We start from the raw sequence: 104578 nt of genomic DNA on the forward strand, positions 1-104578 counted from the left end.
AGAAGTGGTACTAGGTTCGACGATTGGAGAAGAATTTTATATTAGTAGGGAACATCAGCAGTGATGAAACTTTGACTGTGGAGGAGTGTGAGATCTCTTTGATGTTTTGTGGATTTAATTATTTGTATTTGGTCCATATGCTACTGCAACTCTAGTGTGAACTTGGTAAGGTTTTGGAAGCATTCAAATGTTATTCTAATCCTCCCATTATGGTTTATTGGTTTAGTTTAATGAAGAAAACTGTAAGTGGAGCTCCAGGGTTTTGGGTTTCTGAACTAATGTTGGAAATGATGTCACCCATGACGTAAATGCACATCCCTCTACCTTTCAAGAGCTACTGGAACACAAATTTGAGCAGAAAAGTTCATGGTAAAAAATTAAGAAAGAAACATACGAGGTCTAAAAATAAGAAACCGGAAGGAATTTCATCATTGGAGTTGCCCATAGAGAAGTCAGAAAACAAAAACACCCATCAGCCCAAAAAAAAAAAAAACAAAAAAACCCCCCCCCCAAAAAAAAAAAAAAAAAAAAAAAACAAAAAAAAAAAAAAACACCCCGCGGGTTTTTTAAAAAAAAAAAAAAAAAAAAAAAAAAAAAAAAAAAAAAAAAAAAAAAAAAAAAAAAAAAAATAAATTTAATTTTTTCTAAAAAAAAAAAAACCAAAAAAAAAAAAGTACAAAAGAAACTTAAAGTGGCGGCCTTTTGGTATCAAGTCTCATTCTCTATTAGGCCTATTTAAAATAAATAAGTGCAAGAAGGTCATTATTGGCCCAGAACGTGAAGGAAATGGCTTGATGAACTCTATCGAAAATAAATTATAAAATGGAAAATAAGTTTGGTGCGGGTAAATTATTAAAAATGATAGACAAGTGAGAAAAGAAAAAAAGTATGGTTGTTATAAAAGCAATGTGTATTGACTATTTTACCGTCATATACTTATAAAACTTTAAGAAACTTAAACAAATGAAGATAATTATCTCACATAATCCATAATGGACAAAAAGTTCCTTAAGGATTTTGGAGGTTTAATATATTTCTAAATAAAAATAAAATTCAGAATAGATGCCAAACAATTTAAAATAATGAAAATTTCTCATAATTGACAATGATAATTGATACCAAAAAGAGCCTAAAGTGACTTGAACCAAACCTCATCCAGATGAAAATTATCCATTTTGAAATTCATGGATTCAGACTGACGATGGTCGAAGGTCCAATCAGAGGGCTTATGATACGGAAGATTTCTACCCGACCGGGTCTGACCCGGGAATGGGGCTCTACATGCTAGTTAATCGGGAAAGATGCCGATCATTCATGACCAAAAGCGTAACATACGCCACATATATAGCAATCATCCTTGATATAGAAGGTTAACTCAGCAGCTGATTGAATGGGACCAAGGACAATGAAGCATGATTCTAAGAGAAACAATAGCCCTTGTCGGGTTAACTTACCAAATACATAAAAGGTAACACTTAAAATATAAAAGCATAGACATACCCCCCATAAGCAACCAATACACATTGAGTATAATCTTGTGTAGCTTTTGCACGAGACCTCACTTTGTTCGTCATCTGATTTTGTCATCGGAGGCGGCTGCCCGGCACACAAACCGGCCCGCATCTAACCTTTCTTGCAGGACTCATCGTCCCGGATACGAGAGGAGGCTCAGTCGGATCCAGAAGTATAATTGATCCGCATTAGTTTGGCGCCGTCTGTGGGAATCTATAGATTTCAAATCTACAGATTTAGCATAACCAAATAGTTTTTCAGTATGAATCCATAGATTTCATTCCACAAATTCAAGTAATCAAACAGTTTTCAGGAGATTTCATTACCAGATTCAAGTAATCAAACGGTTAATTTTTTCATTCATGTCCATAGATTTGAAACCTCATTTCATTTCAAATGACTAGATTCACACAACCAATCAGGCTCTAATAAAAGAACCACCCAAAATCCCCAATATATATCGGTTTGAAGATTCAAAACACTCAAAAACTTAATTGAGTACCGGATCGAATCGATGCGGTCCAACCGGGTTGGTTGATCCCGGGAAGAATGCAACTATGCAAGGCCTTGCGAGAGATTGGGCTGTCCTACTCGGATCGGCCACTCTGCGCATATTCATGATCTTCATGGGCTGCATTTACACCGAACAACTCAATTTCACAGCAAAGTTGGAGAGGAGTTGGGAAAATTTTCGATCGTTGCAGAAGGATGAAACTTTTCGATTCTCACTGCCATCTTCAGGATCCAAGAATACATCAATTGGCTCCAAAAATCATTCGGACCGCTCTCGACTCTGGCGTACTTCACTTCGCTGTCAATGGCGTCTCCGAGGTACAAACTTACCTTTGTGTTCGTTTCATGCCCCCCCGGAGAGAAGGGGGGGGGGGGGGGGAAGGAAAGCAGAATTTTATTCTTGAGGAGGTTGGGTTTCTCGTCAGCTAATCCTTTTGCTTCTTTTTCGTTTTTCTCTGGTAGAAAGACTGGTCTGTGGTGAAGCAGATGGACGAGCAGTATAAATGCATAGTTCCGTGCTTTGGTCTTCATCCTTGGTGGGTGCGTTGATCACAGTTAACATTTATCTATTTATTTTTGTCAAAGAACTTTACCTATGACCATGACACAAAGAAATACTAACAGAAAAGGTAGCTTTGTTTTTGGTAATGAAAGGTATCTTACGTGAGTGTTATTCTGTCCATATGTTAAGGTATGTTGCTGATAGGAGTCCTAATTGGTTAAATTCATTGCGGAATTACTTTGAGACTACACCGTGGGCTGCCGTTGGTGAGGTTAGAGAATCTCTAACTTTTCCTTTTGACTTTACATATATTCTGGTATTTCAAATGCTTGTTCTGCATTCTAGGTTTAGGTTTTGTGATGAGCTTTATTTGATCATTTTGTTAGTATAGTTTTGCTCATACCTTTAAATTGGAGGTACATATCATCAGTTCTCATATTAGTGAGACTGTGTTAGATGGTTTTTTGAAAAATCTAAACCTTTCCCAATTTATAATGTAAAAGAAATTAGAAAGCAGAAACTTGTGTTTCATAAGTCAAGGTTGTGATTTAGTGAAACTTGAGGGTAATGCAATAAGATGAAAATGGAAGAATCTGGTCTACTCTCAGACCAAGGAGGGTGAGTAGGATGTGTACTGTTTAACTTGTGTTCAACTTGTTTGCTGTGCAGTTTCATATTTTCATTTTGGTTAAAATATACTCCTCTTATTGCCAAAACATCAGTTTTCCTGTGTTCATTCCAGATTATTCTGAGAGGACTATTTGCTTTTTTTGGGTCAAAGAGGACCATTTGCAGCTTAAAGTTTTCCAGCGTTGACATTTTTATTCTTTATATGGAGTATGTGCTTACATCTCTTTGCATGTGGGAAATTTCAGATTGGTTTGGACAAAGGTTCACATGGAAAGGAAATAGATTTCAATGACCAGGTCTTTTCTGCCAACTGAATTATTGATAATCTGTTTATTCATTTGTGATGTATTATTTATGATAGCTTTTGTTGGCATGGTTCTACATCTCAGTTTTGAGGCCAGTTTCTTCCAGCCCTGAGATCAAGACAAGCCTGGATTTGACCATATCTCAGATAAAAATTTGTTGATGAACTCGTCTATTTTACCATCAGCAGAGCTGGCGTAATTTACTGTTTGTTGTTATGAGCCAATTATGGAGTAACTTACCGAAACTCATCCTGATACCATATGTCATGTTTCAAGGAATCCTTAAAGTTCTCCAAGGGAGGATTGCATTTATAAACCGCATAAGCATGTAAATGTTCTCAGTTTTACTCTGATGTTGACTGTTCACATGCTGAAGGCAATGGAAGGTGAACCACTCATTACTGTACAGTTTATGGTGGTAACCTTGTTACTTAGCTGAGTGATAGGCAATATGTTGTGGCTAGATTTACAAGCAATGTGCTGCGCTATGGGTAATATCATATCTTAACTAATGTGGTGAAGCCACTTCATTAAGAGCCTGGGGGTTCCCAATTAATAAGACACTTGAAATGTACTGTAATAAATGGGAACCGTCTAAATTGCTTGTAATCTCGTCTTTCATGAAAGGAGTGAGTATGTTGAAGTTGGCTGTCATTTTGAGACAGGAATTGTAATGCAGAAGTTATTGACCTTCGCTTTGTTTGGTAGTTCTGCTTATCAACTTAGTGGTTTGCTTACCAATGATCTTCCTCACACTTTGTTTACTTAGGTTATTCCGAGCACGGGAATATGTTCTAGCTTGGGAGGGAGTAGTGATTAAGTTAGCTTTTAATTAGCATTTCTCTTTACACCTACTAATTCTTTTGTAATCATTCACCGGAAAAAAGTAAGAAAGCTTTTGCTGATGGATTAGAGTATTTGTAACCCTGATAAACCAGCCTGTTTTCACCATCTCTTTCATCTCTCTGTGTGTTGGCTCTGCATTCTTTCCTTTTCTTCTTCTTCTTCTTCTCAACCTGTTCTGCACGGGGGCTGATTGTTGCTGTTCTGATTTACTTACAGCTAAGTGGTAAGGTCAACTGCAATGGGTTCTGTATTTGAGAGGACAGTAGACCTACTTTCATGTACCTCTGTTTTAGGCAGCTTAACCTACCATGTACCAGATATGACATACTACCTGCTATGCCCTGTAGAGATACTAGTTCCTGTAATCTTGTTTGACAAAATCTATCTAAAACTTGAGTCATTAAAACTTCTTATGTTTAGGTCTTTGTGTTTTCAGGTTCAAGTTTTCAACCAACAACTGGAACTTGCCAAAGAGTTGCAGAGACCTGTTTCTGTACATTGTGTTCGTGCTTTTGGTGACCTCCTTGGAATACTGCAGTATGACTTTCCATAATATCTGTTTTTATTTTGATTCCTCTCATGTTAAAATTTTGTGCTTGAAGATTATCGGAAGGTATACAGATAATGATTAAAAGTGGTGCAGCTTATGTTAATGAACTTATATTGAGTTTCCTAAGGCATCTAGGAAGCTTCTGAACGCTCCAAAGATGTAGAGATGTGGGCCCACTCATAGCAAAAAAATGTGCAGTCTAATTGATCTTCTAGTTCCAGCTTCCAACTTTGAAGGCTATTATTTTAGTGTGTTTCATTTCCTTGTTGTTTGGTTGGAGTTTTAATGTGGTCTCTTGCTTATTTGAGGACAGGCAACTTGTAAGCTTAATTATGAATGTTCCTATTGGTGGCCAAAATGAAACACCTGATTCAGTGTAGTATTTTTCTAGTTCTGATCCTTTCAGTCTGATTAGGTGATTTTGAGGAAACTGATTCTTTCATTTAATTTGGAACATTTGTTAAAAATAGATCCCAGTCATGAAAAATGAGAGATCCAGTCATCCTGCTTGTTCGAGATTTTTTGTCCAATATAATGGATGATCTAGAATCTCTTCTTTTGCAGTTCTGTAACAACCTGCTCTATTGCTATGATCTGAACAACTTTTATGGGCTTCAAGCATGATCAGTTAAGAAGAAGATAGCGTTTTAACTCATGACTCAGCTCCTCCATTCCGGCCTTCAGAGTTAGTATTTACTTTTTACAGAGAATACTTTTCCTCTACCAGCATCCATACAACTAGGAGACAAGGAGAGGAGCTATGGAGGAAGAAAGATCACTGCCGAGGAGACTAGCAATCAGTAGTCTAAGAAGTCCCCCACAAATTGTATTTATAACAAAAAATTTAGTTTAGGAAAGTATCATAGATATGATGTATATACCAGAATACTATAGGATAGGAGAACTAGATATAACACCTAGGAAACAATAAAACACATCTAACCTCTAATACTTATCCATGATAGGGATGCTCCCCTTGTTACAACTTGGCTCGTTAACATGAATTTTTATGTTTGATCTCCCGACTGTTTCCTAGTTTAATTTCTACCTTTCAGGTCATGTTGGAATTGAAAGCAATGGCAATTGCCAGAACAATTAGTTCTTTAGCCAAAGATGATCACAAATTGGAACAAAGCTCATTGTAACAAAAGAATACCAATCAGAAGTTAGATTCCAGAGTTCAATTCAAACAGAGAGGATTAAGAGATCAGATTGAAATTAGTATAATAATCTGATTCTGAAAACATAAGTAAATTAAGATTTAAAAATGATAAAAAGATCTGGAAGCACACTTCAGATACCAGATTAAAGACTCAGGAAAAATTGAAAATTTGGAACTGAAGAAGGTTTCTTGAAGAGTAGTGGAAATAATGGGTTTTCATAACTGATTATGAAAAGTCTCTTTAAATAATAATGTTCTGCATAAACTGCATAAAATTTTACCATACGGTATAAGAAGCAAAGTCAGCAGATCCATAATTAATTAATAGATTAGGGAAGTTTGTGCATAATAGAGATAATACGACCTGAGCTGAAAACTGAAGAAAAAGAGAAAATATTGAAAAGGATATGATCACAGATCACCAGCTGGTCTGCAAGCCTGGCATCGGCACCATTACCCTAACATTTGGAATGGCCACCTAGGATTTCTGTGATCACCACTAGGGAGTTTATTGGATCACCTCAGAAGTCACAACCAAAGGCAAAAACCAACTTATGTTCATCAAATTCGTGTTCAGGGCTGAATCTTTTTAGGCATTGTAAAAGACTAGATTCAAACTAAGGCTAAAAGTCCTCCAGCCACGTTTACCTAGAGGTAGCTGAAATCTTCAAACTCTTGAATTTTGTACTGGAGCATAACTCTCATTATAAATCTGATTTAAGCATTGTTGGATTTTTTGGAAAGCTGGACAGAAAGTTTCATGTAAAAGTTAAATAATTTGATCAATCAAACTTTGTAGATAATATGAAATCTTTGAATTGAGAGCAGTTCAATTAATTGTTTTGTAAGATCATATTTTCTAAGAACAACAGGAACTAATCAACTAAATGTCAGAGTAGGTATACCTGGACAATGAAAGTTCCAAGTACAATATAGAACAAATGTATGTTTGGATGTTACAAAGTTCTAACTGTTTGCTTCCTCAGTTGTTCCAGGGAAACAAGTTCCTTTTTATCAAATTCTTTTTTATTCAGGTGCCTCATAGGAATACAACAAACCCATCGTTTGAATGATATTTCATGTCATAAAAACCCAAACTTATTAATATCAAACAGGATAAATAGATCTATTTATCCCTGATAAAATTATATTGCTGTCTTCTACTGCTTTGTTGATTTTTGATGACTTGATGTAACTTAATGTTAATCTTTGATGACTTGATGTGGCTTATTGTTGACTTTTGGTGATATAATGTAGATGTTGAAGTATACTGAATATTGCTGGAGAAGAGGGGAACTAAAAAATAACACTGGGGTGCATTGGTCGCCAAAGCCACGCCTCATTGCTATTATGAACTTAGACACCTCTCCACTGCCTTAAGAATTATGTGGGATTGTGGGCAGAAGCTAGAATAATCCTAGAAGAACTGGTGGGGATAGTCATGCATAGCTTAATCCTTATATCAAGTATGACATCAAATTTAGCTTATTGGATCGCATGAATCCATGTAGCTGTCCCCAGTTAGTTGGAATAAAACTTGTCCCACTACTGCCCATATAAAAAAGCTAAGCTATGGAAACTCTAGACAGAAGTGGTGGTTGGTAGAGGCCAATCAGGTATGCTTTTGACCTTCAGAAGGTCAACTTCCACTGCTTTGGATGACACTACAAACCCTAGAAATATCTGTATTTTGTTAGGTTGACGTACAGCTTCTTGGCTCTCATAGTCTCATACCCTGTTTAGGATGATCTTTGCACTCCTCAGTATTTTTGCTTTGTTATAAGAAAGTTGTGAAAAACCAGAAATTTACCAATCGAGGTCTTTGCTATCAATATATATGTCCAATAGTTGTTGCCAAGCTCTCTTTTCTTTCAAGTCGAAAAACCAATGAGGGAATCAACCCAGAATAATATGGGGGGTGATTAAACTTGTATAGAACTCCTTCAAGCCGTATCACAAGTATCAAATCCTGGACGCTAAATGCAAAAATTATTACTTATTTAGTTATTTGTAGTATATAATGCTTACAACCACTAGTATCACGCATATTTGACATCTCTGTGTCTTCCCCATGCATTTCCAAGGTGTCTCTTACAATCACCTTTCGGATGTGCATCCCAGTACGAGTACTTTAAAGCTTGCCACTGAGGCCTGTCCAGTACACTTAACATTGTCTGAATCAAATGCTAGCTGATTGAGAATGCCTAAGAACTCCTGGCTGACATCCTTTCATTTTGCGTCAAGATCTGTAGGACCTTTCCCTGATGGTGTGATTCTCCACTCCTATCTTGGATCAGCTGAGATGGTTCCTGAATTGGCAAAGCTTGGTGCTTATTTTTCCTTCTCTGGGTTTCTTATGTCAATGAAACCACAGAAGGCAAAGAGAATGCTAAAGTCGGTTAGTTGATCTATCCCTATCAATTTGAATAATGCAGCTTGTTGACAATGTTTTTTTTTATTTAATTGAAAGTCATTCTTGTGAGCTATTTGATTTTGCAGGTACCGACTGAAAGGATCTTATTGGAGACAGATGCTCCTGATGCACTGCCAAAATCAAATTTGGATTCTCTCTTCAGGGTTCCCAGGGATGATTCTGGTGCGGTTGAATTGTTGGATGGTGGAAATTCAGCTTCTGGTGTTGGTGACCCCTCTAATGAATTGGCTCATGCTTCACATGCACCAGAACTGCCAAAGGAAACACTTAATCACCCAGCTAACATTCATAGCGTAAGTATTCTATTTTTTTTGGTTAATTGCTACAATTTTTTTACCCATGAGCTTCACTTCATTCAAAAGTTGATAAATAAGTTGCAGCAGCAACGGAAATAGGCCTCCTTGCTGGTTCAAACTTGGGACAGTCGTTAATCCCACAAAACTGAGAACCATAATCTCGTCTTAACCTTTAAAAAAGGAGACACCTCCCAATTCTACACAAACAATAGCATCTGACAACTTGAGCAAAATAATCTTGGCAATTGAACAAACAATAGCTTGACAAGTCTATCAAAAACAACACCGGAAGAAGAGATCCAGCCTCACAACCAACAGACCTATACTAATGGCAAACTCATCCATATGGCTGAAAAACTGATCAAGTTGGCCAATACCTGATTTAAGACACCTAGAATCTTGGATATTCTATACTACCCAGTTATTCAAGAGGAAATGATAGCCTCATTCTAAGTAAATGTAATGTCCACATCTCTATAGTCATTGTATCCGAAGAATAATGCACACAAAACCCCTATTTTGGTTATTCTTACATTAACAGTAGATAGGAAGGTGCAACTGTTCTGTTGCTGAGTTCAACATACCCGATGGGGGTGAATATTGTAATAAATTTACTTGGACTCCCATCGTGCACAGAAATAAAACCTCACTTAATTGCCTTCCGATAATGGTGTACATGTAAAAATAATGGAGCAGAAGAAGTTGGCTGCCAGGTGGCTTTTTGCCGTACCATCAAGTAAATTGTTATGAGAGATAATAACATGGCAAATACTTTTTTCAGGTACTAAGTTATGTGGCATCCTTGCTTGAGATGCGAGAAGATGATCTTGCTGAAATAAGCTACAGGAATGCAGTAGGGTTGTTTTCCTATGCTGGCTCAAAATTGCTTGGAAAAGATTAGTTTGTTGTGTATCTTGTGCGTGCTTACAGAGAGATGGGAAAATCTGTACTTCTGTATCATGTTTGTGCATGAAACAACAGCTGATGCTTGTGACATCTGATTTCGGGACTTGAAACGCCATATTTCACCAAAAAAGATAATTCAAAGTTGAGGTATGTTCTCTGCATGTGAAGAATGTGTCCCTTTTACCATTTAGGTGTATAATCCTTAGGTTTCAAACCCATTTTAAGGGCATTGCCAATATGGCACCGAATTGAATAAGAAAGCAAAACATATCTCTATCCGAAGTACTTCAGCTTAAACCTCAAAATACCCTTTTATCTCTATGATGTGGTAAAGACACATTTACACCAAAAAACAGTAGTAAGGACACATTCACACCAAAAAACAGTAGTAAGGACACATTCTTCCTCATTCTTAACCCCATAGCGGTCGGTGAAGACATATTTCTTCTACTTGTCTTCTTCCTTTTTTTCAAAATCCAATACGAAACAAGAAAAACTTTCACCTTTTCCAACGTTCAGAATGGATAGGGATTAGTTTCACTGGAAAATCAGTGTAGGTTTCATCTATAATTCTTACGTCTTTCAAGGTGCACTCACTCAGCTTTTTTGGTGGGGTAAATGAACTAATAAATGTGTCATACCCACAACGTTACATACTAGTATGGCAGGGTCAGGGTGATCTGAGCATTAGCATTATCTGCTTCTTCCGTTTGGCCATGAATAATATCCTTACCAAAGCAACTCTTCCTGGTTTTTGGTGAAAAAACATCCAACACTCAAATGTTTACCGTGTTTACGTGAAAAAGAGGATTCACTTCTACAGTATTTGGAGATGGGAACCTCATTCCCCAACCTCTTTGGCTTATCCTGGATTTTGATGAATAAGAGGGCGGAAGTAATGAGCACAAGTATCTGAATAAAGATGAAAGTAAAGTTTCTTATTTGCCCAAAAAGGCAAGAAGTCACGGCTGTCAAGAAATTCAGATATCAATTACAAGAAATTGATTATCTCTTCATTCAAAAAGGAGTCCATTTGATTGACGACGGACAGGGTTCCTGTGATACAACACCAAAACTTAAAAAAGGATCCATCTTTCCGATGGAGACATGTTTTGTATTCAATATTAACATCCAATACCAAGCTTAAAAACTAATATACAGATGTAAAGCTACAAATCGATGTCGTGTGAAAAGAAATTATGCTCCAAGGAAATTTAGGAGACTAGCTTTGAGTCCTACACAGCAGAGGCATCTCTCCCAAGCCAGTGATCTTTGTATTCTATACATTCGTCACCATAATAGAGTTTTCTCAGTAGATATATAAATCAGTGGTGATAGAGCCCAAATAGGCAAGAAGTCACGGCTGTCAAGAAATTTTGCAGAGCTTTACAGCTGGAACCAATGGTTAATGAATCAATTATGAGCGATCCATCCTTTTTTGATCTTTCAGCTGTCCTCATCGTCATCTTCGTCTTCTTCTGGTGCCTCTTTCAGCCACTGCAACAAAGTCAAGCTCATTAATCCGGTAGGAAGTATCAAGAGAAACTAAAGAACAAGGCTTCTACATGATAGAATTAGTAAAAGCAAGAACAACTATCAAAGCTATGTCTGAGGAAAAAGGTTGAAAGAGGGAGCAGCTCTTATTTGATATGATAATCAACAGGAACACCATAGGTTGAGAGGCATAACCAACCAAAACTAAACATTTGTGTTCATCATGAAACAAGGGAAACAGTCCAGAAAATCTACTACTAGTCTTTGACAGTCTACAGCTGAAATGGAAGCCCGAACACGTGGTGGATCCACTTTTTGTAATATCAAGAATTGCATTAACTCCCTCCGACCTACATGTAAGTATATGCAGACTAGGTGTTACAGCTTGATTTACTTGGTAAGTTCCAGACCACGAGAACTATCATAGTACTCAAGTATTCCTGTTCAAATTAGGAAACCGCTGTTGGTATCTTATAGTTACCCATCATTTTTTACTTCTTCAGAATCTTAGAAACACATGGAAACAAAAATTCAACAAGTATTCAATTAGGGCCTGTTGGTAACAATTATGTTCCTTCTTTCTGGTGTTTTTCTATGCTAGTGGAACATAAAAGACAGGATTTTCCATCAAGGGTATTACTGATTTGATTTTATATGCCAATGAAACAGACCAAGCCTATTTTTTTTTTTTCTGGAAACAAGATTTTTGAAACACCCAAAACCTTGCTTTTACCAATTTCCACAAATTTTTTTTTTCTAAATGAAAATATTGAGTGCAAATAAAACATCTTTTCCCAAAGCTTTCTATCGAAGGCTTGAACAAAGTAGGAAGAGGCAAAGAGCTAACACCTACAAGTCTCCATCTTCTACCTCTCCCTTTGCTTTTCAAAAAGGGTTATGGGACAGGTTTATTAGATACCATTTTACGGTAAAAAACGTTTTCCTAGCACAAAATAAGAAAAATGTTTTGGACAATAAAATATCTGTTTCAAAATATAAGCGTTACCAAACGGGCCTTTAGACCAACAAATAAGTCTGTTTCAGCGGCAAGGGGGGAGGTCCCATTGCTTTAAGCTACAAAATAATATTAAGAAAAGAAGAAAAAAGAAGCTAGATGACTAGGAAGTAATCAATGTTACAAGGAACTATCACTACTTTTACCTGAATGAATGCTTCTGACTGCTTAACAAAGACTTTATCAGATTCTTCAGCCCCTTCTTTCTCAGATGCCCATGAAAGAATAGCTTCTTCTCGTAAAATGTCCTTCTCATAGAGGAGATGCAAAATCTATTTTTTGTTTAAAGAAAGGGCAATAAAAATAAGAGTTAGAAACATCAACAAAATTAAATAAGAGGAGGCACATTAAACAAAACTTTATCATCAATTGGAGAACCCATTGCTTGTATAAATCATAGGAAAATGTAGAAAAGCAATTGTCCAGTTTTTGCTTCATTATATCTGTTAGCAATTACAAATACAGTAGTTAATACTCTTTGGGTAGAGCAGAAGTAACAGCTTGCTTGCTCACATTTGATCTCTCACCCATGCACAGTCGCTGCTGGCAACTTGTTAGCATTTTCCAGCCACCTAGTACATAGTTTCAGGTCTTGCAAGATCTTGGGACAAGATCAAGATCTGATGCAAATAGAAAAAATGTTCTATATGTCGGTTCAATCCAGCCTTTATAAATACCTAATCTCGGTGAAGATGAATCCAGATATCTCGTTATCAACCTATCTTGACACTCCATCCCCCTTTGCTGGTTTTGGTATTTTGGTCAGATTTTTTGTCAAAAAGTTGGTCAATCTCTACCTAGGCTGCATCAATGAGCTGTTTAGCTTTGATTTCACTTTTGTACTCTCATGGTGTAACTATGGTGTAACTTATTAGTACACTGATATTTTAATGTTAAATAGTGACCAATTGAACATGCTTGATGTATTATTCGACTTTAAACCTTTATGTTTTCATTTTTATCAAGTATAATGGTTGTACATTTCATGTTTTATAGGTCTGCATGTTCGCAGCTTCAGCATATCGGTTTTAAAGTTATGGTTGCGTTGGAACTCACATATTCACTTATTTTCTCATAAATCTAAGGTCACCACTATGTTTATTAGAATGCCTAAGATAGGCTAAATACCAAATTTTAGCCCAAAATGAACCTTCATATCTACCAAGATGGGCATATTGGTTTTTCAACCGCCTTGTTTTGAACCGCTTAATTGACGCCCAAACTGCAAAGGAACTCCAAGGCCCAAAGTGACATAGAACCTATTTTTTGATCCGGGGGCGCTGCCCCCACACCCCCGCCAAGGTGGCCTCCCCAAACCTGACCCCGTGCTTGTCGGCAACAAAATGTGAAGCATGAGCCATACTCAACATCAAGAATCAACGAATAAGTAAATGCCTAGAGGGACACTTTGACAACCGTGGTTTGATGAGATGAACTTATGATTGTATTCTTTTTTTGAATAATTTTTCATAATTATGATTCTTGAATGCTTGTTTTTTTTGGGATGAATGTGACTATTAAATATTTGTTTAGCTTATTATAGAAAGTAGTTGTATTGAAAAAATTTGACCCAACCGCTTTAGTCCTCTTATTGCCGCTTAGGCGCCACTTTGTTGCCTAATCCGCCTATGCAGAGCCCCAATCACTTGGTTGCCTTGCCCCTTATCTTTACCCAGCTGAATCACTCTAGTTCTCAACATTACATGCACAACAATAGAACAGAGAAGGGACTGATCTATTCATCCATCTATTCATTCATCAATAAATCGATTCAAAGAGAACAATGCAGCAACATGACTCAGCTCAGTTCATTAGATCCATACCTCAGAACATTGATTCAACTATGAAATAACAAAAACCTACACCTTACCTGAGAGTAGAACTCTCCCCAGCAGCACCTCTGCTCTTCCTTACTGAATTCTTCCTTACCTGCTACCTTCCTCTCCTCCCTCCATATATCCCCCATAGTTCTCCTACCTAACTCCCTTTCCATGAAAGCCACAACCTCTGAGAAGTACCACTCTGCTGTACTTTTCAACATTCAGGTTGTTCACCAATGCTAAGCTGCCACCTGTCCTCTCACTTGCCCTTGTCCCCCAACCGACACAGATACAGCTGGACTTGATCCTCTACTGCCCTTCCACTTGTTATGGGTATATACATTACTTACTAAGGGCTTATCAGTTTTCAACCTAGAACAGCAGGCTATTGAACCCTAGATTGCCCACTGGTTCTTAGAAAAGATCCTATCACTGGCCCTGTATTCCAGGGTTATATCATCCTCAAGGGAGATTCTCAGAGTAAACTTCTTAAGTTAGGTTTTGAGAATTTAGGGAATTCAGTTCAAGCTGCAACTTGGATTGAAGGGCTTAGTGCCTAGGAGTTGCTCATAAAGTTTGATTGAATTCTTATGGTTAACTTTCAAGTTATTGAAGTTCGAGAAATTAGCTCTTGGATTAGAGCTTAACATTTCTAGAGTTTGGCTGGTCAGAATGGGCTGAAACTTGGAAAGAATGTAAGTAATGCTATAAAAACAGAGAAAGCCTTTTCATTAATTGATGTTTGTTCCAAGCAAGCCTGTATTGGAACAATGGAAACTTAATAAAAAAAAAACTCAAAAAGACACTCCTGTTCTAGGAGCAGGGAATGGAAAAGTAATAGTTAGGTATAGAAAGAGAAGTCACCATGAGACTTGTTCAGAACATTACAAAATAAAACTCAGACAGCATCGACTATAAAGTAATCATTCAGATTTCTGTCAAAGAACTTTTAGATTTAACCAATCAACCTTCTCATCAGGGTGGAATCACTTCAGACATCATTTTCAAAAACAAAATACATGCCTGAGCAAATAATGGTGAGAACTCTTTTGCATATTCCCCGCACATCTCTTCAAATTTCATTATGATTTCAATCTGCAGCATTAAAATGGAGGAGTAAGCAGAAAATCTCCCATATCAATTTTAAATACAACAAAAACCTGCCAATAGGAAATAGAGTAATGGTAGTAACTGGCAACCGAACAACCCCCCAAAAAAAAAAAAAAAATACTCATTGGTCTGGAGCCTGGCTATTCATAGGGCAATAGCAAGCCTTTATGGCAGCAGCTCAAAGACCAAAAGAATCACCTAGAGCTACGAATTTGTTTTATGTAAAACTACATCATCTTTATGGATTCCAAAGAATTTGAAAATGCCAGGTTTTGCTAGATAAACAGAGAGCAGATTAAATCCAACCACTTTAGGCCATGTCTTGCTGTTACTGAAGGATAATATAATTACAGCAGTAAAGTGATGTAATCTGAAAGAAAAGAAAAAAAATCATAATAAAAATTTTAGTGTGGTTGTGAGCAAAGTTGATGCAATGCGTTATGCAAACAGGGAGCATACCAACATGAAGAAGGTAGGAGGTGAATTTTTTTTCATATTGACTTAAAAAACAACTCCTCAGATTTATCCCAACTAATTGGGCTCTGCCATACGGATGCTTGCCCTCCACTCAGCTCTATTCAAGAACACACTAGATACAAGATCTAAGCCAATTGAACTTTTTAATAGATGACTGGCTTTCCTTCAAAAGTGGGCTCCAAACTGGAAAATGATTGGAACCCCAAAAAAAAAAAAAAAAGCCTGGCATAATTTCGGACCAAGCCAACAGGTTAAAATGCTGATGAAAAGACCCAAGCACTCAATCACTCAAGCCAAGTAGTAGAACAACAAGGACAGAGACAGCCAAATCATATTATTCCCAATGTTCTCGCTTAGTTTTTTCTGCATTGCCCAGCAAAACAAATAAAATAAAATAAAGAATACAATGGTCCAACAAGCAGAACAAAGTAGAGATTAGTGATCATTCAATTAGTTCTAAGGAATTTCTGTTACAATTTGGAGATACTAGTGATGATACAACAAAGTCACAAACCTCCTCATCTATGCCTTCCAGATAATGCTTCAAAAGACCATGCCATTTGGTAATAGCGCAGGCAGCACTTTTAAACAATTCACCTGAAAGGTAGATTAGAGCAAACTTAGAGCAGAGAACCTCTGGTTAAAGGTGCTCATATAGATTCATATATGCAGACTAAAGTGGTATAGGTCCCCCCCCCCCCCCCAAAAAAAAAAAAAAAAACACACACACAAACCACCTTAGCAGAGTCATGTAGAACAGATCACACATTGTACAATTAGTTTAGTATAAATGAAAAAAGCAAACCATTGCATCAGTGACATGTTAGTTGGCTAAGATTTGTTAGAACAATTCAAAAGTAAAACATTAAGTGAAGGGAAGAATTGAGGATGGAATCAACTCTTCTATACCATCTAACAATAACAATCTCAGTTCAACGATTAATTAGAGAGAGAGAGAGAGAGAGAAAGACTTCAAACAAAAAGGCTATCAAAATACATGAGAAACTTAACAAAAATACAAAACTTCCAAAAATTGTACAGAAATATATCCATTCAACATAGGTTGAAATTGGGCAAAGGAAACTATGAAATTAAGAACCATGATCACATCACTCGCCATTGTGGTTTTACCAATGTTGGCATAAATCATTCCCAGCTCAAATCGCTTTGGTTTGAGTCAACAATACAAAAATCATAGTTGTCACAGTATCTAAGTGACCTATGCATTGGTGGAATGTAAAAAATCAAGACTCCACCAACATGGCACCTAGGCAATGCCATGAAAACTACAACTATAATTAATGACAGTTAAAGATGTATTAACCTACTCTTATGATGTTGATGCAGAGCTCTATGTCCCATGTCTGCAACAAGAAATAATAGTCCAAGTGTCTTAGTAGTGAACTAGTAATAGTTCTGCACTTAATATACTTTTGGTGCAACTAATTGAAGCAGTGTGGCTAGTTTGAAGTTTGAACCACTAGTTCAATTTAAATTATTCTATATATTGTCTTTTTTGTCCTCAGGAATATTTCTATTAGGTTGTTTTCTTTACTTCACACCCTTACATGATTTGATGTGGCCTTGATAGAACAAGGGCCAGTTCTTCCAAGAACTCATCAGAACCAGCATGAAGTTCAAATCTCGGTTTATCTGAAAATGCTTCGGTTAGGGTTTATGGTTCTGTTTCAGTCAGGTTCCGGGCTAGGCTTTAAAGGGGCTGGGAATATGATGGTGAAAGTTTTGTTCAGTTTCAGTAAAAGGGAAAAAGTTCCCCTAGGGAAGATGTCAAAGTAAACCTGTTGAGTAAAGTTCTGGGCTTTGGTGTCTCAGTTTGAGCTGCAAGCCTGCAACTTGGATCAACCCTAGGTTCTAATGCCTAGAGATGCTTACCAAGTTTGGATGTGTTGTAAGGCAGCAATATATTAGGGGCAGCAGTAGTATTATTGATTTCAAGGGTAGATTTTTCTTGTGAGGATCTTTTATTATTCTCATTGTAATATTCCCATTCTGGGAGATTCTGTTATATTTTTGGAAGGTTGTTAGTATCACTAAAGGCCCTGCTGTGTCTCTCAGACACAAGTCAGGATTTCCACAAATCTTTCAACAGGTTGAATTCCCACGTTGAATCCTAACATATTGGAATTCGAAATTCTAAGGTTTTGATGTTTCAAGAATTTGGCTGGATAGGAATTAGGATGGGCTGACACCTGGAGGAAAATCAGGTGATAGTATAGGGATATGATCCTCCAAGTTTGGATAAGTTTGGATGGCTAAAGTGGGAGACATAGGGTGTCTAAGTTTTAGGGTTTCTGGAAGTCCGAATATTCAAGAAAAAATAAAAAAGAAAAGACAGAAGGGGAATGGGGTATGCTGGCTGCCAAATCTCTGTTTGTATTCACAAAAGACCCTAATCCCATGCACTTCAAGGTTCTTTAACCATGCTGGGGCAATGTTTTCAATGGTACGCCAAAATGAGCTGCAATAGCTTTAACTTGCTTTATCTGAAAACTGGCAAATAATGATATGTGATGGTTGGCTTTTGTAACTTTACTAATAAAGAAATGCAATAAAATTAGACATTCTAAGTGGACTCTACTGCTTGACTGAATCAGAGACTAACTCAACTGCCTTGAATTGAAATTAGAAATTCTAATTGAACTTGAGTTTAATAGTTCAACTCTCACAAGGACTCCCCATCAACTCTAAAACAAAAACTCAGCCTTATCCCATCCTTGCTGCCATCAACTCTCACAGGCCCAATCGTGCTCCTGGGCCGGATGGCTTCAATATGGGTTTCCTCAAAGCCTCTTGAAGCTTCCTTGAACATGACCCCATCAATACGGTCCACAGCTTCTTCCTGGACCCTTCCCAATTTGCGTAAGTCAATCAGACCTTCCTTTGTCTCATCCAAAAAAAAGCCTGGTGCTTCCTCCCTCTCTAACTTTTGTCCCATCTCTCTTTGCATCTCCTTTACAGGTTCCTAGCCAGAGTCCTCACCAATAAGATCCAACTAAAATCAATCTGCCTTCATTGCAAGGGTCACTGATAACATCCTTCTCTGCATTCAGGTATGTTTCATGCATCACACTCTGTTTAACGAGCTTCCCCTCGATGCACGGGCCTGTAGAGGCTTTATATCATGTTGGGCATTAAGATTTCCTTTGCAGTTTAGGCTTGGACTGATGAATAGCTATTGTGGCCTCAGTTGAAGAATTCCTTCAAATGGTCTTATTTGATCTTTCTTCCTTGATGTAGATGTGCTAAACCTTGCTGCAGGTGAAGATCCGGTGTCAATCTGCAAAAATCGGCAATAAAAGGGCTTTGGAGTTGTTTCGGAGAGTTTAGAGGCAAGAGACAGAGAGACAGGTTGAGATCTCGATATGTCTCTTTTAAGGGGCTGGATTTTAAGTGGCTGTGTGAACCGAGATCTCTGTCCAGTTGGGATAATTTGAGAGTCGCTAGAGATCTCATTCCATGCTTACGAATAATCTCAACCACAAATAAAAGAAACCATCTTGGAAAATAACACCTAATTAACCAAGAGGAATTTTAATATATTAAAAGATTCCAATTGGGACACTCCAATTTTTACCAAGTATTGTGACCCCCCAAAAAACTCAATAACTAACCCTAGAGGACTCCAATCCAAACTCTAATAGTAGATATGGAGTACTAAGTACTAACAACTAGGAGATCAAAGTGGACTAGAGTTGTGGGATCCCAACCTAACCGGGATTCTCACCCACACAAGGACTCAAATATTGTGCAAAATACTAACCGTAACAAAAAATTGAAGATAGATCCATTACATTGTATCGAGGGGGTTCCAACCAGATCCTCCCACTCCGCAAGAAAAGGAGTTGCTGTGCTTGATCGGACAGATCCATTTTCTCTGCTCTCCATCTTGGCTGAGAAAATCCAGCCTTTCGCTCCATTGCTCAAGACAACCGAGGATGAAGAGAAAGTATCGGATGAGAGCCATGCCCCTAGTCTTGCAACGAACCTTTCTTGAGCCCCAAAAGGGCTGAAAAAATGACCAAACTACCCCTGGGTATTCGCCAGCCTTGGATTGGGCTTTTTGCGTATGCGTTTTGGTCCCAATTATTATTATTATTATTATTATCTTTTCTTTTTTTTTTTTTTTGGGGGGGGGGGGGGGGGGTTTCAACCCTCTTCACATCACCACGCCACCTCAAAATGACTTTGTTGTAGCTTATTATGTACGCAATTCCCAAACCAGCTCTCATGTAATCACTCCTTATTTCATCCTTCCAAGTGTTGCCACTCATTCACTTTAACATCCCAGTTTCTACTACACTGAATTTTATCCATATGACGCTTCCTAACTGCCCAACACCATACACCATATGTCATAGCTGGCCATACAATGGTCCTATTAAATTTTCCTTCTATGAATTTACAAAGGAATACCTTGATCACACCCCCCTAGATGCACCCGTCCACTTCATCCATATTACTTTGATACTATGGGAAACATCGTCCTCTATATCGCCTTCTTTATTTATGATTGATCCAAGATACTTAAAATCATGAGTTAGTGGAATTCCATCTCATCAAGTTTCACCACCTCATTTTTTTGTCCTAGTATAAATGAAATTAAATACCTTTTATTTCGTCTTTGTTCATTCGGGGAACTTTATCTTGGATGTTTCTGGTTAAATCTTCCATAATAAGTGCAAATAAATAAAGGCTTAAAGCTGATCGCTGATGTAACCCATTGCAATCGAGAAGTTACTACCTTGGTCCCAGCCGATCTTAAATTGGTCACTGAACCACCATACATATCTTTAACTATGTCAACATATTTATTCTCTTCTCTAATACCTACCAAATCAACCCTCTAGAGACTATTATAGGCATTTTCTAGGTCAATAAGGACAAAAGCAGATTTTTCTTACACTCAATACTTTTCTATAAGTCTCCTAACTAGGTAAATAACTTCTATTGTAAATTCTTTTGGCATAAAACCAAACTGGTTTCCTTAATAAAAGTTTCTTGCCTTGAATGGGTTTCAATAACCCTCTCCACAATCTCATAGTGCAACTCATCTGTTCTATGCCTTGATGGTCATTGTAGCATTGAATGACGAGTTTTATTTTGTAGATTGGAACTACAATGTTTCTTCTTCAATCATCTTGCATGCCTAGCACTGATAATCTAATTAGATAGCTTGGTAAGCCCAAATAGCCTATAGATTCCTAAACTCTTCCCACTTTTATTTGGATTTCTTAATGGCCTTGTGCATTGCCTACTTTCATCCTCTGGAAAGCTTATTATTCTTCAAACACGCAATTTTCTATATCTATGTATGCAAATTGGTGTCATGGTGAATAGTGTAGTTTTCTAGGACACTAACACATTCAAAGTGTGTTCGTTTAATAGGCTAGAGAAATAAACTTCCCATCTTTGCTTAATGTCCCCATATTGTACTAGTACCTTACAATCTTCGCTTTTAATACATCTAACATGGTCGAGACTTGTATTCTTCTTGTCCCTCATTTTAGCCATCTTATAAATAGCATTTCCCTCTATCCCTTGTGCTTAACTTATTATAAAGGTCTACATATTTCTCCTCCCTAGATTTTCCTAATGGCAAACTTATCTATAGTTTCTTTATGTCTTATAACTAGCTTTCTTAGACTTAGTGGCTACTTGAACCTCATCATCCCACCACCAAGTCTCCTTTTAGGAATGGTGTTTTCGTTTTGGTTCACCTCATACATCTTCAGCAACTTTCCTTAGTAGAAGTCGCCATCTCATTCCACATCATACTTGTGACCCTTCCCTCTACCCCCCCCCCCCCCCCAAAAAAAAAAAAAAGGGTAACCCCAAAGAAGAAGATCCCACTTTCCTTTCGCTTGAACACTTTCTTAGTAAAAGATTTCGAGAAATCTCCACTTAACTACCACCACCTTACCCTAAAGCAATTCGCTCACCGTATAAGCTCCCCCATCAACTTTATAAGAAATAATTAAATAGCATGCATCAGTCTCAAACTCTCAATAAGGACTAACTAAATAATATGCATCAACTCTAATATGGACAAGACAAAATAAAATAAAGTTCAAGCACAGGAAATTTCGTACTCAACTCATGTACCCATGTTTCAGATCCATTAAGTACGCCAATTACCAAGGAAACTCATCCAATGGAGGATCGGTACCTATATGAACCAACCCCAGGCCAATTCGTAGGAAAAGAACCCAATTTGGTGCTGCATCTGCATCACAACTTTTTGTAAGGGGAGTGCCATGTAACTAGATTCCGTGCAGGCCTCCAACTAATAGGCTGATTAGGAGAAGGCACATCGGCTACTATAGTACTATGAATAAAGATATATTTATAGGATGCTCATTACCTCACTGATTTTTGGAAAAAAAGAAGCTGCCAGCGGGGATTGTCCTCCGTCTGATCAAGGCAGTTGGGATTGGTGATGGCGTTTAATCCATTTGATGCTTAAAAGCACAAGTAGTTCTTTTGAAGCTTCTCATCAAGCTCATAGTAGTTCACTTCAAGATCAAATTTTTATTCAAAATTTTCGAAGTATTCAAGCAGCTGTCAAGAATTTCCTGCAACAACTTCGAATAAATCAACCCCCACCCATTCTAATCCTCTAAACCCTCCACAACTCAGCTTCCCATCTATCTCGAGTCACTAACCCATACACCCACCCACGTAGGCCTACCCAGCCATTCAAAAGCTCTCATATTTAGATCAAATTTCACTCACCCTTGGGGCGACTAGATCGAAAGCCTTCACCATTTCCTGTCATAAACCCAAAGTTGCTACATTTTCACTTTCTAAGAACCTGAAACCCTGACCAAAAATTGATGCACCTTCATCCTTACCAACTACCCACCATTAAAACTTAACAAGAGCCCTATGTCAACTTGCCATAACCAACAAATTAGCTTGTTGACTCACAATAGAGTTGCCTGAAAACCTCCTAGTCAACCAAAGCCAGTCCCGGTAAAAAATTAACCCTCGCCTACAGCAGGGCCAGATCATAAAGAAGCTTTCTTCCGGATGGAGGAGGTGAAATGGCAGGAGAAAACAAGTCTGCTGGCCTCAAAACCATTCCAACAAAGATGCAAGAGGGAAGAATAGGCATATGGCAACAAAGCAGGAAAACTCTGGTGGGATATTAATTACCTGGTTGGCAGGTTGCTTTTTACTGATTTCACTGAATACCAGGCCTCTTAGCCTGGAGAATGACCTGTTATGAAGCGAAGAAATGGCAAGAAGCACACTGGTACCCCAGGTCCTGCCTGATTTCTTTCTGAGTAATATCACCGTTTGAGCTAGAGCGAGTGATAACCAGCCGTATCATTAATTATATGATACATCCCAAACTCTGTCACTATCACCTCATCTTCATTTCAAAATATGTAAAACAGAAGAGATGTGGAGCAACAAAAAACTGTTATATCAAATCATTCTCAAAATATTGTCTACTTTTAGCATAATTAAATCATACATCCCAACCTCAAAATGATAGTATCATGTATACCAACACGAACTCTTTGTTTGTCATTATCTATTCACCTTCATTTCAAATATATGCAAAACTGACAAGAGACATAACAAGCAACAAAATAACTCTATATCAAATCAAACTCAACTGATTTAAAATGAAGTAAATACTTAAAGAGGAGGCTTACTACTGTTAGCATGAGGTGTTTCCAAAGCCAACTTCATCACAGAGTAAAATAATGCCCCCACGCAATGAGTTGATGTCAGATTATATGACAACCTGAACTCATAAAGTATCAAATCAATAGAAGGCATACCAGCATTATAGCCCAGACAAAGTATGGTATCTTAAAAGAAACTAAATTAAAAAAATTAAAAAAATCCTAAATAACAGATGTATTAAGAGTTTTAAGACACTGAAAGCAAAAAGAGAAGAAACCTGAATTAATTCAATTCTCCCCAAATCAATCTTTTCTCCTTGACTAAAAACCTGAATTAATTCATCAGTCCATAACTGTGCTCTAAAAGATGGGATCTTACTCTTTTAATCTAATCCTACTATAGAAGTGTAATCACAAATTATACCGGAACCTCTTTCTCCAACACAAGCTTTAAAGGCTGAAATCCTACCACCAAATCTTTCAACATCCACAACATCGTTTTGGAAAACTTCATCCACTACTATGCCCACTACTTTTTATTACTTAATGTGTATACCAAAGTTTTAAAGTCATCAGACTCCTTAGCTTTACCACAAAGTCTCTTGAAAAACAAGCTATATTAATCCTTAAACTTGTAAATCCATTATCCACACATTCCTTTAAAATAGAATTTACATAAACAGGGTACATTGTGCACAGGCTCAGGCACGAAAACAAACATAAGCTCACGTGGTCAACAGGCATGAAATATCATAATAACTGAGAAACCATAATTACTAATTCAGAAATCTTGATCCAACGATACACAATAGGCAATAAATATTGTACTGAACAAACTAATGGAGGGGCTGAGAAAGCAAAAGTGCAGAACTTACCGAAGGGAATTCACTTCTAGGATAACGTGGTCCTGTTCCACTCCCTCATGAACAGCCCTAAGAAAAGTGGCTTCAACCTGCAAATCATGAAAGTGAAAACTGAAGTTAGGTAGACAATGTAAGAAACTCCTATCAGTGTTCATTCCCCACATAAATCACCTCTTTCTCAAAGTAGGCAGAATCGTCTTTAAAATCTTCATTATCTTCAGAAATGGAATCAGAATCGTGTAGTAGCTCCCCAGAAGGTGGAAGATTACTGCCATCTTGAATAGATAAATCTAGTTCATCATGAGTAGCATGTGCCAACTCTGAAAGCTTATCAGCAGAAATGGGCGCAACTGAATGCCTCCATTCGTCTTCATGGCCTCCCTCGCAAACTGTCCAAATATAACCAGCTCCTGAAATCCCAACCTAAGAAAGAATAATTTAAAAGTTAATGGAAAAACTGTGGCTCTCTTTGACATAATTTATATTTATGTTTATAACCTATTTATGAATATCAATTATGACAATAGGTTATGAGTACAACAACAAGCCTTGTCCCAACTAAATGGGATTGACTACATGGATTTTTGCCTTCCAATCAGCTCTGTTTGAGGCCATAATAGCTACAAGGTCTAAGCTATGCATATCCTTTCTCACCACTTCTCTTAAGGTTATCTTCTATTTCCTTCAATCTGGATTAAATCGCTTCTCTATAGATGGATATTTACAGGCCTCCGTTGAATGTGGTCGTTCATACATAATAAATGTTTGCTTACTACTAAACATAATATACTAATAACAAGAAATGGGTTTGGTATATCTGGGAGAATAACATATTATGTATCATTAGTTTGGTTTTGGGTTGGCTCTGGTTTTCCTTGCAAAGGTATGCCTTTGGTTTTGGTTTTGTTCACCTTTATTAATTTGGGCTAGATTAAATATCCCTAAAATATTATTGAGGTGGAGATGGGAGGAAAGTGGAGATTGGATAGAGAAAAACAAGGTTTTTTTTTCAAATTTTTGATAACTTTACCATTTTACCTCTACTTAAATAGTTTTTTCTGCACATGTTCATTATGGTAACCGCATAAACAAAGATCAACAGTTTATGGTGATATATCAACAACCAACCTTGATCTACTTGTGAATTTATTTTAATGACAAACAGAGGGTCATAAATCATACCATATACTTCTATTTACATTCATAGGTCATGAAAATCATAAATTTAAACTGTACCAAAGGGAGCCTAAGACTCCCAATCCGTTACAAGCCTTCGGAAATCAAAGATGGAAGTCCAATGGTTTGATGGCTCAAGCTAAAGGTAATAATCAAGTTTTGCCCATTGGATTGCACAACAAGCAGGAAATTAAATAAGTAAAGACAACATGTGCCTTAGGAGCCTCAAGTAGTTGGTCTTGAGATCCAAACCAATTACTACATCCAGTAAGCCTTCAAAAGGAACCCACCAAGATTCCATACATCTAACAGTACTTTGAAGGCATTAAAGCTTCTCGTGACCTGGTTCAAGATTTTGGTAGAAACCACTAGACTCTTGAGAAATATTTCATTTTCAAACATGGTAGTCAAGGTGAGGCGAGGCAACAGAGGACAATGAAAACCAAGGCGTCGCCTTGGTCCAAAGATGGGTAGGGACCTAGGCGGCCATCAAGGCGCTCCTAGGCAGAAGCTTTGACAACCATGTTTTCAAATATCAAAATGAAATGGGATGTGACTCAACAGGATTACAATTTTCTGTTGAAATACCGGTGGTTGTAGAAATTCTTCAGAACAGTATCTTCATGTATAATATCAAAATGGGTCAAAACTTCAACCCATTTCCAGAAGTTCCAAAATTCTGAAAATGACTTTGCAAGAGAAACAGCTTGGAAACTAAGAATTCCTCAGTTTTTTTGCCAAATTGCCTTCATTTCTCAGATGAAAAGATGTTGGGGTACATTAACACATCTATGATGACAGATTCAGTTCAACCATGCTGCACAGAATGCCAACAGTAGTGCATGTGTGCCCCTCCTGTTCAGCCTGCATGAGAGACTCACCTCTACTCAGCCTAGATGTGGAGAGTGCTAAATGGAGTTAAAATGTTACAAGCTTGCTTGGCATACTTGGAGGCAACATCATGGAAGAAAGTAGTGGATATGGCAGGCACTGATAGAAGATCAACATGCAACTCCCTTATTCCTTAAAAAGCTCTAGTGCTGAGCATGGTGTCTAGACAATTATATGCCTTCTTCATGCTTTTTTCTGCATTTCTTAGCTTCTTATTTCATTTTGTTTGGCAGGCAAGGCAGTAGGCAAAGAAATTTAGTACAACCATGGAAAAAAATTCGATCGAAATGGTCGAAATTTCGACTGAAATGCCTGCAAAATTTCAAATCGAAATGAAATATAGTTGTAGGCACAAAATGTATCATGTATCATTTATCGACCGATATTATCGGTCGATACGGGTCGATATTTCGGCCCGATATTATTGGTCGATACGGGTCGATATTTCGCCCGATACCATATTGGGCCGAAATGATACCTGCGTAGGCTTTAAAGTATCCAAATCGAGCTCATTTTCGACATTTCGACGCTATTTCGACCTACCGAGCCATATTCGCCAAAGCCATTTCAACCTCCTTTTGAAGTTTTTGCTGATTTCTCTTGTTTTCATCCCCTTCTACACCTAATTTCTAGTATTCCATTTCCATCAAACACTTGATTTGCTCCTCCATTTGTGCATTTTCTCAAATCTTGCAAGGTGAGTAACCAACTTCCTCATTTTTTTATTTTTGTTTCATTTGTGCCTTAAATCATGTTAGATTGCTTCCAAATTTATATATGTTTACTTTAGAGTGTTGATCTATGAATTTGTAGTGTCAAAATTATTTTTTTATTCTTCCTACTATTTTTTTATTTTTCTGTTATTAAAAATTATTTACTAAATTATGTATATTGCTAAAAATGTATATGTAGAGTACATGTATAAGCTTCAAATGAATGAATGTGAGAGTTGAGACACCATATTACTGTGATGGTGTTGAATTAATTTTTTTTCTGTTAATTATGTAATTTTATCGTATTTAATATATGTTTAAATAATTTTAAAAAATTAAATATTAAAAAAAACTAATTAATTTCTGTTTTAAATTATAAAATAGCGGAGTATTAGTGGAAGCATGTATGCAATTTTTGGAGCATGTTGTGGATATTTTAAAGATAGTTTGTGTGTATTTTATATATTTTAAAATTATTTATATATTAAAAAATACATATATAGTTATACATATATTTTTTTTATATTTAAAAATAAGAGGTTATTATTAAAAGCATGTATGTCATTTTTTGAGCATATTGTGGAGCTTTTCAAGATACTTAGTGTGTGTTTCTTGTATCAGGCACTCTATTTTAAAGATGTCAAACATAGCTTGGGAACATGGGAAGCCACTGACAGTTGATAGGAGGAAGAGCGAATGTAATTATTGTAAGAAACAAATAGGAGGAGGTGGGGCCACTAGATTGAAGGTGCATCTAGCTGGTGGCAACAGGGATGTAACAGGGTGCCCAAAGGTGCCCGTAGAGGTCACGAGGGCAATGGCCTCATATATTACTGGTACAAAGCAAAAGAGGAAAGATAAGAGAACACAGAGGGATGAGTTTGAGGATGCCTACTTAGATGACCTTCTAGATCCTGAGGGTTATGGTAGGGACTAGGGATGAACCAGGAGACAATGACCTTGATCCAGAGGCCGATTAGCTGAGGAGGGCGATGATGATGAGTAGGGAGCAACAGAGGTTGATGACATGAGGAGGCAACAAAGGGGTCTGGGTTGTGGGTCCTCTAGAGAGCCAGTAGGTATGGGAGGCACAGGTGGCTCCCAAGTCCCTATAGGAGGTCTCAGAGTGTGAGGCAGGAGGCTCCTATCCCACGGGGCCCTACAAGGGGTCGAGCTTCCTCAGCACATCCTACAGATCCGGATCTTGAGATTCTTCGCAATGATCCGGCCCTATTTGCGAGGCCTGAGCATAAAAAGAGAAAGTTGAAGCACTTATGGGGGAGTGTGAAGGAGAAAGTGGGGATGGCTTTCTCCAAATGGGCGCATTACCATAGTGTTCCAGCACATACAGCCCAGGGGCCCTACTACAGAGATATGATTGAGCAGACAGGCAGGGCTGGGAGTGGTGTATAGGGCCCCATTCCATATGAGATATATAATGTGTATTTGCCTAAGCATAAAGAGGACATAAATGAGTACATTAAGGGATTAAAGCCCATGTGGAATCATTATGGAGTGACTCTGATGGCCGATGGTTGGACTGATCCCACTAGACAGTCCATCATCAATTTCATGTTGAATTGTGATGGGAGGACAGTGTTACTCAAGTCAGTAGATGCATCCGGTGAGAAGAAGGATGCAAAATACATTTACAAATTATTCAAGCAAGTGGTGAAGGAGGTTGGAGTGGAAAATGTGGTTCAAATTGTGAGTGATAATGGCTCCAACTACAAGAAAGCTGGGTTGAAGATGCAGGAGAACTCCAAGTATTTAAACATCTAGTATTAATTTTTATTTGTAAATACATATATTTACATTACACATATACATGTACACTTTATAACTTTGTATTGATGGCTTGATGCCTTGATGGATGGACAGATATAGGCTCTTTTGGACTCCTTTTGCTGCTCACTACATTGACTTAATGTTGAAGGAGATTGGAAAGGTCAAGCTTGTGAAGAATACCGTGGAGCAAGCTCGACATGTTAGCACTTTCATATAACCACACCTATGCATTAAGGATGATGAGGGACAAGTGTCAGGGTGAGTTAGTGTGGCCAGGCATAACCATATTTGCTATTAATTGGATAGCACTGCAGAGTTTTAAGAGTAGGAAGACTGGCCTTAGGAGTATGTTTGCATCAAAGGAGTGGTTTAACTGGAAGGGTTCTTCATCAGTGGGAGGAAGGAGAGCCCAATTGACCATCCTCGATGAGACTTTCTGGCACAATGTGAGGATAGTGGTGAAGATGCTTGAGCCTTTGGTGAATGTGTTGAGGATGGTAGATCAGCAGAGAAAACCTACTCTACCACACATATTTGTTGCAGTAGATAGGATGAAGCGACAAGTTGCTCGGAGTCCACCCACGCGGCAATAAGAAAGTCCTTCAAATCATCAACAGTAGATGGGAGTCTATGTTGCAGCATCCCCTGCATAAGGCTGGTGAGTTGTTACGTCTAGTATTTAATTTAATTTTCATTATGTTATCACACTATTAAGCATTAACTATTCCCTTTTATGACGTACTTTTTATTACACAGCATACTATTTAAATCCCAAGTACCATTACAAGGACAATCTTGGGATGAAGCAAGATTTGATGGATCTTTGTCCAACTTTGTAGTGGAGAAGTTCGAACCGGATACAGCTAAACAAGCAATCATCCTTATGTAGGTGAGATAGTGATTTGAATCATTTGATATTCACAATTCGTAGTTTTATACTAAGTCATTAACCTAGTAACTAGTTATTGTTTTTTCTCTTTATATATTAGATAAAGGCTTTTAATGATGCCACTGGGAGCTTCGGTCGTGCTGTGGCCGTATCGGGATGGGAAACCTCCCCTGCGGGTAAGTTCATTCATTTATTTCATTATACATTTAATTATTATATTCTATCTTTTATTTAGTTATTTAAGTATTAAAATGACTTGGAGTCTATGTTTGTTGCAGCTGAGTGGTGGTTGCAATTTGGACGTGACTCACTTGAGTGTGATTGCAAGCAAAGTGCTCTCCCAGACATGTTCTGCCACTGATTGTGAGCGAAATTGGAGCACCTTCAGCCTCATTCACTCGAAGAGGCACAACCGATTGGGTGTGAAGCGTCTAGAGGACCTTGTCTACCTACACTATAATATGAGACCGAGAGAGGATCATATTAGTCGAGGATGGATAGAGAAAGCACCAATATCGAGTTGGCCGACATATTTGAGATGGATGATGATGATAACAAGTAGTGAGTTGCTGGATCGGGGACGGTGGAGACGGATTCTTTGGATGAGGAGGGAGGTCTTCCCAATAGGCAGATTGCAGAGGAGATGGGGGCTGATGTGGGGGACTTCATGGCCCAGGAGGGGAGGCCACATGCAGAACCCGCCTGTCCCTTCGTGCCACACCCTAGTGCATCCACCTAGAGTGAGGATTTGATTCTCTGGTCCGACACTAAGGATGAGGTGACTCAGGCCTCCAGCGATGACGACGATGGTGGTGATGATGACGATGACGATGGCGACGGCGGTGATGATGAAGGGGATGAGGAGGGTGTGGGACCTCGTGATCAGGATTCAGCTGATCCTAGGGAGAGACCACCACCACCACGTGAGAGTCAAGGGTGGGGAGGACGACCACCAAGATTCACAGGAGAGAGTCAGTTCACCCACGTGACACAGGATTCAAACCATACTGGAGCTGCATCTCGAGGAAAAAATGTTTCCTCTACATATTCGAGGAAGGGGAAGGGGAGACGGCACGGATGGAGCACAGAGGACACGCCATCATATGGGTCCTACCGTCCATCCGATGCCGAGAGCTTGGTGGGATCAATGAGATCGATGAGCATTGATGATGCTAGAGACTCCTCCACCTCTAGAGGATCCGGATGGCATAGGCCTGCAGAGTCCTCATATGATACTGCTATGGAGAGTATTGGTTCTACCGAGTCGACTTATGGTTATGGACCATATGGTGTCCCTCCTGGCTATCAGATTCAGGGTCAGGGCAGTCAGCCACGAGTGGAGCCTTATGGCTATGGAGCGCATGGTGGGAGATCTCGCGAGATATCTCGCCTTTTTAGAAAGGCGAGACGAGACTCGGCGAGACGCGAGATGCGAGATCTCGCCCATCTCGCGAGATCTCGCCAATATCTCGGCGAGATCTCGCCAACGGGAATTTGTTGGGGATTCAACATAGCAACATCATCAACTCATCTACAACAACAAATTGAAGCATATTTCAAGGGATCTTCAAGAAATGTAAGATTTTCCCCCAAATTTGATTTTTTTCAAATACAAGGTTCTACAATGATTGTATGAGTGTGATATAAATATATGTTGATGTTCAAGCTTAGATCTACACTTTCATGGAAAAAAATTTAATTTTCTGTTATTAATTTTTTTTTTTGAATTTTCGTATTTAAAAAATATATTATCTAAAAAATTAAAATTAAAGATTATAAATAAATACTTATGATATGAATGTGATTATTATTTATGTTAAACTACATTTAGAGGGCTACAATCTCATGTATTAATATTTTGATTATCATGCTTGCTGTATTTTTTTTATTTAAATAATTAAATAAAATAATTATGAAAAATAATATTTTATTAAAAAATTATCTTTTTTTTTTAAAATGATGCTTATATTATGTAGTTTATTTTAAAAATACAAACATGTCTTATTGAGCATTGTATATATGTTATCTTAGAACAAAGTGTGTGTTTTGTTGTTTTATAAATTATTTTTACATAAAATAATTATAAAAAATAATATGTTATTAAAAATTTATCTGTTTTTTTTAAAATGATGCTCATATTATGTAGTTTATTTTAAAAATACTAACATGTTTGTTTGAGCAGTGTATATATGTTATCTTAGAACAAAGTGTGTGTTTTGTTGTTTTATAAATTGTTTTTACATGTTTTATGTATCTAAAAATTATTCTAATGATTATTTGGGAATATTCATGATTCATGTATGTATTTCAGACTTTCGGGCTGTACATTTGAATCTTAAATGGCAACTAGTGGGAGTGGCGGCACTGGTAGTGGGACTCAGGACATTGCTTGGCAACATGGGGATCCACGACGGACAAGAAGAAATCCCGATGCAAGTATTGCCTCAAGACTTTGAATTCGGTGGTTACCAGCAGTTAAAGCAACATTTGGCTGGTGGTTATAAAGATGTTGCCAAGTGTCCCGGGGTTCCTTATGAAGTCCAAAAACAATTGCAGCAACTTTAAGAGGAGGGAAACAAAAAAAGGAAGAAATGGCACAAAAGCAAAGGGAATTTGAGGATATAGTGCTATCTAGACCTACTCTTGATGTTGATGAGGAATCAAGCGATGATGAAGAGAGGAGGAGGGTTATGGGTGTTGAGTCACGAGCCGAATGGAGACAAATGAAGGCTGCAATGGAAGCTAGCAGACAGTCCTTACATGCTGATAGTGTGAGGCAATATGAACAAACAAGGGGAGCGGGTGGTTGGGGTCGGGGGCATCCATGCCACCTAGACATAGTTTTCGAGGACCGAGGCGAGAGGACCGAAAGGAGGAGGAGGAAGACTACACATTATGATTCCACATTTGACCAAGACCCCTCCCTCTTCAACCAACAAGACATCTATCAAAGAAGCATTCCCTATATGTTTGCTGGAGGTAGAGAAGGCAGTAGGGAGGAGGAAGCTAGGTTAACAATCAGCAAATTCATGCTTTATAACAACATTGCACCCAATGTAGCCAAAACACCATACTATCAGGGGATGATCAATGCAGTTGCTAGGGCAGGTGTAGGGGTTAAAGGCCCAACAGCTTGGGAAGTAATGAATAAATATTTACCCAAGGTAAAGCAGGAGGTGGATGAATACATTGAATCATTAAAAGAACAATGGAGTACATATGGTGTTACTGTGATGGCTGATGGATGGACTGGTCCTACTAGACAGTCCATCATTAATTTCATGGTGAGCTGCAATGGAAAGACATCCTTCCTCAAGTCGGTGGATGCCTCGGATAAGATCAAAGATCGACTACCTTTACAAGCTTCTTAGGGAGGTGGTACTCGAGGTAGGGCCAAAGAATGTGGTCCAAATTGTCTGAGATAATGGTGCAAACTTCAAAAAAGCTGGTGAAATGTTGATGAGGAAGAAGAGCAGCGGGATCCACCTCTTTTGGACACCATGTGCTGCTCATTCGATTGATCTTATGTTGAAGGACTTGGGAAAAGAAAGTCAATCGATCTGTGGTTGAGAGGGCTAGAAGGGTAAGTAATTTTATTTATAACCATGGTTATGTGCTGAAGATGATGAGGAACCACGAAGGGTGATCTAGTCGGACCTGGATTGACTAGATTCGCCACCAACTATGTAGCTCGAAAAGCTCCGAAGAAAGTGGTGGGTCTTCGCACATGTTTGCAAGTGAGGAGTGGTTTGGTTCGGGACACCATCCCGATCGAACAGCCCAACAAACCATCGATGATTCCGGAGGCAGCTGAATAGGACAGGCAATAGAGCCTATGTGTTGTAAGGATGGTGGATTCGGAGAAGAAGCCCACAATGCCCCACAATATGCTGCCCTCTAGCAAATGAAAGAGTTGGTTAGAGCTGCGCCCAGCACCTTCAAATCCTACGAGAGGATCATCGATAATAGATGGGAGATGCACGATGCATCCTTTCACTCTGGTGAGTCACTTTTAAGTCTTTAAGTTTTTGTTGTATACTTTAATTTAAATTCTTTATTTGTTATAACTTATAACTTATAATTTATAAACAAGTAAGTTAGTAAACAACCAAATCACTAAGTCATTAACCAAATTTTATCCACAAGCAAGCACACCTCAACCCAAAGTACCATTACAAGAATGATCCGGGGCTTGATGTAAAGTTGATGACACGGTCAAGAGGTGGTGGAGAAGCTTGTGTCAAATCCCATCATGCAAGGGACAATTAATGGAGAGGTGAGAACTTATTCAATTGTTTCTTCAACTTCTTGCATTAGTGCATTAGCCATTAAGCATATACATGATAATAGTATAATACAATAATTGAAGAATTGGTGAATTGGTGTACAGATCGGGAGTTCAGGGATGCCTCGGGAGTTTTGGAAAGCCTTCAGCGTTGCAACCAGAAAAAACTGATCCTGGAAATAGTTTACACCCATAAGTCATTAAGTCTATAAGTCTATAAACTATAAGTCTATAACTTATAAATGATAACCGATAAGTTATATAAATATAAAGATTTGCTGCCTAATGCATCTTATTTTGGTTATGCAGCTGACGGTGGTTTCATATGGAATTAGTGCGCCAAATCTGGGGACATAGCAAAAAGTACTCTCACGGACTGCCATCCTCGGCTCGAGAGGACTGGAGCACCTTCTCGCTCATCCATAGTAAGGACGGAACAGATGGGAGTAAGAGGCTCGAGAACTGGTGTATGTGCATTACAACATGAGATTGAGAGTAGGGCACATACAAGATAATATAGATGACGACAATCGTGAACCGATGAGTGACGATATATCCACGAGCCCCCAGAAGATGAGGAAGATGATGCAATATCAGTGGGTTAGGGATCGAGGTGGCCCAACGGATGGCGGAAGGGCAGCCCGATCCTACCAGCCCGGGGCCGATCGTGGCGACACCTATCTCGATGAGGGTCGAGCCCAGCGCATCGAAGGATCAACGTACCATTGTGGAGCCACCGGTCGACTCAAACAACCGAGGTGACAACTAGTAGTGGGGATTCGGATGATGATGCCGATGATACCACTCATACGGACGGCCAAGTGGCCCAAATCGACATCGAGTTCGAGCCATGGAGGCCAGGCTGGTCGGCGGTGGAAGTCGCGCAACAAAGGGAGTCACCCGACTCACCTCCACCAGTCGAGTCATCCACACAGTGAGCCACAGCCCATCTCTCGGACTAAGAGGAGTCGGAAGAGCAGATCAAAGCAAGGCGGGGCAACCGAATGATGATGCAAGCATGCATGATCTGAATTGAACATGGGAAGCATGAGCCTAGATCGAGTGATTCACAACAGCAGAGCGTCATCGGGGTACCAATATGGGGATCACAGACCGGGTCGATACGGTGGGTATTCTTCTATGGAGGTCATACTATTCCTCAAGACCCTCACCCGGAGAGTATGCATATGGGAGTGAAGGTGGGTTGTTAAATGAGTGGTTTAGAAACCGACCCAAATACTCAACAACATATGAACAACAACAACAACAATGGCTCCACCCACCCAGATTGACGGTTATCCCACGCTATTCCTCCGATTCGACATGCAAACATATAATGATCATATAAACCGATATGTGACATACTCGTGATCAATTGACTTGGGAGTCATATGTGGCCACCGTTCGAATCAATTGATGCGGAATGTTGAGTGATACTCTTAGTCTTGTAAGTTGTAAGTTGTAAGTTGTAAGTTGTAAGTTGTAAGTTGTAAGTTGTAAGTTGTAATCTTCTTAATTCTTATGGAGTTATGGTTGTAAAATTTTGAAGACATTTAACTATTTAAGTGTTTAACAATTTATTACTTTGAATCTTTGATAGTTTGAAGTTTGAACTTTGATCACTTGTTGACTTGATTCTTGAATACTTGATGTGTAATGTTAATATGTTATTATATATTTGTATTTGATACTTGATGGTTGATAAATGATAACTCATTAACTTGAAGTCTTGAATTACTTGATATCTTTACATAATTACATTACATGTTGTATTCTCTAAGACTATAACTCATTACACAGAACGAACACATAGGGTCGACGTAGGAGACATAGTTAGGGTTATTTCTCACAAATCTAAGGCCACCAATGTGTTCAAAAGGCCTAAATAGGCTAAGACCAAGTTTCAGCCCAACCGAGCCTAAAACTCACCGAGATGGCTACCGAGACTATCGCCAATTTTCGGCATATCTCGACCGAGATCTCGCCATCTCGGTCGAGATCTCGGTATTTCTGGGTGGCGAGATCTCGCTCGAGAGCGAGATCTCCCACCATGATGGAGCGGCCTATGGAGCTTATGGTGTCCCTCCCACTGTCGATTATCGGACTCAGCCACTGGGACCTTATCAATATCCTTATCCTTCTCCTGAGAGCCAAAGGGCAGGTGCTCTTTCATTTGTTGAGCAGATCTTCCACACTATTACACAGCCACAAGGCCCACCACCACCAGTTCCTTTGGAGATTCACAACTTCCCACCGTTAGGAAATCTTATGCATGTGGATGAGGCCACATACAGAGATGCAGTTCTTGACTATGTCCAAAACTATATGGGGCGGGGGCAAACATCATGGGAGTTATATTGTCATTTGTATGGGGTGCAGACAGAAGAGGGAGACCTTGAGGCTTGAATAGAATAGACTTGTAAGTAATAACATTCCCGCTTCTTCTCTGATTCATGTACTATATACTTGGAATGTTGGATGTTACATTTTCAGTATTTTTTTTTTAGTAAACTAGTAGTTTTATAGTGTTTATTATGCTTGAAATAGCTAGTATGCAAAAATCCAAATCAATTTGAGTGCATTTAAGGCTCGAAATTGAGTTTTCAAGAATCAGGAAACAAGTATCCAATTTCGGTCGACCGAAACCTCAAAATTTCGACCTTTTCCAAGGTCGAAATGTTCATATCGATCAAATTTTTTTCCTTGAGTACAACAACAACAAACTCAGACTTTTAAGTTGGGCCTTTGGTCCATAGTTGTCTAGATGATGCCGGGGGGTGCCCCCTGCATCTAACTATCTAAGCCCCTTCGCTGCCTACATGCTTCAACAAGACATACTTATCAAGACACTGTGTCTAGGCCACCCTAGCACCTTGGATCACCTAGATACCACAACTATACATTAACCCGATGGATATTATTGTGTTCAACCACCTTAATGAGTCTAAACAATGGGTAAGGAAGAAAGCGAGATTTTCTTACTATGTAATATGAGTTGTTTTATTTCATATGATGCTTCTTAACAACCCAACATTTTGCAACATACATCATAGCTGGGCCATGTGATGGTCTTATAGAATTTTCTTTTGAGCTTTCAATGAATAAATAGATCACACAAGACCTGGGATGCACCTCTTCACTTCATCCACCCTATTTTAATTATTTGGAAAAAATCATCCTCTATATCACTTCATTTATTTATGATCGAGCCAAGGAACGCAAAATATCACTTTGTGAAATCTATTCTCATCCAATCTTACCACTTCATCATCTGCCCAATCATGACCAAAGTTACACACTAAATATTCCATCTTTGTTCTACTTAGTTTAAAGTCGTTTGATTCCAAAGTTGTTCTCCACGATTCTAACTTTGTATTAATCCTTTGTGTCTCATCTGCCAAAACAATATCACCAACAAAAAGCATACACCAAAGCCCTAGGGGACTAACAACAGAAATTTGTACCAATTATATAAGATTTGAAACAATACTACACTATCGCAACACATGAGAAAGAAATAATTGTGGCTAAGAAGTACAAATAGATTATTTAAAGATATTTTTCCAAAATTAAAGTCAGCTAACCTCAGGTATGTCAGATGAATTGGGTATTGACTCCCCTTTAGCAACATCTAGTGGGTCATTGAATGCTGCACATTTGGAAACAAATTGTAAACCATGTAATTATACAAAATATAAAATCAACCAATATCTATCAGCTATTCCATAGCTCTATGTACTCTTTTAACAGAAACATCCAATGTTCAAAAGCCAATAATCGAAACAGCTTACAACGAGACATTTCCACATCATCCAAACAGAAACGGCAAGGTGATGCAGGAAATGTTGACATTTAGTCAATACCAACAACATCCCGCAAATTGTTTTGCTTTGACTTTGGAGTTCGGACAACACAATATGGCATGCAACTCAGCAGGTATTATTGCTATTAAAACTTGCAATTTTAGTCGAAATTAGTGGTAGTTGAAATATCAGTAATGCCCTTATCTTCTTCCTTCCTCCTACCCTTCCCCAAATCGACTTTGCAGCCCTAGAATTGGAACTTAAGCCATATATGGAGGAATTGATCAACTCTGGCGGACCTTCCTTGCACAACCACCCTTCAGTTCAATGTCTGCAGTTTATGGATCCTCTGAATCCGACAGTCATTAATTGGATTTCTAAGACTATAGAGACGTTCAGGGTTACCACATACTTTACTTGACTATTTAACTCAAATCCGGAACCTTCAAACATAGGTCGTGTCACCAATCTTTTAATTAATGTTCTTCTGTTTCTTCCCCAACATCAAACTCATACTGAAAACAAACAGAGATAAGGAAAAGAGGAAGAAGCGGAGTCTAGTTTGTGACATGTGAAATTTAACTCAAAAATAAATGATATCAAGGGTTGGTGATTTGGTCATAATTTTTTGTTTTGATGGCTTTTCAACCTCGGCAGTATCTGGAGAATCTGGGTTTTACCTGTGTGGCTCACAGGAACTGATGGATTGCTGTGATGGGTTTGAAAATTTTTATATTCAACCCTCAACTGCAAGTACAGATGCAGCAGTTCCAGAATAACAATCTATTCAGAAATCAGAATCTAGGTTTCTCAAATAGTCAGCAGGTGTCTTCTTCTTCATCATCTCAAACCAATCCTCAGTTCAGTTTAATGTTATAATTGAAGAATTGCAGACTGAAGAGAATAACTCAACTGCCAAAGCTCTAATGCAGAGGGAAAATGAACCAAAGCCTTCGCATATAAATTACGTCAAATACCCCAAAAAACCATTTTTCCTTCCAGGTAGCAGAAAGGAAGGGTAGCCAGGTAACCCAATTCACCCCACATTTCCCTAGGTAGCCAAAGAGATTTAGCAGTAGATCACCAGAGAGACAAAGAAGCAAAAGAAAACACAAAAGTGTAATAAAGGGTAAAATGGTCATATTACCCTTTCCCCCTTTAAAGGGTAATATGGCCAATTCAGTTTTTTGTTTAAGAAATAGTGGGCAAAAGATGAAAGGCTGGGTTTTTTCATAACAGAACCCTTTATTGGGAGGGGCATGTCATTCTGCTATTAAGGGGGAGGGGTGCATGTAAAGGAGAAATTAAGGGGGACTGCATGTAAAGAACTCCCTCACAAAAATTGATAATAGTATTTATGAGAATAAAATTTAAACAAACACAACAAAAGTATAACCACCATCTGGTGATGTAACCATCATCAGGCATCAGTTCAAACTCTCTCCTATTCAATGAGTACTAAAACTGAAAGGCATTCTTTTACAGACTCCCAAATACATTAGAACTCCTAACATGAACCTCGTAATCTGTGAAATTAACTGTTGTCCATATCATTGTCCATAAGTTATCTTGGAGACTCAATAGAATACCTAGTTCGTTAAACAGCACACACAGCACATGAATTTAAAAGTCAAATAAATAAAGTGAAACCCATAGACTAAAAACAGGTAAAATCAGGAGCAATTGCAATGACATTGGAGCAATTACCATCTATAGAAGCAGAGAAACTAAACAACGACAATATACAGATGTAAAGTATGTAGGAATAGAAACTCTACATGGACTATCTACAGCTCCACTGCTACTGTCAGCATACTCAAGCTCCTCATCACTGTCTTGGTTTATCGGTTGGGGAAGCAAAGACACCTTAGAGTAAGCAGGAACTACAAATTGTTGTCCCACTACAACCTGAACAACAAGAAAGATTTGCTGACATTTTCATGGGACTATAAGTTGACAAAGGAGAACTGAAAAAATTAATATCTGACCATATCTTTGAACTTCACCACTTATGAGTAAATTCCAGTCATATGAAGAAAAAAAATTATTCTTCACTTGTCAATCGAAATACATTTGAATATAGAAATGCTTCAACTATATAATTTCAGTTACGATTTAAACAGTAATCACTTTTGACAAGCTGGGAAGCTGCCTCAGTGATCATGAGACAGTTCAGCATTCACTGGCCCAAGACTGGTTCTCAGTGGAAATGTGGCATCTAATTAATTCCTGTTCATTACAAATGGAACAAGGCTGTAACCTGTAAGCCTGTAAGAGTTAGTGATTTAGATTCTTCACCAATTCGGCTTCTTCTCTTAGATATAAGTCCAGCATTAGGTAATATACGTATTCGGCCATTGATCCCATTGGTTTTCTACATATGGCCACTTTTAAGGGTCCAATGTAGGTGTTTCAAGTTGAGTATCAAAATAGCTCCTTCATCTAGTTAGTTATCAGTTGTTTCGGGTTAGTTCAACCGAACTGGTTCTATGTGGTTGAATTTAAGTTGTTATTAAATATAAGCAAATGTTTTAGTGGGTCCTGGAATTAGGAATTTATAAATCCAGTCTTATTTTTAGAGTTTTTTTATCTAATGTTGCAAGGGATTGTGAGGATTCAATTTTGTATGATCTAAATTCATCCAGGATTGGTATCTATCTGGTTGTATTCTTGACAGTGTGAGGCCTGGGTGGTTCGAATGTAGGATCACTGTCGAACCAATTGACTCCTTGCGGTAGGAAAGTGCCCAGGAAGTTCTAACTGAATCCTTATTTTGAGCTGTTGAAGATTTCCTTCAGGTTGAAATCAACACTAAGATTCAACCTTTCTCAAATTTGTGCATACAAACAAGGATTTCATTCCCTATAAGTTTAACAAATCTCCTAATTCATCCCAAAACCAAATTTCCAGCTCAACTCTTAAAATCATCCAATCTCCAATTTTTTGACAAACTAACCAGCATCTTGCTAACTTACTTAAGTGAAGAACCTAACTTAATGAAAAAGAGGAACTGGGCAACATCAAAGGCTCCCAATATAGATCTCCGACAACCTCTACCAACAACCCCATCCCCTCACACACACCCCCCCTTCATCTCCTCCCCAACACCCTTAGAACCCAGAATCTGTAACTCACTCTTCTCTCCTTCTGCCCCTTCATCCTCTTCCGCCATCTCTGACCTAGGCTTCACTTCATCCCCCCCCCCCCTAAATGGATCTTCATCACAAGCCCTCTACCCTGCATCTTCTGTTGAACTTATGCAAGTATGAAGGTATCCCCCAAACCCCCCCCCCCCCAAAAAAAAAGGAAAAAAAAAGGAAGAGAAAGAAATATGAAGTGGCCCTCAATCTGACTCACCATTAACAACCTATTAGCCTAAGCAAATAATATACAAAGGAAAAAGAAAAAAGAAGACAAAACAGTTCTCCAAATCAAAGAATCAGCTTTACCAAAAAAAAAATTTTAAAAAATCAAAGAATCAGACAACTCAAAAGCCATTACTCTTTTCAACTTAGAACAAGGATTTTAGTCAATATTCCTAGAACCTTTTGTGAGGTGAGTTGTGGGTAACCAGTTCAACAGACTTAGTCAAATTGGGAGAATGAGTCTCAGGTTCTCCTGTGTTAGTTCAAATGGCAAGTTCAAAAAGTAAGATGATGTGGTCAAGCAAACCATTAGTCAGGACCAGTATTTTGGTTCGTTTTCAAATATTGGTTCCTAATGGACCAATAACCCAGTAATGCTGAAGGGCCAGTCAACAAGTAGAGCTGGGTCTGCTAAGTCAAGACTATGACTAGTAATCGGAGTGTTCTACTCTGAAGACATTTACAGATACAGCCATTTAATTCTTCCCAGATTTAACGTGTTACACTCTCCACAATCACTGGCCACTTATCAGAGATTTAAAAAAATAAAATAAAAAAAAAAAAAACTCGATGCAGAAAGTATAGTGTTGAAAATAAGTCCAACAGAATCATGGGAAGGAAAAGCAAAGAGCTAATTAATTTCCAGAGACAAACAGAGTTATGTGTACCTTGAATGATAAAATAACCCCAGGTTCTAGAACAGCTCCTGCCTTAATTACCACCCCATCGCAAACGATTGCATGCCTTAGTTTACAATTATCCTCAATCGTGACATTGTTCCAAATATATGATCCTTCAATCGAAACATTTGATCCGATAGTGCAATCTTGGCCAACTACTGAATTGGAGAGTTTAGAGTTGTCCCCAATTTTAGTGCCCTTTCCAACCAATGTAAAAGGACCAATTTGAACAGAAGGCGATTGTGATATCTCTGAAGAGTATAAGTTTATCAAAGCCGAGCAAACATGAATAACTAAAAAGAAATGAAACTAACAACATAATCACAAATTAATAGTCTAATACAGAAATTTCATTCACAAGCATGCCTATAGTCATGTAAATAGATGATAATGAAACATAACCTTACATGAAATGTTCATCAAACATAAAAAAGGAACAGGTCTACATGTTGGGTCAAGAATAGTCACACTTAGGTGTAAGAACTTTCTACATTCAGATAAAAATATTCCTCACAAATCAAAGTGAACAAGAAAATTTTATCCCAACAAGCCTCAATCTCTTTGGCATTGAACATCAAAAAATGGGCAAGAGACCAATGCATGGGACACTCCAATTGTCAATGGCCACGCGTAGATGTCCTAGTCAATGTGATGGAATAAGCACATTTGTGCACATTAAGTTGTATAAGGACAATCATGTAATTTCTCCATTCCAGTCGGTGTTTGTGAGCACAGGGAAGAGAGAGTGACAATCCTTTCTGAAATCTTACAGCAAACTCCTCTTCATCCTTCCTCCTTTCCTTACTCTACTCTCATTTCCTTTGATTGTTGTTGCACTAGTTACAGGTCGGACTGACATGATGTGGGCAAGAAAGAGAGAAGGCAGCACCCGTGGGGAAACATGGTAGCAAGGAATACCTTCTATGACTTTATTCTATACACCACTATTTATTCAGACTTCTGGTTTCTTGTACCAACTTTCATGCGATATTAGCTTGGGATCTCTCTTTTAGGAGGGTTTAAGGTGCTGAATTGGAATGACCTAAATTTAATTTAATTGCTTGGAGTTGCACCAATCAATGACAAATTGTCATTTAAGAAGGTATTTGAAATTCAATGGAGGCTTAGGGACAACCCAATATGGAGTGATATGATTCCAAATAAAGGGGGCAAAAGAACTAGGGCAGTCAACAAGAGTAGTAGTGCAGAAGGCTAAGATATGTATTGCATACCCCATTCAGCAGCTAACCACCTCATGTGTTGAGCTGTACCTTGTTCCTCTCAATCTTTCAGACTCCATTTCCCAAATCTTTTTTCATTTTTAATCCTTCCCCCCTTGTTTACTGGTAGAACTATATTTTCCTTGCACTTTGTTTTTGTTTGGATCCATGTAGCTGACCCAATAAAGTTGGATAGTGGTGACTGGTGAGTTTGTCCTTGTTGTGGTTGTTAGTGTTGTTGTTGTTGTAAACAATTGAAAGGAGTTTTTTGTTGTTTTATTATGATTCTTAAAAAAGAAGAATTCAAGATTGTAGGAAAATCAATCAAGTCACAAACAATTGCTAACTCAAAAGTCATGCTTACAATGATCCACTGATACAAACTTATTAAGAGGCATACTGGATGTGTTTAATGTGTAGAGATCAGATCTTTTTCATTTTTCTACAGCAGCAAAAATGGATGTAGTTATTTTCTGACAAGTGACAACCTCACTAAGGATGTTTTTGGGAATCCATTGGAATATTAGCGCAGCATTTAAAGTACAGGATGAGAAAACTGTCGGTGACTCTTTAGCTCAATTTGAGAAACAAAAATTACTACAGTAAAGATGTTCTCCCTTCTAGTAGGATTGTAGCATCAGTGGGAGAGGAGATATGATCACATATTCTGGAAGAGATTTCAGCCTATGCTGTTAATCAGATGAGCTGAGATGATTCGCAGCCAAAGATATTTTTGCATAAGATAAAATTTATTTGAACTCTTGTAACCCATCAAAGTTGCTCAGTAACTGTCAGTTGTCACTTGAATGCTAATATTAGTGGATCAAGAGAGTTGATTTGGCTACAAAGTGAGTGATAATTAGACAGTCAAACCAACATCATGTTTCAGATAGCCACCTGCAATAGATTGTAACATTACTAGCACTAATATGTGACAGTCCCATTCCCCCGATCTTTGGGTATGTTGATACTTATTTTCCTATTAATAAATAAATAGGCATTTATCATAAATCAAACATATTCCGTGATAAACACTCAATCAATTCAATTTAAGTTAATTACAGAGAAAATTTTCAATCTAGAATGCTCGAAAGAATAATTGTCATGCTACGAATAAAATCTTATGATCACCAACAGAAACAAATAAAAAATTTCCTAATTAGAAAAATCAGCTAGGAAAGCATTGGCTTAGTTTGGTTAGACGATGCAGCACAACTTGAGATGGAGCTCCAATCACAATAACTTTTTTCAGCCGATATTCTGGATATAACTAAATCCATCAGACCAGCCTACTGCCTACCTTGCCTCAACTTCTGGCCTAACCGAACTATATTTGAGGAACTAAATTGCCACTGAGGTAGATGATTTAAAGGAAGATTCCCAGAATTATCAGCTAGATTTGCTCATTTGTAGGAGAGAACTGATCGTGTGGGTCCACAGTAGCCTAGCTTACAACCACAATTGAAGACAATTTGTGAAAGGAAGAACCTCGGACACTGTTCACGCTAAAATAACATGAACACTGTCCCAAGTGACATCTTGTTAGATGTTTGGGAATTTTCCTTAATTATACTATTGGGATAATTATGTAAGCAGATTTTTATCTGGGGTGGGATACCTAGGAATAGTTTAAGTTATTTAAACAGCTAGCAGTCCTAGTATGGTAGAGTTCTTGTTGAAGTATATCTCTTTTATTATTAAAATGCTTGTAATCAGCCTATTGAATATGAAATAGAAAGATGAATTATAGCTCAAACTATGACCATGTGTGTGCACAACACCCCCTCCCACAACACCAGAGTATCTTCTCAGGTTTCCCCCTTGTCTTTTCTTCTCTGTACTGTTCCACATTAGTCAGCATGGCACAACCCACTAAAATTAACATTCAAAAGCATAGGAATGCACATGCAAAGAAAGAAACAGAAACTTTAAGAGTAATCAACATCTTCTCTATGAATTTGGGATAATATTAGAATGTATTTGATGGAATGGGCTTTAGGTAAAAAAGGGAATTCGGATTTGAGAGATCATGATAAGAACCTTCAAATTAACAAAGGAATTCAATAGCAACACAGATACATGAAAAAGAGCTTCTGGTTTTAATGGTGCCAGTCACCCCCACATCAATGGTTCCCTCAGCCAGAGGCTGCCCAATCTCACACAAAAATGCTCAATGCCCTCTCCCCACAATTACCCCCTATTTATAATCCCCTCAATCGCCCCTAACTCTCTTTCTCTCCCCTCAACGTGGCTACCTCCCAGTGTCCTATCAGATCATCACTTGCCTCTGGCTGGTTTCTTTTCCTTCAGAAATAATGAGTCTTTTTATATTAAAGATCTTTTTATACCAAAAAATCCAGGAGAAACATCCAAATACGACCACAAACTATGGCAGTTTGATTCTGGATGTACTTATCAAACATCCTACCTTAGGAAATGAATGGAAATTTTTTTCTTGCCAAGGGTTTGTTCATTCCAAGTGGAACACTGTTTCAAGTAAAAAAATATCCTCAACTTATATTCTGGTTTTAAAAGCAAATTTTCCTTTTAGGCTTGAATGTAAGCAAATCAACAAATAAATAAATGATAATATCGAAAAAAAACACAAGTCCATGACAACTGGATAAATGATTAAATGTTTAATCCCTCACCAGATGCTCTATACACCCCCTCCTCTTTCTAATTTAGTTGGGTTGTTTCCAGAAAAATGAACATCTGGCACCAAAGGGTACGTCCATCTTTGGATTATATCCTTGCTGATGGTGTCATAGCTTCTGAAATTGTCTACTCTAGCTGCATAGCTTGAGTTGATTTCATGAGTGAAGATTTTGTAACCCATTATCTGAAACAATGAATCAGAAACAGAACAAGATATTCAGAAAATGTTAAAGGAAAGCACACTCACGAGTCACAACAAAGCTGGCCAGAGGGAATAAATTGATTTCTCAAAAGTAAGAAGTAAAATACGCATTTTGGGAAACGACCAAAAAATAAGAAAATATCTCTCTGTATGTTTTCATAGAAGTATCTAAAAAATGACTGACCATCCATTGACATCAAAAAAATTTAAAATGTTTTTGAGAGGGAACGCTAAAATTGCAACTGCTGCTTATAAGCTTAGTTGTACATCTGAAATTAACAACTCGAGAAAACTCCACAAAAGATTAAAAACTTAAAAGCCATAAGGCTTGCTCAAGCCAGTTACATCAAAGGCATAAAGTCCCAATGGGATTCCTGAGATTTATGGATTCGATTAAGCATATGGAACACACAGGAAAGCGAGAGAGAGGGAGAGAGAAGAAAAAGAAAGAACCAAACATACATGCTAGTTTTGAGACCATCAAGAAAGCAGTTGAGGTAAATACTTGATTAGGAAGACGAGAACAAAGTACCGAAATTATAGGAAGAGAGTTGAAAGACAAACTAGATATTTCGTAGGTAAGAAATTTGAACATAATCTTTATGAAGACACTTCGCTTGCATATAAAAACTAAACTATAAAGAAGAGAGGGAGGGGAACTTTAATGCCTTGCCACAGCTTTCCACTATTCATGAAAAATGAGACAAGCACCCTAAATGAGCTAAAAAATACCATTGCTATAAATAGCTTTGTCATTTGCAACCTTAAAAACGAAAAAGTTACAAGGCTTCAAACCCCCCCCCACCAGGAGGGGGGGCGCACACACACAGACACACACCCAGTTTTTTCGAAGACGTGAACCCAGAGGCTTGAACCAAAAACCTCTTGATAGCAATGATCTCTTACTCTTTATGCTAAAAATCTCAAGTTATTAAAATAAAGTAAAAATAATTGAAAAATAAAAAAGAGTGGACTTTATAACTGCTACAGATTCAAGCAAAATAATAATTGTGAATTGTGTACTAACATGTGGATACTTCTTTATGAAACAATCTTAAAGCAATAGACAAGCAAACCGTACATCATCAACAAGAAGTCCTTTGACAAAATGGCGCCGAAGATGTTGATAGTCGAAATTGTCAGTGAAAAGACTCAGAACTTCTGGAGAGCAGATATCAATGTAACAATCCTGCAAATATATATTTAACCAGTTCTTAATAATTACAGTATCATTCAAACCATTGAGATAAAGACCATGTTGAAAGGGGAAAAAAATCCATTACTGTGAAAAGATTAAGCCAGTCAGAACTCAACGCAAGACCTTATCTAAGTGAATTTCCCGTAATTCATTGATATCGGAGCATTTATGAGGAGGACTATTATGACCCAAAATTCAGGAGCAATTCTGAATGCAACTTATCCGAAAGAGAAACAATGGTTACCAAAAATTATTTAAGTTGCTACCAAAGAAACAGTTCCATCAAATCACACAATAACAATCTGAATGGATATCAGGCTGTGATGTTATCAATATATATGAAAGAAAGAGCAGCCACCTAATGCATTGGTAAGCTTGGACAAACAACACCAAGAAATGGATTGGGATTTTACGGCAGAGGGTTAAGAATTAGGACTAACCCCATCCTATTTGTCCCAGGACTCCAGAGGATAATGGACACTGATCTTGGTCGAAACCTGCAAAAGGAGATTATCCCAGTTTCGCAGGTAACCAAGACGAAACCCTAGGGGAGTTTAAAAAGTATCAAGTTTCGATTAGTTTCAACCAATTTCAACAATATTTCAGAATTTTCAACAGTTAAGGCCAAATTTAACCAATTTCAACTAACCCAAATTCAGCAGTTCAATCAGTTTTGACCACCCCATCACCATCCAAGTTTTCACCAAAAAATCAATTTCAGTTTCTGGCTGGTCAAAAGACTCAAAACCTTGGCCAGACCAAAATCTTCATTTCACTGTTAAAAACCATTCAAACCCATCCCACAGCCTGCCCACGCCATCCCCTATATTTGATACCTTTGGCCTCCGCATCCAACGTCAAAAAACCCGACATTCATCCTTAAGCTTCCGATTCACTTAAGTTGCTGCTTTGAGAGACCTGCAACAATTCTTTCTCTGCATCTACGACATATACAAGGTGTTCTTCACGAGAAGTCTACTTCAGCCACATAAAAAGGGCAAACCCGGTGCCAAAGGCTTCCGCACCAGCAGAGTCTAGGGGGAAATTTTCCTACGCAGTGCATACCCCAGAAATTTTTGTGAGAGGTTGTTTCAATGCCTTGACCTCAAGCTACAACTGTGGTCCACTGACCATTGCACCAAGGCCCACACCTTCTACTTCAGCCACGTCTAACCGTTAAACCCTGATGACATTTTGATATTCTCCTGACCCTAAGGGAGATACTCAAAATTTCATACCCATCCACCCAGCTGATTTCCTCAAAGTTACCCTTTTACTCCTCGGTCCTGAATCTACTAGGAATCTTCTGTAACTCCCAAGTTTAGCAACCTGATTTAGTTGTAACTTCCAACCTGTAACCTGCATCAATTTGACTAAAGCTAACCACCTAATCTTAGCACTCAACTGGACCACACACCCAATTCTCACCTGCTCAAACTTGGCTGGTTCATACAAGATCCTGGTTTATTGGCTCCTAGCTGGTCTCATATCAAACCAGAACTAAATCAGAAAGCTGATGCAATTACATCACCATAAGAACTTATTTTAATAGGAATTGGTCTAAGTTAGGTTCTATGCATGTTAGGCCTTTGATCAAAGGGATTCTCTACCTAATAGGCCATTTTATAGGGGTAAGTATGGGTAACAGTGCTACATATGGGATTAATTGGTTTAGTTTCAAACTTAGCTTTATTTTGGTGCATTTGTTCTAAAATTCAACTGGCTCAACCAACAGTTCAATTTAAGTAATTTCAACAAGTGTTTCATGGGACTGCATTAGAATTCTATATATCCAGTGTGAAGTTGAGTCTGTTGCCTTAGTTATTTTTCCTAATGAGATTAGGCTACCCAAAAAGTTAAGGATTGTGTTAAGCCTTTCCTTTTGTAGTGTAGGAGTCTACTCGTGAGTCTTCAATTTAAGGCTGTAAGGGGGTCGATTACGGAAGACAATCATTGATGTTAACAAAAGATTTTTTCTGCTAAGACTGTTCCTCCCCAGTGAGGATTATGTCCTGAGTTCAATCAAAGCTGATGAGATTGGTGTTTGATCCAATCAACTTCTTGAGGTGTAATACCCTCATGGTTGTTGGTGTGGTTCATATTTGATTCAATCAACTTCTTGACAGCTAGAAGCCTGGTAGGTTCGGATGGAATCTTTCAATCTCCTTAAAGATTCAAGATCAAGTCAAAACCCAAAGTCTAGTTCAAGATCAAGATTCAATCTTTGTTTAAGTTTCTTTATTCAAGCAAGGATTTCTTCCTTTGGCCATTTTTTAAAATAAAAAGATGTACCTAAAATTTACAAAAGAAGGATAAAACCTGGAGCTTGTTTGCCCATAACTCATGGGGGGTTAAGGTAGGTGGTTCCTCTGGCATTACAGTAGGTTATTAAGCCTAACTCTCTAATTTTTTCTATTGTGCTCTTTCATTAATTTATATCATTGTCCCAAAGGTTTTATAAAGGCAAACAAAAATTAGAAATAATCTTTTTTTCATAGCAAAATATAGAGATTAAAAACAGTACACATAACATAATTTGCCTATTTATTCCCAGCTATACGTTGTATCAAGTATCCATATTAAAAGTAAAAAAGTAATTCAAGGAACTAGCCACTATTCTTGAACATCAACACTCAAAAAGGTATATGCATTTCAGATGCCCACTAGTGCAGAATAAAAATTAGCTGTTAACAGAACAGAGCATAAAAGAGATAATTGCAAGTAAGTGCATATATAAAGTGAAGATAAAACCTGTCTGTCAGTGTGCAGAGAAACTGTAGGATTATCAACTAACATCATCTTATCCAGAGTAATGGTTCCCTTCAAGTGGTCTGCCTTATCCTCATAATACAGAAGCTGCTTTGTAACAGGATCAATTGCCATAAACAGCTCCTCATTACCAAGTCGAGTTTGTTTAGTCAATGGAGAAGGCTTTGATTGTTTGATGACCATGGTCATTACAGAATTGCTATCTTCCTTCCTTCTTTCTCTATGTTCTTTAAGTGCCTGGGTAAGCGACATGTTGCTCACAGTATCCCCACTTATAAGTATGAAATCCTCATGTATCTTCAGAGGCAAAACAGGAGAGCATCAGATAGTAAAAAGCAATACATAAGGTTATCTGAATTTTAGAAACATTTAAAAATTTTCATTTTCTTTAGCTGTATCCAACATTAGTAAACTGTATAGATATCCATCAGTCTCAGAAGGCTCTTTAAACTCTTTGACAGAGTCGCAAACTATGTCAAGGAATACATCTCAACAAATACATTATGTTTGTATCTCCACGCAATATATATGGCATTATACTCAAAATAACTGAAAGCCCACAAACATGAAATATTAAATTACCATAGGAGGATCAAATTGAAAACTTAGGAAACAGAATTCTATAATACGCGCAGCAGAAAATGATAGCATACCACATTCCGCTCATAAATCAACCGAAGAGCATCTCCAGCACTAATAGAATCATGGGATTCAATTGTTGTGACTGAAAATTTTGGTTGGTTAAGCCACTGTGAGTTCTCCAAGTAATCAATCACTTGCTTGGAATGTGCACAGCAGAAGACATAAACTTCTTCCACCCCGGCAGACTCGAGCCATGCCAACGTGTACTCGATCATGGGAACATTGACCAGAGGTAACAAAACCTAGCAACAATCAAAACATAAATCTTAGAATTACCAACAAATTTGCTTTTGCTCAAATGCCAAATCCCGACCAATATAGTATGAATGAATAATAAAGAGCAAAGTAAATCAGTAATGGTACATCGAACATACCTTGGGACGCTCAAGTGTGATTGGACGAAACTTTTGAGCGAAGCTATCAGCCAAGAGAACAGCCTGCAATCGTCTATGGGCCAGCTCCTCCGCATCTTCTGAAACCCTAGCAGCAGTTTTCTTCTGTACCATTTTCTTCAGGTATGTTTCTCGATCATAAAAAAACTAGTTATCAAAATAGATAGTTAACAACACCAAGTTTGATAGAGGTGCTCCCAAGACTTCCTTGTTCGGATTGCGCCCAGTGAGAAGGAGAGTGGGTAAAAATCGTCTGCGGCGATCAGAATTCTGGTTTTTAAGTGAAGGAGACCCATTTTTATGAACCGTTTTGGCCAAAACCGACTCTAAACCCGGTCTAAAAATATAAAAACCACGTTTCCCATTCCCTTTCCCTCGCTCCCTTTCCTGCGTTTCTCATTCTCTCGCTCCATCTACCTTTCCTCCGTCGAGCTTTCCGGCGAATATCCAAGTGGCTGAGTCGGTTTCTTCGAGAGTAAGGGCAGGTATTGTTTCAAGATTTCCAAAGTGAAAGAGATACTGAGAAGAGGAGAAACCTTGACAGATTACGTTCTTATTTTCATCCAGTAACGCAATTTGGGAACCTATTTTTTTCTGAAAATTTAAGCACGGATTTTGAAATTTATTGAGATTTCTTCTCTTGGAAGACTTCAAAGAACTGTTGTTGATCGTGATAATTTTGGATTAAAGATGCTACCATGAGTAGGAGTCGGGAAGCCGTCGGCCGACGGGGAGATGATCCTGATCCCCATGAGTAGAGGTTGTTTCCCTGTTAACCTATTTGAGAATCCAAAAGAATCAAAAGAGATTTAATTTTTCCCCAACCCTTAGGATCTCAGTTTGAAAACCTAAACATTTGAACAAATGGGAGAGAACCAGAGATGCAGGGATGGGAGTTACGGTTCTGAAACTGGGTTTTATAAATGGGTGGGTTTGGCAAAACGGGTCATAAAAATGGTCTCTTAGTAAATTTTAATCTCAGTCACATATTTAGAATAAAACACATTTTACATTGTGATGTTGCATTGCTATGCACAACAAATGATTTTTTTTCGTGATTCGGAGACACGATATGCGTCTGCAAACTTACACGTGCAATTCAAGTATGGCGGATTCTCAGAGAATGTTTCTGGCAAAAATGATTATCCTTTTATATTCTATGACGAACTTCAAGTATGGCGGATTCTCAGAGAATGTTTCTGGCAAAAATGATTATCCTTTTATATTCTATGACGAACTGACAACAAATGTGGTTTCAAAAACACTTATCCCTAACATACTTTTTTTGGAATTTTTATTTGCTTATTTTTACCCTAACTTAAAGATTAGCATTTATAGAATTCCATTATTCATAAATGGATGAAGAGTTTGGAGGTGGAAGCGATGGACATGGTGACGAAGGGGGGGGGGGTGAATAATCATGGTCAAACAAATCTAAATCGCAATGAACAATTAAGAAATTCTCTTTCAAAGCCAAAATCAAATGAAATTGGAATAAAAAATAAGTGTCGATGAAAAAGATGAATCCATTGACGACGAACAAATGAATAAGCCAAAAAGAAGCACTTGCCATTTAGAGGGATGGAGAATCATTACAAATGACACCCTTAAATTTGAAATTGAACCACAACCCTCCCAATGACAAAATCAAAGCCCTAAATTCACATAGGTTGAAACAAACGCTCTAGCGAATCTCTAACATTAAACTAGGGTATGAGATAATGGTTGATTCTTAATAATGGAACTTCAGAAATGCTAATCTTCAAGTTAGGGCAAAAACAAAAATAGAGAGATTGGAGAGTTGGGTCAATGGAGGAATTTAATTTTTGTAAATTAGTAAAGTATTAAACCCTTATAATGTAAAAATAAAATTTTTTAGTTACAACTAAACCCCGCTCCTTGATTCTACACTTTTGAATTTTACTTTGAATACGTGGCCTAATCTAGGCCATTGGCTGCTTATAGTAGCTGTGACTGATAATTTAAAAACCTAGGTTTTGTAGAGAGAACATAAACAAAATTGATCCTCATGCGAAGCCCTTTTTTACAATTAGGGTAAGTTCTAGATTGTGCTTCCTTATTTATGGGTTTCAAATCCATGGAGTCTTCTTTTTTTTTTGGTGAACCAAATCCATGGAGTCATGAATCTAAAAATTAAAATCATTTAAATTTTATGGTTTGAGGGTAAATCCATGACTAGGAAGACTCATTGGCCTGACCAACGCGTTAGTTCCCGCACAGCCAGACCAAGGCCTTGATAAGGGAACTCAAGGTTGGGCTAGGGTTTTAAAGAGCCTGGTCCAACCCAAACCTGCAACAGCCCTAATTTCTGGCAACAGCAAGAAACTATAAATGATATTACTTTTACTGTTGCATTATATATGAACATTGTCACTGAATCAACATTTGCCAAACTTTAAAATCCACTTGTTGCTCCCTACGGATACATGATAGCTCATGAAATTTCCAAAAAATCCTTTTGGCTGTTTTCATCTTCTTCTCCTGTTACTTTAAAGGCCTAAACCTGTAATGCCAAATTGTGAGACCTTAAATATGAACATAAAATTAAAATCCCAAGTCAAATGGATGGATGTTCTGTGTGAGGGAACAATGAATAACTCAGAAACAGATCAAGAGAAATGCAGAGACATCATGATGGGGTGTCTTATGTTGGAAAAAGGAAGATCTTCAGATATACATACAAACATAATTGTTTACCATTTCAGTTTCATCATACAGCTAACATGCCAATAGTGTACTTTCATTGGTTCAGTTAATACATGCACACTGTGCAATTTGAATGTAAATTTGGAGTGTTCAACTCAGTTGGAATCCAAACCAAGTTCTTTCCAAATTCATTGACTCCACAAAATTTGGAAAAGACATGAAATGGCCATAGCAACAAACCACACTGGATGTCTTACTTCCATTTTGTAGGTTGGAATCTTACATAATCACTCAATACTACATCACCTTTCAGCCAAAATATGTTCTTACACTGAAAGAAAAATATAAGAGTTTTGCGGAAGAAAAGGACCCATGGAAGAGAAAAGGAAGTGTGATATACTCCTCATTAGCACAAGGACGAATATGTTACAATGACGAACCTGCTCCACTGCTGCTGCTTCTCTTGCTTGCCCTCAAATTTGATCCCAAATTCATTGCTTCTGCTACAGCTTATTGATGTTCTTCTGCACTTGCTTCGTCCTGATGATCTTCATCCTCACTAGACCCTTCATTGTCAAAAGGTGACTCTGGAAAAGTAAGAGGTGGAGTTACACCATCTTCCTGTGGTAATGATAGGAAACTAAGAGCAGTGACAACGTCACTCATTAAGGGACGGGCTGATCCTTCCTCCTGAAGACACATCGCAGCAACTGCTACAGCTTGATTTAAACTTCTGACTGGAAAGTCCCCTTGAAGGAGTGGATCAGCCAGCTCTGGGAACTTCTTGGGGTCCTTGAACATGGGTTGTGCCTGTTCAAAGTAGTATATTATTCACCAAGCGAAGTCAAGAGTATGGATTGGAGTTGAGATGTAAAGATAATGTTATTTATGCTCTGTTCTGTTCCAAAGCTTTGATGTTTTAGGATATTAAAGAAACCATATAAAGAGAATGAATGAAACACAAAATGTTGAAAACAAAAGAAAATTCATTTCTAAAAATTATTTCTCTTTTGTTGGAGAAGGAGATATTACAGCAGCACGTCATGACACAACACAACAAAACAATTTCCACAGTAACAAATTTTGAGCACATTCATTCAAAAAAAAAAAAAAAAAAAAAAAAAGGGGAAATTTTGAGCACAAACATTGCTGTAATACTACATGGATGCTTTGCACAGCTACTTGAGCTAAACAGAAACTTTTTAAACCTGATTTTTCAAAAAGCATCTCTGACATTAAAAAACAATGATGACTTTGACTACCTTAGTGTGTCTTAGTAATATAATTATGTGGGAAAAATTCTGTACAATCACATGCACACAGACATGGATGAGTTGAAGACTTCATATAGTGTCTTGGAGGCAGAATTTATGGTTGCATTTCAGGCTAAATGGCTTTTGAAGTTTAATATTTTGAAACAAGAGAAATGGCTTCCCCAAGATCCAGCTGACTTTGGAATTAAGATTTCCACAAGGATACCTCAGTTGTGAGAACTAAAACATATGTCAAACTATTTGATTCAAAACTAAGATAGAAAACTCAATGCCAATGAGCAGTCAAAATAAAAAGGCAATGGCACAAGAAAATTCAAGAGTACAAATCCGATGCACTTCCAACAGCAAATTAATCTGTTGGAATAAGCCACTTTCCCAGAGTATAGACTATCTGTTTTATGTGATGGAAGTACAATCAACAAGAAATAGCAGCTTGAACGTTAGAGAAATTTTTTATAGTTTATCCTAGTGTGACTAAAGTCACATGCCCTGTACTATAGAGTATATGAAGTGTAGCTCTCGTACTAGAATGTAGTTAGCAGTTATTCGATCACAAATAAGGATGGTGACATATCGGATGATATTGTACATGGAATTAAAAGGATACCTGGTTACCACTTCTGTTCGCAGATGCCAAAAAAATGTTTCCTTGAAAGTGTCCTTTCACTTAGGAAATATTTAGTGCTACTTTCTTTACTGACACTTAACCAATCGCTAGAACAATTAAAGAAAGAGATAGAAGCGAAGGCGAGTGAGTAGATTTTGAAGGTCATTTCTGGTTCTCTGGACAGGTCTATACCTTCTTTCCTCTCCCTGGATCTTAAAAATCCTTGGTAGAGAGCCCCCACTTCCCTAGAAGTGAGTCTCTTTGGAGAAGAAGGCTCTGACAAGAGTGAGCAGGCACAATCTTCTAAATGTGGTTCATCATCCAGGGCAGTCTATGTCAATACCATCCGCTAGTGTAGAGGTGCATCCGGAGTCTTCTATGATAAGCAATAATAAATCAAGTGAGGTAGTATGGCTATGTTCAATAGAAGCATTTCGATGCCCCAGTTTGGAGAAGTGATATGTCAGATGGAGTGAGCCAAAAGATCAAGTGGAAGGGCTAAATTTACCCAAAACTTGTGAGAAAAGAGATGCTTATTTTATGCCTCATATCAAGTGTGGCACTACAAGAACTGATTGAAGGGCAAAGATAAGCATCCAATCCCTTTAAGTTTGGAATAATGCAGCTATGGTTCTGTTCATAGGATCTAAAATAAAGTTTTTCAACTCATGAGAACTGGCTTATGATTTGATCCCATCATCTTGAACTGGCTGAAGGAGCTCATGTCAAATTTTAATCATTAAAAGATTAGAATCTTACTGACAAAAGAAATGAGCCAAAGAGCAAGAATAAAAATTACCCAAGAAACTAAGTTTTGCTCCTCTGTAGGCCTTGTCGTATCAATGGCTCTTCGTCCAGTTATCAACTCCAATAGAACAACTCCAAAACTGTACACATCCGACTTCAAAGTTAGCTGACCTGTTCTTGCATACTCCGGCGCACAGTAACCATATGTCCCCATCACCCGTGATGATACATGAGTCTTATCTCCAACAGGTCCAAGTTTGGCAAGACCAAAATCAGAGAGTTTTGGATTGAAATCTTCATCCAGCAAGATGTTGGATGATTTCAGATCTCGATATATAACAGGGGGGTTCGCCTTATCGTGCAAATATTCCAAACCTTGAGCTGCCCCTAAAGCTATTTTCATTCTTGTATACCAGCCTAGTGGCTTTTGATCTGGCGGGAGATCTGCATTACAACGGTGGGTGAATAATTCAGCTAGGCAGTTTTCTTGGACTGATTGATGCTGTAAGATGCCACATGGCCAAACTATTCTGAATCATGTTGAGTGAATAAATTATGAAGGCCTATTGCACAGTACGGATCTAAGTAAAAGGGTGAGAATAACAAGGAATGTGCAGGAATTATTCAAAAACCAACAATAAAGAGTTATTTCCAAATCTCATTAGATATGGGAAAATCAAGAGGATCATACCAAGTAGATGATCTTCAAGAGATCCCAATGCCATAAACTCATATACCAAGAGCCTCTGATCTCCATCAGCACAATAACCTATCAGGTTGACCAGATTTTGATGGTGGAGGAGACTCAGCATCAAAACCTCAACAAGAAACTCTCTGTTTCCCTGTAATCCATTTCTGTCTAGTTGCTTCACAGCCACAAGCTGAACGCAACAAAATGTGGTTAATATTTGGACACAGGTGTTGTGTAAGAGAGAGATATATGAGCACTAACTTACCTGGCCAGTTTTCTCAAGTTTCCCCCTGTAGACTCTTCCAAATCCACCTTCACCCAGTAAACATTCCTGCCGGAAATTCTTCGTTGCTGCCGCCAGCTCACGGAAAGTAAAAGTTTGTGCTGCAATATTACCATTATTGTGAACAGCTTTTGCTGTCTCAGGTTGGGTCCGTTCTTTTTTTTCTGCTCAAGAAACAGTATTGCACTGAATATCATAGAACGACAAAGGTAGCAATGAAATTGTTCTAAGATTGCTGCTAATATAATTTTTTGCTTTTTTTTTTTTTTTAATAAATTCAGCATCATCTTTTGTTCAGCTTGAATTAACGCTCTTAATGTTCTGAAACATAGTTGGAGTTTTAGTTATAATATTAGTTTTGGCTATTCATACAACAAAAATTAATACTTAAAAAGGAAACCTCATCTTTTCTAGTCAACAGTGACAGTAAAGATTAGCAGATCATTCTCACGGATCCACTAGATAAAGTTATCGTAATATATTCAATAAAAGAGAACATTTGAAGGATCCCCTACACGTTATAGGTTGATTTTCAGTTATTAACTTAAATATTCCAATCGTTTCCATAGACAATAGAATAGCAGCCATGATTGGTCACATCTTAGAATTATGAAGGAATGTTTTAAGGAAATTGGGAACATAAAATTTTGGAGCCATGCATTGGCAAAGCTCCAGGGATTTTCAAATTTTGGAGCCATGGATTGGCAAAGCTCTAGGGACTTGAAAGAAAAATCACTGGGGAAAAAAATTCATGACAGAAAAAAAGGTTTAGAAAATGTGAATTTATTAATCTAGTTGGTTAAATTCTTCCTGTATAGGTATATATGCAGTGACATATTTCTCCATGGACTTCAGAAATGAATGGGTTCATCTCACATTTTAAAGTTATTTCTGATTCAGGTAATGATGGTAGTCTCTTGAATTTATTATCTGCATCCAATTTGCATGGAGCAAAGAACTTTCTCCAATATATTCCACTTTTCTGAAGTTAGTTTCATAGCATTAACTCATAGATGTTGTTCCTGCTTGTACTCATCCTGTAATAATACCCTTTTCCTGATATTTTGATCTATACATAAGAAAAGTAATCCACATACATATGCCAGTACGAAAGCAACTGAAGCATACCAAGAGCAAATCTTTGCTGTGCACCATGGGCATGTCCATTTTTCAAGGTTACTAAGAAAGTAGAATTTGACCCAATTCCTATGTGGCATGTCTCAATAACATATTATGATGAGAGCCGATCTGTGTGAGGTCATATTAGTCTGCCCTTCAAGTCTCATGATCTCCAATTTTGTCTTTTAAGTTTAAACTGGTCTTAGGATAAAGATGACGCATCAAGTGAAAGAAGGTTTTGTGGTATCTTGACAGGTTGATCCACTCAGGAATAATGAATAAACCCGACTATTTGCATCTGCCACAACTAATTGTTGCTGTGGATTTCCTTAATCTACACAGTGATGGGAATAGGGGAAATGCAACAAATAACACAAATAGGTAATAAGCAAAACACTCGATGATAAGTGGAGAATTTTCTATTAGAATTTATTATTAAAAAAAAAAGGCTTTTCCACTAGTCTAATATCATGAGGATGTACGATATCAAGTCCTTCAAGTCTCATGAAGCTCTACTACTACTGAAAGATTAGCTACTTAAGACCAACATTCAAACAGTTGCACTGCAGAGGAAGGTTAAGAGCACATTACCCTGCAATGGCGTTACGCTAGCTTCTTTATAAGATCCAGGTCTCTGATTGTTACTGCTGAATCTTGTCTTCTTGTCTGTTGTGTCTTCAATGGATGAAAAGCACGGAAAGCAAGCCATGTTTTGACCTTTAAGATTAAGAGACCCACAAAGGCACAACTACTGAAAGTTTCTTAAAAGCAGGCCTCTTTGTTCCAGAAAAGAGACTGCCAAAAGCTAGAATGCCGATCAGAGTCACACAGGTAACCTTCAAAAGCTTTCTCTCAAACCGTTCGCCTTTTTCATGCAAGAATTTCAATCTCTTGTCAGCGTAGGGCTTCACTTTTGTTAAGCTAATACCATGAAAACATTGGGACCTCTGAAGCTCTGCTTCAGACAGGGCAATGTTTTATTGGTAACAAAAGCAAAACTCAACAATATCCAGAAACAACCCTTGGAGCTCCTAACTAATCTGAATCAAAGAAAGATAGAACCACAAGCTGAAATCACCTCTGGGTGCTCGTAAAGCAATTCTGAATTACAGAAATGACGAAACAGAGAGAAACCGGAACCGGAGGTCCTCTAGACACAGAGGGGATAGACTTCTAACGATACACGAAAGATTAGAAAACCCAGAAACCAAAACCACCCTTTGGAGCTCGTAAGCTAGATTCCAGATTAAGGAAATGACGAGAGAGTGAGGAAACCCAGAAGCGAAAACCTTCTTTGGGAGCTTGTAAACTAAATTTTGAGTTGGACAAAGAGAGAACCCAGAAGCAGAAGTCGCTCAGACACAAAAATAGACAGAAACTTCTAAAGATCCAATAAAGGAAAACAAGGAAACTAAATGCTTTGAGAGACAGCCATGATCCGTTATGAAAATAACGGAGAAGGAAATGGACGGGTTTTCCTTGTACAAATCCTCCGGATAAAAAGGGATAGAAGTCATAATCCATTTTGAAGCTGTCTCGAGGAAGACGTGCAATGCAGTTTCGCGCGGTTTTGGCAGGGAATCTTAGGGTATGTTGCAGTTGGAGATGTTGGTTGAACGCGGAAATCATTTAAATTAATGATTAATATGATTGAAATTATAGACAGAGATACAGGACCAAATAACACAGAGAGAGAAAGAGAGGGGGAAAATTGAAAAAAAAAAGAATTTTTTGACCGAGTGGATTGAGAAGGGAGAAGACAATATGTTATACTGGTTTTGGTCGCCACGATTTCGGATTTCAATTCGTTTTCTTTTCAACTGTTAAATTTGTTGAGAAGACCTCAACGTGCATGGCATCCGGAAACTAGTTTAACTTCAATGTTGTGCATTAGACGGTCCAGATCGAAATTTGACAGACTATTTTGATGTGTGTATAAAGCGAAATGGACGATCGAGATCGAAATCTCGACCTTGACCGTTGGGTTCATGGTGTGCACATTTAATGCGCAACACTGAAGTGAAGTTCGATGGAAACGGGATAACGGTCACTATTTAAATTTGAGTGTAGAAGCTCAATCCGCATCTTTTAGATTTTTAAGTGTAACAGCTGGTTTGATTGTGAAAAGTAGACTAGGCCCCACCATGAAATGAATCCCCACCTGATTCCACAAGAATTTTGAGTGTGGTGGATGCATGGATGAAATTTTTAAACTTCGCCGGCTCAAGTGATGAGAATACCAAACTCCTCTTAATGAAGAAGTCTTGCTGATGTCATATTTAATATCCACTATCTCCTGTATAAATAAAAAACGTCTTTATATCAATTTTTTTTCCTTATATTTCATACTTAACAGATTGTTTATATAAATAAGTCTCTTAATTTGTAAGTGGATTACCTTGCAAAGTGGTCTAAGTTATTTAAATTATTTATACTTTCGTGTAATCTCCACCCCTTATTATAAGTGACTCTTTTTCAGCCTCTAGAATTATTCTAGAGCACCTAATAATGTTCTTCTTTGACCCGTATATATATATATATATATATATAATATATATATATATATATAAACGGATTAATAATATATTTTTTGAAAACTTTATTTGTGGATGATGAAGATATTTACAAGATTTCATGGTAACTGGTAACACAACTTTCAACTAAGACTTTAGTAAGAAAAAAGAAGGGGTTCAGACTTCTAATATGATTTTAACATTAAAAATAACAGTAATGTGGCCTTAAAAAATGGGATTCGTAATCTGATTGTAGTTTCAGTATATTTAATTACACAATAGTTAACTCCAGGGTACTTTGATAATAAAAAAACATGTAATCAACATTTCCAATCAGGAGTGTCTTTGTTCCCCCCCCCCCCCCCAAAAAAAAAAAAAAAATTCTTATGTATTACAAAGGGAATAAGAGCTTTTTAATCCAAAAAAAGGTGACAGATAAAAGTTTAATTGAATAACTTTTCCAATGTGAATACCTTGTTATATCTATTAAAAGTTTATAAATTACCAATAATATCTAGGGGTAGAAGAAACTCTATTAATAATTTAATATTGCAAGCCTAATAGAACCTATAATTCTCTTTCTTAGTCTAAGGACAGTTTGAAAGTAGCTTTGTCAGTTGCTTCCCTAAATAAGTTCTCCAACACATGTTAATCCAATTAATTCCCTGTTATCACAGGCTTGTGAGTCATATGATGTTAAGTAAAAACAACATTAATTGGTTGTGCGGCTTTCCTACTCAAGAATAAGAGACATGCAAATATTATCATCCAATTTCTCTCTCTCTCTCTTGCTAGTATAGATGTTCTCAAAATACATTTAATAAAATAAATACTGTTTTTACTAAAATAACCTTAAGAATTATGAGCATGATAGAACAAAATTAGACATTTTACAATGATAGTAGGAATTTTCTAGCAAATGCCTCCATTATCATCATCCAATTCAATGATAGTTGGGATTCTGGCTTCTAACTTCATTGCACCCAAAAGAAAAACATAGATGAGCACATTTTATAACAAGTGAAATTCCTTCTAGTTGTGAACTTGCTTCTGGTACACTAGTACTAGTGACAGCCACTTATATAAAAGCAATAAGATCAAGGAAGTCTTTGGTTCGGCCAAGGAGGCCTATGGGCCTATGGTCCTTGTGATTGATTTGATCATGACCAAAAAGGACTCCTAGTTTAAAAATTAGGACCACAACAGAACAGATTAGACATTTTACAAGAGTGATGCTATGGTATTCTGAGTATAGAGAGAGGTACTGACACACATCATTGCAAAGAAAAAATGACACTGTGACTATCTTTTTCCCAGAAATTTTTTTTATTGCAATGAACAAGAAGGCAACCATTGCACCAGGGCTTGATACAAACAACATTAATGATTACATGAAAGTTTGGCATGCACAGATAGGGTTGAACCATGTATGATTACACTCTTTCACTTAATGATATGCCTTTTATTTCTTGACAAAAAGAAAAAATAATAAGTCATTGTATTGCTGTATGTAAAAAGAGCTGCAACAGAGTTTTTAGATGACTTATGTATTGTACATGTTTTCTTTAAGGTGAGATTATTCATGTATAAGAGGTTTGGCATGGTTGGGTTAATGAAAGTGATAAAGAGCCAGACCTTTCATCATGGATCTCAAGATGTAAGCTCAGAGGGTACTGCATAAAGGTTTTCTTCTCTTTTTGTGGTACCGGGCAGTCTGCACGAACCATCTGTGATGCTCTCTTGATTATATAGTGTCAGTGGAAGCATATGCAACTTTGCAGGTTTTAATAGCAATAGTAGCAAGAGGGCTTTGTGATGGGGGCATCAATTGTATCAGACTCTTGCTGCCAGATCATATCAACTAGATAGGTAAGAAGTGCACTAGTATACTGACAAGCTCTTATATCGGAGAAATACTTCTGAAAGACTCAGGCTTGAGGAGGATGTGATGCCGGGTAGTTTCTAAGTACTTCATGACACTGCTTGGAAAATGGATACCCAATTAGCAAAATAATCTACAATCCCTAGGATTCACAGTCACCAAGCAGAACATGGATTTGGCTGCCTCCAGTCTCACCAGGAATGGTATGTTCTCTCCTCCATTTCTCTCTAACTTTGTATGCTTCATCCCACAAGCCTGCTGCCGCATAAACATTTGAAAGTGTAATGTAGGTTGAAGAAACTTGTTGTTTCTTCTCAAGCATCTTCTTAGCCACCCTGCTCCCCATTTCTATATCTCCATGTAACCTGCAAGCCCCAAGAAATGCACCCCAGATTGATTCACCAGATGAATCATCACTGCTGTCTTCATCCTCAATTTCTTCCAATAAATTCCAAGCTTCAGTGAGCCTCCCAGCTCTTCCCAATAAATCAATCACACAAGTGTAATGATCAGCTCTAGGGACTATCCCATATTTTTCCCTCATCAGTTTGAAGTATCTCATCCCTTCTTCAACAAAGCCACAATGGCTGCATGCTGTCAAAACTGAAATAAATGTGACTTCATTGGGTCTCACACCTGTTTTCAACATCTGATGGAAAACCTCAAGAGCCTGGAAACCAATACCATGAATAGCATAGCTAGTTATCATCGATGTCCATGTGATTACATTCTTTTCCAACATCCGGTCAAATACTCTATGTGCATAGTTCAAACTACCAGACTTCGAGTACATGTTAATCAGGGCAGTCCCAACAACCACATTGTTGGTATCATTATCTATTCTGGACCGAATCAGCTTTGCATGTATTTGGTTTCCCGGCCCCAATGCTGACAAGAGAGTACATGCTTCAAGAGATGTGGCAAAAGTGAAGCAATTACCTTCCATCATAAGCCCATCTTCATTGTTATACATCTTAGTTAATAAAGTTAGCCCTTGCTGAGGGAATCCATGCTGCACATATCCTGAAATCATTGTTGTCCAAGAAACAATATCTCTCTCAGGCATTTCTTGAAAACACCCCTTAGCATCTTCTAGCAAGCCAGCACGCATGTAACCTGTGATCATTGCATTCCAGTGAGAAATATGTCGAGCAGGATTGAACTGATCAAAAACCTGCCGAGCTTCTCTGACACTAGAGCACTTGCAGTACATGTCAATTAAAGCACTTCCAATAATGGCAACTTCTTCAACATTTGAAACCCAATTCAAGTGGATACCAATGAAAGTAATGATAAGACCATGGACCTGCTTTCCAACTCTAAGCAACGAGAGATTTGCGCACGCAGTGAGGATGGAGACAACCACACTGTGATCATTTGCTGCAATTTGGATGAAACTGTTGTCCTGAACAACATGCATTATCGCATCATAGTATCTGCCATTGAAGACATATCCTTTGACCATTATAAGCCTTGAGATTACATTTTCTTCTATTCCACTTAGAACTTTCTCAGAGCAAGATATCTCACCACATCGCAAGTACATATTACAGAGTGTATCAGCACATTCTGACTCAAAACCAACAGTAAGAAGATAAACATGAAGTTGCATGCCAAAACCCACATCATTAATTCCCGCACAAGCTGCCAATGCAGTCGACACTGCAAACTCGTCTGGTATCTGGTATTCCAGACATTTCATCTGATAGAACAAGTGCAAAGCAAGAGCTTCCATTCCATTTTGAACACAGCCCGCAATCATAGCATTCCAAGAGATTGAATTCCTTTGCGGCATTTCGTCGAATAATTTAAGAGAACACTCGATAACGCCACATTTTGCATACATATCCAAGAAAGCCGTTTCAACAACTACATCAGGTAGAAACCCAAATTTTATCACACAAGCATGAATGGATTTGCCCAACTGGAGGTAGTGCCCAGAAGCAGACCCACATGCTCGAGCGACTATAGAATATACAAAGTGATTGGATTGATATGGAGGGAACTGGAGGTCCATTTGAGAGAAGAGTTGAATGGCTCTGTGGGGATTGCCAGCCCGAGTGTAAGCAGAGATAATGGAGGTCCATAGCACAATATCTTTGGAAGGAACCTGGTCGAACAACCGTTGGGCGTGTGATAATGCGTTCGGAGATTGACAAGAAGCGTACGCGTTGAGAAGCCGGGTTGCTACTATTGGGTTGGTGTCAAGGCCAAGCTTGATGAACCGGCAGTGCGAATTCATTCATGCCCTCTCTTTGAATTTCCGTCAAGTCCCACCGATTTTTTCAAGATCAACCAAATCATCGATTAAATTGGATTTAAAAAAAAAAAATTTAAATTTTAAATCGGTAGCTTTAAAATGAAAATGATTGGTTTAAATGTGACACCAATGCTGCTGTTAATAGTCGACAACATTTTCCCCACCTGGGTGGACTTATTAGAGACGAGGATGATAATTTTTGAGGCGGTTTCGCTAAAAGGATTTTACTTTGTGAAGTACTTGAAGCATAATTATTGGCAATTCAAGAAGGTTTGTCACTTGCATTAAATATGGGAGCTTAGCCAGTCAGGTTGAGGTTGAGACCGATTCCCAGCAAGCTATAGTCTCTTTGCTCAATGTCATAAAGATTGAGGAAAGTATGGCAATATAACTGAAGGAATTCAATATCTATTCGTCTCTAGAGGGCATGTTCGTTTCAGTCATGTGGAAAGAGATGATAATCAAGCTACAGATTGGTTGTCTATATTATCTATGGATCCTGGAAATTTATGGTCTTTCATTCAGGAACCTCCTCCGGAATTGATGGAGATTCTACGTGTTGATTTTCAAAGTAGCTAATCTTATTTCTGTCTTTTTATTGGGTCTTTTGACCTCGTCTATGTACCCAAAAAGAGAGAGAATATTACAAGTACGACATTAATAATAGAACTCGTGATCTCTACACTAAGAAGTGCCAATTGCCAACTAAACAACCCTTCGATAGTGAAAAAAAAACAGATTTATTCAATAGGGGAAGGACCTGGCTATTAGAGAGACTAAGGTCTGACGGCCAAGTAAAGGATACTGGTCATTCTTTCTTCCATCCTAAGGAAAGGACCCTATTAGTTAGGGATTCAGGGAATATTCAACTTTAATTACAATCTCTGGGAATATAAGCTCTAAAATTTAACTATGAAAAACAAGAGGACATGGATTTAACACTATTTACAATAGCTTGAATTTCATTAGGGATTTAACACTGACGAAATTGAGCAGCATTGCATCTTTGATTTTCTGTGCGGAGAAAAAAAATTGAAGACAGTGTTCTCTTTACACCCGTTGATTATATTTAGGAGGAAGACTAACCGATGAGTGGAACAAAGTCATCTACCCCTACAAATAGAGAATCCACACTCTGAACTTCAAACCATGAGATTAAATTGATCTTGATGGTTCAACTTTTGACATATTCCTGTTTAAGTGAATTTTTGTTTGCAACAGCCAGAATATCTCCATGTATCTCTCTGTTTGGGATATATGATATTTTAAAAACTCAACTCTTGTAACCTCTCCCCCCTTGTAATTATAGCCATTGAATTCTTAACATGTTATGTATCATGATCTGATATCACAAGGCTTTTTCCTTTAGCAGTAAAAAAAAATGAATGTGATAGGTAATCATATGTTTCATATCTTTTTGTCATTTCCAAGAGTACGAAAGGAAGTTTTTTATAGAACAAAGCAATTTGTGGATGCCTCTCAAATGTTGCTGTAGATGATCCGATCTCATCTCATTTTGATGAATGGAAAATAGATTTAGCAAAAGATGAAGAACGACATTGAAACTATGAAGACACAGATCTCTTATTATTGAGGCTGCAATGGCTTACATTACATACATGGCAGATGACACTTGTCAACTCCATTGTTCCATACAAATGAAACATCCCTTCACATATAGAAGCAGAGGAAGTTTTAACTGGATAATGCATATTCACATCCACACACGCAAATAATAAGAAACCAAAGGCAGCACCTCTTATTGACGACCAAGTAGCTCTATCTCTTCAAATCCACCTATGGAGGAGGACCTAACTTTTACTTATGTAGTGGAGGCTCTTCCTCCGGAGGTGGTGGTGATGGTGATGGTGATGGTGGTGGCAGTTTCACCTTTCTAGTGGGTATGTACACCGGAAGTGGTGGTGGTGATCTGTGCACCTTGTAGAGTGTGATCATAGAAACTGGTGGTGAGGGCAGGAGAGTTTCCGATGGCATGTAGCTGGGTGGATTCTGGTAATCGGCCAAGGCGGGGGTGGTGAGAGCCACCACTCCAAGGAGGAGCAAAACTGGGAGACAATTCCACAGAGACATCTTTGTGTTCTTAAGGTACTGCATAAACTGTGAGCACCACTGATGCTCATTTTTACAGAACTGGGGCTTCGTAAAACTGACTCGTATCATATTAAAAAATATATTGGTTTCATTGATCTATCATATATGATGTTACTTTGGAGTCTCCATACCATAAATACAGAGAGTTCCAGCTCTGATATTAATTTATCGAGTTTCAGAAATGGGACTTATGCTTATTTTTGGACCATTAATGGGTCACTTAAAACATTTTCAACACTTGTAACAATTGATTGATTCCATTTTAATTGAAACTTGACATGTGATTATGTGAATAAAAGTACTCTTATTTACTCAATTTATGAGAAGATTAATTCACTACTCATCAAACTAGTTATGTATTTCTCAACTTATACACCAATTTTGGCTCCTCCATGCAATAAGAGTGGATCGAGACCCACATGTTCATTTCGAAAGAAATATTTTCTGCATTTTTTCTTTTAGGTAATTTTTGTTTATACTTGGCTAAAAATTAAGTAGAATAAATGGTGGGTCTTCTTCTTGTGAACATTTATCTTTTAAGTAGAAAATAACTCTTGGTTGTATAGGTTGGATGTTGAGACTTTTTAAAAAGCTCGATATTGATTCTTCGATCCCATTAGCTGGGCTCCAATTTAATGCACTACAAATTCAACCGTTGCTTTAAATTAGGGTTGAGCCAGCGGACTAATTCTATGCATACCCCAATTAGGAAGAAAATCGATAAATATATTGGATTGGAATAGGGATAAAATCATCAGTATATAAATATCATTTTATTTATCTAAATAAAGGAATGTTATTTCAAAAAAATATAAACAAATTGAAAGAATGAACTAGTGATCATAAAGATGGGGATTGTCTATCATAAATGAATATATAGAAAATAAATATATTATATATCACTTATTATCTTCTTCTTTTTTGGGTAACTATCACTTAATATAACATACATCCTATGCTAAAATTAACTTTAATTATAAAATTAAATTAAAATAGGGTTGGACTTATTTGGGCCGGGGTTAGCCTGAGACTTCAAATTTTTGAGTGGCCCAGCCATTACTCAAGGCTGGAAATTAATTTTAAGGATCAGTGCATCTCGGCCCAACCTTATTTGGTCTCAGTGGTGGGTTTGGGCCTACAAGGGGATTTTTGTTTCTTCTTGGGGGGGGGGGGTTTGTTGTGGAATTAATGGAGTATTACAATCTACCATGGGGTCGACGTGTGATTAAGAGGTGTTAGCAACCCTTTCATGATATTGCAGGGAATTTTTGTTTTTTCTTTTTTTAGGGGGGGTAGTTGTGGAATCAACGGAGTATTACATTATTTACATATACCATAGAAAGGATCGAACGTGTGACCTCTTCATTAAGAGGTATCAATCCTGGTTGAGCAATCCTTTCATAGTGTTGCAGGAAATTTTCGTTTTTTCTTCTTTTGGAGGGGAGGTAGTTGTGGAATCAGCGGAGTATTACATTATTTACATATACCATAGAAATGATCGAACGTGTGACCTCTTCATTAAGATGTATCGGTAATTACTGATTAAGCAACCCTTCATAGTGTTACAGAGAATTTTCGTTGTACAAGAGACGTTCATGCAAGTCTCAAAGAGACGTGTGAATGGCTATAATTTCCGCCGCCTCGCCTTTATAATCATAGCTGTTTGAATCCTAATGGATCCACATGTAGCTGACAATTTTAAAATGGATACAGTCAATACTTCAAGTGGGCGAGTAAGCGAGGGTTTAAAGATTGCGAGCATCGAATTTTCACCATGAAATATTCACACTTAAAATATTAAGAATTTCTTTGTTTTTGGATCAGTGGAAACCAAAGTTTGGTGGAAGACTTGAAAAGGCTAGAGCTGTGTTTGGTTTCATAATTTTTTGGAGTCAGTTTCCATAGAACTTAATTCCACATAATCATGATTTCCAAACATGATTTACTCTACATAATGGAGAACGAAACTCAAATAGACTGCGGACAGAGTCAGAGACAATACAGAATTCAAACAAGACAAACGGAGTTATAAAAAAGATGTTGGGGGAATGAAACGGCACAAAACTATTATCGAGTAATTTTGTAAAGTGCAAAGTATAGCTTTTGAAATCGGTTTCCCCCCCTAAACCGATTCTTTTAGGAAAGGATCCGATTCAGAATCTAGATTTTACACCAGGTAATCTTCGATCCATTTGAAATCTCGGACGACCGCCCTAAAATGCTTGAGAAATTTCTTTGCTTTTGGATCTGCGGAAACCTAATGAACCCTGGTGGAAAACTTTTTTTTTTGGGTAGGCTGGTGGAAAACTTGGAATTAGCTAAAGATCCCAATAATTATGATAAGCTCCACTTAAGTGCTACAGAAATATATTTGTTTTTGGACACGTGGAGACCAAAGCTTGATGGCCGCCGCAGTTGAATTAGAGTTCTTAATATTTAACTCATGATGAAGTCCACTTAAGTGCTTGCTTAATTTCTTGCGAAAAAAGTCAAGCCTAACTCAGTGGGATTAAAATCAACTCTGCATTCTCTCATTCTGTGATACAAAAATTTCAACCAGAATTTTTTTCAAAGAAGCAGTAGGAGATGATTCCGCATGCAGAGGCATCTTTAATTTCTTTTCTTCAACTGCATGAACCATGAACAGGTTTAATGGAATTTACATGGCATCCATCCAACGGTGGGCATCATAGGCACCCCCACAACAGGGGCACTACCCTAGCAAGATCCCCTCTTATATGGGAGCTAGGTCTTTGTTAGGTGCCAATAAAAAATGTGTATTCATAAGATTTATGGGCGCGGGCCCGGCCCCCCCCCCCCCCCCCCCCCCCCCCCCCCCCAAAAAAAGAGGATAATTTCATTGTATTACTTTCCTTGATGTTTTACCAAAGGTAAAAAAAAAGAATATCCTGTTATACCGTTAAAATTTTATCTATTATATATAATATCTCGGAGGTAGAAGAAACTTTACTAATAATTTAATATCACAGGCCCAATGAGCTTTGTTATATGTGAATTAAGGAGCTAACTAGTAAAATCGCCTTTCTATTGCATTTTATGATGTCCCAATGATTTGTGGTTTATACCTAGGTTCTTTTTAACTTGAACTAGCACCATTGATTAACCAATTTAAATCGAGGTATTTAATCTTATTTTGGAGGTTTTGTTTGAGGAATTAGTGTTCCTTGGCCACGTGATAGGGTTTTTCTCTTCTTTCTTCGTCTCTGTGTATGATGTGTAATGTATATGTTCTTGATTCAAGTTATAATCTTGAGGGTTTTTTGAATCTCAAGCAAAAGGTTACGGTTGTACAGAAGTTTAGTAAGTGTTCTTGTATGATTTGAGGTACTCTATGGCGCATTTGAGCTCGGTACTATAGTTTAGTAGGACTTGCGAAGATTTTTGGTCCAAGAGTTGCTTCTTCAAATTAGTGCTCCAACACATATTAATCCAATTAAGTGCGCACTATCACAAATTGTGAGTGACATAGTATTAAGTAAAGATAATATTAGTTGGTAAAGAAAAACATACAACGAAGCAAAAAATCTCTCATACACAATTATTCATCGAATGTGCTAGTATATATAGAGGTTCTATGTAAAAGATCTCTTGTATATAAATATTTATAAAATAAAAACATATTAATTCAAAAAATAAAATAAATTGAAAGAATTAACTATATATAGTGGTAATATCTCACTTATTCTCTTTATATAACATACATCATATACTATACTAAAAAAGATGAGAATTCTAATGGATCCACATGTTGAAAATTCTAAATCAATTGCAAACTTCAAGTGGACGAGCAAGCATGGTTTTTAAAGATGAGAATTTGACTGTTGATCATTTTGGCCATGAAATATCAGGAATTTCTTTGCTATTGGGTCCGTGGAAACCAAATTAAGCTTGGTGGAAGACTTGGAATTAGCTAACGACCTCCATAATTTTGATCAACTCTAGCTTCTTAAGTGGTTTAGAAATTGTTTTCTTTTTCTTTTGTACTTGTGGAAATCGAAACTTGATGGAGACCGGATTTGAATTAGAGATCTTCATATTTCATGATGAAGTCCACTTAAATGCTTACTACCTACCAAGATTCTTACTGATTGATCAAGCATTATTTCATTTATGCAATCCTTAGTGTTGTTGCAGTACATATTGACATTTGCAAAACAGATGAAACCATTCACAGACAGCAATGGTAAACATTACATACAAGACACGTAATGGATGACATGGTTCACAGACTCACAGTTCCATAGAACATTTGCAATAGAACATAGAAAATTAAAAAGAAAATACAATAGAACATTTGCAGTAGCGAGCTACTGCTAGTTTACTGGAAGTTTCAAGTTGATGACATGCATACTGATCCTTGCATGTAATTATTATTAGAAACTAAAGGGCAGACTCGTAGCTCTTATTTATGACTCATAGCTCTCTACAGATTTATTTGTGATTGCCCCTAGTCATGCAACCCAGTAACAGCTAACTTAGTTGGTTTGGCCAGGGGGTGTAGGCTTGTAGTCTGGAGGGTGACCAAGTGGAGGAGCTGGCTTCTACTTGGGTGGTGGTGGTGGCTTCCGCCCCTTGGGTGGTGGTGGTGGTGGTGGCTTCTGCCCCTTGGGTGGTGGTGGTGGAGGTGGCGTCTGCCTCTTGGGTGGTGGGGGTGGCTTCAGCCCCTTGGGTGGTGGTGGCTGGAGGTGGCCTCTGCCTCTTGGGTGGTGGGAGGTGGCCTCTGCCTCTTGGGTGGTGGGTGGTGGTGGTGGTGGTGGTGGAGGTGGAGGTGGAGGTGGTGGTGGTCGTCTCTTCACCCTAGACGGTGTGTACTCCATCTTAGTGTACACCGGAGTTGATGGTGGTTTCTCCTTCTCGGATGGACTGTAAGGTGGAAAAGTTGGATTTTCCACTGAAGGAAGCTTTCGGCGGCCATTACTGGCTGTTGGTGGCTTGTGATAATCGGCCATGGTGGGGGTGGTGAGCGCCACCACTCCAAAGAGGAGCAGCACAAGGAGACGATTCCAGAGCGACATCTTAGTTTTCTTCACTGCATGAACTATGACGACTCGGGGTGCCCATTTATAGTGGAGGCTTGCTTAACAGGTCTCAATCAGAAATGTGTCTAACTTTTTTTTTTTTTGTTTGTTTGTTTGTTTTTATTTTTTATTTTTTATGTTCGTAATGTAAAATGTGGTGGATTAGGACCTAAATCTATACCAAATTGGAACTGGAATTTTATCAAAATGGACCATTCATTTCTTTATGAATGAAGGACATCTGTTCATCAGTCCCATCTTAAAATTAAAATAAAATTATTAAAAAATTATCTTCTAAATCTTATTTCAACATTTGAATGTAATTGATGGACATATGTCAAAAATGGACCTAATAAAATTCCATTTAAACTCTCTCCTGTGCAAATGGTAAAAAGTTGGTAATTCAATCTCATTCTTCTAGAATTGAGTTTGGATCCTTTCCACCAAGGCTGCCTATACGTTTATACATTTACAGTCATGTGAATATGAATGTATAGTTGTATGGACAGGTTGAGTGAAGAGAATTCTTCTTCAAACTTAGTTCGATAAGTGGGTGAGGCTTTAGCTATGAGAATGGGCCTCCTCCATACCTTGGGAGATGGTAGGGATCAACTTATAGTGGAGTCGGATTGTCTGGAATTGGTCAAATGCATTAACCATCCAAGTTCAACAAGACCACCCTCAACAGCAGCGGCCATTTTGGATGATATTAGAATTCTATGTGATACCTTTATGTCTTGAAATGTGGCCTATATCTCTAGGAAATCTAATGTAGTTGCGGATTTTTTAGCCTGGAAAGCCCAGTTTCTTTTGGACGCGATTGCTTGGCTTATTTCCTCTCCTTGGTTGCGCGAGTTATGCTCTCTCGCTCCCTTGGCTAGTCCGATTCTGTAAATAAATAGTTTGATTACTTAAAAAAAAAAAAAAAACGATAAGAAGTGTAGGTCTCACATGAATGTGAGTAGATGTATAACTGTATGAATAGACTGGGTGGCTGCGGAACTTGTCATGTGAGCCAGCCAGCGTATGACGAAAAAGTGATAAACCAAGACCGGAACCAATTGAAACAGATCAAAAATGCAAATTTTCTTACCAATTACGTTTCAAGTTGAACCATTAACGAACCAAAATGGATTCTGCTCAACCGAAAAACAGACCAAACCAATTGACTCTCCAAGTCAGTAGATCACTCGAGACCTTCGGAAGGACCATTGGGAATTCGGATTCAGTTGACAACACCCATCTGTCGCCACTGTGTAATCTTCAAAATTTTGAAATTTCTGCTGATAATCGAAATGTTAAGTTTCTTCATTTGGCATTGGCCTGAGAAAAGAACCCAAGACAAAGCAAATGGATTGGTTTTCTCATTCTGAGAATCCTATCAATCTTCGAAGAAGAAAGAATCGATGATGGTGAGGCGCCACTTGAAGAATTCGATCAGAAGCTGGTGTGTTCATGAAGACTGTAACGGTGGAAGATGGATAAAACACTATTCCAGTTCTCATATGATACTTCTAGTGGGAGAGGGAAACTCAACTCTCCTTCTCGGCTTGCTTAGCCATGGCTTTTGGCCTTGCTACTAACATGGTTGCTACTTCTCTTGATTCTCTAGGTGCCCATCTTTCCCCTGCTTTCTCTTATGTTCATGTGAACTAGGAAATTTAATTAATTGAAGTGGATAGCAGGATTTTTGACAGAGAACTACAAGGACGCCCTTTCAAACATTTTCCAGTTAGTGAGAACATGCTGCAATGTAATCCATGGGATTGATGCGACAACAATGGCTAACCATTATTCTCTCCAAGGGATGAGATTCCATAGGATAATATTAATTTCCCTCATACTGGCTTTGACATTAGCTTATCTCGAGAAGAACAAATCAAGTAAGTTTCAGCATCCTTCTTGAAACAGAGTACAAGTATATGAGCTATTCCTGATTGTAAGTTTTCCAATTTCTTCCCAGGCCAAACGAAATGCTATTATTGTATTTCTTTGCAAATGCACAGAAAATGCTAATAATGCTGGAAAAGTTCATGTAGTTCATAAGACAAATGGAAATTTTCAAGAATGGGAGATTGAGAAGCTGGCTGTACAATCAGACTTCAGTTTCAACGATTACCCAGGTTACAAAAACAAGTATGGATTTAGGGGAGACAGGGACTTCAATTGGATGCTTAGCAAGATGTACAAATTTGGTCTCCCAAGATAAAACTGTCAATTCTTATAGTTTTGGATAAAAACCTGCATTGGTGCTGTTGAATTTAAACTGTGGATGAAAGTTTCTGCAATTTGCAGGTTGATCATGTTTTGGTCCTACTGGATAAAAAGAGAACTATAATTTATGAAATCTTGAATAATCAAATTACTGTTTGTGTATGGCATGAGAATATCAAAGAGAGACTGAAGAAGGTCAACCAATGAGATAATCCACTAAGCAGACCAAGACCCCAATAGGAAGACAAACCCATGCCTACTGTGTAGTAAGTGCAATGAGGAATTTCATGCTCCTTAGTCCTTCCACATTAAGCTGATTAAGCTTATAAAGCTTTTTGATGGCAAATCCTTAACAGCTGATGAAAATTAATTAAAAATAAAATAAATACAAAAGTAATATACATATGATACAATAGCAATTACACAGAATTGAAATTAAAATTTCTAAAATAGGAGCACTGATAGTTAATTAAGAGATGCATTAACCTCAATCTTAGAATCTGTCAGTATAGTGTCTTTTGATGTATCAGTATCAGTCCTTGGATGGTCAGCACATTCCAATCTTATTCTCAGATGCACAGGCTTCATGAACACTATTTCTCCAAGATCTCCGTTCCCTTCTAACAACAACTGTATGCATGTTTCTCTTTCCTGCTTTCCACTACTACCATTGTTTAAGATATCTATTATCCTTCCAGCTTTTTGCTCTCGAGGGACCTCGTCAGTATTCCAAGTTCTATTTAATTTCAAATACAACACTGCATATATGGTAACCTGTGTATTGGAATGAAAGGATCAGTTTGATTGCAAAAATAATAACTTTGTGAGCTTAGAAAGATGCAAGAATTTTGTTGAGCTAGTTGTGCCAGAGCATAGAAGGAAAACTGTCACATGAAAAGAACACTATCTTACCTAAAAATGTAAATACATTATGGGAGAGGATTAGGTAAGTCAATAATTCCAGGTACACAAGTGGCTGTACCCAATAGAAAGGTTGGGATGGAGAGAAAAGGGATCAGAGAGTACATTTTCAAAGCTATGCAATAGAAAAAGATGATAGAATCTAAAAGAGCCTCATAACAAGTAAGCATTTGAGAACAATTGAAAATAAAAAAAGGAAGAAACATAAATTGATGTTTCCTTCTGGAAGTTCTATATGTGTATGTCTTAAAATTAGTATGCCTCAAATATAAGTGTGGAATCAGAATTAAGACATTCTAGGAGATAAACATCAGACATCAATTATTTCAGGCAACAATCATTTGTATAGGGAAGTCAAGAAGGTTTCAGCATGAATAATATTCAACTCTAGCTAAGGGATTAACTGACTCATGAAGCAGGAGACGACATTTACTTGTTTGATTCAAGATAAAGAAGGGGTTTTTGAAAATAAAATAAAAAATATGCAGATAATGACAAGAGTTTCAAGCAACTAGCATGAACAGAATGCCTGAGACAGTGAACCAAATGGTCCATGAGGAATACAGAAAAAATAGTTCTCCTTTTGCTGTGTTTCCTACATACAAAGGATGAGACAGGTCTCTCAAATACTCTTCCCATTTAACTTGGAAAAATAGTTCTCCTTTTGCTGTGTTCCAACTCCCAACATTATGGAACAATTTTGGAGACCATGGAGTAGATGAGGTCTAGAGCACATGAAGACTCGGCATCTCCCAGAAAAAAAAAATTAGTATAGAAATACCCCATATGCAACATTCAAATATTGCATTATAAATGCAGAAGTATTTCCCAAGATAACCATTTAATTTTTGAAACATCATTTCCCAAGCCTAATTCATTTCACTCTCTGGTTCTTATCTGCATTACAAAACCAGGTGATGGGAATCATTCATGAATCCTATTTCGCAATTACATAGCCACTGAAAAGACACAACCTCAAAGGATTCACATGGATGGGTATACCTCACTAGTTCCAGGACTTGTGTTAACAGCAGAATGAATGTGCACGGTGGTTGCTTCTTCAAAGTTTCTGTCTTGAGTTTTGTCTTCAATATTGACATTTGAATTGGAATCAGCAGTTGAAAAGGCAAGATTATCCAACTCATCAAACCACTGCTGAGCAGCACCAACCTGCAAACACCCAAAACTAAGCTCTTCAGATGCTATAACAAGACAACTTACTGTAGGTAAGACTGTAAGAAAAAGTTATCAATCTCATACTCGGGTTGTCTGACTAATATGGGAATCAACTAACCAAAATTTTCACCCAAAAAAAAAAGAAACCAACTTTTTATATTGGGGTAGCTTTTGCATCACATGGTCAATTTTTCCAATATTGTCTGCCTGGATAGGCTGCCATTGGGATGTGATTCACTAAAATTAAAAGAAATTGAAGCCTACTTCTGTTGGGAAAAAGAGAGATTTTTCTGTGGTACATCACACAGAGATTGTTGGTACTTGTAGGCTGAGGGGAATAGCAGATTATTTCAAAATAGGGAGGCCTCGGATAGAAGGTGTCATTAGTGTCATTATTTCACAATTGCAAATTGGGTCACAGTAACTCAAGTGTTCCAATCCTGACAAAATTTGCGGAAGACTATCAGGGTCATACTGTCATGGACCTCAGTTTCTTCCTTCAAGAAGTATGGATAAATCTAGTGATGAGGAGATTAAGTTTAACCAATGGATGCTCAATTAGAACGAAGGTCAGTCAGGGGCATGAAGTATCTTTCAAGATGTCACTTGTGTCTTTTCAGGCTATCAATGAGAGATTAAGATAGGGCACTAACTTTTGCAATTTTCCAGTTGAGGCTTGCCAATGTGATAAAACCTCAAATCTAATTCCACAAGACTTCAAGAATTTTCTCACGAAAAGTAAAAGCTAAGCATTTTAAGACTATATGACATCACTAGGGAAACCTTCTCCATATAAGCCTCTAACATCTCCTTCTGGAAGATACTTCTTGAGGTAGATGAGATAAGGCAGCTAAGAAACATTTGGAAGTGATTCTCCGTGGAACTAGATTGGTCCCACAGGAAAAGCATTCTGAGAGAAATTATGAGGTTGAGATTCTTCTGTTCAACAATATATAAATCCTTCACCTATAGAACATGAATGATCAAATAAAATGAGGAACTAGACGAAACCTTCTCTGAGGATATCGCAACACTATCAGAGCTAGAGATTTCAGCAGCAGATCCTCTTGCTTGTCGCCATATACAACCTTCTTGTAATGGTGCTGCAAGCATTGAATCCTCTGGGATATTTACAGTTACAGATATATCACACTTCCCTGTTCAATAAAAAGGCAACTCTTCAATAATTGAAACCTGAATGGGATTGATTATAGCTTCTGGTTATCAGGTAAGGAAGCAGGCATTGTCCTTTAAATTCCAATCATTCAAATTTTACAGTAAAAAAACAAAAGATGTAAAGGAAAAGGAAATATATCAAATGAAAACAATTTAATGAGGAATTATATGAACTTGCTTTGAAAGAAGAAAACGTTGCACTTTCCTAAGTACTTAAGAAAAGGTCTCTTGGTCATTACCCCAATCTGATTTGAAATTAAAAGGACTAAGTTTCCTTCTTTTTGATGAATAACTAATTGAAAATTTATTTCTTTTCTTTCAGTCATTTTTTTCCCCCTTCTTCCAGTAATAACAAAACAGATTCTTCTGAAGTATAAATTAAAAATTCCAATGGCTTTTGCTACTATGACCTTCCCAACCATGATAAAACTCAAACATTTCTCCTTGAAATTCGAAATTCTATCGACACTCGGTATGAAAAAAGGATACTCAAAAAAATAAAAAAATACGAAAGAAAATTAATAAAATATTTGTAAATGGATAAAAAAAAATTACTGGGTTCCATCGTTTCTATGACTACTACTTAAACAGTGAGGTCCCCTCTATACGCTGGAGCCCTTCCCTCGTTTAATGAATGTTATTGGTAACTTGTACAGTTCACACCCTTTGGCTCTACCCACGAATTATCCAGTAATTAGGTCTTTTCAGAACGCGATCTTCCTATACAGTAACGGCTTTTAATTATGAAGGTTGGCTAGGTAGCTGACCTTTTAGTCCGTTCTTGCAAGAGTAGGAGCATACTTCTTCTGCTTCTTAATCTTAAATAGAATTTCCCCACTTAATGGTTAACCATTTGCTACCAATGGGGAATTGCTTCTTATCTCAAATGGAGGTGATTGGATTTGCACCAATGGAAACCATAAATTTCATACCAAATAGAGGTATATGATAGATCTTTTGCCTTTAACTTTTAGTTTTAGATAGTAAATAGGGCTCTATCCTAATTTGAGAAGCACCTTAGGGCTCATTAGAAGAAACATGTGAATAGAAACATGCAACCAATTTATTTGATACTTTTTTATCCACGGTTTTAAAGACCGGCCAGCTGATCAAACCTTACAACATAACCAGCTATTTAAAAAGTTCCTCCTGTATTGGCAGAAACCAGTTGTTAAGACAGGAAAAATATATAATTGGGCACCAACAAATGGAATGATGTCAGGTACCCAAAACTATGGTGGTTTGACCTGAACCATCACTATGGTCACCTTTCTCCAACCATTGCAAGTCAGATATCAAATCATCTGCTCCTAGCACAGCAATTATTTAAGGATTACATATGTTTTTTCTTTCAACAAAGAAGTACCGAGTGAAGCAATTATTGGAAAAAAATATCATAGTGATCACTGAACATTTAAATAAAAATATGAAATCAGAAAACCTTAGGCTGTAGATAATTACCTGGCAGCATACTGAAACACTGGAGATGATCAACTTTTGCTCCTTGATTTCCTCCAGCCCTGTTAACATTGGAGGCGTTAACAAAAATCAAACAGAAATGTACTTAATTGCCCTTCTCAGCATACTCACCGAACAATCACGTGTTCCAAGGGGCAAGACAACCAATATGGTAATCCAAGGACACCAAAGTCAGAAAATTGTAGGTTTGAGATGATCCCAGATCCTCTGTCGATTTTCAAAACCCTATTACCAACTTCACCAACACACTTATCAGAATCAAATACCAAGATGAACTACAAGAAATATACACTTTTAAGTCAAAAACGTAAAAAGCTCACTGAAAGCTTATTTACCGGTGTCACAAAATACTATGCTGTTTCGGAAGGCAGCAACTGATGACATCAGCCTACAATACTGAAGTCCATCTAATGAACAGGAATGATCTGTTTTCTGGTGCAAATAACCATGAAATATCTGTTTCAAGGTTGACCCCTTCTCCCTGATCATCTCCCCACAGGTCTCCAAAATATTTGGAAACCCTTTGGAAAATTAAAGGAAAATATTAGATAAATAAATTATAAGGAAGAATATAAGAAATTTTAGAGGTAAAACCAAACCTTTGACAACTTCTTTGATCTTCCCAGAAGTAAAATCCATAATCCATAGAGTTTCAAAGCTGCAAATGAAAGCAATTAATCAGGGACGCAATGGGATATGATAACGATAGAGTCAGGAGTGACACCCAAAATGCCAAATTAAAATGGTCTCGCAATCCTGTAGACTTACTAAGCCACTCTTATTATTTGAGTTGACCTTATAATTATCCATCAAAAGATTTATGTATATACAAAATACAGGGTATAAAGGATTTTGGTGCTGCCATTTATGAAACTTTGCCAATTGATTTTTGAGATATTAAATGCTTAGTCAGCAATCAAACTATTCATCACTTTCCATTTCTGTCCACACTTAAGGGGGGGGGGGGAATTTGGGACTTCGAAAAGGATAATTTTCTTTTTAACTTTTTGGTCACAAAATTCACCGAAGAATATGTAGAGAGAGAGAATGCAATCATTAGAGAAACATCAAAGTAGTTTTTAAGGTTTAAAGTAACTCTATTGGAAAATTGATTTTAGCACACATATTGTATCATGTCATAGAATATTAACCATATCAGGTCAAGTACCGACCACATACAGTTGATGCATTTTAAGTATTGTATCGGTGCTCTATAACATCAGTTAGTGTCAGCGGATATGCTAAGACATGGCCATATAGGTGTGCATACACAGAAACTAAAGAGGAAGAAAGAAAAAAAGATGCCCCAAAAGGCCAAAATCCATGTCACAGTGGCTATACAAACAGCAGATGAATTAATGAAATATCTAATATTGTCATTTCTTCCTTTACCCATTTGTGATGGCTATTTTCTCCCGAACATATTTCTTTATTTTTGGCAACTAAAAATCCACACATCAGTTTTAAATGTTTCCTCCATCTCATTCCCATCATAATCTCTATGTTCCTGCTCCTCAAGAGAGTCAAGAGAGACTAGTTCCTTCCTAAACCTACTCCTCTATCCTCAAAAATCACCAAATACTTCCACAACCACATTGTGAATTATTCAACTAGTGGGATGCTTGCACTATGGTAAGATTTGGAGGCCATGGGATTAAATCAGAAACAATTTGTGTAGGCTGTGTACATTGTGACCCTCCCTAGACCGTGCAGTGATAATAGCCTTGTGCATTAGGGATGCCCTTTTTAACCGGTAAGAAGATCACCATGAGCCTAAAGTCCTCCAACCAGGTTCTACCTTTAGTTTCACTAGTAAATAAGGGTGGCATAGCAGCATGCTTTCATACTTAAAAGACATTAGGCCCCTCGCTGATTTGAAGACTCATTATAAAACCCACACATTAAGGCGACCTTATCACATTCATATGAATCCTTGATTGGTTCTCTTCTGGTTCCATTACTTCATTCCTTCCACACGTTTGTAGGATTCAGAAACTTTTGGATGTTCATGATCCCATATTAGATGTAGATCAATTTGTTAGCACTTCTTAAGTTTTAATCACCAATGTCGCCTGCACCTCCTATGTTTTTTATAATGAGCCCTTTTCTTTTGGGGAGTTGTAATGGAGACCCATCAATTTATTTCCATCAGAGAATCTAAATTTAAGAATAGAAGTTTTGCAAAGAAGAAAGAATCTTGATAAAATTCTCTTGGGATGTAGACAAATTACCTGTGGTTAATAATTAAGAAGTCACTACCTGATCCTGTCAAATGCCAAGGAAAATTTAATGACTCCATATCAAATTCATCAGGCTTTTGAGCAGCTTCTGCCATCCCCAGCTTATCCAATATCCAGCTCCATATGCTACTAATTGTATTATCAGTACCACATTTGGGATAGATTGTCTCAACAATCCGCTTCGCTAAATCAGCTCTTCTGACAGAATGGTTCTACCCAAAGAGAAAAAATATACTATAAATGACCACATTGTTGGCAGAAACAGAATAAAATCTAGAACCCAAGACAATAAACAGGACCTTGCTTCAATTTTGCAGATTCATCCGGAAAAAAACAGGAATTTGCCAGCGAATATTTACTGATTCAGAGATTACTCTTATAAATAATTCAGTTACTTTTTTTTTTGTCTTCCAATTGAAATTAGCCTTATCCTAAGAATGGCAGTTGGCTAAAGAAAACCTATTCCACTCTGACTAGGGAATTTGTTTCATTAAATCATAAAGCCAGGTCCCTAGTCACTAGTCACTATCCCAATTAACTTATTTTGGCATTTCCAAACATGCACGCATGCTTATATGGTAATCATTGACAACAATGCTGTAGGAATTCTTTATAAAAGAAGAATAGCTAGAACAGACCTCTGAGTCCACAAAATACAGGCAATCCTCAGTATCCATATAGAAGGATGCTGCAGGGCGCAACAGCTTGGCATCTTCAAATTCACCATCTTCAAAACCTGCGGAAGAGCCAATCTAACAAATAAACTAGATTAGTGGCCACTAAAATGCCTTAACAGCTTCACAGTCAGTCTAATGTCTGACAGTTCAACAAAAATAAAAATGAGGAAAGACCAGAGAATTAAAGCAATGAATACAAAATTATGACACAATTTCTATGTACAAATAAGTTATTTGACAAGAAGAAGAATAAAAGGGAGGGTGTCTGACAGGTGAATGACCTAAAGAGAATATTTTCATTATAGAGGATCCCAGTAAAAAGGATAAAAATACACAATAAAGCTTTATATGATGCAATCAATGGTCCAGTGGCACCCAAAGTACAAAAACCTGACCTGCCACTGAAATAGTACCCAGTGACCTGGGCTACATATGACATTTTATGAGATTGTTTGCTTTTGCTATTTTAAAGAATAAAAGACAGACCATATATTAAAATGAAGCAGCTTCACCATCCTCAACGATAGGGACTTATGCTAACATCAAATTCATTCAGATGACAAAGGAGCTTTGATACGTACACAATCTAAGATCTTTCCATCAGCATCAAATATGATAATTCTATGATGATTGATGTCCGATAGAAACAAGCGGTTCCCGTTTTCATCTGCAGATATGCAGCCTGAAACAAAGAGAGATTGTAGTCATTACTTCCTAAATTAATTAGTTATAGAATTGCAATTCATGTCATACAACAAACAACCTTTTCATACTTAGTACTTCAAAAATGTAATGCAACTAAAACAGAAACTGGTCATAGCTGTTAAGGTATCACCTAGTGTCCAAACACTTTATTGGGTCCACGGTGATAGCATGTCTTGTTTGATGCATAAAGGCGACCACCTAGGTGTCCCCTTTGTTGCCTTTTGACTGCAAGCCCAGTATCACGCCCCCTTTTTTAACACTTTGTGTCTGTTTTAATTCATGTTTATTGGTCTCTTTTTTCTTTTCTTTTGATTGAAAATTTTATATTAGATATTATGCTTTATTGTTTTTATGTTGGTTCTCTCATAGTGTCATAATAGATCATTACTAGCATAATCCATAGTTGTAACTTGTAAGTGAGCCTTGGTTCAATCGTAAAGTTTAGTCAGTTTTGACCAAGTGGTCGTGGGTTTTAGTCTGGAAACAACCTCTCTATGAAAGCATGGACAGGGCTGCATACATTATGACTTCCATCAGATTCTACAGTGGCAGTAGCCTCGTGCAGTGGGTATACTTATTTTAGTTGTCAAGGTTACTAGATGGCAGATGCCCACATGTGCAGTATAAGACTGTAATATAACAATGATAAATTTATATAATTAATATTTAGATGAAACAGAAGAAACCTATGCAAGTAATATGTAATTGTAGTAGATATTAATCAAATATGAGAGGACCAACATATAAAAAGCAAAGAATGGAATACAATAAGATGTTAAAAAATATAATAACAACATCTATTGATACACAAAACAATCAACATAAATTTAAATAGCGTGACTAGTGTCAACATATCATTCCATTGCCTTGGACCCAAGAAGAGCCCAGATGCCCAGCAATGCATTGATGAAGATGATTACATCATATTGCAATGATATGGCTTCTATGTTGCATATAAGCATAATTCTATAAAATTAGCATTGTTATATTACATAAAATGAAAGCCCAAGGTGCCTAGGTTATGGAAGGCGCCATGTCGCCTAGGTACCCCTCCAATGCCTTTGGCCGCCTATGCTACTAAGAAATAGATTCATTTAGTTTCATGAAATAGTTTCCTACTTTAACACTTCATTTTGTTTTTTTTTTTATCATCATTGAGTGGCAAAACTAGGAAGGATAAGATAAGGAATGATCATATTAGAGTTGGTTTGGGAGTTGCTCCCATAAGTGATAAGCTTCAGGAAAGCCGTTTGAGGTGGCACGGCCATGTTTAACAGAGACCTATAAATGCCCCTGTACGAAGAAGTGATATAATCCAAATTGAGGGAACTAGAAGAGCTAGGGGTAGACCTAAGATAACCTTAAGAGAAGTGGTGAGAAAGGATATGTATAGCTTAGGCCTTGTATCTAGCATGGCCTCAAACAGAACTGATTGGAAGGCAAGAATCCATGTAGCCGACCCCATTTAGTTGGGACAAAGCTTATTGTTGTTGTTGTTGTTGTATTATTGTCATAGTTGTCAAGGCATTGCCAAGGCAGAGTTTATATGCGTTCAGGCTGAATTATGGGGTCCCAGGCTGTTGCTGCCTTATTGTAGGGTGCCTTGCACTAGTTTAATTAGCATCAAACCAAAATCTGTCTTTACTTATGCCAAATATCAAATAACAAGTTATTTTTATTTGATATTTCATTTACTTAAGTATAAGATATTATTCATAAGCAAGAAAATATCCCTTATTTACTCCAATAAAAATAACTTAAAAATAAAATCCCCACAAGATAAAAAGGTCAAACCCTTAGGTATAGTGTGTTTATGTTGGAAAAGGGAAAGGAGCATGCACATTCAAATTGCCATATGCTCACCTCAACCCCGCCTTAGTGAGCACCTTACCACATAGGAGCATGCATGCTTAAATCACCATACTTGCCTCAACACCGCCTTAGTGAGCATCTTACCGCATAGATGCTTCAACTGCCCTAAAATGCCTTGGATCGCCTTGGCCCCATGACAACTATGATCCATGGTTCGAGAACTCGCGAGATTTCACTAGATAACTCGGTTTTTTCAAAAAACTGAGACAAGATTAGGTGATAGTCGAGATCCTAGATCAATGTTAATCCAACTGCTGTTATAAGTCTCCCAACAAGATCGAGTCAAGATATCTCGACTCACTCTAGGCAAAATTTGGTCTTCCCTGCTGCCTTGCAGGAAAACCTAGTTTTACGGAAATTTTTTATGTAGTATTGACTAGAACATCTATAGCAACGATTGAAGAAGTTTTCAACCAAAACTTCAAGAAGGGTGAGATTTCATCACAAATTTAATTTTTTTCTGTTTTCAAAATCTATGTTCTACACCAGTACTCCTGGTCTTGTACTCATGTGGTGTAAATTACAATTACGCCGATCTTGTCATGTGATTGTGAACTTACTAATTTCAATAATGATGATGAAGATGAACATGGGTGATGTACAATATATCATAGTTGTTTGAGGCTGAACCTTTATACATTAAGTAGATCATGTGTACTTCATATTTTACAAGTTTGCATCTTCACTTCTTTGGTGCAGCTGTTACAAACTTAGGGTCAAAATAGAACTTATATTTACAATGGTTTTTTTTATCAATCTGAGACCACCAATGTGTTCGGAAGGCCCAAAAGAGGCTGATAGCAATTTCCAACCCCAAAAGACCCTTAGAACTCAGCGAGATGGGCGAGCCACTTGGGTTGATATGGGAGGAATTCTTTCCTCCAACTCCACAAGATCTCAGTTTTTGGGCCCCCGAGATTGAGTTCTTGAACCATGCTATGATAATTGTGACACCTAAATCTTGCATCACATTATTCCTTTCGTCTTCACCAACAAGTTTTAACTATATCAATCAAATAATGCTGTCATACCTAATTTTTCTTAGCTTTTTATATTCACAGATCTCTCCTCCAAGTCTCAACAATGACCGACCTGAGCATCTCTATCTCAGTCGGTCAGTCACAATCATTTTATGTACATGAATTTTATGGTTGCAACATTCACATCATAAGGTGGGAAATGATTCATCACATCATTTCCAGCTAACAAAAACCAGTTATTGGCATAAAACTATATAGTATCATAGACCCATTGCACACTCTTTGGGTCCCAACAAAATTGAGAAAGCACAACAAAATGGGAAGCTGGTCTGCACAGACAGCATGAAATCCCTGAAGAACTAAATTTCCAGCCGCTAGCAACTGTCTTAACATTCATAAATAAATTGGAATTTCAGAACTTCAAAGATTCTAAGCAATCTGTGTTTAAACCTAACAATTAGTTTTGCAGGAGCAAGAAAACCTTCCAGTGATGAAAGACCCTAGTAGCAGGTAAATCCCACCTCAATGTTGGTCATCATCAGTACACCTATACGTTCAGCCCTTTTTAATCCCAGTATAGTGAATACCTGACACCTCACCCATTTCTTTACACAATGATTCCAACCGTGACTTCGAGAGAGAGCTGCACCCACTACAACCCTTATAAATAAAAAATAATAAAAACAACGTGAACCAACAAAGCACAATCAACTGATCAAGACTCATGTTGAGGTAATCTCCTCATACTTTGACTCTCCTGTTTCTAGATTTCATATGGTGTTAAAGCTTTAATACCTTGAAATAATTCTATCCATCCTGTTTCCTAGGACATGAGCCTCATATGCAACTCCAAAACACACTATAGACACAATGTGGAATGCTTCATTTGATGCAAAGACACCCAAAATTCTAAAAGAAGAAAAGGGAGATGAAGTGCTAGAAGCTCAAAGTGTAATGGTAGGGGCACTCAGGTTCAAAACTACTTAAAATGGAAGCAGATATAATGAAAAATTTTAAAAGGTTTATAATCTCTATAACAAATGAATTAACAACTTCAATTAAATGGGAAGACAGGAAATCACTCTTTGGAAAACAAAACCTGGAAAATATAAGAGTAAGTTTCGCAAGGAAGAACAGAAGTTTGGCTCCTCAATGACCCCAGATGACTTCATTAGAGAGCTTTTAAAGTTCTGGACGGTTGCAGTGTCATCATTCTTCAGCAATAACTCCTCAATAGCTGTACATGGTAAACAAGTTGTAAGTCACAAATTGTTAGAGATGTTGAGAACTCAAGATAACACATCAAAGAGAAGATGAAAAGCAACCAACATCCCTGCCAAACCAATATGTCTGAAAAACTCTGTTGGATGATGAAAGGCTTGAAAATAATATGGGCTCATATGGGACAACTTCTTCAATCCAGAAAGAATTAGTCCAGAAAGATCAATGAAGGATTGACTTTGCCACACAGCATTCTAGGTCTCCCCTCCATATGTTGGATCCAATGATTCTAAGGCCTCTCCTCTTTTTCATGGTTAATTTAATGCAAGAGAGAGTACTTCCTCTGTTGATCTGAGTTAATCTTTGTAGATGATGTTTCTTCAGTAAAACAGTGATCACTGTAATGCCGTAGCTGGACTTGATTAAAATAATTTCCAGTATTTTGCAACTCGCTAAGTAGTGTTGTTATGACTTTGACTGTCTCATGCTGCTAATGAAAAATTGGATTCCCATTTCAAAGATAGGGCTGATGACCATGACGGTACCACCCAAGCATTTTGTTGCCGTCCCCAGGACCCAAGGTTATCTCGGCGGCAAGGTGACAATGGCATTCGGGACACTGCTTAAGTGCCATGGCAATTAAGTGGCGCCTTGGCAAACAAGGCCTTTTAGCATACATTTTCTTGATACAACTATTTTATGTGGCACAAATAGCATACCAAAAACTTATATAGTTTTACAATAAAAGGGAGAACCCCCGTGCCAAAGACTTCCACACAAGCAGAGTCTGGGGGTAGTTTTCCTACACAGTCTTTCCCCAGTGGTTTTTTACTGGGAGGCTATTTTGATGCCTTGACCTCAAGGCTACAACCATTTGTCCACCAACTCTTGTAGTAAGGCCCGCCCTGATATAGCTTTATAATATGCTAAAGAAATATTAAAAACTCATAATTATGCAAGATTATCATTAAAAAAAAACTAATATAAGTTCATCTGATTACAAATATACAATAGCAATTAGCAACATAACATAATAACATTATAACAGATGATTATGATCTATATAAAATAAATATGAAAATGAAAGTAGTAATTATACTTACTTTGTGATGTTGAATAAGTGCCTCATGCCTAGATCCTACGAGCATTCTACACATGACCTCAGCCCTCATATACACAATTGTTGCTCAACTTAAACATCCGAATTTTTTTACTAGACCTTTTTTAAGTAAATGGATAATTCTCAAATCCGAATTTTAACATGTTCGCTTTTTTGACTAAGTCGATAATTCATTGGTCGCATTATTCCAAAAAATTCTCCATCTGAATGATTCCCAAATCCAAAATAAATGACCATTATATTTGTATATGGTTTTGTAGAATAAAACTTGATGGTTTTAAGAAAAAGGGATAATTACTATTTGCCCCTTGTACTATACCCTTATTACTATCTTATCCCCTATATTTTTTAAAATTACTAATCTAACCTTTAACTTTGACTACAATTACTGATGCCCCCTAGCCATTACAATCCATTAGTTAAGAGATGACGTGACATGTTTATATTTTTCAAAAACCCTAAGATTTTCTCTTTACTTATTTACCCTTTTGTCAAATTATAGTAATTCCCTTAGCCTTAAATTGGTTCTTTACTCTTTAAAAAACAGTCGTCTTCCCTTCCTGTCGACTACAACCCTGAGAACCTCAATAAGAAAGAACAGATTGAATTGGAATGGAAACTTTTTTTTTTCCTTGTGTAAACTTCAAAAATGGAAACTCAAGATGATGAAATTAACACTCAAATTTTCAGGTGATTTTTTTATGAGCACATCTCCACTGAACTTGAACAGTTGAACAGTTGAACTTTACGACCAAGAAAGCTGAATGTGAGTAAGCGACTCTACAATGAACACTTTGATCCAACACATCATAGATTTAGTGAAGTTGTAGTGCTCGACGCTTGTGCTTGACTTTCCTGCAGCCAATGTGCTAATAGCCCAATCATCAAGTTACTTTCTCCATTTTCAAAACATCGAATTTTAAATCTCTCTGTGAAGTAGTACCCATCAGAGAATTGACGAGTAAGAGAAGACAGCATTAGATGAAATGGATATGAATGTGGAAACCAGTGAGACTCTTCAAAATCCAATTCCCTCCGAAGAGCACCAGTCCAACGGTGGCGAAAAACCCAAACTGAACGGTGGTGATCAGCCATCTGTGAGCCTCAAATGGCAATTCGAAGTGAGTGAGAGAAGACAGTTGTGAGCCACAAGAAGATGACGGCGCTTGGAAGAAACAGAATGTGCCTTGAGAGATTGGGGCAAGGCTATCAAAAAGAGGAACCACAAGAACAAGGTGAGGAGTATAGAAATCTGATCCTGTGAGTCTTGGTCCAAAGACTTTCTACTCGTCGGAGGAGATGTTCAATTACTTCTTCAATTTCATCTATCACAGGCCTCCTAATATTAACGTTAACAAGTACGAGCACATTTCATCAGGCATGACGAAACTATTGATGACTTCAGCTTCAGAAGCATCTAAAAATTTTGATTCGTCTGTGAGGATTACTTCTTTAGTTTTTGCTCTTTGGTAATATGATTTATTTATTTTTTAATGGAAGCCCATTAAAAGAAAAAAAAAATCAGATTTTAACAGTCAAATTTCCCTTTTGGAATCCAAAATCAGGTGTTAGAAGAAAATAAAAAATAAAAATTGCAAGAATATAAGGGTAAAATTGTTATTCAATATGACTTTTATAAATAAGGATAGTATTGCCTTTTGACTTCCTAATTCTATAAAAGGACAAAATAGACATTACATATTCAATCTTAATAGCGCCATTTAACATCGTTAGAAGTGAGGGGAGCAACGAAAATTTCATAAAGAATAAGGTTAAAATAGTAATTAAGACATAGTATGTGGGAAATAGTAATTATCCCAAAAAGATAAAAAAGTCTTGTTACAAAAGGTCAAAAAAGTGATTACATTATCGCCTAGACGTCAATATGAGACACAAGGCAAAGTAGCCTTAAATAGGCAATACGGCATTCGTTTTTTGCATGTAAAACTGCCTCATTGCCAAGGCACAATAACAGTGCCAGGAATCTGAAACCAAAGGCGATCCTTTCCATCATTCACTCGCTCAAACCATGACCATAGGTGATCCTTTCCATCATTCTCTCACTCAAACCATGACCATAGGCGATCCTTTCCATCATGCACTCACTCAAACCATGACCACAGTTAATGAAATCCTAAAATGGACTGATGTAGAACACCTTAATTGTCGTACTGCACCATTAATAGTTTACTATTTCTACAGACCAGATATAGTATGTTAAAATTACTACAAATAATACCCAAGAATCATTTTTTAATACATGCTTATAGAAGATTTCTTGGAAATAATGGCAGCAGTAGGTGAAACTATAGAGCTTGATTCTTAATATAGTGATCCAGTCAAGTAGAACCTAACAGAAACAGTTGACTGTGTGGAATGTAGCAATTTATGGTGGTTGCTTCAGAAAGAGCAAGATTCACTGGATCAGAAAACACGAGGCATAGTTGTTTATACGACAAGGCAGGCTTTGAGGTTTAAGGTATGCCGTCTTAAGATGCCAAGGCGCCCAGACCTAATAAACTGCTCCCCTGGTGTATAAATCCTTGCTTTGGCCATACCAAGGGGTGCCACCATATTTTTAGGCAACATATTGATTCAAGAGTGCCCACAAAAGGTAAAATGACCTATTCATGGCTACAAATATTAAAGCATAAGATTATGACTCCCAGGAATTCCACAAGAACTAGCATAAAACAACAAAAAGACATACCTTTGCTAATTATTGCAAGATCTGTACTCTTTTCATGATAATATAGAGAATTCCTAAATCCCTTAAATAAAATGTAGCCTTCTCCACTTGCTATTTTCATCTGCATACAACAAAACAGAAACGGATACATAATTATATAAAAATGAATGTACATCACAAAAAGTAGTTATATGAGAATCAATAGTAGAGGATCTTGGGGCAACAGTATCTCACGTTCACTGATTCAAGTAAATTTTCATTCCATTGGAACAATTCAATGGTTTCTATATCTCCAACTATAGATCCTTACAGATCATGGTCTGTTGGATAGTTATCAACAAGAAGTGGGTGTATTTGCTAACAAATTAAGATGGAGAAATCATCACCTACTAATACAGTTATGAAAAATATTAAAATGATGATTTGAGGTAGTTGCCAACCAAGTCAACCTTCTGCGGTGGTTCCCAACCAAAATTTTCTAGGCAGGTAATACAATACTACAAATAACAGGGAATAGCCCAAAATCTATGCAGCCTGTACGATCAAGCCCTCAAACAGGCCAAAACATAAAATTAGATCCACACAAGAAAGCTCCAGCAGACACGCTTTTTGGGCACATCCTCAGACAATGGACCCAAACTCCCCAAGCTAAAGAAGTGGGTCAGAAACTTTTGGCACCTTTCCTCACTACAAGTTGAGCCAGAGTCATCTGGCATGACCCTGAAAGGAGAGGAGAAAAGCATATGCACAAGAGAAATGCTAGTTCATCTCTCTATAAAAATAAGCAATTTCTACCGGATCTATAGAGAAGGCATCTGAGATCTTGCTGATAACACTCTTTCTCAACATATGGCATCAAATAGTTGGATGCTGATGAGGGAATCAGCAAGTACAGTTTTCTGGGGACAAATATGTAGCTTTCCATCATTGTTATTTGATGAAGCAATGCTTCGTTTGAGAGGGACAATCAATGGAAGTGAAAAGTAAAAGGTTGTGCTAGATCATGTCAATAATGCAGCAACAAACTATTGATCTGATTATGTCTAATGCCCAAGCCAATCTAGGGTGTTGAACAAAGGACTTCAAACAGTTGGACCACAACCAACTAATGTGATTTCATACCAACAGTAGCTCCTCACAGGCTACTAGAAGATAAAGAAATAGTCACAAGTTATGTCTCTGATGGGCTTCAAATCAGGCTAAGAAGCCACGCAGATAAATATTCCATCATTTACATATTGAGCAGATCTAAAGTGGTTCTAAAAAGAATCAAGCATTATTTACCACCCTAATGGTCCAACATGTAGTTATACTAACACTTAATGCTAAAACTCCTGCCATAAGAAGTAGTATTACAGCCATGTAATCCCATTGCATCTTGGAAAAAATTGAAGCCAATCAATCCAAGCAGAGTGAGCAGCGGTAGACCTTCAAAAAAATTCTTAGAAAATTGGCAACAATTCTCCTTCTGTCTTGCAGAAAAGACAAACACAAGGGAGTAGGATCATGCCGACTGTGAACTTCTCATCTTGAAAATAAAATCAGATTTGTTTTTATGGGCAGTTTCCAACATCAAATAATCAAAATAGATTTAAGTCTTCTGTATAATTTTCCTTGGAAATAGTCCTCATCTAGTCTTGCCTACAAGGTGCAGGGAACAAGGATTTGGAAAAAGAACCATCATACCAAGAGATAACTTCCTCAAATCCCACCAACACTCAGATGAACAAAATACACCACTAAGTCCATCTAACAAAAGAAAAACACTGACAAGCTTGCTAGTTATGATTATAACTTTTCTCTTTATTTATTTTACGATATTTTTTTTTAGAAGTAAATAGAAATGAAAAAAAAAAAAAAAACATTCTACTCAACATGGGCATAATATTTTCTAACCATGATTTAATGGTATTAGTTAATAATAAACTCCAATGTTCTATCATGAACGTGTAAGTGTGCAGTGTCATGTATGCGCGTAAAAGCGACATACCTCTCTAGTATTACATGTCCAATGCCCAGTCTCATATTTCATGTTACTTATCTTCAGAGACTAAATAATGAACTTTAACAAAGAAGTCAATTTATACGTAAAATTTGAATAAACTTTTTCAAGAAATTACCCTCTTACAGTAAATTAACTTGTTGGCATCCTTAAACCTTTATTTGTTATTCCAAAGATCAGAGCATGAATTTGTTCCTCACCTCAATAAGATTCTTGCTGGATAATAAGATGGGGAATGTGATATACTCCTCCTTAATAGTCTGGAATAGACAAGCTTCAGTAGAGGATGAACGAATAGAACTGCAAGACTGAAAACCGAAAATATGGAGCTCTTTATACCTGCAATAACCAAAATTTCAAGACTAAAACCATAAGCTAATACTCTAATTATATCAAACTCTTCCATGTCTATGAAGTGAGCCAAAATTTTGTTACATTACTTTTGTTGAAGCAACTTCACTCTTTCAAACATGATAGCACACCCAGTACCCAATGACGAAGAATCCTTGAGGAAGGCATCAGCTAGGATTAAGAATGCCCCATCTCTATCAAACACCTTTTTCCCCTCAGGTATATTGAGCCAACGATGGTAAGGACCTGTAAATACATCCACAACCAAATTATAAAGTATTTACTTAATTAAGGCAATATAAGGCTCAACTTAATCAGTTATAAGCAGTTTTTAATTCAACAATAAGCATTTTCATCAGTCACACCATAACCTAGGGTCACTCTATTAGTTGCAAGAAAAAGGAAACATAGCGAAGTTCAACTAATTTATAAAATAAATGATGATTTTGCTAGTCATGAGTTTGTCATAGACTTAAAATCTTACCAAAATTGTAGCTCAATTTTGAAAGGTGGACCCTTCATTTAAAAAGCATTAGTTTAACAATCCCTTTAAAGATAAGCAAGCTCATCTTTACCTTTCAATATAAACTTTCTGCAAGTACGCGCATTAAATATAGTTTTTCCTTTTATACAATCTTTAACTAATGTTCCTGTATTTAGAATAGGGTTGTGATAAGGTTGAGAAGTTGTTTTTCTCTTATATTCAGAATAGGATCAATACAGACACTTCAAAATTTTGGGGCTCTTAAATTCCATGGAAAATGGTTTTGCTCCACCCTGCTCTACAGCCATATCACAAATTCAAGCGTCCCATTTTCTGAAGTCATTTTCCGCATCAGATCTATCATGCATATTGCATCCACTTTGTATGGAAACTCCTTTTACAGCCAAAGTAGTTCGAAATTCTACATTTTGTCCCTTGAGCAAATTGATTGAGAAAACCATAAAATTGAAAAGCATTCCCATTCATCCAAAAGAAGAGGTGGGGAGAAGAGAGGGGAGGGGGAAGGTTGGAGCATCCTCTATGCCAAAGTCATTTTCAAGATATAGTTCTGTAGTGCAACCATTAAAGCCATGGAGACACCTTGTTACCGCAAAATTAGTGCAAAAATCTATTTTGTGCCCCTGGACATCCCTGTTTGAGAAATCCTTATAGTGAATAAGAGTCATCAAAAGAAAGAAGCAGAGATGCTACATGCTTGGCATGCATCAAAGATACGAAGTTCAATCCACTTTCATTCGCATTATAAACTTGCAAACTCTTGGTGGAATTTCCTCCTGTTTAATTTAACTTAAGTATAGAAGATTCTCAACATTTTTGTTATTGGATAATGGGTAGGTCAGACAAATATCAATTATCGTCAAGGAGAGAAGAGGGGGGAAGATACTTTTCTTTATTTGTATGTCAAACAACCGCAAAGACTTTACCTTCAAGCTCATCAAGTGTAGATTCAAGAAATATTAAAGGATCTGTTTCACAAGGGGACACTTGTGCTGCTTCTGAGACTGTTGAAAACCTGAGATGTAACTGTAAACGGCAAGTTAGGACCGCCCAAAAAGCTTCAAAAAAAGAAGAAGAAGAAGAAGAAGAAGAAAAACTAAGCTGTGCTAGCCATAAGATTCATTATAAAGGCATCATAAATCCAGCACAGCAATTTTAAGGTTCAGGTAGTTATCCACTTAAAGAAAATACTGCAGTGCAGTGGAGTGGGGCATTTTCCAACATTTAGGCATGCATTTTTCTCATTAACATTTGTACATAATTGTCTCTCTCCTTAAGAAAAACTTAACATGCTATATGGAGATCAAAATTTTATTTACCTGTGGATGTGACATGGTCTGTTCAACATGCGTTCAATAGCCCAAAAGCAAACATGAGTTAAGGGAAAAACAAGTGATGCCTCAGGGTAGATAATATGCCGTCTATAATGGCGACAGGAAAGACCTGAGTAGATAAAAAAGAAAACACATTTAATATAAAAAGGTTCCACTTTTCAATTTATAAAAGGATTTAGATATACATAGGTGGGATAACCAGATGCCCATCAAGCAAAGAAATCAGAGGCTATATAACCCAAAATCTCCGGAAAGCCAATATGAGTTAAGGGAAGCACAAATGGTGCCTCAGGATTGACAATATGCCATGTACAATGCTAGACAAAAAAAAAATTGAATTTAATATAAAGTTATTCCAGTTTTCACAATGAAATTTAAAAGAAGGATTTACATGTACATAGGTGGGTTATCCAGATGACCCATCAGCCAAAGAAATCAGAGGCTATGCAACTCATAATCTTCCAAGATGCAGCTTTAGTGGTGGCTCAAAAGGGATCTTCATGATCAATGTATTAACCTTGCCTCAGGTGGTGAATTAAACTGGACCAGGGGGCAATATGAAATGTGAATTTCCAAGGGTGTGCATTACAAAGAAGCCAGGGCAGAGGGCAGGACGGGAAGGGTTGGGCTTTACCACACAATGGTGCAAGACATGGCCAATGTCAACCATTCACCCACCCCCAGCCCCCCCCGGGCAGGGAAAATAAAAACAACAAGATATTTTTCTGCATCACCATCTCAGGTGAGATGGTGATGGTGAAGCTGACATCCATCCATGCTTTTTATAATGCGTTCCTCCCAGATACTGATTGAATTAGCAAATATGACTACAGAAAATATCAACTACTTTCAATCCTCTTCTCCCCTGCATCAGAGTAACTATGAAACAATCCCATTTCATTACCCAATAAGCTTGATTCCAATATGAAAAGTTTAAAACCAAGCCGCCAATAGAAAATTCAAATAGATACACTTCTAATAAGCTCGGTCAAGGGGTTTTACACTTTTACTACAACAGTATTTCCAGCTGGCGTGCTTTAACAAAAATTGAGATGAATTATTAGGCGGGAGATACACAAGATAAGTGCATTTGGAAGATGAACACCCAAATAGTAAGGAATGTGAAATGCAAGTAGCTGTTACCTGAATGAAAGTATCGAGTCAGAGACTTGGGAATTTCCTTGAAACGCCATAATCTGAAGGCCATGTTAACGAAGAAACAAAAAGTAACAGAGAAGCTAAGAGTGCTTCTCAGAATTGAAATTTCAATCGAAATCAATTTACCATTTCTTCTCGATGACTCAAGGCAGACGTTTAGAACTTTGAAACAGCGTCGGCGGTTTCACTTTTGGAGCTTTTAGTTGCCGGGAAAGAATACCTATAGGGTTCATACATCGTAACATCGGTGGTGTCTTGACAAAAGTACCCCTACTATCACCGTATCAGATCAACATTATATGGGGGAAATTGGAAAAGCACGTTACATTTGATGGTTTTCTTTAGATAATTTTCATTGTCCCTGAAGGTCTATTTCATTTTTAGTTTAAAAAACTGAAATTTGGCATCTGCCTCTCAGTAATATAGTAAAAGCGATCGAAAAAGTGATTTAAGAACATATTATTGTTTCTATAACCAATTTGCCCCTTTTTTTTCTTTTTGATAATTTTCATCTGGACTCCAGAGGTTTGGTCTTATGTCATTTTTAGTCCAAAAAAACTGAGGCGTTGCATTTGCTTCTTTGTGGTATAGAAAAAGTTTACCCTTATTTCTTTTCTTTTTTTTTAATTTAAATTTTTTGCATACATAGCCCCACCTACCATAAAACTAGTGGATCGCTTTTTAGTTTAAAAATTATAAAAAAAGTCCTAAAATTCAAATAAATGTTAAAATATGATTAAAATATCCTTATATGTTGACCTGGAATCGGACTTGACAAGGAGTTGGGACAGCAATGCATATGCATTAGCAGCACAGAAACGTTAGAAACAAGATAGAAGGTGCATGGAATGGAAATATTGACTGCCAACATTGTGTGTTGAGATCACTGTAATCTTCAATTAAGATGGAAATGTGAATCACCAAGATTGTATGCTGAGGTGGTTGAGGTATTCAATTGGAAGTATTGTCTATTGGGGGTGATGGATATCCATAATCAATATTATTTATAACAATTTTTATTTTTTTAACTTTTTTTTAATTTTTAAGTAAGGTTTAGTTAGTGTAGACTTTGATGGGATCCATACCCGATTGGATAGTTGACCTGGAATCGTACTTGACAACGAGTTGGGACAGCAATGCATATGCATTAGCAGCACAGAAACGCTAGAAACAAGATTAATAAGCTCAGCCCAACCCAGCCCAACCCAACCAAACTCAAACCCGCTGAGCCCAATGTAAAGATGGATTGGCAGGGGTAACGTCAAAAAAGCCCAGTGCACCCCAAAACAGCTACAGATATGAACCGGATTTCAGATTTCGGCGTATCAGATTCCACTCGCTTAAGGTTAAACTTAGATTCAAGACTTTTGGGCCAAGCTGAACTTTATATCGGTGGATGTGCTTCTGGAAAGTGGTGGAAATCGAGATAGTAAGACCCAAGAGGTCTTGGGTTTAATCAACGGTGCCTCTCACCTTATTCGCTACCATTTTTTCCATTCTCTGGGTCTATGGGCCCCCAGTCTTTGTGACTGATTTGATGACAATGAAAAAAGTAACTTTAAACTTTAAAGTGTTGTCAATTTTATAGAGAAATTAATGGTTCATTAAGGCGCCTTAAAATCATAGGGTATATATTATTGAAGGATAATGTTAGATACTCATTTCTACTCAACCGTCCGTTCTTCCTTCTTTTTCTCTTAAAGAGGGAAAGAAGATGCTTTCAACTTTCCATAAATATGGAGAGAAGATGTTTGAGAGTCTGGAATCTCTACCCTCATGGGTTGAAACAATAGATAGAATGTTGAATTGATATCTTAGGCAAACCCATAGAAAAAGATCTCCACTACCAGGGAACAAAGCAATTAACTACTAAGCCAAAGTTGTATACTAGAATTTAATAAAGCATTGTGAAAAGTGAATAAATTCCCCCTACTATTAGGGTTTGTTGGTAGGTTATGCACAATTAGTTAGAGATGGCTCTAACAAAATGCATACTTATTTTGAATTTTGAGCTCTTTTTTTAGGGCTTCTTTGATTTGAATTTTCATTCACATCTTTTGACATTTTCTTTTATGTGTTTGGTATGGATTTTAAGAGCTATCTTTATTTATAAGAATACGAAAACCCTTGAAATTCATAATAGACTTTTTTTTTTACACTCACTGCCCTGGTAGCTACCAACTGTTGGAAAATTTATTGACCATTGAAAAATATGATGATACTTGAAACTGCTTGCTAGAAATTAAATAAAAGGAAAAGATAACATTAAGTAGGAGAGTGCATGATAAAGATGTATAGAAACGTTAAAGTCTTGATGGAAGAGAAGGGTACTTTATATCATTGGCTTTCTTTTTTCCCAAGTCATCATCAATCTAATTAGAAGGAAATAGCGGCCCTTAGGCACAAGCGAGGGGAAGGGAGTAGGGAAGCTATGGAGAGACAGAGTCTCGATCATGATAACTTCTTACTCTCTTTTTATTTGAGAAATCAAAAATACGGAGAAAAATTCTTTATTACAGGGAGTATATTGCCAAAGCCTACATGGAGGGATGAGATGACCATCTCAGTCTAATGAAATGCTGAAACTTCACCACCCAAAATGCTAATACACATTGAGTGTAAAGGCCACGCCCCAAAGAATGCCAACACATAATATTTAATGGCATAATATAAATTTTTTATTATTATCCTATATTGAGTCAAAGATTTATACCCTTATAGTTTTCATGAAAAGAAAATTAAGAGAAAGAAAACCATATTGGTTTCTGTTGATTGTTTATCTTATTTTTCCCTGAAAGAATTGATGAGAAAGTTGAAGGAAAGAAAGTCATAAACATCAAAATGCTTTTACTTTGAATGAAAATAAAACCATGGTTATCATTAAAATATTCTCACTATTTTAAGGGTTCAAAACGTTTATGAGCAAATCTTAGGAGATCAACTTATCAGTTGCTTCACTTAAAGTGGTCTAGCTTAAAAGATAACACTTTTAATTTGAATGTCTCTTTTAACATAAATTTTATTTTATTTTTTATTTTGTAGTCCAGACCATAAGACTACACCCATCAAGGAGAATTAAGAAGATCTCATAAGCTCTTTTGGGTTACACAACTTTACTTAATTATAATAATTTTTGATATAATTTCAAAGGAAAAATAAATAGATTGAACTCACCAAGATTGGGAGAGAGAATAGAAGAAAGAATGATCTCATACAAAAGACATGGATCTAGACTTAAATCCACACAAAGATACAATATTGAGAACATCATCTAAAGGTTTAAGGTTTAAACACACGATTGTTTAAAGCATTATTCCTTTGAGTATTTAGTTTAGAATACCCAGGCTGCTACTTCTAGCTAGCATTTATAAACAACACTAGGATTTACGGTTAATGGACTCTTATACAAGGCCTACTATACTGTTAGATTGTAACCAATCTCATAGCTTGTATTAGAACCTAAGTTAAGTATATCTTATCTATCTCAAACTATTACTCAAAGAGTGAACAACTGAATGAGATCTGGGATAATTTTGATATTGATAAATCAAATATCTAGTAGAAGAAACATTCTTAGGTTTCATCAATCATTGAACCCAGGAGAAATCCCAATCATAAACTCATGATCAAAAGACAACTTATAACATACAACTAGTCAAAGACAGTATGATTTACAATTTTATATGATGGCCATCTATGACCAGAAGGTAGAAATTAACCAGAGATCATGGAGATATATATTCTAGTCAAAGTAGATTTTCATTTTTGATTTCTTCATGACCATCAAGAGCATATGATTAGTCAGAGTATGGTCAAAAATAGTAAGAAGCTAGTACTATTATTACCAAATCATGAGTCAAGAGTTAGCTTGGGTTTCGAGTACTGAGAAGACGAAAAAGCAGTATCCAAAGCAATTTATCAAATAATTTATCAATCAAAACAAAAAGTAGCTCGTAATTATGCAGCAGATCTGACACCACTGCTTGTGGTTCATACTTTTATCTTTATCATCTCCCTCTCTTCTAATCGTCCTCACCTCTGAAGCCATATGAAAAGAAAGAAGAGGGCAAGAAGGATTACATGATTTTTTTCATGGCATTAGATTCTCCTGATCTGAATGATAATTATAGCAGATCTAACAGGAAAACCATCAAAATGAACAAGGGCTTCAGTTAGAAACTTGGAATGATTTCATAACCTTGAGGATTAATCCATTAAAAAAACATTAGGAACCCATCTTAACTGAGAAACATTTATATAAACCCAAACCCTCAAATATAAATATACCGTGAGTTTCTACATCATTTTCTGTTTCTCTCACAAAGATCTCTCATTAATTAACTAAGAACAATACCAATACTTCACCATCTGCAAAGACATATCTGAGATGGGTACATAAAATACCAAAAAGAGAAAGGAAAAGTATGATCACTTGCTATACAATTCTAGAGGAAAGGAGAAAAAGAAAAAAGAAAAAGAAAAAGAAAAAGAAGAAAAGGAGGTGCCTGAGAAGGAAGATAAAGCTGATGCTGATGAAGATGATGGCAATGGTAACAAACCTTTGATTCCAGACAAGCTTAATATAATTGGTAATGGATGCTCCATGACAGCAGCAGTAACTGATGATGAAGCTTCTGCAAACTTACTTGTTGGAGATAGGGTTTGGACCACTTGGGACTTCATGTTCACCTGCTTCAAACTGTTTACCAGTAGCAGCTGATGATGAAGAAGAAGAATGATGATGAGCAGTCTTGGTGTGGTGTGGATGCAATTTCATGGTAGCTTGAGTTCTAGCAGTAGTAGCAGCGGATGACTCAGAAAGAAGCCTTTCTGTTGGTAAAGAAGAAGCCATGGATGACATGATCAAAACCCTTGACTGATCAGAAGGTGAAACTAGTAAGAGAAAGATGAAGATGAGCCCAAGAAAGAGAAGCAGAGCTTGAGACCTCTGAGAGCTTCCTTCGATTGATAGAGTGGTAGCTGCTGCCATGCAATCAGGACCTAGAAACCACCCCCCAGAAGCCCACAAGAGATCAATATCCATTAACCAGTTCGAACACCGATGAGGCTATGAAGGAAGGAAGCAAGGAAGAAAAGGAAAGAAGGAGAAGCTTCAACAAAAGTAAATGGAAAGGGAGTTTTGAAATTCGAACCGCATTTGTTGATGATTGGAACTCCAAGCACAAACTTAACATGGACGTATAATATACGATATGTTTCAAGAATAACTGAATAAGGTATCACCCTGTTTTCACCATTTTACCCCTCTTCTTACCATTAAACTCCAAGAGTCTCCCACCCCTAGGTTTGAAATTTAATTTTAAAGATCAATATGCCCTCTATTTATATTCCACCACATGAATAAACTCACACTAACCCATCAATTTGGGACCCAATTCGAGACTTTCTTTGGGTGCAACAAGAAAAATTGAAATGTAAGAATATCTTTTTTTTTGGTAGAAATGTAAGAATATCAGTTCATACATTTGAGTGTTGAGTCCTAATTTGACTCTCTTGGCGAATCGTAGGTGAAGCTGCTTGCTTCTGGCTAAAACTTATTATGAAAAAAAAAGATGTGAGTGCATGCTAGCCTCTGGGACCGAAAGCCACCTCTAGTGATTAAGTCAGTATTAATGCAATATTTTTCACAACTACTGTGAATTATATCGACTTTGATCTGAGAAGTTGCAGAGCTAAAAAGAAGATGAATTTACAAGAGCTTAAATGAATCAAAAAATTACCTTCCCCCCTGGGGTGGGGAAAGGATGATGGTTTTTATAGATCTGCCTTGTTTAATCTAGTTCTTTGGATTCTCTAGTTATAGTGAATCTCAACTAGGCATCAAGTTTCTTAGTTGGGGTTGTACTTTCGACTCTTTTGCTAGCTTCATTAGCCGGACACACTTCTTGGGCCTTTCCTATTATGAGCTGAGCTTTTGTATTGTTCTTCACTCAAGATTGAATCCTCGTATAGCCCGGTCAGCCCGATATGTTTGGTTCAAATGCTTACCCGGGGCTGAGCCCGGTTTAGTGTAACAATAAGAGGGATTCTCTATTGATCCAAATGCTCAGCCTAGGGGATGAAGACTAGGGTAATTTTGTAATTTAATCAATAAAGAATATAGAAGAATTATAAAGGCAGTTGTGCAAGGAAGAGTAAGGAAGAGAAGAAGTACCTAATGTGGCTTTTTTTCTTTCTTGGCCTGTTGCCCAAGAAATCACCCTTGTTGTTTGACTTGAAGAACCCTAAGTAGGAAAAACACATTCATTTCTTTGGGTGATTGCTTTATTGACAGGGAAAAAACAAAATTTTGAAAGATCAAAACACAGAAAGCAAAGCATTGTATTCCCTATGAAGCCAAGCACTGCTACTCTCCTTGTGAAAGGGCAGGATATGTCTCCAAGATGGGTTGCATTGGGTCCCCACTAGCTTTAGTAATTTGCTTGAGAAAGAGGAAGTACGTTAGGGTGTTTTCGTTATTGCTCATTTCAATGTTTCCTTTTCCTTTTAGTGCCTCTTGCTACTTTATCTGCTTTAACCTGTTCACTTGGGAATGCTTACACACCAGAACCAGAGGCTCTCTTTTATGATTATTTTCTTTTATTTCTGTGTAAAGTAATCCTCCTGAAGACAATGTTACCCTTAATATCAAATCTGTGATATGCAGTGCAGTGCAAAGCAGGACCAGAAATTTTCAATTCTAAGTTGCAAAACAACCCATCAGAAAACAAAATAGTTACTATTTGAATACAAACACAACCAAAAATTGTCATGAACAGAAATGTCAAAAGTGCCAAATCATGTTAAGATCATAAAGAACCATTGATATGGTGTGTGTGATTTCTCCCATACAAGCAACATGTAAGGATCTCTTTCTCAAACAGATTATACAGTATTATTCAATCATCAATAGACACCTGCAATCCTTTTTTTTGGTGGAAATATATACTTGCAAGGGCTTGGGTTTTGGGGATTTGATATGAGTTGGCTGATCTTAAATTTGGATTAATTTCCAAAGGGGCATCTCCCAACATGACTTTAATTTGTATAAATCATTTAAGTGCAGTTACCTAACTAACCCATTTCCTTTCTCCAACTTAAAAAAACCCCAGGAACCTCCATATTACTTTGCAAGTAGTAAGTAGGCATTTGGTAACATTTTATTTCTAGCAGATCAATTCTTGTGCAAAACTATTTTTACATTTTCTGTACTGAGAGATTGTTGTTTGTTGGAAACGGGCGTTTGCTAAACTCGTTCTAAAAATATTTTCCAATCGAACTTACAATTCAAAAATTATATTTCTTGACAAAGACACTGGGTAGGGTTGCAAGGTATAAAAAGGGTTGCGAAAAAAGATAGCGGCGAGAGTGATCTTGATAAACCTTCATTTTCAGGACTATTGTATCACATTCATGTTTCTCTAACAAAATGTCTTACATCTCCTATAAAATATAAAACAGTCACAACAATGAAGATAAGCATGCTCTTGAAAAGGTAGAGATTATATTAGACAATATCATAGATTGTCTATGTTACTGATAGCAACTTCATGAAAAATGTTTATATAGAATGGTCTATTCTAGTTTTTGTCCCAATGTTATTTTACATGCCAGTCTTTCAATAGAATCAAGGAAAATGATCTCAAGTCCTCCTTTATACTAACAAAGCAATCACAATTAATCTTTACAGAACCTTTTGTAGACGCTACAATAGACTCAATGGGATTAGTTGTTAGTTGTTTAGGAGAAGAAGAATTCTATATTTTATCATATGGGACGGAAAGGATCCTTTCTTTATCATTAAAACCCCAAAAAACAAGGACTGATGTTCTCAAGGTTTTGTTTTGTTTTGTTCTTAATCCCTTTAATTTCGGGTATTAAAAAGCCCAGTTCCCAAGGTTTACTGTTATGGGTGCATTAGTCAACTAATTGATCTAAGCATTAGCAGTAATCCCATTACTTAAAACCCAAATTACATAATGGGTATTTTAGAGAAACCAAGTTTCTCAATCAAATCAACAAAGAAAGGAAATGGATTCATGGCCAAGTCCACGTAAACATTCCATCTTCTTCATTCTTTCTTCTTCTTTTTGCTGGCCTCAGAAATCCAATTCCAATTCTCAACTTTCAAAAAGCATATACAGAATATGTAGAAAAATATTATCTCTTGGAATCAGCTTTTCCTCTCTATTCCATTCCAATTTAAACGGCTCTCTCTCTTTACATGTATGAATGAGGTCTTTAATATATTTGACTAAAAACAGTTTCTTGGATAGGAAGATGATGTAGATTATCAATATCATATATTGTAACTCTTGTCTTTCCTATGGATTTTGCAACCAGAATTCAAATTTGTTTAATTGGCTGAACCACTGAATTTTATTGAGAGAAGCTTATGCTGGAACAACAGGTTTTCCAACAATGATTGGAATAAGAGCAAAACCTGATATCTTCTTGTTCCACCCATTAATATTATTGATTTTTGGGTCACCTTGGGTAGGCCTATAATTCAATTTGGTGAGAGGTCGCTTTCCAAAGTCAGATATAATCAACCAGAAAACCCAACATGTACCAATTCTGTGACAAATGAAACAAACCTTTAAGCTTACCAACCAAGATACAAGCAAATCTTACAAAGATATTTGGGGTCTTAAAAAGGATTGATTACAACAGTGAATCAGAGAAAAGAATACAAATAATTCTATGGGGTTGGCTCAGTTTATAAAAATTTATAAACTCAACGTTCATCGTATAAGATCAAGTGTTTGAATCTTCTTAAACTAGGGGCCAATCGATTTTTTTT

At 37.3% G+C, this 104578-nt stretch overlaps 6 protein-coding genes across 9 annotated transcripts; 1 reads left to right on the top strand and 5 right to left on the bottom strand.

Annotated features, from left to right (window-relative positions):
- The first annotated feature begins 2114 nt into the window (after positions 1-2114).
- LOC149009783 (TatD related DNase) lies at positions 2115-10530 on the top strand. Of its 2 annotated transcripts, none has more exons than XM_089161150.1 (8): positions 2115-2343; positions 2488-2561; positions 2717-2798; positions 3403-3453; positions 4745-4845; positions 8265-8418; positions 8520-8747; positions 9532-10530. In XM_089161150.1, exons 1-8 carry the CDS (start codon positions 2221-2223, stop codon positions 9649-9651), a joined length of 933 nt encoding a protein of 310 aa, XP_089017276.1. In that variant the 5' UTR covers positions 2115-2220; the 3' UTR covers positions 9652-10530. The 2 variants fall into 2 exon arrangements, with proteins under 2 accessions (XP_089017276.1, XP_089017275.1); XM_089161149.1 differs by having other exon boundaries at positions 2492-2561.
- Positions 10531-10667: 137 nt separating this feature from the next.
- LOC149009784 (uncharacterized) lies at positions 10668-51639 on the bottom strand. Its single transcript, XM_089161147.1, is given in 16 exon segments — positions 10668-11153; positions 12312-12437; positions 15009-15080; positions 16087-16169; positions 23258-23349; positions 24106-24182; positions 24265-24516; positions 37420-37484; positions 39417-39546; positions 41672-41934; positions 45555-45576; positions 45578-45745; positions 46845-46952; positions 49713-50027; positions 50384-50614; positions 50747-51639. Coding segments are annotated over 16 exon segments (2187 nt in total). The 5' UTR covers positions 50879-51639; the 3' UTR covers positions 10668-11102.
- A 1816-nt stretch (positions 51640-53455) lies between these two features.
- On the bottom strand, positions 53456-59916 carry LOC149009785 (putative serine/threonine-protein kinase PBL26). Its single transcript, XM_089162188.1, has 5 exons — positions 58744-59916; positions 57016-57197; positions 56751-56940; positions 56112-56503; positions 53456-54241 (listed from the first exon to the last, which is right to left on the bottom strand). Exons 1-5 carry the CDS (start codon positions 58859-58861, stop codon positions 53942-53944), a joined length of 1182 nt encoding a protein of 393 aa, XP_089018314.1. The 5' UTR covers positions 58862-59916; the 3' UTR covers positions 53456-53941.
- Positions 59917-61983: 2067 nt separating this feature from the next.
- LOC149009786 (pentatricopeptide repeat-containing protein At2g13600-like) lies at positions 61984-64926 on the bottom strand. Its single transcript, XM_089162515.1, has one exon. It carries the CDS (start codon positions 64787-64789, stop codon positions 62690-62692), a length of 2100 nt encoding a protein of 699 aa, XP_089018641.1. The 5' UTR covers positions 64790-64926; the 3' UTR covers positions 61984-62689.
- A 9537-nt stretch (positions 64927-74463) lies between these two features.
- On the bottom strand, positions 74464-96001 carry EMB1974 (NHL domain-containing protein). Of its 3 annotated transcripts, none has more exons than XM_089160612.1 (18): positions 95902-95998; positions 95761-95813; positions 94603-94726; positions 94210-94298; positions 92871-93027; positions 92631-92769; positions 90450-90549; positions 86498-86635; positions 82423-82523; positions 81803-81916; positions 81156-81376; positions 79524-79582; positions 79260-79445; positions 79036-79159; positions 78907-78965; positions 77281-77426; positions 76096-76263; positions 74464-74946 (listed from the first exon to the last, which is right to left on the bottom strand). In XM_089160612.1, the coding sequence occupies exons 3-18, from the start codon at positions 94629-94631 to the stop codon at positions 74638-74640; spliced, it is 2139 nt and encodes a 712-aa protein (XP_089016738.1). In that variant the 5' UTR covers positions 94632-94726; positions 95761-95813; positions 95902-95998; the 3' UTR covers positions 74464-74637. The 3 variants fall into 3 exon arrangements, with proteins under 3 accessions (XP_089016738.1, XP_089016739.1, XP_089016737.1); XM_089160613.1 differs by having other exon boundaries at positions 94210-94309; XM_089160611.1 differs by having other exon boundaries at positions 74465-74946; positions 95761-96001.
- Positions 96002-100417: 4416 nt separating this feature from the next.
- LOC149009788 (CLAVATA3/ESR (CLE)-related protein TDIF-like) lies at positions 100418-100819 on the bottom strand. The gene has a single exon (XM_089162376.1). The coding sequence runs from the start codon at positions 100817-100819 to the stop codon at positions 100418-100420; it is 402 nt and encodes a 133-aa protein (XP_089018502.1).
- Positions 100820-104578: the final 3759 nt, after the last annotated feature.

The sequence above is a fragment of the Hakea prostrata genome, chromosome 7 (genome assembly GCF_041222555.1).
Source record: "Hakea prostrata isolate BN-2017 chromosome 7, UWA_Hpros_2, whole genome shotgun sequence".
Lineage (NCBI taxonomy): Eukaryota > Viridiplantae > Streptophyta > Magnoliopsida > Proteales > Proteaceae > Hakea > Hakea prostrata.

Bases quoted from the DNA above. Each gene is read 5' to 3' on its own strand.
- LOC149009783 (XM_089161149.1), top strand. From the start codon at position 2,130: ATGATCTTCATGGGCTGCATTTACACCGAACAACTCAATTTCACAGCA. The intron at 3,454-4,744 runs GTCTTTTCTGCC...TTGTGTTTTCAG, and splicing joins AAATAGATTTCAATGACCAG to GTTCAAGTTTTCAACCAACA. The intron at 8,748-9,531 runs GTAAGTATTCTA...TACTTTTTTCAG, and splicing joins ACCCAGCTAACATTCATAGC to GTACTAAGTTATGTGGCATC.
- LOC149009785 (XM_089162188.1), bottom strand. From the start codon at position 58,861: ATGGCTTGCTTTCCGTGCTTTTCATCCATTGAAGACACAACAGACAAG. The intron at 56,941-57,015 runs GTAAGTTAGTGC...TGTTGCGTTCAG, and splicing joins AACTTGAGAAAACTGGCCAG to CTTGTGGCTGTGAAGCAACT. The intron at 56,504-56,750 runs GTATGATCCTCT...GTTGTAATGCAG, and splicing joins TCTTGAAGATCATCTACTTG to ATCTCCCGCCAGATCAAAAG.
- LOC149009786 (XM_089162515.1), bottom strand. From the start codon at position 64,789: ATGAATTCGCACTGCCGGTTCATCAAGCTTGGCCTTGACACCAACCCA.
- EMB1974 (XM_089160611.1), bottom strand. From the start codon at position 95,824: ATGGCCTTCAGATTATGGCGTTTCAAGGAAATTCCCAAGTCTCTGACT. The intron at 82,524-86,497 runs GTTTTGTTTTCC...TCTTTGTTTCAG, and splicing joins CTTACTCTTATATTTTCCAG to GCTGCATATCTGCAGATGAA. The intron at 77,427-78,906 runs GTAATTATCTAC...TTTATTGAACAG, and splicing joins GTGTTTCAGTATGCTGCCAG to GGAAGTGTGATATATCTGTA.
- LOC149009788 (XM_089162376.1), bottom strand. From the start codon at position 100,819: ATGGATATTGATCTCTTGTGGGCTTCTGGGGGGTGGTTTCTAGGTCCT.